This window comes from Rhinolophus sinicus, chromosome 16, assembly GCF_057876585.1.
Source record: "Rhinolophus sinicus isolate RSI-liver-muscle chromosome 16, RSI-T2T, whole genome shotgun sequence".
Classification (NCBI taxonomy): domain Eukaryota; kingdom Metazoa; phylum Chordata; class Mammalia; order Chiroptera; family Rhinolophidae; genus Rhinolophus; species Rhinolophus sinicus.
In genome coordinates this window covers 91,218,462-91,352,544 of record NC_142516.1, presented here as the reverse complement: position 1 = coordinate 91,352,544, position 134,083 = coordinate 91,218,462, and the positions used below count along the sequence as shown (strand labels likewise).

Below are 134,083 nucleotides of genomic sequence, written 5' to 3'. Positions count from 1 at the left end.
CTCTCTACTGCTATAGTTATACACGCCTAAAGCCACCAGCCAATTCTTGCAAATGTTACAGATCAAAGTTAAAATAGATCACTTTATTATGGTAATTTTATTTCTTCTATCCACTCTAAGCATCCATAACCTAATGTATTTGGTAAAATGTATTAAGCCCTTTGAGAATAGGCTTAGATAACCTTTCCTGACTCATGATTTTAATGTTTATTCCTTTTTAAAAAACATATATAATTGGTCTCAAGGAGTCCAGTCTTGGTGAATGGACATTACAAGACACATACACATGAAAGAGAGTATAATATTAAAGAATATATCAACTAGTATAATGCACATTCAGTGCTTAAAAAGTAAACATCTAAAGTTAACTTTTAAATTATCCTTTTCACACATATTTACTCTACTCCCTCTAATCAAATTTTATGCTTTAAATCTAGACATTTATTTCAATTCTGTTTTATTATCTTGATACCTGTATTACAGAATATTCATGAGAATGACTGACACTTTAAATGGCATCCATGACATCAAAATTTGACTATTATTTGAAGCTAGCATTATCAGTATTTTCCAGAAGCAGTGTTGGATTTGGACTGGCCCAAGCACACACTTTTACCAATTGTCTGTAATAGCTTTCTCTTGCCAGGGTAAGTTTATGGCCACAGAAGAACCTGGCAGCAATGGACACACACAGCTTTCTATTTCAAAAGGATGGTATAGTGAGTAATAATAGGCACTGGATTTACATAGACCTGAGTTCAAATCCCACTTCTGCTACTTACTAGCTCATCTTAGGCAAGTTTTTTGTTTTTGTTTTTTTAACTTCTGCATGCTTCACTTCTCCCAGCTATAAAGGAGGTGATCACAAGGTTGTTGTAAAAATTAAACTTTTTTTTCAAAGGTTTAAAATTGTTACGCAGATCCCTTCAAACCCACGACTTAGAAAAACTCAAAAGCCGTTAACCTTGAGTTTTTCTTATTTTAATCTTATATGAGGGCAGTGGTTGCAAAACTAACTAAACTTTTTTTTTTTAATCCTGGCCTCAAACAGCACTAATCTTCATTCAGTCTAGTGATGGTGCCTTCATTTATTCCCGAGTGTAACAGAGACCATGTCCGAGAGAAGAATAGAAAACCTCCACTTAGAGGCACAACATTTCTCATATTTGTTTTTCCATGATAAAGGCAGGGAGGGACATAAAAAGGAAAGAAACTTCGAAATAAACCCTACAATTTCTAGCCTAATCCTGCAAACTTCATGCTCATTTATTTATAATATTAGACTCTTTCCTTCTTCGAAATGAATTATCAGTCACAAATTTGACATACATTTTACTTTTGAGTTATTGGGTGTTTTATCCCAAATTACAAAGTTATCTAATTCAAAAAGCCTGAACACTCTCTTCCATGCCCAATTTAGCCAAATGAATGACAGATCTTCGTTAATATAGTTTATGTGCCTCCTGAGGCCTGCCTTAATCCTCTCGGGTAGGTGAGGTGCCACTTTTCTGCACTCTTATAATATGCTGTATATTAAGTACTGGGGGCACAATTGTAATTATCCAGCTATGTGTCTGCCTGTCCCACCACACTGGCCCCTTAAAGTCAGTGACCCCACCTTGTCTTTGTATCCCAGGCACCTATCGTGTTTCCCCGAAAATAAGACCTAGCCGGACCATCAGCTCTAATGCATCTTTTGGAGCAAAAATTAATGTAAGACCCAGTCTTATTTTACTATAAGATTGGGTCTTTAATATAATATAATATAATATAATATAATATAATATAATATAATATAATATAATGTAATATTATATAGTATAATATAATACCAGGTCTTATATTAATTTTTGCTCCCAAAGACGCATTAGAGCTGATTATCAGGTTAGGTCTTATTTTCGGAGAAACAGGGTAACAGGTGCCTGGCATATGCCTGGCATACAGCAAGTACTAAATAAAGTCTGTTGAATAAATCTATTAATGGCTGAAAGAGTACTTACTGCAAATTATTGTTTTAATCTTCCTCTTCCATCTTTGGAGATAAGCATTTGGGTCTCTAAATCAGAAGGCAAAATAGAATAATAAGTAACAAGTGTTAGGACACTAAAATTGAGACTAGATGCCAATTGCACCTCATTCTTATAACTTAAAAAGAGGAAGACAGAGTTGGGGCGGGGGGCTGCAGGGGATTTCAAATATAGACAAACACAAAAATTTTTAATATTTACCAGTTCCCAACTAGGCCAAGGTTATTCCTTTTTGGATACTGTGAACAATAGCAGGCCAAGGAAGACTTTGTCACAGAAACTACAAGAATGTCTGCCCAAAAGTTGCTTTCCAACGGGCCTTTGAAACTTAACTGGAATGTAAAAAAATACAAAATGCAGACAGGGGCTGTAAGTCTTTGGCTGAGGATATTGTTTCCGCCCAATGCAATGAATCCTAAAGGCAGGCTATGGGAATGCTCTTGTCTCTCCTTCTCGAAAAAGGCCAGTTTCTGAAAAGGGGTAGAAACAGTAAACCAAACTGTCTGATGAGGTCAGCCATACTAAGGGTCATGCACACGCCAAGCCTTCTTCCCCCTCCCCCCTTTTTAAGGGTGCTGAAAATAGAGAGAGGAATTCGGGACAAGAAAAGAGCAAAGGTTTGTTAACTCTGGGCTGCAAGGTAGGACACTGAATTCTAACCCCCACCCCCATCCCGATCCAGCATGCTTAGACCTCTGGTAGCCACTAAGGTCTGTGCTCAGTATCCCCAACTCTTAGTTAAGACTGTGATACCTTATCTAACATGCAAGGATGTTACAGAACCAAAAGGACAGGCACCTGAGGCAGAGGGCAGAAGGAGAACCTCGTCCTGAGCTGCTTAAGTGCATCTGCCTGAGCCTGAGTTTTCTATCCTACAGTGACTTGCAGGTGGGGAAGTCAGAGACTTCAGCTGTGAGCAGCATGGATGGCTGAGGCAGAGAAATGGTCCTGAAGCTACTTTATGCCAATAATATCTTTGGAATTGGAATATTTCAGTGGTGACTAAGGAAGAAATATCATACCTTTTTTAAATAAGATGCTATTCTCTGGTTAGTCGAAGAATGATACACAAAAAAGGGAAAAAAACTCATTAGCAAAAGTTTTTATAAAAACGATAATCTAAACTCAGGAAAGGTCACTATTTCAGGTCTTGATCTCACTAACTGCATCAATAGACCGAATTCAGCTGCCCCATTAAAAGTGCCATAAATCTTAAAAATAAATGTCATAGCATCTACGAGATTGGCTATAATAAAAAAGATAGACAGCAGCAAGTGTGGGCGAGGATATGGAGGAATTGAAACCATCAGACACGGCTGGTGAAAATGTAAAATGGTGCAGCCACTTTGGAAGATAGTCTGACAGTTCCTTCAAAGGTTAAACATAGAGTTCCCATATGAATTATCCAGCAATTCCACTCCTGGGTGTGTACCCAAGAGACACAAAAATGTGTCCACATAAAAAATTTTACGTGAATGTTCATAGCCGCATTATTTGTAGTAGTCAAAAAGTGCAAACAACCCAAATGCCCATGAGCTGATAAGTGGATAAATAAAATGTGGCAAATCTGTATGATTGAATATTATTTGACAATAGAGAGGATCCATACTGTAACATGGAAGAACCTTGAAAACATGCTAAGTGAAAGAAACCAGCCACAAAAACTACATAGTGTATGACTCCATTTATATAAAATATCCAGAAAAGGAAAATTTATAAAGTAGAAAGTAGATCAGTGGACGCCAGGGGCTGGGGGTTGAGGGGAAGGGGAGTGACTGCTAATGGGTGTGGGGCATCTTTTAGGAGGACAAAAATGTTCTAAGATTATAGTAACGGTTGCACAACCCTGTGAAGATACCAAAAATCATTGAACTATATGTATGTTCATTATATCTCAATAAAGCTGTTTTTAAAGAAAGGAATCAATGTTTTACGAGTGGTTTTGGTTAACCGAACAAACACAGAAAGGGACTACTTGCCCCTTTCTTTCCTGTGGCCCATGGCGTTTACCACTGCCTTCCTCTTCATTAGGTGGAAATTTCTATTACTGGACTTATATATTCAGTGCTTAAAGTGTATTTTTGTTACAAAATAATATTAAAAGAGCACTTTTCAGGGGTACCTGGGAGGTTTTTCTTGAGAGCCTGAAGTGACTCTCCTATCAGCCAAGCTGGGAAGGGTTAGGCTGGGCCGTACTCACCGGCAGGCCGCTGGCCTTATCTGACACACAAATGTTTTATGTGGCCACCACCATGTTTTTAAAAGTTGGATTTTTTTACATTTCAAGAAAGTCCAGCGCATTCAGCTTTTTCTTATTTGTTTGTTTGTTTGTTTGTTTGTTTGTTTTGAAAACTCAGAGCTCTGATATGCTTGGATCCACAGTTTGTCAGGGTTACGATCTTGTGAAGTGAATAGGGGCTGCCTCCCGCACAGGGGCTCTGTGTTCTGTAGTGTGCCACAGTCCCCACCTTTCCCTCAACACTCTACCTGACTTCTCCCCCGCTCATGTCACCTGCCTGGCCACTGTAGACATTGGAGCTTGCCAGTCCTGAGTTGGGGCCTTAGTATTTCCTGACTGTGACCTGCGATCCTGAGTTCTTTGTGGTCAGAGATTCCTTTCACAGGAAACACTTATTATCATCACACAACACACAGAGTCGGAAACTGAACTAGAGGGGTCCCTCGGGGGAGCGACAGAACCCTTTCTGATGATGTCCTGGGTGCATGTCCTCTTGGTGAGGACCGGTGAGTCTGGCTGTGCGGGAGAGGGTGTCCAGACAAGAGAATGGAAAACAAGCTGGATTTATCACGTGTCTGTCACGTGCTGAGCACTACCCACAGGTGACGTCATTTAATTCTCACAGTGATCCCCCAGCCAGGATGCCGATCTCCCTTTTACAAATAATGCCAAGGAGCCTCAGAGACATCCCTTAGGTTGTCCAAGGTGACCCAGCTAGTGAGAGAGCAATGATATTGACCCAGTTCTGACTCTGAAGCTGACGTTTGCTCCACTAAAGCCACATGACCTTCCAGTTAGTAGTCTCACTGATAACATAAAAACTGATCACATTTTCCCATCTAAGCTTACCTCATATCCTCACAGGAATTCTGACATAAGTTTACAGCTTTGGCTTTCAAGGTTGCGGAATAGGGCCCATACATGTTGCATATATAAAATTTGAAGAAAAAAAAAGCTTCATGAAACAATACCTACCACTATTGTGATGGAGTCTGATTTTGTTTTTTTCTTAAAATTTTGAATTTACCTCCCAACCCAACAATGGGCCCTGCAGTTTGCAAAAACACTGCTTTGGAGCTATAGTAAATACCAGGTTCCCATCACGGGGGACAACAGCCCTCGCTGACAAGTGCAGGCGCTACAGGCTGATTGGATAGGACTGAAGAGAGGGGCAGGCCAGGAGACGGGCCCAGCACCCAGGACAAGCTCCCCAGAGCTCCCCAGCACCCCCAAAAAGGCTGGTGCCAAGACTGCTGAACTCTCAAGCCCAGAGGACGACTGAACACAGGAAAGAACAGGGCCTTGCTCTGCCAGGGAGACCCAAGACAAAAAACGGGCACCCCAGGCCAGACCCCACCAGGAAATGCAAAGAAGGTGCTTGCAGCCCCTGAGGCTAGGACAGAAATCCTAGCAGACCTGTGTGAGGTTCCCCACCTCAGATTTACCTCTAAGGAAAGTCAGAGCCAGAAGTGCAGGAGTCCCTCTGCCAGCTGGGAGCTGGACTGGATGGAAAGATGGCCTCATTTGCCTGTCATTTTGAACAAAAAGACGGTTCCAGGTCTTTTTATTTAAAAAGCATTGAGCGCCCAAGATGGCTTGTGGAGCTGAATAGATGACTATCAACCCATGCCTGTTGTTCACAAAGGTGTTAAAATATATTTTTTTAAACCAACAACAAAAAATTATATGCTTTTTCTGAAAGGTTGCTGTTACACACAGACCCTGGTTCTAAGGTTTCCTTTCAACTTCCAAAGACAGAAATAAGGAGGTAGGAAGGAAATAGCATGACTTAGTGTATTTCGACATGAGTACTACCAGCAAGTAGATAGTCCCATTCACAAACGGAACTCTGTCTTGGAAACATTCATAGCGTTTGACCAGTGATTTGGCTCCTAAGAAATATTTAGAAAATAATCAGAAATAAGTAAAAAGCACAAAGGTTTGAATAAGAATATTAATTGTAGCATTATCTAGAATATGGAAACAACCCAGATGTCCAGTGAAAAGAGCTTGGTTAACTAAAATTTGGTCCATCCTTATGGTGGATTACTATTATGCCATTATCAAATTGTTATGAATACTAAAGATACTAATATAGAAATATTCATAATATCTTATCGTGACAAAATCTATTTTCAGAAGGACTCCCTGGTTTGAAAAAAAGTGTGTACATGAATACAAAGAACACTGGAAGAATACACTAAAGTAATATTAATAGTGTTTATTTCTGGTGAAAGGTAACCCTTGTTTTCTCTTTATGCTCTTCAATATTTGCCCAGTTTTCTACAGTAAATTTATATTCTATAATTAGAAACAAAAAAACTCCAGTTTTTTAAGAGAAGAAATGTGCTAATAAAGACTCAAAAACTCAGATCATTTTTTAAAATTCAGACTTCATTACTCTAGAGACTCTTCCCTACAAGGAAATATACAACATACATAAAAATCGTGCACATTTATCCTAGCGCCTAAAGTCAAGGCATCTCCAAGGTGACCACCCTGATAACATAAATCAGAATCAGGTAACTGTCTACTTGAAAAACTTTTACCTCTCATCTCTACTGATGTGTCTTCTTTAACGGCTCTTCCTTCTTTCCCCTGAACCGTCTTCTCTTTGCTTTCCTGCTCTCTTAGAGACCTCGGTGACCACACCGGGGAGTTTTAACCTCCATCTATGTAAAGGACCCTAAGCTTCCCCTTCAGTCTGGACTCTATCCTGGGCCCCACCTCTTACCAGTTTCGAAGCCTTGCTGGTTTGCTCTCTAAACCACACCTCTTTCTGACTGGTTTCCTTCCGTGCTGACTTCCCACCCTGGCTCCAGTTCTGGGGTCTGTGATTCCCCTTCTTCCTCTTCACTCACATCAAATTCTCTAACATCTATGTCACACTGCTTTCGAATCGTTTCCTTTCATTGATTATTTTTTTCATTTCTATTGCCCCCAACTCTAGTTCTCATATTTATTATTTTGTGGTTTAGAATGGAGGCTTTGGCACCAGGCAACCCCTAGGTTAAAATCCTGGCCCTGGCACTAAGTAGCTGTGTCACCTTGGGCAAAGTGAATGAACCTCTCTGAGCCTTAACTGCTTCTGTTAAATAGATAATACCCGTTTCAAAGGGGAGCTGTGAGTTTAAATTGCTCATGAAAGAGCTGAGCCTAGTATGCAAATTGCTTAGAACACTAAATGATCAACAGATGTTGGCTGTTTATTTTAGATTACTTTAAAAATTGGTATTATTCATGTTTTCCTAATGCATAAAACTCCACTGCTTAAAAACTTTCCATTTTACTAACAATTGTCACCCCAATAACCTTTAATTAAAAATAAAAAAATAAAATAAAATAAAAACTTTCCATTTAGTTACAATATTTGTTCCAAATTAACTACAAAATCCTCACCTGGCCTTCAGGGCCCTCCCTAATAAGGCAAAATTTCTCTCTTGCTTTCCCTCCCCACTGTTCTCCTAATTTTCAATCAAACTGGACTTTGTACTGTCCTATCTTCTAGCTCCTGGTCACACTGTTTCTTTCGCTTGTAGTGTCCTTCCCCCACCTCTGCTGCTAAAATCCAACCTGTCCTTTAAAAACTTCCCAGCCTTTATTAATTCCGAATTTGACGAGCTTTCTTTTATTTTGAACTCTGTCGATATTGGTTGTACCTTTCTAATGGCTTGTATAGTGTTATAAATGTAACAACAACATATTATTATATATTTTATACCTATCTAAATATATTACGTGTTATGTTGTCCTACACATCTTTGTATCTCCAGCACTCGCTCATCATAGGTCCTCAATAAATGTTAACTGAATGTAAAGGTCATGTTTGATTTTCTGTCCACACCTATCACATTGTTGATACTCAATTTTAATACACTATGTCCAAAATTCGCTTCCCTTCACAGATTCAATTACATTCTCATATGCTGACTTTAGCGGCAAAATGTATTGCCACGTTATCATTTTTGTTGGTCAAAATCAATTGATACAGGCAACTTCATGTGGTTCAACTCATGTGTTTAGGGTGGTCCCTAGCCTGATGATTTTGGGCAATGTTTTTATGAACTACTGTTTTAACAGATTTTCTTTTTCACTTTTTACTGTGCAAGGTGTTCATCAGCTTGCAAACATTTTTATATTTTAATTCATGTATATTATCAAAAACCTTTAAAGTCAAAACAATAACACCAGGTTTCTGAATAGCTGCATTTGTATGGCAACAAAGATACTTTTTGAGGTTAACATACATTTGTTTCTACATATTAGCAAATATCACGAAAGTTCGTAACTCCCCACCCTAAATGTTACTGTCCTTGCGTAGAAATTTACTTTGACACAAAAATGTGTGCTCATTGAATTCAATCTAGGTTTTAGATTTGGATGGAATCAGTTTGGATTTGCATGAAAGGACTCCAGCTTTAAGGCGCAGGCACCCTGTGGGGGCCATAGATTCCCCTGGTTAAGCTGGGAGTGCTGGAACAGGGGAAGTAGAGCAGGCTGACCTCAAGGCCCCAGGAAGGACCTACTCCTGTCGTTTGGTTTCGCCCACCCATTGCTGCGGTTCCTAGTACTGTCACAATCTCCCTCTTCCTTTGCTCCCTCCCACCTCCCCCACCCTGGTCTCTCTCAACAGTGGTGCCTGCTCCATAAACACAGCGCTTAAAGCACCTCGTCCCTGGGATTTATAGTTGCCAAGTGGCTGTGGGGAACAAGCTGTTCTCACGCCCAGGCATCAAAAGGCACTTACTTCAACACTTGAGGGGAAAAAGAGTAACTGAGGAAATTAATAATCTCACCCCAACCCAAATGATGGATTTTTGTGAGGCTATCACTATGGTTTCCTGCCTATTCTTTAAAGAGGTGTAATATTAGTCTCTTGACTCTTTTTTCTCTTATGTTTTCTTACCTTACCTAAAGAAATGTAAACTTTTTGCAGCTAGAAACTATATCCTGACCTAAGTATTATAAGGTGACAAGTTGTCTTCCAAAGGTATGTGTTTATGAACGGCAAAGAACATTCTTACATAGCTATAAATTCTTCAGTGGCTAAAACTGAACTTTGTATCTTTTTCAAAGGGAGTTTTTGATGGAGCAAAATAATATAAATGAGATTAGAAGAGGAAATGCTAGAGCAGCAACGGAAGGAAGGAAAGAATGCCAAGAAGGAGAAGAGGGAAGGCAGAAGAACTAGAAGCCAGGACCAAAGGGTGTTCCACTCAAAAATGTTCCCTGAGTTTGTCCAACATCTGACAAAGGTGCCTGAGGGAGTTTGCGGGCCTCAAACAGAGGGTTAGATGTTATCTACATCCAGAAAGACTTACAAGAAAGAATTGAAATGCTTATCTCTCAAAGCTGTGAGATTTGGAGAAGACTCAAGACAGAAGACCTGCATTTTCCAAAGAGAGATGCCAATCGCACCACAGCTTAGAACTACAAGATTCAAGGACAGACTGGTGGGGCAGAGTCAGTCTGTGACGGAAGGGGAGCTTCTGTCTTACTCCTTAGATCGCTATTCCAGGTCAGTTCAAGTATTCTGGGTCTGCAATGCCCTACCGTAGACATACAATACTGTCACCAGCGACAGGTTAACATTTCACTTGTGGTTGAGAAAGAACTGATGTGAGACACTTGAAGGAGCTCTTTCAGGCAAAACTTTCACTTACTTAGAAAAGCCCTAAATTTAATTCGGATCCTTCCCCTTCCTTCCTTCTCTCCCTTCCTCTCTTCTGTCCCTTCCTCTCTTCTCTTTATTTCTCTTCATTGTCTAAGGAATTAAAACAAACCCCAGTTATTAGCACGACAACAAAGTGAAGGGCAGCAGGGAGCTTCCTTCATCAGAGTGAGAAGGCAGCGTTGTCCATGGCAGGAGGGTGGAGGGCGAGCAGAAGCTAACATTTACTGGATTTACCATCTGCTCGGCTTCGTAAATGCTTTACCTCCTCACAGGCCTCAAGACAAGTCCTTGGAGTGGGTGCTACTTTCCTATTTTACAGAAGAGGAAATTAAGGTTGCCTAGGTTTATGCAGTTAGTCTCCCAGTGCCCTTGCGTGACACCCTGCATGGATGTCTCCTTATAGTCTCGGCTTTGGCACTACAACCCGACAATTCAAAAACATGAGTTCCAAAGGTAGCAAAATGACAGCTGTAGCAAACATGGTGCAGCACTGCCACCTTCTAGGGTCCATATGGGGAGTGACAAAACTGACGTTCTTTACCAAGTATTGAGGTGAAGTCACAACGGAACCAATGAATGGAACCAATGACAGGTCTGGGAACCCAGTCAAGGGGCAGCGCCCCGGCACTCTTTACCCACAGGTAAGTGGGTCGAGTAGGCATGGAAAACCCACTTCATTCTTAGAACAGTCCCTCATCATTCCGGCCCCGCAGGACTGGGAAGCTTGGCACTGCTTTACGGTGGCCATGACACTCAGGACTTCACTCACCTTTGCACTCACTCACCGTTGCAGCCTTCTCGGCCTTCTCCTGAGCTGGCTGCTTGGCCCGGAAACCTGAGATTCCTCCCTTTCCCTGACTCCCTACCATCAACAAATCATTAAGTCCTGTGGACTCTCCCTCTTTATGTTTCTGATCTACCCACTTCTCCTCATTTCAAAGGCAACCGGCTTAGTTGAAGCCACTGCTTCCTGATTGATCTACTCTGACAGTGTCTAACTACCTAATGTCCCTAGGCCTCAGCCTTAGAAAACGCCAAGTGATTTTTCTAAAGTAAATATGACACTATGATCGTGATATCTCCTACTTTAAAAATTGCCATCTGACTTCCCGTTGCCTTCACGAGAATGTTCAAACTCCTCAGCAGAGCAACCCCGGCCATTCACGCTTCTCTCTGCAGCCCCATGCTCCAAGCTCCCAGCATCTGCAACCACCGGGAGGTCCTGAGTGTATGTTTCCTCAGGTGCTCGCCATTCCATCAGTCGGGATAATGCACCACCTATCCAACCCTTGCTTGCCTTTCAGTTTGGGCATAACCGCTCTGAGAAGTCTCTGCTGACCACCGCGGTCCGAGCCAACCCTGGTGGGGGGTGGGGGAGCTCCGTACCCCGACAGCATCCTGGGCCCACTCCTCTCACCCAGGCCTGCAACTACCCTCTTGTCTGTAGCCTTCTAGCCTCAAGGGCAGGGCGTGCTTTAGTCACCATTGTCCTCAGTACGTAACCTCCTGCCTAGCCTATAGGAGCCACTCAGTTCATGAGCAAATGCTTGAAAATGATAAAGTGTAGAAAGTAATGAAGAGACATGAGTCTAAACATGGCTTTGCCACCGACTACTGTATAACCTGCTACTAAAATTCACGGTAAAACAAAACGCTGTTTTCCCGTCCTTCACTTAGGAGCCTCACCTTGCCCTTCACTCTCCACCCCCAACCAACTGGCACTGTCTCCCAGGGGTCAGGGTGAGCAGGAGAGATTATTGTTTCGTTTTGTTTTCAGCATTAAAAAAATGACATGGAAGTGGAAATACACAGTGCCATCTTCAGTTCTGTAGATGGCTCTCCTTCTGGGTGAGGGAGAGCCAAAAGAGCTCTCCAAGTTCTGCGAATGTGCCAAAAGTGGGAGACGGGTATTCACATGGCCAAGATAAAAGGACTGGGGAGAAAAGACATCAGATGTACTTGTAAGATGATGGACTCGGAACTCCTGTTCGTAACACAGGAAAGGCATGGGAGACGCGTGGGCAGCCCCCCAAAGGCACCGACTCAGTGCACTGCTGCCGTTACAAAGCCACCACACCGTGGGATGTTATGAGGAAGCAAGCAGGGAATGCCACATCCCGCCTTGGGCACAGACTTTGTCAGAGCTGGGGTCCTTGTGGAGATCGTAATAAACGTAATTAAGAGCACTTTGAAACTTCCTAAATAAAGGTAGATTTATAAACAGAAAAGAAGACAGGAGATCTGCAAGCAGTAAAGCCGAAGAAAAAGGGGGATGTGACGAAGTTAATTCAGTCACGTAAAGCACGGAGAGGATGAACCCTACAAGACTAGACACAGCAGTATTTTTTAAAGTGTGACCAAAGTAATTTAGGGACAGTTGTGAGGAAAAGACTACCTTACAGTCGCATTTTAATGACCATTTTCTGGTTACTACACCATTAAGGAGTAGTCTAAAGATGCCTCATGGGATCTTAGAACAGTTACAAACAAATCCATTCCCCACCCCCGCAATGTTTTAGATGGAGGAACTAGGCCCGTAAGTGCCTTGCCCAGGGTCATGCACTTCCTGCGGCCCAGGGTCCTGACTCCCAGCTTAATGAATGCTCTTTCCTTTAGATTATTTAGTATAAAAACGCTGCGACAGATGATGGAGGCCCAAAATCGAGAACCTGGAAATAAGGCCAGATAAACAGTGTGTTGTTCAGCAAAGCGGGGATGTTATGTGGAGTGGCTCTAAGAGCTTGAGGCCAGCATGGTAAAGAGCAACAATGTGGTCTCACCAATTCGCCCTTATGCCCACTGTCGGAGGCAGGAGACTGGCCTGGATGATCTGCTGGTCTAAACCGGGTTGAGCTCCCCACTCAGAGCAGCTATCGCCTGCACTCGAATGGTCCGTACCGTCTACAGGGCAGCATACAGGCTGGTTTACTTCGCCACATTCCCTCCAAGGTTGGATATCCAAGCCAGTTGCAGCCACCCACAGAATGCTGAGGTCGATGGAATCCTACCAACACTTGCAGGGTGGGGAGGGGAGACAGCTGCCAATGGAGTGGTATGGAGGATGGGAGGGCCGTGCATCCCAGAAAATTCTGTTGCTGCTTTTGCTGGGAGTCTGGGAGTCAGAATGCTTAGTACCTAGGAAGACTGGGAATGGGAAATATCTTAAGTATTCTAGTCCTCTCCTCTTGGCACTGCAGGAGCAAGAGAAAGTAAAGCAGGGGAACCTGTTGGACAAGACGGTGAAGGCCTCTCTCTTGTTGTTGGAGGCCTCCTCCCACCCCACCCCCACCCCCCAAGAGGTCTGATAGCTTGCTCTTCCTTCCTAGCAGGGGAGGGTGAGGACCAGAGACCTGAGCAAACAGGATGTCTATTTGCCAAGATCTCTAGGGAAGTGCTGGGAAACGCTGTGAGAGAGAGCAGTCTTGCACTCTGGCGTCCTGGGCGGGGGGACGGGGCTGACGTATATGAATGCCTGGGCAACATAATCATGGGGAGAGGAAGCTGCTCCAACAGACACATTCTGCTGCCGAGGTGTGCAGCTCAAGGATCAGATTCCAAAACTTGGCCCCGGGATGGAACAAAAGCCCCATGCCACCTTTTCCTTCCTGCTTGGGCCATTTCAATGACCTGGTGGTTCTAATGGGAGGAAAAAGGACACAGTGACTGTGACAGTGGGAGACCGGAGGCTGCAGCTGCTGGGCCCAGATAAATGCAGGTGAGTGAGAGGCACGTGGGCGCCTGTTGCTGGGAGAGACCTTGGTGTCCTTCCCTCCAACACCCTGCAGAATGAGGAAGTGGCTGCTTGCAGCCACCCACAACCTCTGTGCACCGAGACCCTGGCCTCTGCAGAGGCCAGCGCCCTTCGCTGGCTGGGCCCGAGCCCCGCACCCACCCAGGACTGCACTCAGCACTGTCTTGGGTCTTCATCCACAAGGAAAGGGAATGAAATGTTTAGCAAAGAGCAGACCGCAGGGGATGGCTCTGTGGGACACAATTTCTTCAGGTGGTGATGGAATGAGACATTGTCCTCCATTTTCCTCAGGAAGGGGGCCAGGACTCAGGTGTATTTGTGCAGAAATTCGCAGAAAAAATAAGCACCTGATTTGAATTCTGACTTGGAGATTTCTACCAACCTTTATATAAAGTTTGTGTAACTCGGTATCTAAGACACACGGTACTTATCTTTTCATTGTAAGAAAGAAGCTAAATGACTCCCCACTCGCTTACTATTCTCCCCCTTCTTTTCTCAAAAAGCTGCCATATTTATTTTATTTTATGATCTAAAAAAGGTTGCACCACATTTGGTATTTTACAAAGGGGAAATGGAAAAAATTATTAAAAGGTGAAGAAAAACAGTACTTCTTGCTTAGAAAATAAGATGTATGGACCCTTAAGACTCGGAAAAGACCAGCTACTAGGCAGGGAGGACATCGTTGCCAAATTTAGAACCCACTTGAAAATCACGGGTTCTAACTTTAGAACTGAACTAAAAAACTTGAGCTCACATTGCGTTTGGCACTGGATAAAAAAATTCTAAGATACTAATTACAGGAAAAAAATTGTTCTCTTAGTAGTTCTAGAAGCTGGAAATTGTTTACAAATTCTTTATTGGCTCAATGGATGGACGGGCCTGTAGTTAGAAAAAGAACATTTTTTTCTAATTAAATTTTCCTGACAAAATAATGATTTAAAATCGAGGGGGAAAACATTTTGCCAAAGTCTTTAGAGAGTTACAGAGTTGTGTAACCTTTGAACTCGACCAAATATACCAGGTTGTCATACAAACTTTATGTTTACATACTAAATGGTGTCCAAAATAGAAAGATATCCTATTACAGGTAAACTTTAAATAATAAAAATACAGTAAGTTTGGAAGCCATCACTCTAAAGAAAATAAAACAAAAAACACTTACCAGCATTATTTTTATTTTCTAATTTAGATGCTGAGATAGTTATTGCGAAATCATTAAGAAATGGATCAGAATTGCTACTCTGGAGATAACTGTAAAAAGTTTCAGACCCAAGAGATCCAAAGTAGTCAATCAAGAAATAGCAGTGAATGGACGGTTTTCAAAATTCATCCAGGGGCTTAAATTGATTCTAGGCATCTAACAACTTCCACAGTTACAGAAAATTTCAAGATACCTTATATCCACATACCTAACACACGCAGGCACGCACGCACGCACTCACGGGTGTAGATATACAAATAATAGCCCAAGAAGAGGACCTGAATTCGAAAAGGTAAACATCAACCCTCAGTGCAAATAATATTAAAAAGTGAAGGAAAACAGTACTTCTTGCTTAGAAAATAAGGTGTATGAACCCTTAAGAATGGTAAAACACCAGCTACGGTGGCAGGGAGAAGACAGTGAGCCTTCAAAAACACAAATGTTGGGGGGGAAATTTGTTTTTGCTTTTTGTTTGCAGCTGTGGAGTCTAAATACATTTTTGAGTGACTTTAGGGAGCGGGCTTAGCGACTGGTGGGTTTGACACTCTTCTTTCAGAAAGGTCATTAACTCAACACTTTAAAACCATATAGCTTTAATTTCCAGGCACTTCCAAAAACTCTTGTTGAAGGACATAAAATTAATTCCTGAGTTGACTGACTTGATTTTTCTAACCAAGAAGATGCAGTTTGTACCTGTGAGAAAGTGTCAAAATTTAAAGTTGTAAAAGCAAAAAATACTGCATATGTAAGTGGGAAAGGATTTGTCTAGAATATATTTTTTAATTTACTTGTTATTAAATAAGCACAGTTAAGAAGTCATTATGTATTTCTCCTTAGAAATATGTATAGCATATTTCTAAGTATAGTTTCTAAGATATGTGCTGAAATCAGAATATAAACTTCTATTCCGTGGCCATTAGGTCACACACTTTAGCATACATGTCCTTTACTATATTTTGCAATCCTTTTAAATGATCCACTAAAATTGAATTTCATATTTAGTCTCTTCTACTAGTATATCTTCAGAAGTGCACTCATATTTATGTAAAATTCTTATTTATAACAATCTTTTGGACCGGTTCCCTTCTTTCCTCAGGTCATTATCCCTAGATAGAGGAAACTAAGAGAGAACCTTTACGGAACTTCTATGACATGGGACGAGCATTCTTCTCAGATGATGGTTGAATCCATTTTCTGTAAAGCATTTGCTTTTTTTAGGCTCTAGAGATAGAAAGAAAGGCTCCCACATCTACGCGAACATCAGGGGAACCCGGCCAGTGACCCTGGTGCCTTGTAAGATGACTTTATGTGGCATGAACAGAAATAAGAAAGAGCTGGGTAGTTTTCTGATGTCCAGATTACAGATCGTCTTTGCAGAGAAGTTTTTGGATCCTCAATTGTCTTCCAGGCACTTTCATTTCTTTACCCTGTAAATTATTCCACAGAAATAATACATGAATAAGTTTTGTGTTGCAAACAATTAGGTCCCCCAAATACTTTGTGCCATTGTGCATTTGACCAAGTCTAAACCCAAGTTTTCCTATTTCCCATTCCATTATAATCATAGATCTTGGTTGTAATTCTTGCTCATAAGAACTATGTATTTGAATCAAGAATTTAAGAATTGATAAGCAAGCTTGATGGTAGGAGGTAGGCCTTCCTGAAGAGAGATGCTTTTCTCCATGGGTTGAGCAAAAGATACCAATATTGAGCAAAAAAAGTAGCTCTAATTTCTTATGTCAAATATCTCATTAGATACCTCCATCTGGAACAGAATAGAGACTCCAAAAATAGACCCACGTATATATGGTCAACTGATTTTCAACAAGGGTGGTAAGACAATTCAATGGAAGAAAGGAAAATCTTTTCAACAAATTCTGCTGGAATAATTACATCACCATATGGGGGGAAAATTGAACATTGACCTTTACTTCACACTATCTACAAAAATTAAGTCAAAATGCATGATAGACCTACATGCGAAACCTAAAACTGGAACACCCCTAAACATGGGAGAAGATCTATTCAGTATTGAAGGAGGCCTAAACGTCTTAAATAAGACATAAAAACAAACTTTCATAAAAGAGGAAACTGATAAACTGAACTTTATCAAAATTTTAAAATTTGCTCTTAGATACTATTGAGAAAATGAAAAGATAAGGCATAGAATGGGAAAATATTTGCAATACATAAATCTGATAAAGACTGGTACCAGCATATATAAAGAACTATTACAACTCAGTCAGAATATATGCAATTTTTTTAATGGGCAAAGATTTGAACAGACACTTTATGAAAGAAGTTACATGAGTGGCTGATACACACATGAAAAGATGTCCAACATAATTAGTCATCAGGAAAATACAAATGGAAACCACAAGATACCACTACACACCAATTAGAATGGCTAAAGTTTAAAAGCTGACAACACCAAGTGTTGCCAAAGGTGTGTGGCAACTGCTGGTGAAAATGCAAAACAGTACAACCACTTTGGAAAACTAAGTTTCTTAAGAGTTAAACACACACCTACCTACAATTGAACCTAGTCACTTTACTCCTGGGTACTTACCCAAGAGAAATAAAAATAGAAATCCACACAAAGACTTCACTAGAATGTTCATAGTAGCTTTATTTCTAACAGTGAAAACTAGAAATAAACCAAGTGCAAAGAAAAAAATGAACTTTATGGTTATAGTATAGCCATGCAGTGGAATATCAGTTAGTAATAAAAGGGAATAAACTAAAAATACATACAACATGGATGATTCTCAAAATCGTTATGCTAAATGATATGTCAGACATACAAAAATGCATATTATAGAATTCCACTGATATAAACCTCTAGAAAAGGCGGTCTAATCTATAAGTGGCAGACAACAGATCAGTTGTTGTCTGGGGCAGGAGTGGAAGAGTTACGAGAAAATTTTTGAATGATGGAAATATTTAGTATCTTGGTTGTGATGGGTTCGTGGGTACATGCATCTATCAAAAGTCTTTCAATTGTATGTTTTTAATAGGTGCAATTTATTGCGCACAACTCAACAAAGTTGTTATTTAAAAAGTCGACAGTTGGGTCATCTCTAACTTTGAACGCCCACTGCTACTACCCCCGTTTAGGAGGGTCTCACCATTTCTTGTCTGATTTATTCAATGGTCTTTTAACTGGCCGTCCTTGACTACTTCTCTCACGTACCTTCTAACCTGCTGTCAGCATCATTTTTCTAAACCAGCAATCCTGTCCCGTCACTGCTCAAAGATCTTTGTGCATAATTTCAAACTAAAATGGGATCATATATCTAATGCTGTTCTGCAGTTTACTTTCTTCCCATTCCACTTTTGAACAACTCTGATTAGTAGAAATTGCTTTTTGATTTTAATCCAATATGTATCTCTTTTTCACTTCCTGAATTGCTCTGCCCTTTACAATAACATTGAATAATACTAATTGTCTCTTCCACGTGGCAGACAGCCCTTCAAATCTGAAGACAGTCTCCTGGTATTCTTTTTCCAGGACTTTAGTCATTCCTCAGATAACCTGACGGTCCTACCTACTCTGTGATGGAAACGCAAGTCCGTCAGTGTTTCTCTCAAAACAGGAGGCCTAGGACAGACCCCAATCCTCTAGATGGAACAGGGGATTACCATCTCCTTTCTTTCTTTTTTTTTTTTTTCGGTCATACTAGGTTTCAAATCATATTTTGAGATTTTTATAGCAACGTTAAAATATAATACAATGAAAAAGCAATAGGTAGCACTCAAAGCAACCCAGGGAAGATACCTCGTGTGTTACTTCAGATGACCAAGACAAACATGTTATCAACTTACTTTAAGTGGATAAGTTTTTAAGGTTCTACCATCTCCTTTCTTCTGCTGCTTTGCTACTGTGATGCAGCCTCATATGCCATTGAAATTTTTAACTCCAAAGCTGGTGGATATGAACATGCAGTAAATAAAAAAATTTAGGTTTTTAGGGGTTTTTTTTCAAACACATTTTTATGACACCATTGGGCACTTGAAGAAGGGGTGGCCAAAGGTAGGAGGAGGGTCAGAGTAGAAGATAGGAGAGAATTTTTCCCATAGCAATTCTACGTATTTATTAAATGTTTACAGCTCCTGATGCGGTCATTTCCATGCCCACTTCTCCCGTCAGGCCTCCTATCAGTTGCTTACCAAACTCCAGTCCCTAATAAGTAATTGCCTTTTCAACAACCTGCCTCGATACACAATCTGACATGCAGCACAATCTGACACGCTCCTCCCCGCACCACCAGTTAGATCCCTGATAGCTACTGGGCACTGGTGGCAAGCAGGAAATTTTGGCGATTGCCATAAAACACACATATCCAGGAAATGCACTTATGTAAAAGTAGCTGGCAGTTCAGACTGAGCATCGAATGAAAGCCTTACCAAAAAATGTGCAAGGTGATGGACCAAGAAACCAGTCCCTTAGCTTGCCTTTGTCTCAGTGTAATAGCTAAAAAGCTCAGCTATCAGGGAAGAAGATTCTTGATCTCTTAGACATGGTATCTTCGCTGTGGGGTTTTCAAAAGTAAAGTATAATGTAGTCAATGGGTGAATTGAACGGTTTGATTTTCCAGGCAATTTCCTCGAAACTTTGAGTCATTTAAGAGGAAAGACGATTGACTAAGTTTTGGTACATTTTTCCTTTGTGGTGAACTTCAGGCTGATGGTTATTTATTCCTCCACATAGACTTTCCTTCCATCAGATCAACGACCCCACCCTCCTAACGCACGCACCACCAATAGTCCATCGTTCTCAGAGCCTCATGTAACGTCTCTTCTACGCTTCTCATTCTTACTCTCGTACACAGGAAAACCATCCCCTCCCTCGCAGTCGGCCTCCTCTCCCTTCAATCCTAGACGGAGTCCTTAAGGTCCGCAGTCATCTCTTGTTTTCCCAAAATTATCCCCTAGCTCTTTCCATCGGCTCTTTCCTCTCACTTCTCCTTTAAATATAACCAGGACCCTCCAATGTGAAGACATATTTGTTCGATACCACTGCACCAACCCATCTCTCTCTCTCTCTTCACTCACAGCTGCACACCTCAAATGATTAGTCAACATTTATTCATTTATTCCATCTTTGAATCCACTACTTACTCCATTTTCCTTAACCTACAAAAATATAACCTCCAAGGATTTTTGGTCGGACAAATTCAATGGTCTTTTGGAGTTTATCTTCTCATATACTTTTCTTTATCCCATTGGGTCCTTATCCCATTGGGGACCACTGGGAGTGGGAGAGCTGGAGAGCTGTCATAGCTGCTGCGGGCAGCGGGGAAGACTGTTGGGTTTGGTTTCCTCTGCAAGATTATCATCATTAACTCTGTCCCCTCAGGGTTTTTCTCCCTAGAGTCTAGTTATGGAGCAGGATACACTTCCAATAATTCTTGCCCCCAAAACCGCAAATCTAGAAAAGTTTCTTAGTGTAGGAAATCAGCAAATTCTTTGCCCTGAAAATGGGGCCAGAAGTCACCCCGACCCCTTCTCTTTTCCCATTAATTAGAACTGAATGATAGGTGTGCTTACGTCTGAAATGGGCCCGGTGACTGTGACTCCAGATTGGGTGGCTCATCAACAAGTCACTCTTCGGTTTTCAGGAACTGCAAGTCTCACCCGTCCTTAATCCTTAATTCAGTGCTTCTCCGTTTCTCTTTTTTTCTTGTTTCAAACTGAGTTTCTTTCTGTGTTGCTGTCTTTCAAGCAGCTCGTGGTCTGTCCCAACACATTCTCCAAACCACACTTTAAAACCACAATTCCCTTAACTTGTTCTCATAGAAGAAGCACAAAGTATAAGAAATAACTCTTTATTAATTGTAGACTCCCTCTTAAAAACCATAGTTGCTGGTCTTGAACTTCTTAGAATCTCAAGACCAAAAAAGAATCTTGAGAAGTTGATCCTTTCGTTACGTCACCTGTAAATAATTATGTAATGACTACTTTATTGGAAGAATTCAGAAAGCAGCTGAATTCACTTAAACAGAATTAAACTGCCCCATGCCACCGGGGTTTGCTTAATATGAGTCTGAAGTCCGTCTGCCAATCATTCTAGAGTCACCTGAGTACCTCTTACCTGGAGCAGTGAGTATGATATTCTTGTAAAGGATTTCGATAGCTTGGAGGTTAAAAGTGAAAGCTGCCATAATACAAAAGCTAGCAGCCTTGGTTAAATTACATGTTTTTAAGTTAAATATGCATGTAAACTATGGATGTGAACATATCTACAGATATCTTCATGTGTTTTAACGATGTAGTACAAGAGTTATTAACCTGAGGTTTGGGACCATCTTCAAATGTGTACATTTTTCTAGTGCAAAGGTTCATCACTCTCATAAGATCCTCAAGGGATTTATGGCCAAAACATTTAAGAACCACTGTTTTAGAGGAACGGTGAGTTAAAAATCAAGATCTTATTATTTTATATATTCATAAATGCATTAAACAAAAATAGCAAGTAACTTCCATTTCAGCAAACAGTAAAATAAAAATATGTCCAATATCATAATCATTAGCTGAGCCATAACCAGGATTAAACACTCACATAGCCAATACTACTCCAGCATTTTAGGTACCTATCAACAAGTATTTACCTTAACATGCGGAAACCACGCTTATTAGGGAAGGGACGTTCAGACAGATTTTAATGTAGATTGGAAACTACCAACAGACTTACTTCCACTACTTTTAAAGAAAAACTTCAATAAGACAATTTAAAGGCAGTACGAAGTACACATGAAACTACAATTTACCACAGTTGCTGTTACAGCATCTCATTGTCTTATATTAGATTTTAAAAAATAAAGCATTGTACATGTTTTATGACAGATTTAATAAAAGATATACTGTGGAAACTCCTTTCATGGCCAAATTTAGCTGCCAAAAATCAACATCAGAGCCTGAATTTTTTAAGCCAGGACCCATTCAGAGTGTTCCAAGAATAGTTCTCAAATTGCTGAAAAGCATCACTTCCATAAATCTATCTTGGAAATGGATTTTAAAAATTAGCAAGTTTGAAAGCACCATACAAAACCTATCAAGTTATTGTGCCCACTATTTGTTTTTTCACATTTAACATGGAATGTATTTACTTACCCACTCATTTGACAAATATCTATTAAACCTCTGCTACATGCGAGCACTGATCTGGGTGCTAGAGTTACAGCAGTGAACAAAAAAGACCAATAATATGTAATAAAACATAAATCTGTGCTCATGGTAAAGCATTCTGATACAGAAGCGAGTAGAATAAAAAACCAAAGTTGTCCTCACGAAGACCTGCCACATCCCAGTTCTCCCCTTGTTATAATTACTGTTAACAGTTTAGTGTATTTTCTTCCAGACTTTTTCTGTTTACATACAATACCTTATAATATAGGATTTTGAAAACAGTTTTATTAAGACATAATGTACATATTGTGTGTGTGTGCATTATAAAATTCACTTGAGTAAAGGGTGTAGCTTCCAATGATTTTTGTGTATTTGCAAGTTTGTTCAACCATCATCATACTCCACGCAAGAGGATTTTTAAATTATATAAAATGATATGAAATATTACATAATTTATTTTAAAATTCACTTATCTAGATTATGGAGATATATATATATATATATATATATATATATATATAATATGTTGTATATTATATATTATGTATAAAACTTTCATTTTTCAGTTAGTACAAAACCTTGCAGATGTTCTCTTAATGTCAGCATAGATAGATCTTTGATTACTTTCTACAGAGACAGGAATGCGTCGTAGCTCCATCTTCCTTATCACATTCCTTAGAAAAAGGATGCTAAAAGACAGGAATTAGATAGGATTGATTACGGTAACCCTGTGATTTCAATAGACAAAAAAAAGTTAGTTGATTTACAGGAAGTCTTAAGAGTCCAAAAATGAACCAGAAAAAAAAGTATAGAAAATATTTTAAAACACACACACACAAAACTACCACATTTGAGTATCTTGAAATAATAACATTCATTGCTAACAGTTATTTAAACTTTACTGTTCTCAAAGCTTAACACAGAGTCCTCACAACAGTTTCATAAAGAAGTTATCATGCCCATTTTACAGACGTGGGGACTAAGGCACAAGAGGCACAGTAATGAGTTAAAAAGAGAGAGTTGGGCTTGAAATCCAGGCAGACCAGCTTCCAAGTCCACACTCTTAGCTGATTTGATGGGATGTGGGTGGGGTGGGGCAGGGTGAAGCAGAGGGACTGATTTAGGATAAGAGTAAAGGAGGTAACGTAGGTGAAGAGTTGAGCATAGTGTCTGGCGCCTAGTGATCAATCAACAAACCAACCAACCAACCAACCAATCAATAAATCATTATTACGTTATATGCTGTCCTATATCTTTTAGGACAAGTGTCCCTCTATTATTAGAAAACTAACATTTCTGTTGCCAGCCTAAGGGTCTGTTTAATTAGCTGTCTTCATTTGGGGCTGCCACCATTCTGCAGGGTAACTGATACGACTAGGCTTTCTTTGGGGACCTTACAAGGTGCTAAGCACAGGTGCAAAGGTAAGGAAAGGAGAGATCAGTATGATTTTGAAGCGTCAAGCACGCCTTCCAGGAAGGAAACCTTGAGACACGGGTGGAGAGGTGGGTGGAGTCAGATCTCCAGTAATCTTACTTGTCCTTTAAGAAACGTGGGTTTTATCCTGAAGAAAATGCACAGCTACTAAGAAGGTGGAACGGAGTGCCTGGAGGCGACATTTAGAAAGCTGAATGGGAATTGCTCTGCCCAGCCAGTGACCCACGCTCCACCCAAAACCTCGGCAGCTCTTGCTAGTCGGTTCCTTATCTTTTGACTCATATAGTTACTTGTCTTCAGGTTTCTCTGTCACAATGTGGTCTCAACTGAAAAGAATCTTTTACCTCTGAACTTTGTTTTTGTATAACTTAATATTGTTAAGCATCTTTCCAGTGCTGGAGCAGCTCTAGACACTTCTTTGTAAAACATCAGAGACCTGTGAAAAAGCTGGACAAGGAAAGGATTATTTGATTTGGAGAAGCCCAAGTGGGTAATTTAGAAACAAGTGTGACAACTAGTAGTTCCCTGTCACAGCAGTCACAGCTGGGGTGGAAGTCGAGCTCAGGCCAAGGGCAAGTTTGGGATGGGCTTAAACGGCAACTGCCTTCCAACAAGGGTTACCTTTCAAACTTGTAACAGAGAGAAAGGAAAGTAACAGAGAAAGGAAGGTGCCCCTCTGGCAAGACTGCTCAGAGAGAAGGAAGGAAGCTGTAGGGTAGTTGTGATTAAAACCAAGCAGGGAAAGTACCAGATAACACTGTCCACGGCTGGAGCTGGTGGGAGGGCAGGAGAGGTCCAAACCACAACGCTCTCATTGGATAGCTCCTGCCTGTTTTTATGTTGGTAAATAGCATGGATTTATTCATATTATCTGGCAAAAATGAAGTCTTATTGTAAATTCACAGTATTTTTAAAATTCCAACTATTTAATTGTTCATCTTTTTATTATGGAAAATTGAAACATGCCAAAGTTAGAGACGAAAGGGTAATGAAACTCAGTGTCCAGCTTCCACAGTTACCAACATGGGGCCGTCGTGCTCTCACCTGTGCTCCTACTTACTGGACCAGAGTGAAGCCATCATTGCATCTGTAATCACCTCAGTGGGCCAACATTCATAGTCAAGCCTGCCTTTTTGATCCCACCTTTCTCTTCACTCAGTCTCATCCTCTCCAGGGAGTAATCTGAGGTCAACAAGGAAACAGACTGGAGGAGGCAAGAAAACAGCCTCCACAGAGATTCCAAACTGGCTGAAAGGAGAGCGGGAAAGCCACCTGAATCAGGAGGAGATAAGGAGGTGGGGGAGCACACCGCCCCTGGGCCTTGGCCCCTCCCCAGCCCCTTCCCAGGTCGGAGCACAGGGGACCTGAGAGGCAGCGTGGGTCTTTGAATGGTAAAGGGTCCCGAGCCCAGGAGGGCCAGTGAGGGGGCAGAGGGCCTTCTGGGGTGGAAGCATTTAAGACCTGCGGCTGATGTGCATTCTGGCTTCTGGACTGAGGGGTACGTTCTCCTCTGCCACGGAGAGCTTTGAAGGAGAGGAAGCAGGCATCTGCCTGAAGAGAGGTAAGACATGCTCCCAAGTGTGGTGCTAAGGGTACACTATTATTTCATTGACATGAACCTCAATTGATTCACTGAAACGTGGTCTGTCATCAACCCCTGTGAAACCAATCTATAGTCATATCCACCCCTACTTCGTTTCCTCCAATCCCACATGAGGACATGCCGCTCTGTTCCTGGCCAACGTGTCTACTGTCCCCCTTCACCCCTCCTTCCACTTCCTCGGGCTCTGTTCCAGGGGCCATTCTGCCCACCAATGGGCATGTTCTCTGCAAAACGTCCCGGTGCCATCTATCCACACACGTGCCAGCTTCTCCTTGCCGCCACTACTGCGCTCCTACTATCTTCCGTCGGAGCGCCCCTCCAGCTTTCCCTTGCCCAGCTGCACTCCTCATTCTTCAAAGCCTTGCCTTCTTCAGGAAGCCTTCGACTTGCCGCTGTCCCGCTGGAGCTCCCGAGTACCTGTGCATGGAGTGCCCTGCCCCATGTGTGTGGGGTCGAGGGCAGAGGCTGAGTCCAAGGGCAGAGGCTGAGTCCAAGGGCAGAGGCTGAGTCTGAGGGCAGAGGCTGAGTGTGAGGGCACAGGCTGAGTGTGAGGGCACAGGCTGAGTCCAAGGGCAGAGGCTGAGTGTGAGGGCAGAGGCTGAGTCCGAGGGCAGAGGCTGAGTGTGAGGGCACAGGCTGAGTGTGAGGGCAGAGGCTGAGTCCGAGGGCAGAGGCTGAGTGTGAGGGCACAGGCTGAGTGTGAGGGCACAGGCTGAATGTGAGGGCAGAGGCTGAGTGTGAGGGCACAGGCTGAGTGTGAGGGCACAGGCTGAGTCCGAGGGCACAGGCTGAGTCCGAGGGCAGAGGCTGAGTCCGAGGGCAGAGGCTGAGTCCGAGGGCACAGGCTGAGTCCGAGGGCAGAGGCTGAGTCCGAGGGCAGAGGCTGAGTCCGAGGGCACAGGCTGAGTCCGAGGGCAGAGGCTGAGTCCGAGGGCAGAGGCTGAGTCCGAGGGCACAGGCTGAGTCCGAGGGCAGAGGCTGAGTCCGAGGGCAGAGGCTGAGTCCGAGGGCAGAGGCTGAATCTGAGGTCAGAGGCTGAGTGTGAGGGCACAGGCTGAGTCCAAGGGCAGAGGCTGAATGTGAGGGCACAGGCTGAGTTCGAGGGCAGAGGCTGAGTGTGAGGGCACAGGCTGAGTGTGAGGGCACAGGCTGAGTGTGAGGGCAGAGGCTGAGTGTGAGGGCAGAAGTGAGTGTGATGGCACAGGCTGAGTCCGAGGGCACAGGCTGAGTCCGTGGGCACAGGCTGAGTCTTGTGTCTCCCGTGTCCCTACCTCTTAGGGTGCTCCCTAGGAAGTGCTCAAAAGTGTTCATTGGAAAACAATGAAGACGCAGAGATATACAAAACCATCCCAGCTCTCAAAGTAACCCAGCCTACACAGAAGCCAGGAGATCAGAGTGCTTCTTCAGGAGGGCTCCATCACATTCAAGGTCAAAGCCCAAATCCTTTAGAAAGACATGACCCTGGTACCTCTCCAACCCAACCTCCTGCCACTCACTAGTAAGAGTATGGTGTCCACTACAATGCCAACTTTCCTACACCCCCTAAGGAGGCCTCTCCTGCGTTTTCTCCTGCGTTTCCAGCTGGCCCCTTCCTGCTGATCCTTTAAGACTCAGGTTCAGTGTCACCTGCGTGAAGCGTGCTCTGGCCCTGCTCCTGTGTTGTCTTCTCCACTAGACTGGAAGGTTCTAGGAGCAAGGACTTTTCCTTCATCCACGTACCCCTAGCAACTATCACAATGTCTGCCACACATTAATGCCTCCATACACGTTTGATGAATGACTGAATGAGGGAATGAAGGAGCTGATTCCTTTAGTTTATGTCACTGTAGAAACACAAAGAAACAGACTCTTCACACTAATGTCTACGGTCTGAGGAAGACTAGCATTGCAGTTTGAATTTTTGAGGCCTCAAGAATTAAAATTTCAGGAAGCAACCCCACCTTGCTTTGCTGAGAATAGAGTAGGCAAATTTCTAGAACAAGGTGACCCATCTTCCTCCTCCGTTTAACTTCTGAGACACAGTGGCTCCTTGCACAGTAGATGTCCCATGCACCCTGTCATCAATTAATAAAAGCTGGAAAATGCAATGGGCTGACTGGATGGGCTCTGAGCCATTAGAACCATATCGTACTGGATAAAAAAATTGAAAACTGACCAGAAATATGTGCCTTATTATTCCTGGTGAGGTTCTAATCCATGGAGTTAGTTATAGTAACATCAGGCACCAAAATAAAGATTAATCTAAGAAAGTTGTTTTTAAACCATAGTCTTATGAAGTTGAAAATGACAAAAAAGCAGACTTTAAAAACAAAAACTAACAAAACACCCTCTTTGTCACCTATTTCATCCTTGTGCTCAATCAAAACAGTGCTCTAAATTTGATGTCCTCTGACTTTGCTTTGAATATTTATCTAAAGGTATCCTGGCTTTCCCCCCGTCTTTCATTTTGACAATCAGGGGGTTTCCTGATCATAACTTGAATTTTTCTCTCAAATTTTTCTAAATTTCCCCTTCCCTCACTTTTCAATGGTCAGAATATCTGAAGATGTTTTTTGCTGTTAATCACTGATTATTGTACTTTTAGAAGTCAAGCTGCACGACAGACAGCACAGCTGTCCTGCCTGATCAGGGCATGCCTTTCGCATCTAAGGGACATTTATGAATTAGTCTAATACTCTTCATGTCTACTCAAAGCCCGGATATCAAGACCTATTTTTATTTAGCTCTTGACCTCTGCCTGTGGTGATGGTGGGGGTGGGGGAAGGGCATGTTGATAATGAGATTTTGGAGAAATATTAGTGCAAAATTTTGATCTTTTTTTTAAGGAATTTGCTAAGCTGTTCGGTCAGACAAGATGTGGCTACTACAGTGATGAAACACCAGTAACAGTATTTTCGGTTTATATAATGCTTTGCTGTTTTTCAGGTCCGTTCACGTTCATATGATCTAAGATAATCCCGTGATGCAGATATTATCTCCTTCATTTCCCACAGAAAGAAACTGGAGCTCAGCATTGTTAAATGTCTTAATCAAGATCTCCCCAGGTCCTCTAACCCTCTCTCAGTCTTAACTCTCACTTACAGGCTAATCATTTCCAGATCCATTTCATATCCCAGACCTCCACCCTGCAAAAGCCAAACTTTCCTGCAAATACCTACTAGTCAGTTTCACCTGGGTGTCCCACAGGCCGCTGGGGCTCCGAGGGACAGTCAGCATCAGGTGCTCTTCCTCGTAGTTTCCTGTCGCGTTTCCTGGCAACGGCACCATGAGCGACGTGGTGGCCTCCGCCAGAAACCTGGAGCCCTGGCACCAGAACACATAATAGACCCTCAAGAAGTATTTGCTACGCGAGCGATTTCCTGAGTGAGTGAGTGGGAGGGCCATCCTCAGGGCTTCCTTCACACTCAACCGGAAGATTAATTGGTCGTACAATCCTGCTGTTTTGACATCGTAAATCTCTCTCAAATCCTTTCCCCCTTTAGAATCCCCACCTTGCCTCCCTTGCTGGATTGGGTCGAGACTAAAATGAGATTAATACACAGAAAAGTGTTTTGCAAAGAATAAACGTCTGGGCAAAACAGAAAGGATAAATCCCTCTGGGTCCTGTGACGAAATGTAGGGCTCCAGTTGCCTATTTGCCTCTATCACAGCTTTCAATCTATGATTTTTCTGTCCTCCTGACCTTGTGTTTTTCTCTGCGGTGGCTTCCAGAGGCTCATCGCCCAGTTTGTATGTAAATAGCGCCCATCTCCACGCACCAGCCTAGCAGCTCAATTATATACCCTGTAGGCTGCTTGCTTCTGGTTGTTTCTTCCAGGGCAGTCTGGCTCCTGAGAGGGCGTCAGCTCCTCAGGAGAAGTAGCTGTTACCCAGGTTTCCTAGCCTCCGCAGTACCTCACAAATCTTAGGGATATAGTGAGTGCTCAATATGTGCCTACTGATTGAGACGCCTGCCCTCCACACCTCCCTCCCCACTAGCCTGCTTCTCTCAGAATTCTATTCCTCATTCGGCTTATATCAGGGACATTTCTTCCTAAGAGATCCAAGAAAGGACATCATAGTCTAGATTAGTCTACAAGTTGGAATTTTTAAGAAGCTGCTCATTCTGTTAAACACACTAAGGGTGGGAGTACCAGACTGACAGACTATCCATCACACTGAAACAATCAAGTTTTACAGTTGTATAGTGCTCATAAACATACACCTTAAACCAGGAGTGTCCAAACTTTTTTCAACGTTTTTCACCAAGGGCCATAGGCGGTAAAATACACAAACAGCCCGGCCACTCACTCGAGGTAAAGTACGCATTGCCGCACCTGGTTTATTTAAGTAAACTAAATATATTTTTGGAATTTGCTGCGGGCCAATTACCAATGGATCGTGGGCTGCAGTTGGCCCGCGGGCCGCAGTTTGGACACCCCTGCCTTAAACAAAGCATAATGTTAATTAAAATACCCCAAACACTGCCGCAGCAATCACAGAACTGAAGAAACTGAGTACATCAATGTGTCCCTCTTTTTGTATCCACTGTCGCCCATCAGTCACCATGCCTTGTTGCTTCTCTCTTGGAAATGACCATTCAGCATGGCATTTCCTTTCCTCTCTGTTACCATTTTACTCCTGGCCTCGCACAGTCCCCCTAACTCCACTGCCTCAGCTTCTTAACTGAACTCTTGGCCTCTGGCCTCTCCTTACTCTAACGCAGTTTACACTGAGCCCCAGGTTACCTTTCCCCAAACACGAACTTCATGGAGCCACACCCCCAGGGACAGCCTAGGATTCACGGGACAAGGCACGCCCTCCTTAGACAGATTTGCAAGAAGTTTTACATCTAAGCCTACCCTGATCTGACCTCTCTGACTCAACCAAAACCTGGGAGCAATATCAGGGAAGTAGGATTAAAAAGTGATTGCAATTTGGCAACGAGAAGCAAACAGGGAAGCTGGTGCAGAGAAGACGTGTGACTAGAAAGGCTGGCAAAGGAAACCCAGGGAGCAAGAAGCAGTGGACGACACCCCTCTGATGTCCACCAGAAGGTCTCTCCGTGTCTGCAGAGAGGGACAGTGACAGTCAGTGAGCACTGGGGTCCTTGTGCTCCCCTTCTCTAGGTCATGTCCTAGATCAGTCTCCTGAGAGATGGTTTCCCATGGGACAGGCGCTGGTCACCCAGGCCAGCTGCCAATTATAGGCCCCCCTGCAAATCACTGCATCATTTCACGTGTGAACCAATGTTGGTGAACTTGGTAAAGGGGAAGCCACTGCTGAGGAACGGAGCCACTTCCATTCCAACAATAATAACCAACAACTCAAATCAATCCAATTCCTGAGCCGAAGGAAGAGCTTCAGGACCACAGTGACCTCTGGGAAGGTTTCGTAGTAGGCAGTACTCACGTCCTGGGCACGGTCCCTCTGTCACTGTGTTGAGTACACCATGTAAAACCACAGGGTAGCACTCCTAAGCTAGGTTCCATTCTCTCCCTAGCTACCCCCATCGTCCTGGGCTCTCTAGTCATTTTTCACTTGCTCGATAGAAGAGCTCTTCACTGACCGTCCTGGTTTTCCTCCTGTGCCCCTAGAGTCACCTGCTTTAGGAAGTCACCCCACACAACTGGGCATATGCCTGTCCTAATACCGCAGCATCTGGACACGTGCTTGGATATCTCCACTTGCATGTACTACAGATAGTTCAACCTTAACTTGGCCAATACCAAATGTATTTTTCCCTCCGTATGCCACTCAATGGTACCATTATCCAAACAACTGGCTACACCAGACCCAGGATTGAGCATATCTGCTTTCTTGTCCGTGCTCTCCATCTAACCAGCTACCGGATCTCATAGACCCACGGTCCCCGCACATTTGTCTGCTGTGCCTCTCACACATGCCCTTGATGTTGCTCATAGACGTGCGATGGTACTTTTCTAACTGCTCTACTCCTGCTCTTCTCAAAATACACATGCATCCTCCACATTAATGCTGAAATAACCTTTTTTGGGTACAAGTCCGTCCATGTTATTCTGCTGCTTACAACAACTCACTGGATTCCCTATCTTTGGGATAAATCCAAACTGGCTATTTGTCATGTCATTAAGTTCATTGATGCTCTGGCTTCTTCTGCAGCCTCTTCTCTCTCCCGGTCACCCTACAGAAGCACCAGGACACACGAGCATTTTCCTAACTAGGTCGCATGGTTTGATGCTTCCTTGCCTTTGCCCATATCTGGGATTTCTCCTTGTCCATCCCAACCCTCCACATTCTCCTGGAGAACTATCCCTTCTTCAGCTCTATTATAGCTCGCGTTACCTCCTCCAAGCCCCTGGTGACCCCCCAAGCGAAGTAGGTCACCCCTTGTTTTGTCAGGCCATTGTGGTGTTACTGCACTCCATGCTCCAGGGCAATGGTTTGTTTTCTGGACCCTGTCTCTTTTGGTGACATTCCAGAGGCAGGAACTGGATCTTACTTTTTTTTGTATGAACAGCACCTAGCACAGTGACTGGCTCAGGGTAATGACCTAACAAAGGTTTGTTACACTGAATAGTGACAAGGAGCCCATTGGCTTGATGTTGCTCCTGGTCCACAACTTGCCAGCTTTCTCCTCTCTAAACTTCTGCTTGCTCGACTGCAAAATGGGAAGAATCGTAGTAGGATTTTTGTAAAGATCAAATAGAGATAATACATGTAAATAGCACTTATCACTCAAAAAATGCTAGCCATTGCTCTTATTATCCCTCAGGGCCTACAATTAAAAAAAACAGATCAAAACAAAAAAAAAGAACCAAACCTCTCAGTGGTTTTTATTTATTTTTTTAAACTTTTATTTTTTATTTATTTTAAGTGTGTTTTTCCAGGACCCATCAGCTCCAAGTCAAGTAGTTGTTTCAATCTAGTTGTGGAGGGCGCAGCTCATGTGGCCCATGCGGGGATTAAACTGGCAACCTTGTTAAGAGCACCGTGGTCTAACCAACTGAGCTAGCAGGCTGGCCCCCTCTCAGTGACTTTTCTAATGAACTGATTCCACTGATGTCCCCCTTTTACAAACTACTGCAGCACTTTTATAGTATTCATTTTAAAATTGACATTCTCTTTATATTTGTCTGGCTCCTGACTAATTTTTAAACTTTGGAGAACCAGGCTGTGTCTTACACTTTGTGGTAGGCAGAATTCTAAGATGACCCCACATGACCTTTGTCCTTGTAGAATGTCCTCCCCCTTTGAATGTGGTTGGAATCTGTGAGTGTGATATCACTCCCACGATTACATGAGATGGCACAGTTGACTTTAAGAAAGGGATTTACCCAGGTGGGCTCGAGCGAATCACGTTAAATCATTAAAAGTAGAGAGTTTCCTCTGGCTGGAGACAGAAGAGGAAGTCAGAGATTCAAAGCACGAGAAAGACTGGACATGTCCTTGCTGGCTTGAAGGGGCGGGGGCATGGAAAGGACCTGAAAGCAGCCTTTGGGACCACAGAGCAACACCCCACTGGCAATACGTAAGGAAAAGGGAACTTCGATTATATGGGCCACAAGGAACTGGATTCTGAGGGCAACCTGAGTGCTTGAAAGTGGAGTTTTCCCAGAGCCTCCAGACAAGAGCTCAGTTTGGCCAACACCTAGATTTCAGCTTCATGACGCCTCGAGTGGAGAACCTGGCTGTGTCTAGCCAGACTTCGAAGCTGTAGAACTATGAGTTGATATGTGGGAGTTGTCTGAAGCCTCTGTTTCCGATAATTTGTGTTGTGCAGCAACAGAAAACAAATACTTTGTAATACCTTAAGTGCTAAGCAAAACATTATTTAACATCATATTCAATGAGTATTCATTGAGAAAACATTAATATTTCCATGTCAGTGCAGAAGGTGCTTAAAAACAATGATTTATTAGTTTCCAAAAATTTTTTATTAGAAAAATCTGGCAAATGCTGTGTACGATATACCCCCTGAAGAGTCATAGTTCAGATAACCTACTGAAAACTCAAAGAAGTCATGAAGTGAATCTATTGATTTAATTTTTTTAACACAGCGTTTCCCAGATGTATTTATTTTTGCTTTCAGAAACAAGCTGACATCTTGCAGGAACACCGTTTGGGAAATGCTGACCTAAACAACTGCCACGCTTTCCCATACCAAGCACCAAATCGAAATATTAGTAGGGAAAGAAATGTTTCAGAAATTGAATTAATTAAAGATATTCAGGAGCCAGAAAAAGTGTCTTCCCTCTCCCATTGGCTATCGCAACTTGTCACTATTTTTTTTCTATAGTCAATAAATTGGAAAAGTGATTTTTAACAACTATATTAACAAACTACCTATACTGCAAAATAAAGCCCCACATAAATTTTGAGAAGAGTTTTAGTGATATCACATATCTATTTGTGCATTGATGTGGATACGTTTCCAAATTAGGTGGAACAAGGTGGTTACTGTCGTCTAATACCTTACAATTTAATGCAGAAAACACTTCAGACTGACAAACTTTTAAAGAAAAGATATTTTTAGCCAATGTTAATTGCTAGGGAGCAGAGTAGGAGAATAGGATCAGATTTTCAGGCTAGGATTCTTGTGCTTTTAAACTGTTCATGCTAGAAGAAAGTTCACGTATAAAATATGAAAGTAAATATTTTTTTAAATTGCATTTGAAATACAGCTGTGACATATTTCGAAAGTGGAATACACTCAGGATCCTGTCAAGATTTGTGCCCTCGTTCAGGGGTTCTCAGACATTAGCAGGCTTCGTAAAGCACAGATTGCAGTCCCATCCCCAGAGCCTCTGACCCGGAGGTCTGGAGTGGGGCTCCACAATCTGCGCTTCGAACAAGATCCCAGGTGACGCTGCTGCTGCTGCTGCTGGTCCAGGAAGCCCATTTTGAGAAACACTGAGGATCTAGTTCTTGGAAAAACTTCATAGGTGGTTTCAATGTGCACCAATCTCTGCCATCCTTTTTGAGCTTTAATGTTCTGTGATTTGGGATTTTGTTATAGGATACTCTCAGTCTAGCTCTGCATCTCAAGTCCTGTGTGGTTCTCTCCACGGGCATGCCAGCACACAAAAGCAAAACCAGGAAGCTTGGAGAATAAAAGTGGAAGACAGAGCTTAATTAGTTTTATGGCTGATCAGCAGAATTACAGAAGGAGAAAGCTGGAACATGTAACTACAGATTCTCACTCGTGTTCGCTCCAATCTCCTTCCAGTAACCTGGAAAAGGCAGGCTGAGTTGGCCATTAGTGTAATTAGAGAAGACCCAGAAATCTGCAACTACCACATAACTACATCCATCTTCCTTTTTCTCATTTCCCTTTGCGTTTGTTTAATTGTCTGTGATTTCTTTTTTTAAAGACCCGATTTAGAATTGGCCATAAAGGTGTTCTGGCAGAGCAGTCCAGGGCAGGACCTTCCGGAGTCAGACAGATTCAAGGCCAGCTGTGTCATTTAGTGCTGAAGGATGCTGGGAGAGCTCTTTGATATTTCTTAACCTCAGTTTCCTTTTCTATCAAATAGGAAATAGTACTATCTACATACCATTCTTGTTAGCTGCCAATGAGAAAATGCACAAAAAGCACTTAGCACACTGCCTAGAACAGAGTACAGGGTCAATGAATAGCACACAACTCTGACGAATAGCACACAAATTCTACGAAAGTCCTAGAACAAATGTCAATTAATTTCAATGCTTCAGAAGCAAGAATTATACTACAATATTTTTTTTCAAAGAAACAGCTGGAGATACCACATTAAACTTAGAAGAGAGTTCTTGCCATGCTCATGAGCTCTCTTTAATAAGTACCAAATATTATCAAATGTAAGACCTCTTAGATTCTAAGATGCAGCATTAACTACGAGACGATGCTTCCTTAGCACTTATAATTTTTATTTTCTACTTTTTGAAGTCACTCTTTTATACTTAGATTTTAAAAACATGTATCACTCTTTGGCATACATAAAAAGGAAAATATAGGCAAAATACATTGATTTAAGATATTCCTAAGTTGTCTTTGCATTCAGAGTCCCAGCCTTCTGAATCCCTTGTTTGACTCAGAGCCCGTGTCACTTACTCATTCAGTATCATCACTTGTCCCATCAAGGGCATGTGCGATGCAGCCTTTCCTAAGAGAATCCACAAGTACTAAAGGCTCGTGGGGCTGGGCTCTTTGCTGCCAATCTTTGATTCTTGCTTTGAGAAGAGTGCCAAGCACTTAAGGAATTACCATTTTCCCCACTCCCTCCCCCATAAACATTTGGTTCCTAGGGATTAGAAGACTGCCTCCCTCTTTCTTCTGGGCTTTTACTGCAAGCAATGGACACCCATTTTTTAAGTCTGGACACTGGTGCTTTTGGACGTTCATGGACATGTAGAAAATGACAACGACAGGGGGCAAGACATCCTTGATTGGAAGATGCATCTGATCTCCTAGATGCTGGTAATAAGTCGATCAAGCCCTGAACTGATCCTTGATGAAGTTCAGCTGTTTGGTCATTTGCAGAAAACACAGTATTATTATTAATCTGCCTTTGCATTTGTACCTATGTTTTTTCAGTGACAGCTTCACATACCATACAATTTGTGATGCAAAATTCTATGGTTTCTAGTGTATTCACAGAGTATACCAATAAATCCATTTCAGAACAAGTTTGTCACCCCCAAAATAAACCCTGAACCCACTAGCATCCAGTGCCCATTATTCCCCCAGCTCTTAGTCCTCCCAACAATTAATCTACTTTACATCTCTCTGGATTTGCCTATTCTGGATATTTCATACAAGCAGAATCACAATATGTGGCCTTTTATAATTGGCTTCCTTCACTTAGTACAGTGGTTTCAAGGTTCGTCCACGTTGTAGCTTGTATCAGTCCTTCACATGCTTTTACAAGGTCAGACAACTAAGTTCGCGAACTCATTGTAGGAAAAGTGCTACACACCTCACTGCTGAATATCACTACAGTCACCTTCAAAGTACTCCCCTTGAGAAGCTATGCACCGAGGCCAGCACCTAGTCCACCCTTCAAAGCTATTTTGGAACTCTTTTTCTGGAATGGCCATCAGAGCTGTCGTCGTATTACCGTTGATGTCCTGAATGTCATCAAAATGTCCTTTCAATATTTCCTTTATCTTTGGGTAAAGAAAGAAGTCATTGGGGGCCAGATCAGGCGAGTAGGGAGGGTGTACCAATACAGTTATTTGTTTACTGGCTAAAAACTCCCTCACAGACAATGCCGTGTGAGCTGGTGCGTTGTCGTGATGCAAGAGCCATGAATTGTTGGTGAAAAGTTCAGGTCGTCTAACTTTTTCATGCAGCCTTTTCAGCACTTCCAAATAGTAAACTTGGTTAACTGTTCGTCCAGTTGGTACAAATTCATAATGAATAATCCCTCTGATATCAAAAAGGTGAGCAACATCCTTTCAACAAGTTCGCGAACTTAATTGACCTCATATTGTTGAATAACATTCAATTGTGTGGACATACCACATTTTACTTATCCATCCATCCATCAGCTGATGGATGATGTTGCCACTTCTTGGCTATTATGAATGATGTTGCTGTGAATATTCGTGTCAGGTTTTTGGGTGGACATGTTTTCATTTCTCTTGGGCACATACCTACGAGTGGAACTGCTGGGTCATTTGGTAATTCCATATTTAACTGTAGAACTGCCAGACTGTTTTCCAAAGCAGCTGCACCATTTTACAATCCTGAGAGCAATATACGAAGGTTCTAATTTCTCCATGTCCTTGTCAACATTTGTTATTTCGATTGCAGCCCTCCTATGGATATGAACTGATAACTCAAGGTGACCATAGCATTTATTTTGAAAGCACTTTCACTTGAATTTGCTCTTGTTTTTGTTTTCGTTTTTTTTAATTTGCTCCTTTGATCCTCACAACATCTGTCAACATTCCTTACCCACAGAAAGGAAGCAAACAGTGACTGATTGACTGATTGGCTACCGGCTACAGAGTAAGATGGAGAATGACGACGATGACAGGTAAGACGAAGAGGGTGAGGGTTGTTCCACTTTAGATGACATGATGCTGCTGATGGCTTTCACAGGACGGCAACAGCTGAACTGTATTGACCTGCAATGGCTCAGTGACATGAGTCTGATTTGAGGAAAGGCCCAGTTATAGCTTGGGAAGTACAGAGCCAAACAAACAAACAAAAACCCACACCTTGCCACAAAGTCTCTGGCTTTGCCTTCACAGCCTACAGTAAAAGGCTGCATGATCCAGGGTAGATCTTTTGGACACATCTGTTCTTGGAATGATAACACTGAGGAAGAATAACATTCTATGTCTGCTCTCCTCCCAGTAGGTACAGTGGATGCCAGCCTCCGTGGCTAAGCTGGAATCATTCCTTTGTGTGTTCACGAACTGAGAGAACGAAATAATTTTTGCTTATGCTTACATTTTCTATTCATGAACTACCTCCTTTATGTGCACAAAAATCAATATTTTATGAATAACCTCCTTAGAGGTTAAGCGCTATAGTACCACTCTTTTGTGGTCAGAGAAAACCGCCTGTTACTGAACCCCAGTGGAGCTGGCGCACAGGACTTTAAAGAAAGCTTTCCTACCTCACCAGTAAAATCAACCTCTAATCACCAGACCAAGACGCTTTACTGGACTCATGATGGAGTGCAACAGGTTGACTGGCACGTGGTACGTCTCTGGAAGCCAAAGCTTTTTTTTTTTTTTTTCAGGATTTGTCCCAAAGATGTGTCACAGTTTTACTATAACAACAACAAAATGCTGCTATTGACGGGGCCTCTCTCTGCATACGTTGGTTGAAAGGACTGGTGCCCTTCTCCCATCTGAGGCACTGCTAAGGTTTTCCTCATCACGTTGACAGCAGCTGCTACTTGTGGCACCTGGCACTGCTTTGGTTTTTGTTGGGTTTCTTAAAAAACCAAAGGCAGTATATAACAGTATTAAATAACCTATGTCTAACAACTCTTAATTACTATCTGTTGCTTCCAAACCCTTCCTACTTGTTAATTTATACAGGTGCAATCAATGTGCCTATACTATTTTGTATTTTTCTTTATTTATCTAACATAGTATTATAAAAATTTTCTACTCTGTATACTTTTCATAACTATTTTAATAGTTGTATAATATTCTGCCATAATCTGCTAAGCCTTTTCCTATTGTTAGACACGAAAGTGGCCTCCAGGTTACGTGCCCATAATAAGATCTTTTGCTCCTTTTTATTATTTTTTTAGGACCCATTCTGATAGAAGAAACTTTAGTTATTTAACACCTATTGTGTACCATGCACTTCATGTGAATTAGTATTTCTCCAACTCTATAGTATTTTTTAAATCCCCATTTTGCAGATAAGAAATGAAGAGGCTGAAAGAGGTTCCATCATTTAACTTCAGTGTCTCAGATTCCTCATCCATAAAACAGAGAAAATAATAGTGACTCATAGGGCTGCTGGGAAATGACAGCTGCAAAGCACCAACAGTGCTCGGCACAGAGTAAGACCACAACCGTGAGAGCAGCGAGAACGACCATCACAGTCCTACCTCCACTGTCACTGCTAAGTGACTTGTCTAAAGAAAATAACCAAAAACGGACCTGGTCTGATGCCAACACTTTCCCCCACGACACCGCACTGCCTTCCTGTGGGAGGGGGAGGCCAAAGAATATCTTTATTCTCTTGCTGTCTTCCACAACTGTTCTAACAATTTAGAAACACCTGGCACTGTTTTGTCTCAGCTGCTCAGATCACAATCAGCCTGAAGTCTCTGCTGCCATGAGCCACTCACTTCTTATCTCTGTGTTTCCCACATGTCCTTCTGATGGTCGTTTGCTTTGCACCCCACAGCCAAGCAGGCTCCTTAGCCAGGCAGATGACAAAGGGGACCGAGAACCTGCATTTTTCACAAGTGGCCTGGGTAGACAGACGTTGGCAGCCCACGGAACCCCACCAGAGAAGGGTCCCCAGTGGCTGTTGGTGGGTTGCTGAGGCTTCCCTCTTTCCAGAGAGATGGGAAGAAGGCTGGGACAGAGCAATCATCTCCAATCGGGAGCCGGACCCTGACTGGGAGGCAGCAGCTGCGACCGAGGACGTAGGTCCATTGGCTCCTTTCTGTTGGTCAGAACTGAAGCTTCAGTTCTGAGACACTATGGGGAGAGCAGGCGCTGGCCAGAGGCAGGGGTGAACAAAGCCCTTGACCTCTTGTTGCCTCCCCTTCAGGTAACCCAGGAACAAACTGCTTCCCTTTCCCTCTCAGGGACAATCCGGCTCTAGGGATGTAACCACATGAGTAAAGCCTGGAGATGGAGTGAGAGCTCCCACCTGCCTCTTCTCACCTTCCTGCCATGTCTACTAGTCTGCCACGAATGGGGGACTTGCTTCTATGGATAAAATGGGATTGCCTGTCTTGTGCCTCTGTGCCTATGGACTGTCACTTCCCCAGGGTCAGGGTAACCATGTAGCACTCAGGGTTCCCTTAAACACTGACGGAATAGAAGACTCTGATTCATTGTGACATACAGAGATGGGAAAGGAGGTAGGCAAGCTGCCCTTTAATGAGCCCGGACCTGTGCCAGGCACTCACGGTACCGTTTTCATACTCGTTATTTAATGATCACAGGATTGGAAGGCAGTCGTATTCCCAACCATCTAAAAGTGAATCAAGACTTAAAAGTGACTTTCCCAAAGCCACAAAGCCAAATATTTGGCGAAACCAGAGTTCAAAGTTAGATATGCCTAATTATGACAAACTTGTATTCTTTACTCTTATATTAGAACACCTTCCAAATCTATACCCTCCTATGACCCTACACCTCACACGTCAGAACTTTGAAAAAGCAAACCGGGTATTAATTATTTTAAAATTTTACTTAAAGTCAAGAACTGTGCAAAGACGCCTGTCTGTGGATTTGGGTGCTCTGGTAAAGTTATTTGGAAAAGGCAGACACTCTACGGCATCTGATCCTCACGTGGTCCTAACAGTCTGATCCCCAACGGGGACTCAGGATTTGGGAACTCAGTGGGCTGCAGCCCCGGTCACCAGGCAACTGTTCCCAGGCTGTCTTCCCCATAAAACTTGACTCAGGGCTCCCATCACCAGCAAAATCTGAATGTCAATTGTCCTTTTCCAGGTGGGGGTTAGGGTCAGTGTTTCAACACTTACTCTCTTTCATGGCCAACCACAAACTAATTAGGCAAGTCCGATGGGTGAAATAAAGGAAATAAGGGGTTCTCGGCCCAGTCCTTCCCCTTTTAGAAATGTACAGAAGAAACGACTGTGGTGGGGGTGGGGAAGGTCATGTTTACCCACAAAGTGCTGACATCTTCCTTACACCCCCTCACTTTCGACTGAGTTTACATAATAAACTCCTGAGATAATACTGGTTGCCGCAAGTTGACCAGAAGGCCTGCATGCAGTCACATACACAGTTGCTTGATTAAAAAAGAGAGAAACAATGAATTAGTCATGAACGCAGTGTGTTTGGAAGACAGGAACTCTCAAGGCATAAAGTCCATCGGGGAAAATATTATAGGTTAATAATAATAATAATAATAAAAAGCCGCTGGGCCTACCTGGGACGCAGTAGCAGAGTCAGCAGGAGCGACCCAGCTGATGTTCGCAGGAGGATGAACTGTTTTGGAGGCTTTGAGTGGTCAGGACTCGTGCTCACTCACACGTAGGTGTCCTGGGTTGGTAGTGAGGTGGAGAAGCCAGCAAAGCCATTCTAAACGGTGAATAAGGCAATGGTGTCTGTGATTCCTCGAACGGGTCCCTGTCACAAGGTGCCCTGGAGGCAGTCTGCCTACCCTACCTTGGTGACAACCCCTGCCAGGGAAGCTTGTGCCTCTAACAAGTCTCCTAGTTCTAAAAGGGGGAAATCGTGTGTTTTGGAATAAATGTTATAGTTCCCATGCTGGAGTACAGACGCCCCTATGCACCAGTGACAAGTGAGGAGGTAAGATTGAGCTGCTACCAAAAACCGGTCGCAAAGAAACCGGAACACTCTTTCCTCACCAAAGGCCCTGCCTCCATTCCCCCACATTTACAATTTCTTTCTGGAGGTTTGAAGCGTGACCGTTTCAAGCAGTGATTCTGAAATGGGGTTTTGTGACATCCCTTAGGTACAGGAGGCACTGTTAGCTGACAGATGCAGACTTGATAAACCAGTGCTGGTTTCTCCAGGTGCTCAATCAATAGCATGCCAGATTTCTGAGGGAAGAAGCACACAGAGAATAATGGACAGGATTTCTGGAATTTTAAAACAAGCTGAACTGGATGCAGTGGCCCATTTTAACTCAGGTGACGTACTCAATGATGCTGAGTCAGCAGCCGCACAGGTAGTGCTTTCTATGCATGGAAATGTGCCACTATCTGCCCTGTCCCCCACCCCACCATGGGAGGCTAAGAATGAAACCATAAACACGCTCCATTTACCATCTCCTGTCTCTTCTTCTTCAGTGCTCTATCCTGGCCCCATTTCCAAGCGCATTCATATGTCCCTACCAGCACGTAACCAGATCCTACACATCCTAGGCCTGCTTTCCTGTCGGAGCTGCACAACCTGCATGACATTCCCAAATGGTGGTGGCAACCAAGAGGTGGCCGTCATCACTCAGTGAAAGAAATTCATTTTCTGCATACCAGATTGACAAATATAATAATAATTACAATATAGGTGAAAGCATGTGTGGGAAAAGAGTCCGTGCGCTTGCCGCTGGTGGGAGTGTAAATTAGTGCAGCAGGATAGTAATTATTATCTGTGTGCAAAGCTTTTCCCCAACAGTAATTCCACTTGTAGGAATTTATCCTACAGATCTCCTCACTGAAGTGGGAAGAGATATGTGTAAAAATAGTTTTGCAGCACTGGTAGCAATAGCAAAATTATGTTAGTAGGGGAATGGCAAAGTAAATTATGATACACCTCTAAAGTGGGATATTGTGTAATTCTTAAAAAGGATGTTGTATATCTAAAATGATGATATGGAAAGGTATTGGTACATACAATATGATCTTGTTTGTCTAACAGACACACACGTTTGCATAGAAGTTTCAAGGACCACACAATGAACCATTTCCATCTTTGGGAGTGGAACTTAGGGCAAGCGTGAGGATGGGACTGTAAGTTTTTACTTTACAAACACCAGTATTGTCTGAATATTTAAGACCAGCTTAAATTGCTACTATAATGTTAAAAATTACAATGAACAATGGCGTACACTGTAAGGGGTACCCAGAGCCAACTGATTACATCAAGTAATGAAGGAGAGAGGAGAATAGGCCTCAACCATAATAATGAGTCTATCAGGAAAGGAGAAAAGGTATATTTCTGCCTGACCGCTGCGCTGCACACCTGAAGCTGAATAATACTGAACGTCAACTATAATTAAATATATGTGTATATATATGGTCACAGGAAGTAGAGTACAGCATACGGAATAGAGGCAATGGAGTTGTAACAGCTACATGTGATGTCAGAGGGCTAACAGATTGGGGGAGGGGGTTATCACACTGTGAAGCTGTAAATGTCTAACTATTACATGTTTTGTACACCTGAAACTAATTTAAAAAAGGTGTATTTCCATGCAGACACCCTAGGCACAGTGGTCGCTCCCCTGCTGCAGGAACACAGAGCTGAAGATGCAGAACACCCACGTGAGGCGCGTCTCATACCAACCACTGATCACCAAGAGGGTCTAGCGCTGCACCCACAATGACTATGCTGAATAATAGACACACGTGAATATGTGTATATCCAACTAAGGTTTTTTCTGAACGTACCATTCACACATGCCCATTGTGAAAACAGAAACTTTTACAAAACAGAAATTTAAAGTCCCTCATAATTCTGACTTCCAGAAATGACTAATGTGTGCTGCTACAGCATTTCTCTATGCACGTCCAGATCTGTATATTTTAAAACATGGAATCATGGCTTCACAACTGTTTTCTTCTAAATAACAGTACTCAAGCATCTTTCCATACCTAGAGCTATCTCATTCTTTTTACCAGCTGCATAGTATTTCCTTCCATTGATCTATTATAATTTTAAAACATCAATCCCCTATTGGATATTTAAGTTTCTAAATTTTTGGTTCTACAAGTAAGGCTGCAATCCACCATCCACGCACAGGAATCTTTGCACATATGAACACTTACACAGATAGAGTCCTAGAAGTAGAACACAGCTTGATTGAATGGGACATATACACGTACCCCCCTGCTTTTCAAAAGTTTGCTTTATAGCACTTGGTTTTTATAAAAGACCTATGTCAGTACCTGTTTTTGCTAACTGAAAGAAATCCAAAGGGGATGCTGCTTGTATGAAAAAAGGTGGAGAGTGAAAACAGCGTTCAGCACTTGTTTGGCAGGAGTCACTCTTTCACGGTTCACTTCCTATCATAGGATATTAGGACTCAAACTTTTCTCCCAACTTTTTCCTTAAAACACAATGTACTTTTCTTCTCCTAATTTCCTAATACAAAGACTTAAAAAAATTGAATCAGTATTCAGTATTGATATTATTAAATATGTACACATTATTTACTGCAGTGGACCACCATGGCATTTCCTTTCTCATACATCTTTGTTCCTACAGTTAGTAACTATCTTTTTTTTTCCATTGGCTTAGATTTCTATGTGCTTATCACCACTGACCACCCTACTCTCCAAGAGAAGTGTAGGCTCCTTCTCGGCGGTATTCCTTTTGGGCCCCCGGGCCTCCTTGGGTCCCATCTAGGTGGCAGATTCATTGCTTGTCTGCTGTGTTGCCGTGTTTGGAGTTTCTTTTCTATCAGCATTTTGGAGATCCCCTTTCCCTCTTTTCTGCTTCCTGAATCTTCTGTCTCCTCTCTTCTTGTTTGTGAATATATCCGCTAGAAACCTCCTGTGAAAGTCTGCATGGGCGGTACATTTTTTGAGACTGTGTTTGATAAAATGTCTTTATTTTACCTCCTCACTTCAGGTTGCAAATAATTTTCCCTCAGAATGTTATGGGCATTTCTCCATTGTCTTACAGTTTCCAACACTGCCTATAAGAAGTCTTAAGTCATTTGTTGGCTTCACCCTTTTCTCTCCCCACCTCTGCCCAGCCTCATTCTGAGCTTTTAGGATCTCTCTTTATCTCTGGTTTTAAATTTCACCATGATGTGTTTGGGTATGGAACTTTTGGAAGTTGTATGCTTTTTGTTGAATAATAATACACACACACACACACACAAGAGAGCACAAATCATAAATATCATTTCACGTTTGACAAAATGAACATACTTTGTAATTAGTAAAGAAACAGAATACTAGCAAGAGCCTCCAGCTATTACCTGCCCCTAGTGGTAAGCGTGATCCTAACTTCCCACACCGAGAGCAGAATTTTTATAGAACTTTTACAATGTGTAGTCTTTTATTCCTGGTCTCTTTGACTCAACATTAAGTTTGTGAGATTCATCTGTGCCAATTGCATGTAGTGGTAATTCATTCATTCTTATTCCATTGCATGAACATACTACAATTAATTTATCCAACTTTAGTGTCAACGGACTTTTGATTGTTTACAGTTTTTGGCTATGGCAGATAGTGTCATTGCAATGCCTGTGCTGAGCAGACATACGCACTCTGTTGGCTGTTGTGTGACACTTTCACTTTTTGGCTGGGGACTCAGTGAGACTTTTCGATCTGAATATTTTTTTCAGTTTAGAGAAATTTTCTGGAATTATCTCTGATAATTTCTTTTTCTTCTTTTTTTCATTTCCATTTATTCATTCTTTTTAGAATTCTACTAATCCCCTTATTGATCCTCTAATGCTCATAACTTTCTCTCATATTTTCTTTTTGGTTTATTTTCTGGGAGAACATCTCAACTTTATCTTCCAATACTTCTATTGCTTAAAAAAAATCTTATCCAATTTTTAATCTCTAAGAGAATAAAACATTTTCATCCTGATTTTTAAAATAGCATCCTGGTCTGGTTTTAAGGTTGCAGTATCTTCTCTTTAAAAAAATTTTTTTAATGTTTTTTCATATGCTTTCTGTAACAACTTAGTTTCAGGTCCCTTTATTTTTTCTGTTCGTATCCATCTTCCTTTTGGCAGGGCAGCTCCCCTCAAATGTATGGTGGCCCTTGGCTGTTCAGTTGTATTTAGGAGGCATTTAAAAAACTGAGGAAGAGCGCTGTGTGTGAGGGAGTGCTTGTAGTAAGGTGGTGAGGCAGAGTGCCAGACATGCTACTGGGGGAGAGCTAAGTGTCTGAAGTTATAGATCTTCCCTGTTTGACAGGTCACGTTCCGCAGAAAGGAATGCTCTGATGTGGGCTGCAAGCAGTAGGAAGCACTGAGATCTCACCATTCAGTATGAGAATGTTACTTTCCCTGTTTTTCAGTAAGATAACCCATTCCTGTTCTCAGCAGTGCCTGCGTCTAGATCCACACTGCCTAATGTGGTAGCCACTGGCCACGTGTGGCCGTTCGAATTTAAATGAACTGAATTAAATAAAAAAAAGAATTCCTCAGTCACACTGACTGTCAAGACACTTGATGATGGACACTGCCGATAAAAAACATTTCCATCATCACAGAAAGTTCTATTAAATAGTGCTGGAGAGTAAACCTCATGTTTTGTGCTTAGGGAGAAGTAGTTTCGTAACTATACTGTGGATAAGGGGATCTAAAAGTTTGATCACTTTTTATGTAGCCTTCTAATGAATTCTTTAATTTCCAACCTTGCCCCAGATCCAACTTCAGAGGTACTCAAGGGCCCGTTTCTTGAAATTTGACTCTTAACCACTGCCCGCTCCAGCAGACACACCTTCCTGCTGTTAATAACCACTATCCCACTATCTACCTGTCTTCCATTTCTACAGCTGATACCTATTCTACTCCTTGACTGTCATTTTCATGGGTTTTAGGCAGCGAGCAGAGACAAACACATGTTCCGTCTGGCAGGTGAAGCCCTCTTGATGACAAAGTGAATGAGTAAAAGTGGCCTGAAGCTTAGCATCGTCAGTCAGAACTTCCCCAAGGTTTGCTCCTAACAGTTCTCGTTCTCAGAAAATTTTATCATCTCTGATTGCTTTATTCTTTTTCCAAATATTAACTGAGAACTTACTGCAGGTAAGACTGCTCTAGTTATAAGTTACCTTACATAATCCTTTATTGCATGGAAAATACTGTTCCTAAATACTTCTAGTGAAAGTTTAATATTTACGTATGGTGGCAAAACGTAATGAACCTAAAATAGGGCAGGATTGTTTTCATTTGACGAAATATGAGTGTCCTTTACCCAGAGCCGGAAGCAGAGCACCCAGCCACACCATTTTATATAAAGGAACGAACACTTGGTCAACTTTCAGACACATGAATATAAGAGTAAATACATGTTGATGTAAACACTGCATTTGGGGTGATCTGTTGCATAGCTTTATTGTTTCAATAGCTGTCTAATACTATGAAACGGGGGTCTTTACAAACAGGACTCTAGCGGTAAAGAAATAAAGGACGGGGTTAGTCATTGTCATGTGGGAGAACCTGCTCACTGTGCCATGTGTCATGCAGGGCGGCAGGAGGGGTCTCTGCTCCCGCTCCCCGCATAAGAATGCAGGATATGGTGAGGCCAAAAAGGAACACCCATAGAGCCATAGGTAGGGGAGTCATACCACTCTAGTCCCACTGGAGGCTGGAGCCACACCACCTGCGACCTGCTGTCTGCTTTTCTGCCTGCCAACTGACTGACTCACTAGCTGCAATCCACCATCCTAACTGCAATTCGCTCTTGCAGGCTCAGCCACCATCTTCTTGCTAGCCCCCACTTGCTGCTAGCACAGCCACAGCAGTTATATTAGTGGCCAATGCCTCACTGGTTACAGCTGACGGCCAACTAGCCACAGCTGATGGCCATCCAATCACAGTTGATGACCATTTACTACCTGAGCCAGCACCTTTCCACGTGAGGCCGAGAGCCTCGAAACTGCACCCTTGGCTCTGCCCCCACAGTCACCTACGTTTAGGAGAAAATAAAAATGCTCACTCTACAATGGAAGGCTCGTTCTCATCATTTGTTGCATTTTACCTATTGGAGTTTTCCTAAGAAAACTTGTCCTAGGAATACCACTATGCTTTGGATTTTTAAGTGGTGTTATAGGTACCTGTTATGAGAAACTCTGATATCACAGATATTTTTTCACTTTCACTAAAAAGGCTACTTCAGTAATAAGCAGTGACTAGTATACAAATTACATCAAGATTTATGCCTCTTTCCCAAAAGATAAATCATGTGAATTGTAACAAAATCAGAGAATAGAAAATTCTCAGGAGCAAATTCCTTTGCCCAGAACTCCACTTGCTTGCTTCTCAGTGTTTCCACTGAGTTAAGGATGTCATTCAGGACCCAGAGTTGTTGCCCAGGGGAAGTGTAAGAGTCAGGACATCTCTCCCATGGCAGAAGTTGCCTCCTGAGCTTGCTGTGAACCTAACGCTGTGGACTTACGCCTCGGCGTCTGTCCCCACGACCACATGAATCACGCCGGTGGGAAGTGCTGGCCTTGGAGAGCAAAGGCCGTCAGTGCGGTGTTGACAGTGTCCCCGATAGTAAATACAGGATAGTAAATAGAGCTCCTTTTGACTGCTCTCTCTCGGTGTCCTGAAATTTCAGTTTCATTGGAATCAAAGAAGCAGAGAAAAGTCTGACCACATTGGGACTGCATCCCTGTAATTGGCAGACCCTAAAACAACACATAGTAATAAATATTAATTTTTAAAGCACATGACCTCAGATTATTTTACAAGTTAATGTTCATATTCACTAGAAAGACTCTAAATAGAATCTCTGTGTGTGTACTATTAAAACAATCTTGTGTTTTATTTAAAACACTAAATTGAAACTCATTATAAATAAAAGGGTTAAAACTAGTCTAATTATGACTACTGGGAACTGTCATACTTTTAGGAAATCATGTATGTTCATTTGTGCATATGTTCATTCATACATGTTAACACCATGCATCACTGACATGCCACTAGGTACCATGCTGAGTACTGGGGACACAAAGGCGGGGGGCTTTCCTGGGGCCTGCATAAAGTCAGTGGAGGAAATCAGACAGTTGTTAGCTATTATAATAAGAGTGGTAAGTGCTGAGGCTGAGTGGGATGAGAGCACCTGGTCTCCCTAACATGGTCGGGGAGGGGTGTCAAGAACAGAAAATTTGACTTGAGTCCTGACGTCTTTCGTGTCTCCTTGACTTGGCAGTCTCTCTCTGTACCCTCATTTATTTACTTGCCTTCTTTGTTCAGCTCACCACCCACCAAAGAAACTGCTTCCATCCTTTGGGACCCTCTGATGACACACCCAGGCCACCTCTTCTGCTAGAGTATTTGCAATGTCTAGGTGAGCTTGGCTTCAGTGCCTTATTTGTTCCATTACCGCTACTCAAGCATGGGAATCACTTCTGAGAGATTTCTACATTTGAAAATTCATGTTACATGAAATATAAATGTTTCCTACTTTGCAAGTCCTGTGAATGCACATTTCATGTATTAAGTTTACTAAGGAGTAGAAATACTTGTACTCTCTGAACTGAGGCAATTAGCTACCTGGTGGAAGACAAAACTAATTTTAGACACATCTGATAGATTCAAAAAGTGCAGGTACTTTAAGTGGCACTACTCTGGCATGTGTTCATTGGAGATTAGATGCAAATCAGTCCAACAGGTGTCAGGAGACAGGTGTTCACCAAATGCTTAGCCCTCAGGGAGAAAACATTCACAAAATATGCCACATATTTTCCCAGCATATCAGCAACTGAAGAAAGCTTGTTACTATCTACTACCATGATTTCTAAAAACAATTTAAAAAAATGTATTGAATACCTACTATATGCCAAGCAGTACTAGACATGGTGATAAAAGATAAATAAGCCCTTGATGTATGAACCAACCCCCTTACTTTATCAGTCATGGCTAAAGAAGATCTATAATTAATTTTACCCCTCCACAAGCCTTCCCTTTTCTGTGGGTCTAAAGACTCACCAAATGGAATTGAACCACATCAGTCTTCTTATGAACTCTGAGTGAAAATGATTGTCAAGTCCTGTTGACCCCTCTGCCCTATATAGTTTCAAAGCTGTCATCTCTATTTTATCTTTGGCACCATTTTCCTTTAGGTCTACTGAAGTTGTCATCTGAACTGCGGTAACATCATATGAACTAACCTTCCTGCCATACTTTGCCCCCTTCTAATCCTTTCTTGTGAAACTGCTGCTCATGTGAGCGCCTGAAATATTAAAGGTGCATGGGACCCTTCAGTGTCACCCTGCTGCCTTCAGGACACAGCCGGACTCTAGCACAGCTCATGGCCTTCTCTCACCTCTCTTTTGTTGCTGCCCTACTGTGCGCATTCCATGTTCCATCATACCAACCCCTTGTAACTCCAAGCGTCCTCACGCCTGGTATGTCTGGCACGATCTCATCCAAGACTGCTCCTCCTCACCTTCTCCCAGCTCCTGCCCATGGCCCCCAAGTAATTAATTTTCCTCCAATTTTTTCATTTTGGAAAATTTCAAGTTTTAAGATTGGTACAATAAACACCCATAAACCCTTCATCTATATTCATCAGTTGTTAACATTTTGCCACACTTGTGTTCATGTGCCCCCCCACTTACTTTTGCCGAATCATTTGAGAGTAAATTGCAGACATTATGACACTTTACTTTCAAATTCTTCAGCATGTATTTCCTAAAAATAGGACATTCCGTTACCTAACCACAATATAACAATCATACTCCAGACATTTTATATTACAATTTAATTGGAATAAGCAGTCAATATTCAAATTTCTTTCCAATGGGCTGTCATTTATCTTTCTAGACCAGGGGTGTCCAAACTTTTTTCAACGTTTTTCACCAAGGGCCACATGCAGTAAAATATACAAACAGCCGGGCCTCTCACTCGAGGTGAAGTACGTATTGCCTCACCTGGTTTATTTAACTAAACTAAACATATTTTTGGAATTTACTGCTGGCCAACAAAAAACAGATCTCAGGCCGCAGTTTGGACACCCCTGCTCTAGACTAAGCTCTAGGAAAATGACACACACACACACACACACACACACACACACACATGCGCGCACACACACTGGGTGTCTCTCTTCTATATGTTTACTATATTTTTATAGTTGTACTCAATCACTTACCACACTCTATCATATTGCTTATTTCCTTTTGTTATAGTATCTGAAAGTCAACTAGATTCATTTCAACTACTCCTGCGCTTCATGTACTGCATAGTGTTGGTTGCTGATTGAATGGATAAATGAATGGATGAATGAATGAATGAATGAATGAATGGTGGCATTCAAGGTTCTCTCATTATAACTGGTTGGTGTATCTCAGAACCTTCTGGGCACCACTCGGGTCTTCTCAATTTCACCTCATTTTGACAGCTGCCACTGGTGCCCAGCCCTGCACAGAATCATACCAGCCTTGCCCAGATGCGAAATCACACACCTTGCTTTGAGTCTGTGCTGTGAACTCCCAATTCTGGCCTCAGAGCTACACTGGTGCAGTGGCAAAGAGTTTCCACAGGAACCATTGGCCCTCAGGCATGCACACTGTGGAAACTGGGCAGTGAAGGTCTGTAGGGCCACTGTCATGTAGGGTGTCATGTGGAGTCTCTGGTCCTGCTCCCCACATAAGAATGCAGGACACGGTGAAGCCAAAAAGGAACACCCATGGAGCCATAGATAGGGGAGTCACACCACTATATTCTCACTGGCAGCTCGGTTGGAGACACAGGAAGCAGGAGCCACGTGATCCACAACCCGCCATCTGCTTCTCTGCCAACCAACCTCACTTGCTAACTGCAGTCCGCAATCTGCAATCCGCGCCTCTCTGCAATCCGCTCTTGCTAGCTCAGCCACCATCTTCTTGCTAGCCCCCATTTGCTGTTAATATAGCCACAGCAGTTATATTAGTGGCCAATGGCTCACTGGTTACAGCTGACGGCCAACTAGCCACAGCTGATGGCCATCCAATCAGTTGATGGCCATTTACTACCTGAGCCAGCACCTTTCCACGTGAGGCCAAGAGCCTGGAAACTGCACTCCTGGCTCTCTCCCCACAGCCACCTTTGACCATTGAGGGAAAAGAGCTCATGGAAAAATGCTGCCCCGACTTTGATTCCAGTGCGGCTAGTTCTGAGATGCATTTTGCAAGGTTCTTCAGAAGCTCACACAAGATCAAGTGGCAGATGTTCATAATGGCTGTCAATTTGAAAAGGATCCTCTGATTGGCCCTCCCTCCTTCCTGGGGTCATCCATTTCTCACAGTCTGTGCCCTCGGGTCACATTCTCAAACAAGCACCCGCGTCCAAGTCTGCGTTACAGTATCTGCTTTCAGGATTGCCTAGACTGACACAGAGAGGTAAAAAGAAAAGAACACAGGCTTGGGAGTCGGACAGACCTGTAGGCGAATCCGAGTTTAATCATCCAAGCTATGATCTTGGGCTGGTAATTTTACTTCTATTAGCTGCACTTTCCTCAGTTTATAATGAGGATAATAAGACTTTGCAGGATTGTGATAGAGATTAGAAATCCCCCCTATGTAATATATATGTGTATGTGTATGTATATATAAAGTTGTGGGGACAGAGCCTGGAGTGCAGTTTCCAGGTTCTCGGCCTCACATGGAAAGGTGCTGGCTCAGGTAGTAAATGGCCATCAACTGTGATTGGATGGCCATCAGCTGTGGCTAGTTGGCTGTCAGCTGTAACCAGTGAGCCATTGGCCACTAATATAACTGCCGTGGCTATGCTAGCAGAAAAAGGGGGCTAGCAAGAAGATGGTGGCTGAGCTAACAAGCGCAGATTGCAGATTGTGGTTGCAGCTAGCAAGTGAGGTTGGTTGGCAGATAAATGGACGGCGGGTTGCAGATCGTGTGGCTCCTGCTTCCTGTGTCTCCAACCTAGCCGCCAGTGAGAATATAGCGGTATGACTCCCCTACTTATGGCTCCGTGGGTGTTCCTTTTTGGCCTCACCATGTCCTGCATTCTTATGGGGGGAGCGGAACCAAAGACTCCGCATGACACCCTGCATGACAAAAGCATATAAATTCCTAGAGACATACTTGACTACAATAAACCATGTTGGATGTCTGTCCAGCCGAAGGAGCGGCCCTTCCCATCTCTCTTAAAACTTACTGCCCTCGCCTCAGTGCCCTGGGAGGAACTCGGTGATCCTCCCCCTCTAGCCATCGCTAACTGGACTCTAAGTAGATTCTTTATCTTGGGAAATTCAACTTGAGTTCAAGAAGTAGGCAGTTAAGCTTTCATGTAGCTTTAACCACAAAACGTAAATCCAGGATTGGTGGGGGGCATGAAGAAGCACACAAATCTGTTCTATTAGAAGCAAATATGAAGCTGTTATGCACGGTGTCATTCAGGGTCTCTGGTCCCGCTCCCCACATAAGAACGCAGGATATGGTGAGGCCAAAAAGGAACACCCATGGAGCCATAGGTAGGGGAGTCATACCACTATAGTCTCACTGGCGGCACTATACTCTCACTGGAGGCTGGATCCACACTGTCCGCAAACCGCCATCCACGCTTGCCAGCCCAGCCGCCATCTTCTTGCTAGCCCCCATGCTTTCTTTTTGCTAGCATAGCCACAGCAGTTATATTAGTGGCCAATGGCTCACTGGTTACAGCTGACGGCCAACTAGCCACAGCTGATGGCCATCCAATGACAGTTGATGGCCATTTACTACCTGAGCCAGCACCTTTCCATGTGAGGCCGATAGTCTGGAAACTGCACGCCTGGCTCTGTCCCCACAGAAGCATAGTCCATCATTACAGAACTTCATGAAGGAGCAGACACCAGACACAGAGAGGAGGGCAGGAAGAGTGCCCTAGAGTCCTGGGGGCCTCTTGTCTCAGGGTCCATTCCCTCCTGAGGCTCAGCTGTGTTCTTCTATCCACGTCCTTTTTTTGCATTGGCTAACCTCAGTCAGTTTTATTAGCAACCAAAGTTGTAACCAATGCACTGAATACACTAACACACTCTATAAACAATGTCTGGAATTATTTTTTAAAATTCCATAAATTTAGGAAAAGACCAACCACATTTCACAATATAATATATTAAATCTAAGTTTCAGGAAGAAACTCTCAATCTGTAGACAAGAAACTTAAGGAAACTAGTATGACATCAACAACTCATAGGAATGTTATCTTATTTCTACCCAAGATTTGGAAGCCTTGGGACCTCAAAAGCAGCTTTAAACCTTCTATTCAACACTATAATCTCGTCAGGCAAACTAGAATGTATAAGGATTATAGTGCTTGAAATATTAATCTGTATGGCTCTCACAAAATACTCCAGGTTGCTTATACACTTAGTGGGGAATGAGATTAAAAAAAAAAAGAGAGAGACTACTTTCTCAATGGGAAAAGTGTCAGAGAGCTGCAAAGAAAAGGAAAAGCAGCTTTGGAAACTGCTGCCATACTTGTCAAAAAGCAGGTAATACCAGCAAGTCTTCAAAGAGGGAATTCATTAGAACAATTTATTGAATGCTTAAGGTACTGAAATTCACTTAATTTACTTCAACAACAAATTTAAAATAAGTCATTTCTTATGCTAATTTTTTTTAACATCCTAGCTTTTTATGATTTTATGTAAACATTTGAAATGTGTATAGTGGGGGGAAATAGTAATTGTATAATGTGGTTTTGTAGGCTTAAAATATGTACACTTTTCCCCATTTTTATAGGGTTTCCTTTTCCTATTGTTTTCATTTTCTTTATACAAGCAGTGTTCTAAGGGGAATAAGTCCCCAATTTTAATAAAAATAGTTCCTTAGTTGCTGCACATCAGTCTAAGGAATGTAATCTCTAGCAATTTAATTTAAACATAATCACAGCGATCCTCAATACCGGTTCCAGGGGCTAAAAAATAACGCCTAATTTTTACGTGTATATGTGTGTATGGCTCTTGAGGGCAAAGATTGGGACTTTCTATCTCCAGTATATGCCCAATACCTAGCACAGAGCCCTGTGCAAAGCTGTGCTCCAACAAATGTTGATCAAAGAATCCTAGATTTATACAGTCTCACTGGATAAAGGGCCATCTAACCCAATTCTCTAACTACCATCCTACTTTACAAATAGCCAGCCTTTGCAAAAACACTTCCAGGGAAAAGAATGCCTCTATGCCAAGACAATTTCATTAGCCATGACCAAGCTAATTGTTACCTAATTATTTCTTAAACTGAGTCAAACTTTGCCTCTTTTTAGAGTTTCAACTATTGGTGCTTGATCTAACCTAGGGAATTATATAGAATACAGGTATGGAAAGAACAGGAAGAGAGACAGGAAAAAAAAGAGTTATTCTTCCATACTGGGAGATGGACTTGAAACTCAGGTCTACCAGTTGGTCTGTGCTGAAGTGGGTTTTGAGCCTGGAATATTGTTAGACCAGTGCCCCAGAGGTTCCTGTGCCTGGCTCCCTCCTCTTTTCACACGTCTGGCATATCTTGTGTATGCCTGAGAAGGAGCCATGCTAAAACTGTAATGACATATATACCTAAATTAGCATCACACAACTTCCAAAAATCGAGCCTATGCAAAAGCTATTTAAAAAAGGATAACGGAGAACAAGGATTTGAGTTGCGGCTCCTTGCCTTTTCCTGGGAGCTTTCCCAGGCAAATACCAAACAGAAAACTCTTCTCGTCATTTCTGACTTGTGGCCATCTGGAAACTTAACCCTGGCGACCTTGATTGCCTGACTGCATTTTTCAATGGGAAGGTGAAAAATGAAAAAAATAAAATATTATACTCTACAATTTGATGTGATTCAGTTTATGCTCACTTGGCAACAGTGAACCATGCTGAATTTTAAGAACTTGTGTCTGTATCTTACATCTCGTTGTTAGCCAAAATTGTGGAGTTTAAAACTATTTGCTCAAGAAGACCGTAGGAGGAAAATACAAAAAAAGATAATTGAAAACACATAATTCACATAAAAAGAGGTAAACATTTTTTCAGATAAAAAAGATGTTCAACTTTGCTGCTTTAGAGAAATAAAACAGCTGGGCTTTCAGCAATAACATCAGCTCTCAGTGAAATACCAAGTCTACCTCTAGCAGTCACGGACCGTGAAATCCTCCTTCCTGCAAAGACATTCTGACAGTTACACTCAAATCTTTAAAGTGTCCCACAAGTACTGCAAACGGTCATCCTCAAAACCTGTTTTAGCTGGGGCTGCTGTAACCAATTACCACAGGCTGGGGGGCTTAAACAACAAACACTCATTTCTCACAGTTCTGGAGGCTGGAAATCCAAGAGCAGGAGGCCAGCATGGTACGTTTCTGGTGAGAGCCCTCTTCCTGGCTTACAGATGCCATTTTCTTGTTGTGTCCTCACAAAGTGGAGAAGAGGGGAAGCAAGCTCTGTCATGCCTCTTCTTATAAGGGCACCAATTCCATTAATGAGGGGCCCACCCTTGTGACCTAATTACCTCCCAAAAGCCCCACCTCTTGATAGTATCACATTGGAGGGGGTAAGATTTCAACATATGAATTTTGGGTGGAGGGACACAAACATCCAGTTCATAACAAGACCACAGGCACTTCCTTTTCTGTGTCCCCAGAACAATGGTTCTCAAAGCATTGTCCTGAGCCAGTTTCCTGGGCACGGCCTGAGAACTTGTTCCAAATTCTTGGGTCCCACCCCACATCCACTTACTGAATCAGAAACTGGTGGAGGGGCCAGCAATGGTTTCTAACAAGCCTCCAGGTGATGCTGCTTAGAGAGGACCACAGCAGGCGGCTTATGTCCTTGAGGGCAGGGACCAAAGCTTGTTGAAAGTTGAAACTCTGGCACAGGGCATTAGTAACATGTTGAATGAATGAATGAATGAATGAATGAATGACTAGCCTGCTCATTTGCCAAAAAAACTCTGAATCTATAATTATTTTAAAAAATTAAAAGTACCTTTTGGGTACTTCACTAGAAACAGGGGAGCCTGTTTCTTACATCTATCTTTAGGCACAAAGTCACTAAGTTATTGCATTTCCATTATCTCTTAGATTCAGATTTCCCAGCCTTGGAACTACTGATTGGCATTTTGGACCAGATCATTCTTTGTTGTGGGGGTCTGTTTCCTGCATTGTAGGATGTTCAGTTACATCTGTGGTCCCTACCCATTAGATGCTAGTAGTACCTACATAGTTGTGAGAATCAAAAATGTCTTCACACACTATCAAATGTATGAGGCAGGGGGTGAAGTCACCCCCTGTTGAGAACCACTACCTTCGATCATTCCTTACCAACATAGATGGGGCACTTGCCTCACCCCAAGGCTAGCTGCTTTCTGTGCTTATAGAATGGCCAGAGAAGGACCCAGGGGAGATCTGTGTTCCATCCCAAGGATACTCATTCACAAAACAATAGATTATTTTACAGGTCAAACCCCCAATCCCAGTCAGATGGCCAGGGTTTCAATGCTGATTTGCAATGCTTCCTGGAGCAGCAAATTCAGACAGGTTGTCAAACTTACAAAATGGTGGAAGTCAGACTCAAATCAGCTGTGTCCTCTGTTCACACCTCTTCAACAACATGGGGTGTCAAAAAGGAGTATTCACGAGTGCACTTGCAGTGGGCTGCCTACTCTGGCACATGAGATCTAAGTTTACAGCGCTACATGCGTGTGGGGACAGAGTCCCAGAGAGCAGTTTCCAGGCTCTTGGCCTCACATAGAAAGGTGCTGACTCGGGTAGTAGATGGCCATCAGCTGTGACTAGTTGGCTATCAGCTGTTACCGGTTAGCCATTAGCCACTGATATAACTGCTGTGGCTAAGCTAGGGGGTTGGTTGGACTGGTTGGTCAGCAGAGAAGCAGATGGCAGATTGCAGCTCCTGCTTCCTGTGTCTCCAACCCAGCCGCCAGCGAGAATATAGTGGTATGACTCCCCTATCTATGGCTCCGTGGGTGTTCCTTTTTGGCCTCACCATGTCCTGCGTTCTGGTGCGGGGAACAGGACCAGAGACCCCGTATGACTGCAAAAATGCAATTTTTGAAAAAGTAGGTGAAATTCAGTTTCGGAGAGATGGACACCTAGAATGCTGTGGAGTTCTGCTGCTACGCAAGCAACTGAACTGGAGAAAACTTACAAAAATGTACATAAGCTCAAGTCTCTATACAACCGCTAATGGGAGACAGGGAAGGAGACTACAGAAAAAGGCTAAGAATATCTCCATTTGGAGACAGCAGATTGTGAAAGGATATGTGACTGCCAATTATTAAATGATTAAGGCTATGACTAAGACGAATATGCGTTCATTCACCAAAATCCCATACTGAAAAGGAGAGGCCATACAGTGTGATGGATGGCTCCCAGGTGTGTGCCAGATCTCAGGTGCACTCAGAGGGGGCCCCCGACACACTCTCCCAGCACCCAGCAGACTCCATAATGCTTCATTGTTATTTGTGTGATGGCTTGATTGGCTCTTCTTTCTTTGCCCTGTAAACTCCATGAGGGCAGGGACTGTATTCTACTCATCACTGCAGCTCCAGGGTCCAGCTCCATAAATACTTGTTGAATGAGTAACAAGGAGCCCCTAAACATGCTGCAAAGGAAAAAGCTAGAAAGTTGGGAGATGTGCCAGGGAAAAGTAGAGTCATGTAAATCGAGGGAGAAAAAGTTCCACAGAAGAGGTCAGCAGTGTCTAATATTGCAAAGGCACAACGTAAGATAAAGATTAAAAACTGTCCATTGGTTTTGGCAAATGTGAAGCTTCTTGGGGAGTTAGCAAGAATTATTTCATCAGAGCCTTGGGAAGAAGCTAATTGCAGTGGATTGAGGAATGAAAACAGGCAGAAGGAACTGCTGTGGGGACAGAGCCCCAGAGAGTAGTTTACAGGCTCTCGGCCTCACGTGGAAGGATACTGGCTTGGGTGGTGAATGGCCGTCGGCTGTGGCTGATTGGCCTTCGGCTGTGGCCGGTTAGCCGATTGGCCGCTGGTATAACTGCTGCGGCTACGAAGGATTGCCGAGGAGCCGAGCAGAGCCAAGCAGAGCCGAGCAGAGCCGAAGAGAGCGGAAGAGGAGAGTCGAGAGAGTGGAGGAGGGTCATCGGTTGGTCGGTTGGCGGAAAGGCGGACGGCAGGTCACGCGTCCGGTGGGCCCAGCCTCCAGTGAGACCGTGGTGGTATGGCTCCCCTACCTATGGCTCCGTGGGTGTTCCTTTCCGGCCTCACCATATCCTGCGTTCTTGTGTGGGGAGCGGGAGCAGAGACCCCGCAGGCCGCCCCGCCTGAAAGAGGGCGCGGCGAGAAGGCCTCCGCGCACGACAAATGGCGCAGTGAGCAGGGTCTCCTGCACGACAGCTGCGGATAGCAAATTATAGGCCACTCTTTCAAGAAACCTGAACGTGAAGGCAAGTAGAGCTGGGTCAGTAGCTACCGTGTTTCCTTGAAAATAAGACTGGGTCTTATATTAATTTTTGCTCCAAAAGACGCATTAGGGCTTATGTTCAGGGGATGTCATCCTGAAAAATCATGCTAGGGCTTCTTTTCCAGTTAGTTCTTATTTTCGGGGAAACATGGTAGAAGGAAATGTGGGATCAGGACTGTTTTCCCCAAGGAGTGTAAGAGTTAACACTGGATGAAACCACCTGCGGCAAAAGCCAGTACCAACAGAGAAGTTGGAACACAGTCCTGAAAAGTGGGGGAGGGACTGGATCCAACTTAAAGAGGTGGGAGCACATTTCTTCCTCTGGGATAGAAACTGAGGAGGAATGGATAGGTTCCCACGGAGGTAAATTTCTCAGTGTTGGGAAGGAGGCTGAAGAAATCCTGGCACAATGGCCTCATTTCTCCCCACTTCTTTTCCTTTGAAGCAGGTGGCAAAGTCAACTGCCAGGACAGCGGGTAGTGGTAACAATACTAAAGGGTCTGAAGAGTGATGGAGATTTGGAAGGACTCTTTAGACTGACAGAGGTTGGACTTCATAGATTAGAACTGGCTTCAGCTCATACAGTTGTATCTGTGGAACAAGAGACGAGAAAGCGAGGTTTTTGAAGAAATGGAAGGTCAACCAGGTAAGGACAGCTAGGGCCAGCGTGAGGTGGGAAGCATGATAATCACCGCACTTATAATTCACACTGAATTCAAATAACCGAAGTGTTCTAAGTAGGAAAGGGACAGATTTAAGAAGACTGAGAAATATCTGCGAAAGAAAGCAGGAAGAAAGCCAAGGCTTCTGGAATCAGGGAAGCCAACAGAAGACAACATTCACCAAGGTGGGAATGGTCAATGACGTCCTTGTCTGGAGCTCAGAAGGAGGAGGCGACTCTATCTGGTGGCATTAAAATCATGTTGGTGACTGAGATTTCCCAGCCCGTGTGTCCAATGTGAAGAAGAAAAGGAGCAGAAGTCCCTGCGGAGCACAGGTGTGAAACAGGGCAGTGGTGGGGACACGAGAAGTCAGGCTTGCCAAGGAGAGGCAGGTTGGTCACTCAGGGAAGCCGAGGGGGGCAAATGCTTCCAGAGGAAGGACGTGTGAGGAACTGCGAGGCTGCTGCCATATGTTGGTGACCCCTGGTGACAAGGAACTCTCCGAAGACCCCATTGAGAGCAAAGTCAGTGCTGTAATAGGGAAGAAGACAGATGCCATTGGGTTGAGCACTGAGAAGAGCGTGAGAAGCGTGTGGTGGGAATAGAGCATAGACCACTCTTCTAAGGCATTTAAGTAGTTACGACGGGAGGAGCAGCTAGAAAGAAACGTGTGGCTGAGGGAGGTTATGTTTTATAAGATAGGACATACTTCACGCATGTTTGAATGTTGGTGGGATGGAGGTCACAGGTCCTGAAGATAGACTTTACTCTTAGAGACAAGGGTCAGGATATGGCTCACATGCCAGGGGTGCCACAAAAATGTACACAAGTGGACACTTTGGTCAACGTGGCTCAAGCAGTAGTTCACCATAATCAGAAGTGTCTGGACCCTGATGGTAACCACTTTGAGCACCTCTTGTAATTGCAGAAGGTCAAACGTGACTTGAATTCATCCTTTGTTATCAGTATATATTGAGTATTACAATTTTAATACAGTTTTCCTTGCTTAAAATCTGTATACATTTGTTTGGCACCCTCCATATTTAAAGACGATAGACTTGCCGTGGGTTGGCTGGAGGAGACTCTACCGTTGCAATGGTGGGGGGCGGAGCCCTGATGACAGGAAGCCAATCAAGGAGAAAGGTTCTGGTTTCCTCTGTTAGTATCTAACCTAGAGGATTCCAAAAGGGTTACGGTTCAGAGGGTTTATAGAGGGCATAAGATCAGTAACCATTAAGAGATTAGCTCCGGAAAAGGAAAGGGTGTAGGTTAATAACCACGAGAGCTGGCACAGGAATGAATGTTCTACACAGTTTGGGGCATAAATTAGGTGTCAGCCTGCAGGGCACCGTACTTAAGGCTCCACACAGCAGCAATAGCAGGGAGGCTACTAGCCCTGCCTTCTAAGGGCAATTACTCAAGTCAGTTTTACTAGAACAAGGAAGAGTTGCTTCAAAGTCAAAACGGATTCCTGCCATTTATGGGAGCATGGAGAAGTTCTCTCGTTTAAAGAATAGGGGGCAATGCCCACAAATTTAATTGCTGATAGGTTGCCCCCCTACCCTGCCTGGCCAATATTAATAATATCACCTGGCTATTAATAATAAAACATCTTATTTCATTAGGTACATTATAGCTATGTGTTGCAAAAGCTAGTAATTTTTCTTCAAGTCTACATTTAAATTCTAGCCATAAGTAACCTAGGACTTTTATGTTAGAGGCGTCATTGACACGAGTGTTACATGGGAGAAATGTATTAATCAATTGAGGATAAAGACAGCTTGTTGCCAACTGAGATATGCTTTAAGGATTTTATGTATCCAGTTCACTTATTAACAACTTGTTTAAGCTCTATAAACTGGTTTTCTATGCTATAACTGCATTCTTCTTTAATTTATAAGGTAATGAAAATTAAAATAGTAACTGGAAAACCTATCTTGCTTTTTAATAGTTCATTTTAGTAACTTCAGGATCATTGTGCCCAAAACGTTTTAGCTGTAGAAAAAAAAATAATTTACAGTTTTTTAGGATCAATTTTATTGAGGGGATAGAGTCTCAAAGGAAATGCTTAAGATACCGACCATTGCCCTGTCCTTGCAAAGATCTGCTTTCCTTCCACCCTAAAGATTGCTGGACATAAATTTTAGTAGGTTTATGATAACTAAGAGTAATCATTTCTGTCCTACAGAAAGGTTCTGCTGAGGTTTCAGACGTGGCAATATTCCAGAAGTCGTATAAAAAGAATACATTTAGTATACTCAGCAGTTTTTCTGATATGTACTTTTAGCCCTCTAATATTCGCGATTGCAATTTATCAAATTAACCTCATGGCATAAACAACGTTACTCTATGATACCTCCTGGTGACAGAAACCAGAGGCCTGAGCATCTGTAACCCTAAAACTCAGTACAGATCATTCAATACTAGTACTTGTAACAATTCTCTTGCAAAATGAGTTGGTAAACTGTCACACCTTGGTTAACTAAAGCATAAAGTACCATGGTCTCCTGACTTAGCGATCAAAACCAGTAATAGCTATAGTTAGTGGAGTACACAGTTCTGGCTGCACTGTGGCATCTCCTTTACACAGACTACATTTCGTACTCATATTCTTAACCCCATTTTAGTAATGAGACAATTTTGGCTCAGGAAAGTTATGTAAGTTACATAAAAATTACAAAATAAGTGACAGAGCTGGGACTTGAATCCAAGTATGACTGGGTTCATATTAAGCTCCCATTTCTGAATTTACATTAGGTCAAGACTCACCATCGGCCATTTAAAATATTGTTTGGCCCTGTGATCTCCACAGGTAAGCCATTATTCGCAAACAACCCGCATATCTAAGTGCCTGCTCGCCTGCTGTCCACTCTCCCTGTACGGCTCCTAGTGTACTGCCACTGGACATGCTAGCACTTTGGAGGTTTTAACTCTGAGGGTTTGACAAAGGAAGAAACAGAAAGGCAGGCATAGCCTAGGGTAGAAGGTTCTCAGGCAGAGCTGTCATGTTTATGGGTGACCTCCCAGGGCCCAACTTCTGTGTACCCCCGACTGCCTGAATATTTCCTTTCACTTCATAGTGTTGCCTGAAGTCCTGCCAAATTAGGACTTTATTTGGATCTCGTCTCAATTTTCAATGCACATACAAACCACCTGGGGATCTTGTTAAAAATTCGGAACCTGACTCAGGAGTCCGGGGATGGGCTCGAGAGGCTGCGTTTCTGACGCGCTCCCAGGTGATAAGAGGCGGCTGGCCCTCCAACCACAATTAGAGCAGCAAAGCTGTAGAAGACGTTCGATTTCTATTCTCTAGCTGCCCTGCATAGCTGCTCATTTGGGGGAAATCTCCTCTTTGTGCATCACAGTGGGAGGGACGAGCTGAAAATTAGGATTTAGAGTTAAAACGACTTCCTCACTCATTAGAATCTGAGTGACTTAGAAGGAGTCCTTTACTCTCCTACATCCTCACAACTAGGTGTGGGCATGTGGCCTGGGTCTGGCCAACCGGAAACTTCCTTCAAAGGGCCATGATTGTTGAGGCTACTTTGCGGAGATGCAAGGGAAATGTAGAAACATTTCCCAGCTTAGGTGGCATTGAGAGTTCAACGTCAGTGGTGGCGGGGGCAGTGTCCGGTTCAGACAGAGCGTTCCTGGGCTTCCCTGGCCCGCTCTGTTTGGCCATTTTCTGAACACTGCATGGTGTCTGCCCAGCTTACAAGTGCCTGTACTCTGCCCACAGTCCCCAGGAGTGGAGTCTGGCAGCAAGTTGATACAATGCACCCCTACTTTCTTGAGTCCAACTACAGATTCAGGGGACGAACTCAGTATCTTGAAGTTCAAAAATTAGCGTTTTGATAGATGCTGCACTGTGGCAGGGGGTCGACACAGGCTTTTTCTGTAAAGGGCCGGAACAAATGTTTGAGGCTTTGGGGGCCACATAAGGTCCCGATAGCAACAGCTTACCTCTGCCACAGGAGGGCAAAAGTAGCCACACACAATACATAAGCGAGTGAGCTATGTTCCAATCAACTTTATGGACCCTGAAATTTCTGAATTTCATATGCTTTTCATGTGGCCATACAAAAATAGGCAGTAGGCTGATTTGGCTCAAGGGCCATCATTTGTTGACCCTTGTTCTGAAGCAGTCATACCTTGATCTGATTTATACCAACCAATTTTTCTCCTTGAAGCCCAGCATTTATTTCTTCTTGCCAAGACAAGAGGCGGTTACTCTGAAAAATGAAGAGTTGGTACCTACTCAATCCAGCATTTAAGTCATGTCATTTACTTTCTCAATATTTTGATCATTATGGAAATCAGTTATAGCACCTTAAAAGTTGAGCATTGATAAAATATACTAAATAATTAGCTGATTAAACATCTCCTAAATAGGCACAGTGATGGGAACTACAAATGCAAAACAGGAATAATGTAGTAATGAATTCTTGGTCTACAGATCTGATGAACAAATGAGTTTTGATTTAGAGAACTTGTGTAATGCTATTTTCATAGGCAGCTCGCTGTGCATATTGGAAGGAAATTTTATCACACAGAGTTAAGAGCTCTGTACCAGCCTGCGTTTTCAACTACCATTCCAAACCATCTTAGGTAGAGCTACCAGGATGAAATTCTACGTCTCCGGCAAAGTGCCCTGGTGTTAGCACTGTCCTGTTCCCAGTCACAAGTCACACTGCTGTGCATAAAATTAGGTGATTTCCTTATCTTTCCTTGTTCAGCCCTTGTAGCGAATTCCCAGTACTCCGTTCAGAGCAAAACCCAAAATGTCAATACGCATCCCCTCCACTTATTCACTTGTTAACCACATTTCCATGGCTAGTCCATGTACCTGAGACACGGTCAATCCCTGCTGAATGGGGTGACGGTGGGGAAGTGACTGCAGGGGTTATCAAGCTCTGACAGAGATCGGTATCTTCTTTAGCTGGCGCTGCTCAATGCATCCCACCATGGCTCTAGCCAAACCACGGGCATGTCCTTCCCTCTGCATCCCTTGTTCCCGCTCCAGCGCCCAAATACAGTCAGCAGGCTTCAGGAACTGGAGGGCATGGCACCGGTGAGAAAGAAAACTGGACAACCCCCAACGGCAGTTCTCCAGCTGCTAAAGATGGGCCCCTGTGCAGTGGGCAGGGGCTAACTGTCCCAGGAAGTTCACCCCCAGCGGTCCCCTGACCACACTGGTGGTGCAGCCCTAGTGTTCCTCCTGCGTGAAATCTTCAGGAAGCATAGTATGCCCTCACCAATTCCTCCTCCCGCTCTCCTCAGATCCTGGTCCTCTCTCTTGCATAGTATATAGTGCCGGATGGGGGTCCTCAAAAAACCTATGTGCACATCGGCACCCTGGAACTTGGGGATGTGAACTTCACGGAAACAAGGTCTTTGCAGATTAATTAAATTCAGGCTCTTGGATGAGCTCGTCCTGGACATGGAGTGGGCCCTCGATCCTGTGACAAGTATCCTTATAAGGGAAAGGCAGAGGGACATTTGACATAGGCACAGAGGGGTAGGTCACGTGACAAGAGAGGCAGGGATTAGAGCGATGGGGCTACAAGCCCAGGAAAGCTGCACACCCCCAGGAACTGGGAGAGGTGTGTGGGCAGTTCCTCCCTCAGAGCCTCCAACAGAAACCAACCCTGACCACACCTTCATTTTGGACTTCTGGCCTCCGAAAGGGTAAAAAATAAATGTATGTTTTTTGTGTGTAATTTGTATGGCAGCATTAGGAAACGAATTCACAGTCTAACAAAGTAAAAATGGCTCATCTTAGGACGTAGCCACGTCTTAAGTAGCAAAAAGAGGTCGGTAACAGTGTGTAATTACGTATGCAGCAAGCAGGCACGTGCCAATGATTACAGAGGTGCTGGGAGAAGCTCTTCTAAAGCAAAGCCTTTTCCAACAAGTATAGAGTATACTATTCCTAATTTCGTATTTAGAGAGTGTGTCCTTATACCCTGTTCAAAAGTGAATTTTTCTGAAATGACACCTTATCTTGTAAGTTAAATGCATCAATTTTACTCTAAACAAGTCTAGTTCCATTTTTAGCTATTGAGTATGCATTTCTATATGCTCGGCAGTGTACTAAGCATTAAACACACTACCTTGTTTAACCTCTGCAGAATTCTGAGAGGTAGGCAATATTCCTGTTTTACAGAGGAGAACACAGAAAGCAATGCCATTAGTTGCCTCACTGGTCTGAGATGATACGCTTACTAAGTGGCAGAGTGGGGCTATGAGCTACTTCGAGTCTGATTCCCAAAGCCTCTGTTCTGAATTCCTGTAATGCCTTTCCTACATCACTTTCAGAGAGTGTGGTTTGATGGATACAGAGCAGAAAGCATAGGTCACAAGGTGGGGAGAGGGTGTGGAGCAGGGAGGAAAAGATGATAAAAAATATATAACTAAGAAGGCTTTAGGACACCAAAACCGAATTTGTATACTTTACAACTTGGATCCGTTCTTGTGTGAATGTGGCCAAAGGTTAAGCATTTCATCTCTGTGTGTTTATCCTCAGTCTAAGCTGAGTCTGTAACCATCCATGGTTCTCTAACAACCTGCTAAGTTTATAAAAGCACAGGCTTACTTAGAAGGAAGATGGAATAAAGCAGAGGACAGTCACAAAGACAGTGCGTTCCTTGATGATGGGTGTTTGTGTCCCCCTATTCATGTGTTGAAGCCCTAACCCCCGTGATGATCTTTGGAGGTGGGGCCTTTGGGAGTGACGAGGTCATGAGGGTGGAGCCCTCATGAGTGGGATTAGTGCCCTCATTAGACAGCAGCTCTCTCTCTCCCCCTGCCATGTGAGGACACAGCGAGATGACAGTCTGCAAGCCAGGAAGAAGGTCCTCACCAGAACACGACCATGCTGGACCCTGACCTCCGACATCCAGTCTCCAGAACTGTGAGGGAGAAGTAAACGTTTGTTGTGGAAGCCACCCAGTCTGGGGTGCTTGGCCTTAGCAGTCAAGGAGGCTGAGACAACGGGGCAACAGCATTCTGTTTGCACGTGAAGGAAAGCACGCTGGTCTTGATGACTCACAGCAGAGAGAGGAGGAAGGAAAAAGAAGTCTGAGGCTTTGCCTAGAAGCCACCCTTCGGCTTAAACAAGTACACCAATAAAGCAAGCAATAAATGATTCAAATTCTCATTCTTTAAGAAAATCACTTGTGAAAACTTGATGTTAGTGAAACCTTGGAAGTGTTGCAAAACCACATTGGGGCATAACTGGGTTGTCATTTAACTCTTAGCCTGAGTTAACTTTTCTCTTTGCACTTCTGCATCTTATTTTATGATCACTTGTTTTCAGAAAGCAATTTCAGGAAGTGCTTAACTTAATCAATTTGCATCCCCCACGGTGACACGTCTGGCTCTACTAACATATTGTTCATATGTGATTGGGCCTCCGGAAATCTTGGTCTTTCTACGTGGTGTACCTCTGATTTTGCGTGCAGCTTTCTTGTTCAAGCACAGTATTCCATGAATGCTCTGCTTCCAAAACTCTTAGGGAATGAGAATAAAAGCAGTTTCGGTTACTTCTTCCTATCAGAGGAAGTTCATCCCCTGATTATTAAAAGCTTTTATTAAACGCCCGTCTTTTTGTGCCTCTGTGGTACATGCATCAAATAGGTAAGGCCCATGCTCCGTAGAGATGATTTTATATACCATATATTTTGGGGGGAGTTCTGATTTCATGCAATTTCCTCATTAAATAAAGACAATTTTCATATCCTTGTAAGATTTTTCATGTAAATTAATTCTCAAAAACTAGTATCATGGGCCCTTTAAAAATAGTCTTGTTCAAAAGTGAGCCTCATGAATAAATGTGAGTATTCATTTTAAGTTATATTTTCATAAATTCAAATTTAAAACAGTAAGAATAGCTGGAAGGTAGTAGAAAAAATTATTCTGACTAGAAATGCACAGTCATAAGGAAACTGTTGATGTATACAGACATTTTATTCTATATTGTTTTCTGTTTGATTATGGCTGGAAAAAACAATGTAGGAAGTTTGATGCCTTATAGAAGGAATAGACATGTTGGAAAGTACTCTTCCAGGATTAGGAAAAAACAGCTAAGTTCTTTTATGAGCAATTAAGCTCAAGAAAAAAAATTCCACTTTTAGTAGCTGACCTAGCATACTGTGGTCTTGAAGCCACAAAGGGGTTAATGCAAAACCTTTAAATCTATTCATGTCTGGAGAGAACTAGGAGTGTCTAAGCAGAGAATGAGAACAGTTTAAGATTAGTGAGAAAAATTAATAAATAAATTTGAGTATTGTATTTTGCAAATATTACTTGATATTGTTTTTATATTATAGTAATAATAATTAATATTTATAATCCAATAATTTTAGTGAGCTATATCTATATTTAAAAATAATTTAATGTACAACTGCTTATATTTGTTCTCAGTAAATGTAGTGTATCACAGGCCTAGTTGTATGCACCGTGAGACTACACCCGAGACTGTTTCTGTATTGACATTTACCTGAATAGCAAGAATGATTTGCGAAGGAAGATATAACAGCGTCAGGACTAGTTCTGCAAGCTTATGATGTAAGAGCAAGCATGATTCAAAGAACTGACTTTGAGTTGAAACTTGAAGAATGAATGTGATGTCACCAGGTATCAAACAATTCCAGTACTCACGAGAGTATTCGGAGTAAGTGGTGCCGATAAACATGCCAGTTAGGACGTGCCCTTCTTTCCTCATACGTGTCAGCGATAAAGTGTTCATCTTGGCCTTCAGAGACATTATAATGGCAATTGAATCTACTTAATTTTGAAGGCAATTCTAAATGCAAATTCTCTATTTTATTGATAGGAATTGGGCTACTTATTATAAAAATTTTTTAATTAAGTAAAATATCTAATGAGCATTTTTCCAGCAAAGGGAAAATTACAATTCAAGACTTCATAATCATGGGAAGGTTATTTCAACACAATTCTGTTAATTACCTGAAATATCTTTTAACTTCACATCTACCTTTTACTTCTCAAAACATTTTTCTAGTATTTCACCAGAGCAAGATGTCAGAACGGTAAATCTTGGCTCAATGAACTTTGCCAGTTCTTAGTAACTCTGTGCTTAAGGAGACAGTGAATGAAATGCTCACACACTTCTGCTTTCCCTAACTCCTAAGCCCACTCTAGAGAATAGGTATTTATAGATATTATTAAAAATTTGAATTAAGAGAGTCTATGACTATGCTTCATAAATTTTAATAAAACTTAAACGGTTTCATTAGAAAAGCACAGAGGCCTCCCACCTCTTGGTTTAATCTCACAATTACCTAAATATCTATCAACAACACTCTAAGGAGTTTGTTAACTACGGAAGTCAAGGGCTGACAGTTTCACCTTCAGTTTTCAGAATATCTATTGTTTCAATGGTTTAAGGACATCATCAGAAGTTCCACAAAATGATTAGAGTTGTAACTTGCATTAGATTAATACTAGAGAAATCGAGAAGGTACATTTCATTAATTATAGGAAGGTGACTAAGAATTCTTCTGGGGGTGGGTGGGTTCTGAATTTCAAATGAAGGCATCTTAGCAAGTCAGACTCAAGGCCTCACTAGTCTGTGATGCAGGCTCCTCCAAATGGCAGCAGAAATGTATTACTATTTAGAAATTCTAGAGCAGTGCTCAAATTTGTGGTTCTGTAGAAACAAGAACAAAGTAAAAGGAATATATCCTTAGATGAACAGTATTAAAATAAAAATACTGTCATGACTGCATACCAGCACACCTTTTCTATAACAGCAAATTCATTGTGATTTTCTGTACATTACTTAGATATCAGAATTTTTTCACTGTGGAAAAATATGAGTGACTTGTTTCAAATATGACACTTTTGTGTATAATTTAACAAAATTTAAGATATGTAATTAGTACATTGATCTACTCAAATATTTTTGACAAGCTTTTGATTATGCACAAAGTACATCAATTGTAAGAAACTGTCAACTACTCAAAACTTCATGTAACTGTAGTGACCAAATTAATATTGGAGGGGAAAGAGAAGCAGCCCAATGATTCTAGAATTTCCCAACAGGAAGAACCCAGGAGTGATTGGGAACATCAATAATCACGTTCAAGACTACCAGACATGTAGGTCTGAGACAGATGGTGGAAGGGGAAAATAACGACCACACCAACGGACATAGTGGCTTTGAGACACCCGGATGCCAGAACGGTATTCTGCAAAGTTCAGCTCAAAAGTCACCTTCTCTGTGAACCATCGCCAAGTATTCCTTCCTCCAAGTGGAATGGATTTCTCTTCTGGGTTCACACAGCACTTTGTATTTTGATAACAGCTTAACTATATTTTGTCTGTAGACATTTCTGTGATTGCATTGCTATGTTGTAGTTATTTGTCTTCACATTTCTCCTCCAGCGTCTTTATCACAACTGTTTACAAGTTGTCCTCTCCCCGCCTACTTTTCCTCAACCCCACTGCTTGCAAGCCTGTCTGATTCATTATTGTATTCCTCGTTTCAACACATAGATAGTGCTCAATAAATGGTTGCTAAATAAATCTGCTTGTGATGATGGCACGATGCTAATACGATCCCCGGTCAAAATTTCTTCTTGATTTCACTGATATGTAGTATATAAACCAAAAACAACAAAAGAAAAAGACAAACAAATGAGAAACAGAAACTCATAGACACAGACAATAGTTTAGTGGTTGCCAGAGGGTAAGGGGGGTGGGGGGTGGGGGGTGGGAGATGAAGGTAAGGGGGATCAAATATATGGTGATGGAAGGAGAACTGACTCTGGGTGGTGAACACACAATGGGATTTATAGATGATGTAATACAGAATTGTACACCTGAAATCTATGTAATTTTACTAACAATTGTCACACCAATAAATTTAATTAAAAAAATAAAAAAATTTCTTCTTAATGTTTTATTTAATCAATAGAATGCATTCATTTAATAAACATTTCTTGAGAACCTACTAATTTCCATGAACTATGCTAGGATGGGAATAGTAACATGAATATGATAAACTCCCCATTCTACTGAATGTCTTGACTAACGCAGCATCAAACTTTTCATGAGATGCCTTCAATGCTTACGATTTCTTATTGGGAATAACATGTATTACAGGTTGTGCCAAGACTCTGATACCCTCCGAAGCTAAGCTTTGCCTATTTCATCATTTTGCTGAGGGCTCTGCCTCATCCTATTCCACTGTACCACACATGAAAATTCGTTTTCTGATGCTAACTGCATGTTACATAGTCCTTTGAACTGATGCTTGCATATACCCAGTTTGGTTTGTTTTCCACATAATGTACTCTTTGTAGTATGTATATACCACATAAAAACTCTGGTATCTAGTACCAAAGTTGTTGTCTGTTAGCGAACCAGTCAGCATTCTGTATAATTCTATCTTTATCAGTATATTAAAAGCTACCAAAAATGTAAAGACAGAGCAAGAGTATCTTTATGGTGCACATATATTTATTATTTTAAATGTTAGTTTACACACTTTAAAACTATAGAGGCGTAAAATGGAAAAAGTAGTCTTTTCCTTGTGTTACTAAGTCAAATTCATGCTTGCTTCGCTGGTAAAAAACAAGAAAGCAATTAAGATCCAAACCAAGACGGTAGCTAACCCTACTTCAGTTTTTGTTTGTTCTTTAAAATTTGAACGTGATAAGTAGAAACAAAGGAAGCTCACGTGTTTTCAACGGTAAGTGCTGCAGAGGACATCCTGGCGCTCTTGGCGACACTGACATTGGTAAAATATCTGGAGTGTAAAGGTGCACTTGACACTTCCTACCCACAACAGGCTCTTCGCGTCTTACAGAGGGATTCTAGTCACTTCATTAGCACAACCTGAAGTGGTTAATGCAGTGCCTTAAATAAGTGGAGACTCAATATGTACTTCATGAATTGAATTACAGGATAAACTGTCTCTCTCTGTTCCCGACAGAAATGCTCGCTTTGGGGAGTCTATGTGGCTGGAGGCAACTCCGAAATCCTGGAGAAGAGCTGCTCCTCTCCATGAAGTGTCAGTTTCAAGCCTATATATAATAAGACACTGACTTAAAATTCATTTTCTAATAATGCAGTATTGCTATATACTTAATATGGGGTTAGTCAACGATAGGAAAAACATAAAAAGGAGTCACATAAAATGTGTGCCCAGGGCATAACAGGTGACCCTGGCAATGTGCCATTTCTATGCTAAATGTAGTCAAGTAGGAACCTCTGTCTCTAAACCCTCTTCCAATCGTCAATTTTCTTATCCCCACTCAAGGCCAACACTATTATTCTCTCCTCTTAAACAAAGTTTCAGACATTTTATGTACCATGTCTTCCTTTTCCCAAACACATGTGATAAAATTCTGATGCTTCTTTCTCCACATCAGTGTAATTTCTGGCAACTTAGATCCAATTTTCAAACCCCACAATGATGGCTTCAATCTGACATATGGTAAAGAACAGTGAATTGACATCGAGAGGCTTGGGAGGCCTAAGTGCTGGTCTGCCTCTACCATGAAAGAGACAAACCACTGCGTTTTACCAAGCTCAGCTTCTTTGTTTGTAGAATGAGGGGACTGTAAAGCCATCTGTCTGGTTCTATTAGGCAAAAAATGCTGTGATTCCAGGACTGTTTCCTCGTCTCACCCGAGACTACACATCTGATGCAGAGGACTCTGCAAATCATGAAAGCTGGCGAGCCTCTTGCCTGACGTTCTCTCTTCCGTTGCATTCAGGGGTGGAGGTCTCTTAACGCCTAAGGCTCCCTTGCTGTTCTGCTCATCTCACATTTTCCATCCTTGGCAGCACCTCTCTCTCCACTCCACGTACTTTCTCTAGGTGAGTGGACATGACTTGTGGCGTCAACTGCTGTCTACAAGCTGATGCCTCTCCTCCCATCGGCTACTATCTCCTGGATGCTTTCGGGCGCTTGTGAGTCACTGTTACCCCAACTATCATCCCCACCCCCAAGTCTGCTCCTATTGCTGTGTCCTTGGTGAGAAACCCAAGGGTCTTCCTAAACTCTCCACCTCCCTCATTTTCCCCATCAAATCAGTCACCAACTTGTGCTGATTCTATCTCCTAAATATTTTCTGGAATCATTGCTGTTATGGGCTGAAGGTTTGTGTCTCCCTCCCAAGGAAGTAATTAAGGTTAAATGAGGTCATGGGGATGGGGGGGCTGATTCGATACGACACCAGAGGGCCTGCGCTCTCTCTACCTGTACACACATAGAAAAGGCTATGTGAAGGCACAGGAAAAGGCAGCCATCCGCAAGCCAGAGAGAGCCCTCACACAACCCAACCCTGCCAGCACCTTGATATTGGACTTCTAGCTTCCAGAACTGTGAAAAAATAAATTTCTGTTGTTCAGCCACCCAGTTTATGGAATTTTGTTATTGCGGCTCAGACAGATTTCTCTCCATCTGCTAGCATTACCCCCGGGGCAGCTCATCCTAATCTCTTCCCTACAGCCCGGCCACTGTCTCATTTACCTAGCAGCACATCACTGTGTGTTTGAGTCAGATCACTGGGAAAGGGGTCCTTGCTCTGCCACAAATGGTGTAACCGTGAGCAACTTACTTCGTCTGTGTATCAGTAACCTTCTTGTAACACGAGGCTATTAAGAGTAGGGTTGTTTCAACAAGGTGAGCCATGCAAAATGCTTACAATAGTTCTGGGCACGTCATAAGCACGCAATGCAAGTTAGCTGTTATCTTCTACGAGACCAGAAAGAGCCACCTGAGATCTAAGCTGCCTGTGTCATCATCACTCTTCAGAACCCTGCAGTGGGGTCTCCGCCACTGACAGGAAGAAGTCCAGGCTCCTTAGCATGACTTATGGGCTTCATATGAACCTGTAGCTTCCACAGCAGGCGCTCATGTGAACCTCCCGCTCCTGCTGGGGGCTCATTCTCATCCTTCCTCACATGTGACGCTTCCGCAGTACTGAACTCTTGCAGAAAACTGCAAGATCAGAGACCATTTCTTATTCTCTTTTTTATCACAGTATTTAACAACCTGACATGCAGTTAACTCTCAATAAATGTTGACAAACTGAATGGAATTGCACTCCGAAATCTGGAACCATCTTCTCCATACCCATCACCGCTATCTTAGCTCAAGTCTTCATTTCCCGTTTGAAAGATTTCCTGCCTCTAATGTCTCTTTTCTCCACAGCACCCTTTAGACAGCTGACAGAATTGTCTTCCTAAAGCACGAATACCTTACAGATCCTAGATTCGAAACCTCTTTGGGCTTCTTCATACAGAAGAAAGTCTAGTCTCCTTAACAAGGCAACAAACAGGTCCTTCAATCCACCTCTCTATCCCACTTCTTTTTATTCACTCTTGTTACAGTGAATTTCTTAATGTTGCTGGAGCAAATTCCACCCTTTCAAACCTCCCTGTCTGTGCATGCTCAGGTCACTTTGCTAGGAATACTCTTCTCTCTTACACCTAGAAGATTCTTGTTCATGCATATGAACTATTTTTCCTAAGTCATCTCCTTTATCTCCTTTCTTGGATTTCCACTGGGAGAATTACAGGCACACCTCATTTGATTGAGCTTTGCTTTGTTGTGTTATATAGATGTTACATTTTTTACAAGTTGAAGGCAAGACCCTCCACCAGTGAAAAGATCGCGACTTGCTGTATTGCAGGATTCCCCGTACTGGGGGACTTGCTCTCTTGCGGGGGTCTGAAACCAAACCCACAGTATCTCGACATATGTCTGCAGTTGCTTGCTCCTCTCTGTTCCCACTGCACATTGTTCATACTGATGTTATAATACTTACTAAAGGTTATTATCCTTTTGTCTGTCTTACGCATTTGAGTCAGAGGCAAAGACTGAAGCATACCACATGTGTATATCGTGGGACCTAGAACTGCACCGGACATATAGTAAGCACTCAATACATACAAACATAATTTTAAATAATTTAATGAACAGAAAGAGGCTAGGAAAAATAAGAACCTCTGGCTTATTGCGTATCATATTGTCAATCTAAGAATACATATTAAGTAGAATCATATTAGATCCCTATTTTTCAAACAGAAGGTCATGATCCATTAAAGAATTAGCATAATAAAAAACCTCAGAGGGCGTCATAAACAGTAAGGATGGGTCCAGGTTCACATACTTTTTGATTCAGTTGTGAGTGTGTGTGTGTGTGAGTGTGTGTGTGTGTGTGTGTGTGTGTGTGTGTGTGTGCTGGATTGAAATGTAAAATGCTTTTCCCACTGTGTGGAGTGCGGTTTTTAAAACAGCTTGGAAAACACTGTACATGGTTGTTTCTTAGGTTAGCATAATTTATTTTTTCTAATGACCCCAACTATAATATAATGCCCATCACATACAGTTTTGAGAACATTCAATGAGATGTGAAAATTTCTTAGGTAGACTGGATTCACATCAGAGCTTATCGTGACTGTGATACCTTACAAAACTTAATTAGCCTTAGCCACAAGTCTGTTTCCTCACTGAAATCACCGGGAGGACAATAACAGTATCCTCCTCGAGTGCTTGTGAGGATTCTGTGAAATAATGCATGTAAGGCCCTGAGCACAGTGCTTGGTACTTAGTATTTACTCAGTACATCTTCACATAAATCTTAGCGATGACGATGATGATTTCAGTGGGTGCCTGGTATAGAAGACATTTAAAAATAGTAGTTCCTTCCTTCAGTCAAATAAGCTTAAGTTGACTGTTGATATTAAATTAGGGCAGGAGGTCATTGCTGGCATCTTAGAAAGATAGATTGAAATAAAAAATGACTGCTGTGTAAAAGGAATGAGTATGTATTAACCAAACCAGGACTGTCTGGTACAATAGTGGAGCCACTCAACCAGGAGGAAAAGGAAAACAATACACGTGAATATATAACCTCACATCTGACAAAAGAAATAAGACATCAGACTGACTATCCGTCTTCTAGACCAAGACTTTATTTCTGACACAAAGAAACAGTGAGGAAAGAGGGCTTCGCTCAAATAAATTACATCACCTCTTTCAGATTGTTTTTCATCTGTAAAAATAAATAACTACAATTTCACAGTTTTTCATTAAAAGAAAAAAAAAGTCCCAGTACAACACCAGAAACCAGAAACTTAGTAGGTGTTGAAAAAAGAAACATTAGTTCTGCTTTATTAGCCAGCAAATACCCACCTGGTTGTAACCCCCAAATTAGCTCTCACTTCTTTTCATAAACGAGTGTATTGTACTCATTTAATTGTGTCCCTTCCTTTTACATATTTCGGTCTGTATGTGGCAGTATGAGAGAGGAAGAGCTAGCTGGTCAGTGATCTTGTTAAACCATCACACATCGCAGGCTGTTTGGGGTCACCTGGGGCTCATGGCTGCACATTAGCTTTGGCTGGTTTTACTCATCAGTTCATCCACTGCTTCATGTAAATTGAACCCACAGGGAGTAAATTACAAACAAGATCAGTTTATTGATTTGTAATAGGAGATAATAATTCAGCCACAAATATTTATTGAGCCTCTGCTATATGCCAGGCAATGCGTCACACGTGCAGAAAAGCAGATACCCATCATTTATCTGAGGTATTTTTTCTGGGTCAAAGGCCATTCACAGGAGACACTGCTTAACACCATGCTTTGCACATAGACATTTAATCACTATTGGTTGAATAAAATTAGAAACTAGAATGCCACCCAAAGAGGCAAGAAAGTCAATTTGGCTCTTTTTCAGAATTTCTATCATGTTTTCCCCTTGATGTTGTCTTTATCTACTCCCCATATTTTCCCACGTAGCTAAGCACCACTGGTCATCATAACTGACACCGCTTTTCCCTGGAAATCACTGGCTGCATACGGGCATTCTTCCTCCTTGGCATTGCTATTGTAGACGATGCAGACTTGTAACAGTATGTCTATCTGCCTAATGCAAAAAATTAACAAACAAAGCCCAAAACTTTTTTCAACAAACAAAAGAGGGAATCAAATTCCAGAATTGAATCTTATAATTTAGATTACTTAGACGAGTGGCTATATGAGGGCTCCTTCTAATCACATCCCATAAGTAGCACAGCCCAGCTTTTGATGATAGCTGAACAATATAACAGTTTGTCTAACAAGGGCCCAGAGAAGGGCTTAGCAAACAATAGCTCATGGACCAAGTCCTGCCCACTGCTGGTTTTGTAAATAAAGTTTTATTAGAACACAGCCATTCACACTCATTCTTGACACAACAACAGCAGAGTTGGGTAGTTGGCCCACTAGACTAAAATGTTTATCACCTGCCCTTGTGTTATAGCTCAGGCTGCTCTCACAAAACACCACAAACTGGGTGGCTTGCAAAGGACAGAAATTTCTTTATCACAGCTCTGGAGGCTGGACGTCTGGGAGCAGCGTCGGGATCTGGTGACAGCCCTCGTCCAGGTTGCAGACTGCCCCTCCTTGCTGTGTCTTCACATGGTGAAGAGCAGAGAGAGGAAGCCAGCCCTCTTTCACTCTTAAGGGCGCTAACCCCATTCAGAAGGCCGGACCCCCACGACTCACCTAATCCTGATTACTGCCCGAGGCCTGGCTCCTCATACCATCGCACTGCGGGTAGGGTTTCAACATGTGGCTATCGGGGGCACATTCAGTCTATAACAGACCCTTTAGGCGGTGCTGACCCTTGCGGAGTACACGTATTCTTGGTGAAGCCCAGGGCCACGTGCATCAGAAGCCAGACAAGCAGCTGACGAGGCTGATCATCTCCAATGGAAACTGAGGTTCCCAGTCAGGACTCTTGCTTTGACAGAGGTCGTGTTAACTCAGCGAGGAGGGAGACACCTGCAGGCAATGTCAGAAGTTTCTGCAGGAAGAAGTTTTGAGTCCATTTCAACACGTGAACAAGTGGTCAGTTATGTACTCAGTCTGTTGACCGAGCTTCTACAGATCCTTCTCTTTGGTGAAGACTGTTTTCTTCAATAAGCCCAAGACCGTCCGGGAAGGTGGGGGAGATGGGGGAGAAAGTGTCTCAGGGCTTGCTAACGGGAGTGTTCCAGAATTGTCACCAGAGTCGCCATATCATGCCGGAGCCAGTGGGCATCAGAGCTGGAGCCCACAGCGCAGAGGTAGAGCAGAACAGACAAGAGGAAGAGAGGAGTGTGTGTGTGTGGGGGGAGGGTGTTGGGGGGATTACGTGGTATGTTTCAGTGTGCCAGGAGCAGGACGCTCAAACAGGCAGCACACAGAATGCTGATAAAACAATGGCCTCTACTGGAATTGGCACAGCTTTTTCTTGTTTCTTTCATTCTGCAATCATAACCTTTAAAAAATTGTTTGAAAAATACATTATTTTTTAACTAGGAAAAAATAATTTTATGATATCATTTAGATGGTTTGTAAAAAAACACACCAAAATGGGAAGAAATGATGGAGAATTACTGTCCAGAAGGAAAGGACACTGCTGCTTAAATCAATGTACACATATATATGTTCCCTAACATGGCACCCTATCAGGACAGGTACTTAATGAACGTTTCTGCTGCATGTGACGATGCTGTTTCCCTCAGAGCCCACATCCAACCCGCCCATGTATCCTTAATCGAACCATCTCCACTGTTACAGCCTCAGCCTGAACTATCACAGTCCCTCGCTTGGACGACTGTGGATGCCTCCGAATGAGTCTTCCTGCCTCTGTTCCACACAGATCTTTCCAAACACAAATCTAACCATGTCCCTTCTCTAAATAAAACCTTGCGATGGGTTCCTATTATGAAAAAAGCCCAAATCCAAGTTCCTTACCCTAGTCAACAAAATTCAAATAGTCCCAACTCTCTGAATATCTCCTACCGTTCTATTTCGAGATTACTCCATATCCCAGTCCCACGAGGCTTCTTATCATCCTGTCACAGCCAATCGCAGACCTGCCTCACAACATTTACACCAGCTCTTTTCTCTGGCTTGACCCTCCTTTACCCATTATTGGGTCTTAACTCAAAGGTCACCTCAAAGAGGCTGTTCTTAGTTCTAAGTAATTACTTAGCAAAAGTAGTTATTGCAGTCACACTCTACTACATTATTTCATTTTATTTTCTTCCTAGTACTGCTAGTACTATGCTGAGTATTAAGTAGTATTATAGTAAGTACTTTGTAGTATACTAAGTAGTATACTTACCTTGTTGTCTTACCCTCACCTCCAAAGTGTAAACATTTCTTAAAGGCAGAGACAATGTCACTCCTGTGTCATCAACACCTAAAACAGTGGCTGGAACACAGCAGCGCTTGATGAAAATTTGTTTATCTACAAGTTATGAAACATTCTACTTGATAATTTCACTTTCACAGCAAAACACATAGGCTTTGAAATAGAGTTAATTAAATATTGGTATTTTTCAGGTATTTTCCGATTATTTAAACAAAATATTCACTACTTTGTCAACTAGAAGCATCACATTGAAAAGTGTTGTAGCAACTAGACAGATTCTGAAAATGCTAACTAACATTAACCCAAGTTTCCCTGTCAACATGCATTCTTGACTAGACAGAATGCACTGAACTATTTCATTTATAAAAAGCAATGCAATGCTGAGACTTTAAGGCAAATATAAAGAAAAGTATACAGCTGATTCTGCAGGGACTTTCAAAGTTTAAATGTCTCTTTTAACATTGCAAAGTTCCAGTATCTACAGGTTTAAAACTGACTGCTAGCTCATTTCCAGCAAAATACAAATACACAAATATGCTCTATCCAATCCTGACCTGAGGGGAAAAAACTGTCCTGTAACTTTTCTCTCCACCTGTCTGCCCATTGCTCTTCTGCAAAACTTAAGGTGTTTCCTCCTGATCCACTTCCCCTTACCCCACTCCAATACGGTGTCAGTTCTCAGCACCCCCCTACAAATACTGCTCTTATGAAGGCCATCAATGATGTCCACAATGCCAGATCCAGGGGACGGTTCCTGTCCTCATCTTACCCAGTCTCACAGAAGCATTTGACATAGCTGATAACGTCCTCCTTGAAACTCTCTCCCGTTGACTTTTAAAGATACCCAGTTCTACTGTTTTCCTCCTGCTTCAGTTCTTTTCTTTCTCTGATCTCTAAATGTTAAGAGCAATTCAAGGACTGGACCTAGTCCCTGTTCCCTCTTTGTACTTCTGGGTGATCTCACTCAGCCCCATGTCTTCAATACCATCTATATGCTGAAAACGCTGTTATATCCCAATTTTTTCCCTAGGCTCTCTTAAAATAATTGATCTATTTGACATATGCACCTGGGTTTTTAATAGGCAACTCAAACTTAATGTGTTAAAGAAAAACACCAACTTGCCTTTCTCTCCTAAACCCATCCCTACCTCCATGAATAAGTAACGTTACCATGCTGTATTCATATATTGAATAAATGCTTGTTCCATAAGTATTTTTTGTTATAAATTTACTTACTAAGAATTCTTTTCTCACTAATTATTGTGATAAAAATGTTACATTTGGGTGGTCGGTTTGCTCAGTGGTTAGAGCGCAGTGCTCATGACACCACGGTCACCAGATCGATTCCCACAGGGGCCAGTGAGCTGCGTCCTGCACAACTGGATTGAAAACGACTTGACATGGAGCTGATGGGTCCTGCAAAGACACTCTTATTCCCTAATATTCCCCAATTAAAAAAAAATTCTTTTAATGTTACATTTATTCTCTTTAAAAACTTCACCTTGTAGTTTTTAAATTACTTGATGTTGATTTATGTTTTTTTCAAAACATATCAACATTAAGTAATTCAACTTCCCTACTTTGTTAAAACTAGGGCTTCCCCTTTTGTTCCATTTAGGATTATTTCTTTCTAAAAACAATGAGTCAAACCAATATTAGTATTAAAGAAATCATAATCTTGTAACCTTTTAAACATAGTATAGAGCAAAGGATTTTCCCATCTTACATTATAATAAAAATTTTAGCTCAAATATTAGCAATCAAAGTGGCTAATTGGCTGCTGAGAATAAGACTGCATTTCTCAGCTTCCCTTGCAGCTATGTGTACTTGAGTCACTAAGTTCTAGCCCATGACATGTAGATGGAAATGTCATGTGATATCTTCAAGATATCTACCCTAAAGAGACAAAGCACATGCCATGATTTTTCCTTTTTTTTCACACCTTTCTTTATCCTAATACCTAAAATCAAATGCCACCACCTTCAGCCATGACTTTGAGGTAGATCAAGGATGGCACAGCAACAAACCACCCGTTGAGCTTTCTGATATCTTGGAATGTTACGTCAGTTTTGGATCACTATTCAGTCTTATATGGTCAAAGAATTAAACTTCTAACGTGTTAAGCCACTATAATTTAGGGTTTTCTACCACCCAAAACAATCTATTTCTCAATAATATCTAACTTCATGCTTCACTGTGATCAATATTTTCCATATGTACAGCATGTAAGCCAAACAACTTAGAGCCGTTCTACCTTCCCTCATTTTACACATAAGGAAACTAAAGCTCAGACAGACTGAAGATCTTGTCCAGTCACCGAGCTCTAACGATAGAAGAATTATTAGAATTTAGTCTTAGACCCAAGTCCATGCCATCTAGCTACAGGGCACGAGCCACAGCCCTTGTTACTTCCTAGTTTACACTGACCATAAAGGTAATACTAAACGAATAAAGTTATGTTAATACTCAATTTCCATATTTCCATTATACACACCATACTGTTTCATACCTCATGCCTGTGCTAATGGTGGCCCGTCTGCCTGGTACTCCCAGGTGTCCTCTTCCCCCTTTTAACTTAACCTTTGAACTAGGATGGACAAAGTGTCCTTTCTTTGTGTTTCCAAAGTACAATACATACTTCCAGTAATACGCAGGCAGTGGGTTTAGCCATAGTGATTCAAAGCACAAGTTTCAAAGTCAAAGGACTTGGTTTTTAAACCTGTTCTATCACATATGGGCTGATAGATTCTAGGGAAAGTGAACTTTTCAAAACCTCAGTTTCTTCATCTGTAAAATAGGGATAATAATCTCAATGTTGTGAGGATTAAGTGAGGCCATGAAAAATTTAGCACAGGCACGGTATTTACTCTAAACAGTAGCCATTATGTTATGATATGGTTCAGTTAACTACAAAGTTTACCATCCAAGTTATAATTTTAAATTAGAAATATTTAGTTTTCTGAATTTTTCATATATACCTAAACACATATTCATATATTTATTAAAATATATATGAATAAGACTAGTGTGGTCTTTAAACAAAATTCACACTATCTTTAGTGAATATTTTATTAAACAATTTAGATCTTTGTCTACTAGAATGTTCTTGGGGGGTGCAGGTATATTCTTTATATCTCCTAATATAGTTCATTACAATGCTAAATACTAATGATTCATGATATTTACACACTACAGAATAGCCAAGAAAATTAACTACTCATTATTATATCAATTCTTATATCACTCTATCATTATAAACAACAACATAATAGGATTTCCTTTTATCTTGAAAAGGAGAGTCTGGAAAAATACTAACACAGAGATATTTCTATGGAACAAACTGATAATGACGGAGCTATTAAGTGCCCAGTACAACACTCTTTCTAGGAGCTCAGTAAATGGTGACTAATCTCCTGAAAAAAGTGAGTATGAGAATGAGAGGCTATTCTACAACTCTGCAAATGGAAAGAGGGAAGGAAGGAAGGAAGGAAGGAAGGAAGGAAGGAAGGAAGGAAGGAAGGAAGGAAGGCAAGGCAACATTCATGAGCAAATCAAAAACTCTATGAAAATTACCATTATATACTGTCATAACACGTCTTCCATTTCTACTTATCACAGATAATATTTAACAAATATTTTATAAAGATTTATCATGTGCTCAGCACTGGCAAATAAAAAGGAAATAAAAAGAGTATAACATCTATTCCTACAAAACCAACATTAACACAAATTAGATAATAGAAAATAATGAGACAATATTAAAAATATTATGTAGCAACATGGAAAGACAATGTACAAGTACATACACACATTTAAGCAGAGATAATATATTATTCATAAATGATGAGGGGCAGAAAAGTCGGATTCTGAAAACTAAAATAATCACAAAAAGCTTAATGGAGATGAGGTGTGGGTTGGACATTGAAGGACAGGCAGGCCATGTACAAGCAAGGGAAAGGAATTCCCGACCAGGGGGATCATGTAATTGAAAACTAGGAGGTAGGACTGAGCACAGCATATTAATGGGGCAATAAAAAAAGATCGGTGTCTGTAGTGTAAAAAAGAACAGTAGGAAGCTACATGATTAAAAGCTGTTTGACAGTTAAGGTACAGCCAAGATACCAAAGCTCTTAAAGTTGAAGCAAAGGGGTATAATAGCAACATAGGAAACAGATTTTACAAGGATTTGTAAATTTGGCATCGAGGATGGATTAACACAGGGAGAACCTGGCGTCTGGGAAGTTAGCTACAAGGTTGTGTGGTTGTCAAGGCTTGAATTAAGATGGTGGCAGCGGACAACCAAGAGGAAATGTCAAAAGCATAGCTGGATACATGGGGTCCTATCAGCTACGAAGGACATGTGTGGTAAGAATACAATCTGAAATCTTCTTCAGATTGCAAGAGGTGTCTGTCTAGCCCTCAGATTTCTTCATCAGAGAGTCCCTTTTTTCATGAAACTCAAAGAACTGAGGAGTATGGATGTATAGTTGTTTAAAATTAATTTAATAAAAAATAATTATTTAAAAATATATTAGAAAGGAGAAAAATAGGTCATATTTAAATTTTTATGTGCTTCCCCAATTATGATGCATTTTATCTTTCAAAAGATAACTATATATATATATATATGTTTATTTATAAATACATACAAACACAAATGGTGCCCAAAAAATGTATACACATTTTAAGAAAGGAAAAAACAGTATTAAAATTGTAATACTGAATATATACCGATAACAAAAGACGAATACAAGTCATGTGTGTACATTTTTTTGGTATCTCCTCTATCTTAGTCAGTTTACGCTGCTGTAACAGAAAACCAAAAACTGGGTGACTTATAATCCAAAGAAATGTATTTCCCACAGTTCTGGAGGCTGGAAGTGGAAGGCCAGGGTGCCAGCATGGGTGGGTTCTGGTGAGGGCCTCCTCCAGCTGCAGACTGCTGCCATCATGTGTCCTCACACGGTGGAAAGAGAGCTCTCTGAAGTCTCTATTGTTAGGGTATGAATCCCACCCCTGAGGGCTACACCCCCATGACCTGATCACCATCACAGCAGGGGGTGGGGGAGGCTTTCAATATATGAATTTTGGAGGGACACAAACAACCTCTAATTGTAATGTTGAATGCTTGGTTTACCTTTTTCCTTTTACAGAGAAAACAGGATCCACAGGATTAAAGCTAAGGTCACAAAGATAGTAAGAGGAGGGGCCAAGATTCAAAATGAGATCTGTTTGATTCCTAGGACTGTACTATTTCCACTACATTCAGAGTGAAGTGGATGGATTTGAGAAATATTTAGATGAAATTTGACAAGTGTACCATCTAGAAGGGGAGACATTATGTGTAAACCTAGATTTCCACACAGTAAAGTGGCAATAATAAGGGCGAAATACCCAAATAAAGGAGGGATCCAACCCAGAAAGTGGGAACAAACAGGCCTGGCTGAAAATGTTTCTTGCATTCAATGACACGATATAAACCCTGAAGGATAAGCAAGCTTCCGATCGCTGAGGAAGGAGAGCAGGCGGTGGTGGGCAGCGAGAGCAGACCTACAGGCTCTGTGGAAGCCCCGTCCAGCAGCCCCTCCTGCGATGGTGTAAGTATCTGACATGCGCTCTGCCCAACAACGGAGCTGCTTGTCACATGTGGCTACTGAGTACTTGATATGTGGCCAGTGCGACAGGAACGGGATTTTTCATTTAATAATTTAATGAAATTAAACTTAAATAGCTACATGCAGGTAGTGGTTACAGACTGGGCAGTGCGACTCCAAATAGTGAAAGTTAATGTGAGCAAGGAAATGACAAGCTGTTTAATGTTGTTAGAAGGTGAAGTTCAAGGTAGCCTGAGGCAGGATCGAGGCTAGAAAGGGGAGGCAGATGCCGTGTTACAAAGAAACCCCTTTTAAGGTTGAGTCCTATGAAATTTCCAACATTCAACCAGTTTTGATTTTAAAAAGTCTCCCTCAGTAATTTTATATACTAGATTGTGCTACAGAATTTGAAACATTTTGCAATGTGCTAAATTCTGTGGAAAGCAACAAGGATTTTTAAACTTAAGACAACTTAGTCAATTCTTAAACTGTACTAACAGCTGTATTAATAAATACGAACCTCTGTATTAATAAATACGAAGTAATCTACATTCCGTTTATGAGAATCAGAGATTCCCTTATGGTTCACAATATTGTCCGATTGTGAGCAGCCCAACAACTCTTGTAGTTTGAAAGATCAATTCTACACTATACTTCATCGCATTTAAACAGCAGGGGTGAAAAGTGTCTGTTCCTTTCCTCTCGATTTTAACAAAAGAAAATTTGTGAAAACTGGTCAGCTTATTTGAATGTCATAGCAGAGAATTATTTTGATTAAAACACATATTTATCAAAACAATATTTCTCTTTACTCAGTATTTACCAACATAGAAACAATCACATAGAGACAGCCACTTAAAAAAAAAAAATCTTCCCCAATCTTATATTGGATTTATGGTCTGCTCTCTAGGTGCCTTTCAAAGTCATTTTTCTGACAAAATCAAATCACAGCTCCTTTGCTTTGGCCTGGAATTTAGCTATTGTATTAACCAAATATAATATGGAATTTAGAATAGATAGCTATTACATTTTATTTATTCTTATATTGAGAATTACATGAAATCTATCACTCTTTCTTAGTTAAAGATCAAGAACATCTACAATAGTACAACCATACTTGTCCCCCTGTTATAATGTTTGGAAAAAATTATCATTAGTGGTACTCTTATTAGAAATTATCCCAGCTTCAGCACTTTAGTATGTTACTTCGAAGGTTAAGTTATAGTATTTCAGGAAGTCCACACACAATGACAATCCCCTACAGAAGCCAGACTTGCAAAGTTGAGTGGCCGAGAATGCGTTAGGCGTCCAGGGAAATGAACGGCCTAGGACACTGTCACACAGGAAGAGTCAAAACAAAACAACAACGATGATCACAGCATCAGAAGGTGCAACACTTTTTTATCTTCAGACTTAAAAGACATTTTTCACCTTAAGCTAATGTTACACATTCACTCATGATACTGTTGGAAATGACACATAAATAAATAGATATAGAATTAAAAATTTAGTGCTATTATTTTTTTTCAAGCGAATTCCTGGGCATTTCACATAGCACAAGACAACTGCAAAATTCAAGAATTCCAGCATTGAAAGAACTTATCTTATTCCCCAGTCTCTTAAGGGGATTGATTGCCTGCACTAAACTATTCAATATGATTAATCATATTTTATGCACCAGAACAGGTAAAAATGTCAAACAGCAGCAAAAAATACCAAATAAAAATTCTGGTGCACCAGAATCAGGTGAAAATGCCAAACAGCAGCCATTTCTGGGAGATGGATGTGATTCTTGTAGCGGCAACAGGGATTTCCTTTGGGAGAAAGAAGCATCTCGGCTTCCCTACACCCGCCAGGCACAAACTCTCTCCGAAGCAGAGGCTTTTCCTGTCCTCTGTGGCTTGCTAGACTCTCTGGTGACCTTTTATCTACAGCCTGTGGTATATAGTCTTTGTATTCCCAGGATCAACTCCAGTGTCAGGCAGATAAGAATAATGTTTGTTGAATAAATTTAGCAACAGTTGGAAGAAAATCCTTGGTTTCCACAGAAAGATACCACTGGCTTTCATGATGAAGCTGAATAAAACCACCTAACGTCACCCCACTGCCAAGACACTTCTTGACTTTTTCAAACCCAGTCATTGAGCCAATCAATATTTACAGTAACATGTAAGATTGAAAACTCTTATTACAAACACTATCTAAGAAGCTGATTCTACAACAGGATTTGGTTTTCCATTTCGACTTTCAATAATTCTAACTAAACCTGACCTAAATTTTGCTTTAAATTGATCATTTGAATAGAATAGTTTTCTCACTTTAGAACATTTAAAGAGACTGAACCTAAAAATACTAGGAAACACCAGACAAGCCCCAAATGAGAAACATCCTACTAAAAGGGGGGCGGGGCCTGTGTTCTTCCAAAGTGTCAGCGCCATAAAAGACAGTCCATAGAAATGTTACAGATTAAAAGAGACTAAAGAAGGTGGACCGGTGGCTCAGTTGGTTAGAGCGTGAGCTCTGGACAACGGGGCTGCCAGTTCGATTCCCACATGGGCCAGCAAGCTGTGCCTTCCTCAACTAAAATGAAGTCAATGAGCTGCTGCTCAGCTCCTGGGTGGCCAGATGGCTCAGTTGGTTGGAGCGCGGGCTCTCAACCAAAGGTTGCCGGAGTTCGACTCCTCGACTCCTTCAAGGGATGGTGGGCTGCGTCCCCCGCAACTAACAACAGCAACTGGACCTGGAGCTGAGCTGCGCCCTCCACAACTAAGATTGAAAGGACAACAACTTGACTTGAAAAAAGTCCTGGAAGTACACACTGTTCCCCAATAAAGTCCTGTTCCCCTTCCCCAATAATAAAAAAGTCTTTTTTTAAAAAAAAAAAAAACAGACTAAAGATATACAACTAACTAAATGCATGACACTATCCTCGGTACTAAAGGGGGCGGGGGGATGGCCTAAGGGACATTAATGGGTCAAGTGACAAAACTGGGTTACAAATAGTAAAACATCAATGTTAAATTTACTGAAGTTTGTTAATTGTAATTTTTAGGACTTATAAACTTAAAAATTTAGGTATAGGGCTATGATGTATGTAAGCTACCCTTAAATGATTAGAAAAAATATTGTATGTGTATATCTACAAACACATTTATTGAGAGAGTAAGAACACACAGGAGCATAGATGATAAATGGATTTTTTTCAACTTATGTGTAAGTTTGAAATTATTTTCAAATAAAAAAAAAGCAAGCAAAAAAGGACATTCTTTCTCTCAGTAACTTCTGTAAAGATGGCCAACTCCATCAGCTCTTACTGTTCTGCTGTCTTTCTCCTGTGTGCTTAGATACTTGTTAAAATGTTAAGTCCCATATAAATAATTTTGTGTTTCATTTACATCTTTCAAACACTCAAACTTCTTTTTAAGAAAATCTATTTAAAATATTGTATTTATTTCCAAATAAAATAAAGGTAATTTACGTCTTTCCCAACAGAATCAACAGGTGCTCTAACCTTTATATAAGTCAGTCACATTTAATGAAAAATATTTGCAGAGCACCGTCATTTCCACACTATGCCACTGGCCACGCAGGTCGATGCGTGACCAGTGGAGGGGACTTCACGAGTACACGAATAACAAGGGGCAAGTATCACTGGGGCCACCTTGCAGGCTGACTGCCACAGAGGCTGCAGGAGAGAAACGACAGGGAGAGCAAAGGAGGGGCAGTTACACTCCATTCCTTGGGCTGGCAATGATATTAGGTTATCTCTGGGGTATAAACTTTTCAATTTAGTTCCTCAAAATATGACGTTCTGGGAACAGTCCTCCCTCCTGCAATCAAGCATACACTAGAATGTATCCACAGAGAGCATTACAGACAGTTTCTATACTCAGCTACCTGGGCCCCACAATTCCCACCTACACGTACTCGTCCAGGTCTCCAAGTCTCAGTCTGTACAGAGGTTTTCCATATGCTCCTTTGTACCATCCCCAACCAATAGATACTGTAAGAGGCTCTCAACACATTCACATAATTAGAATCCTAGAATTCCAAAAGATTTTTGAAAACCTCAGCCCTTCTTTTAAAGAAATGGGAATTAAGCCTTAAGGAAGTGATTTGTCAATGGTCAAAAGTAAGTGAGACCGGAGGCTTGAGTCTCTGGAAGGGCCACCTGCCCATAAAAGCTACCGCAGGAGGCGATGCACAGATCCAGACAAGGCTGGCTGTCCACACCCTTCTAACAACCACTGCCTGGCTTACACTGTGCACGTACAAACGTCCTCTCCTGTAACAAGAGACCTTCGGCCACTTCTTTCCGAATGAAACACACACAGATGGTTTTAACCTAAAATTAGTGCACGATGAGAGTGTTTCTATAACAGAAACGGATTCTGATCCATCTATGGTTTATTCTTTTTCTGTGACTGGTGGAAGGCACATCAAAGATGACTGGAATAATGCAACTCACTGTGTTTTATGGTGTAAAGCACATAGGCAAACAAGTGCTGCACCAGTCAGGCCTACACTTTAATACGAGTTGTGCCCCTAGACAGCTGTAGGACCTGAGTGACTTCTTTATACTTTCTTGGCCTCTGTGTTCCTACCTGTAAAACACAGGCTTAGAAAATGTTACAGGTTGAACTGCGTCCTGCAGGATATTGACGCCATGACTCCCAGGACCTGTGAACATGACCTTATTTGGAAACAGGGGCTTCGCAGATGACCAAGCAAAGATGAAGCCATTAGGGTTTGCCCTACTCCTGTCTGACTGTGTCCACACAAAAAGGGACACTTTGGGCACAGAGACAGAAGTGTGCACTGGAAAAACACCACGCGAACATGAAGGCAGACACTGGGGTGATACATCTACAAGCCAAGGAATACTGAAGTCCCCCAACAAACCACCGGAAGCTTTCTCACAGCCCTCACAATGAACCAACCAAACGGACACACTGATTTTGGATGTCTGGCCTCCAGAACTATGAGACAATACATTTCCATTGTTTACGCCTCCACTTTGAGGTACTTTGTTACAGCAGCACTAGCAGACTAATATAGGGGACATGATCTCTTCACATTCTATAAGGTCCAAAACAAAATAATTCTATGAAATAAGACAAATGTTCAGGACGATTTCTCGTCTTAACTGTTTACCGTACACCACCAGTCTTTCAATAGATAACACAAAACAGACCGTCTATGTGCAAGGGATGGCAAACTTTTCTGCAGAGGATAGTAATTATTTTAGGCTCTGTGGGCCATATAAGTCTTTGTCACATATTCTTAGTTTTTAACTCTTTAAAAATGTAAAACTCATTCTTAGCCCAAGGGACATACAAAAACAGGCCTTAGCCCATGTTTGACCCACAGGCCATAGTTTGCTGACCCCTGGTGTGTAGGGTTAACAAGCCTTCTTTCCCTTGGACTCCTTTTCTTTCGAATTCCAAGCCCAAGGAAGCTTTTTCAAATTCCTTACACAAGTAGCTGGAAGATATTTTGCACTAGACCAGGCACGCGTCCAGTGTCCTTAGAGCTAGCTGTCCCCTTCTCGACTATTACTATTACAATAGTACAGAGGTTAGCAACCTTCCCATCTTTCCTTCAGTTACTCTCCGTGAAAGGGGCATGAACATGCCAATTCCTCAAGAATGTCCATGACACACTCTCAGAAGCATTGGTCCCTCATGCCACTTCCAGGGCCATTCCCCAAGGATACCCCAAGGATATGCTGCTTTCACATCTCACAAAATGATTTATATCTAGAGACTTAAATAGTTAAAGTGTTTTCCTAACCACCAGGCATTGTGGATCTGATGATGGCAGGGCTAAGTTTATAAAAAATAGGGCGATGGCCAGAGACTCAAAGTTCCAAAGTGATGTCACAAGGCTATTACCGTAGCTGTCCATTCTTTTTCTAAATTAGGCCACTGCTGTTTTCTCATTCAAGGAGATGGTTCCTGTAAAGTGAGGAACATCACGCCTAGCATATTAGGTGTTCCATAAATGCGGAGGCCCCTCTCCTTCATCAGCCTACTCGTGTGTTTACAAAATGAAGAGAGAAAAACAACACAGAAGACTATTCTGTCGCTTAGGAGAAACAACTAGAGCTTGTTGAGAGAATAGACCTGAAAATACAAGGACTGAAGGTGAAAGAGCCAGATACGGGGTGTGCACGTGTGCTGGAATGGTGGGGGGTGTAGGACAGGGTGAAAGGACAGAGGAACGGAAGGAAAAGGGGTTATGGCCATGGTGGTAAAATAAAGGGTACGGAGGCTCTTCTAACCTGGTCTATTTCAAGATCCTTTGTAAGAAAATGTCCCTATAATCCATTCCTGATTTGTTTTCCTACACCAAAATTTTTCAGTTTTGAAAAAATGACAAATATTAAACATCGTGTCTGAGGGAAAACGGGCTCTGTATTAGTGTGGTAGGGCTGCCATAACAAAATACCATGGACTGAGTAGATTAAGTAACAGAAATTTATTTTCTCACATTCTAGAGGCTAGAAGTCCAAGGTCAAGGTGTCAGCAGGTTTGGTTTCTTCTGAGCCTCTCTCCTTGGTTTGTAGACGGTGGCTTTCTCACTGGGCCCTCCTATGGTGTATGTGTCCCTGTACATGTCTGTGTCCTAATCCCCTTTTTATAAGGACACCAGTCATACTGGATTAGGACCCTCCAAAAGGTTTCATTTTAAACTCAATCACCCATTTAAATAATTATCTCCAAATATAGTCTCATTCTGAGGTCCTGGGGGTTAAAATTTCTACATATGAATTTGGGGGTGGGGTGGGACACAGGCCAGCCCATAACAGGCCCAAACCTTAATATGTCAGCACTGCAGTTTGCACTTATAGTACAGTGACTGCATCTGTGTTTATCTAAATGTCACATATGCAAATGAAATAATATAGCATCATGACACGAATTTATTCTCTCTCTCTCTCTCTCTCTCTCTCTCTCTCTCTCTCTCTCTCTCTCTCTCTCTCTCTCTCTCTCTGTTTTCTATGGAAACCCAAATCTATAAACTGTACACAAAGTGTGGTGATTTACTTGGTAACCTGCCAGGGCTGGCCCACGGTAGCAGGCAGACCACAAGGATCACCACGGAAAGATCCTTCTCCTAGTCATAGCTTCGCCTCCGGCTGGCCACAAAACCTGAAATGCTATCCTATTCCTTCACTGGCATTTTATTTCTTCTGAAAATGTAAGTAACCTTGGGAAGAGTAATATGTGAAGTGGTCATCAGCCACCGACACCTCACCGTACAAGGGCTAAGATTGCAGTCTTCAAATAAGGAATTCCTTCCGAATGGAAGGTTCTGTATGCCTGCTGTGCTGTTGGAATGTTAATGACAGTCCCCTTTAATAGTCATTCTAGTCTAGGTCATTCAAGATTTTTTTTTTTAAGATAATGAGACAAATAGCACGGATAAAAACGTTTCCTTATCAAACAAAGAAACCTGAGATGAGTTAAGAGGAGGCAGTGAGATTAACATTTCTGATGTATTCTGCTAGGTACTTTCGAAATCAAATCATTCAATCCTAAAAATAATTCTGTAGGGTAGTATTAACCCCATTTACAGATGAGGAAATAGGCTCGGATCAGTTAACGTTTGCTGGTAGGGAAAGAGAGATTAAAACCCATGTCTGTTTCTGTGGCTTGCCTGTTGGGTACCTGTGGGTCAAACTACTAGTGCTGAGCTTTAGTTTCCTCATTTTAAAAGTGACGATGGTAATTAATGGCGCCGCCTTTGCATAGCATTGTTGTGAGGTTTCAGTGAGTTAATCTGCACACACAGCAGAGTGGTAGAATGCAGCAGAACTGATGTTTTGCAACTTCTGATAGTCTCAGAAGAAGGCGGTAAGAAGCCGTGCAGCCTTCTGCTTTTGCCCTCTTGGAACACTTCTGTTGCCATGTTAAAACGTCTGAGAGACTATAGAGTAGCGGCTGCTGGGGGCACGGAGCGGCCCCACGGCCCGGCAGCACCTGGCCGCAGACGTGCAGTGCGGCCACCTTAGAGACTGACCGCAGCAGCACGAGCGCCCCAGGTGAGACCAGCAGCGGGACCTCACAGCTGCCTACAGAATCACGAGAAATCATAACGTCACCAAGTTTTAGAGTGGACAGATGACTATTTCAGTTAGACTAAATGTTAGTTGACCCTCCAAAATTAAAAGTATGAGATAAAAAGAACATTTCATAATCCATACTTATTTTCCCCCCAAAGATCTCCAAGTTTGAAAAAGTGCTTTTTCTAATATATAGAAGTTAAAATAACCTTAGAACCTATGTCATAGCCAGCAGGCTCTACTTGTCTGACATAATCAACGATAAGCCCTGAGGAAGAACAATTGTTTTGCTTAAACCAGACTAAAGTAAGGGCGAAAGTTCTAAAGTCCAGATGACCAAAGGACCCTATCTTGTTTTCCTTGTCTTAGAGAAACACATCAGCAGTCTCACACCACCCCACAACCTTACATTATGATTACATGAATCATATTTTGATGAGGGAATTCCTTTAGTTTACCACACTGAATTTGAAGGCTTTCATTCCAATTTTGACAGATAAACATTCTCTCGTTTCTGCCTACTTATTGTTTAGTCCCAAATTTGTACCTACTGTTGAGATGTCTCTCCCGAGATCAAGACTCATATCTCTAACTGCCTGATACACTAATCTCCTCGTGGAGGTACGCTGGAGTCCGTCCAAAATTGAACTGACCATTTGCCCACTCTTCCTCTTCCCCCCATCCTGTTAGCACCTTTCTCTTCTCTATACCACCAGACTAGGTCCTGTTTAGGCATCATTTCCTCTGGGAGACCTTTAAGAATCTCTGGGGTTAGGTTAGGTGCAAAGTCTTTCTTGAAACTTCAGCACTTACCTTGCTCCATGACCACAATGACTACATTATTAAAACCGTACATCTTGTATACATTATTACAACTGTACTGCTCACTTTACCATCCTTCCAGGAATATAACATGTGAGGTGGAGGCAATTGATGCAGAAGGAAAAATAAGGCAGGTGGGGCTGCATCCACCTAATGGAAGAGGTGCCCTTTATAATTTCCAAGAAAAAACATACGGCTTTGCACAATGAGAAATGGCGGCTCTTCAACTTTTCTGTGTGTAGGGAAGGGATCTGTAGGCACTTACAGATTTGATCCTTACGCGATGGGAAGCCACTGGAATGTTTTGAGCAAAGACATGAAATGATCTGATTTATGTGTTTACATGACAACGTGGTGCCTAGATGAGAAGAAACTGCAGGGGCCAAGGAAGCAGGCAGAACAGGAGGCTGTGGCTATAATCCACCAGTCCTCAACTGGAGGCAATTCTGCCTCCCAGAGGACATTTTAGCAATTTTTGGTTGTCACAACTGTGGAAGAGGGGGTTGCTACTTGCATCTAGTGGGTAGAGAGCCTAGGGACACTGTTAAGCATCCTACAATGCACAGGATAGCCCGTCCCCAAAAGAATTACCAGCCCCCAATGTCAATGGTGCCACGGGTGAGAAACTGTCACAAAATGTGATAGAATGGTGGCTTGGATTAAGATGGCAGTGGTCGGAGACGGTGAAGTGCTTAGATTCTGGATATATTTTAAAAATCGAGCTGAGCATATTTGCTGAGGAATTAAATGTATAGCACGGGGAAAAGAAAAAAGAGGAATCAAAGAGGATACCAAGGTTTCTCACCTGAGCGATGGTAAGAATGAAGTACCTCGTACTGAGATGAGGAAGAATGTGGAGCAGCAGGTAGGGAACAGGAGCTTTTTGCTTCGGGATAAGCAGATGCGAGGATGGGACTCAAGCACTCAGTGTTGCGCATATTAAATTTGAAATTCTGTTGCGCATATTAGATTTGAAATTCTATCTACTTGGTGTCAAGTGAATATACCAGGTGAGCAGATGGATGTATGAGTCTCAAGTTTAGGGGAGAGGTTGGGGCTGGAGATATAAACCTGGAAGTCTACTAAGATCACTCTATTTATACAGTTTCAAGCTATGGAACAGAATAAGATCATTTAGGGAACGAATGCAAACTGAGAAGAGCTCTGAGCTCTGAGGTGCTCCAGTGTTTAAGGAGGAGGAGGAACCAGCAGATACGGAGGGGAAGAAAACCTGAGGTAGGAGAACTGAGCGTACATAAGAGAGTGGTCGGCTGCCAAGGTCAAAAGGAAAGTGAGGACTCAGAAGTGACCACCAGGTCTGGAAACATGGATGCCAACGCTGATGTGGAAATGAGCAGTTTTAGTGGGAAGGGAGGAATGAAAGTCTGACTGGCCTGGACTCAAGAGTTAATAGGAGAGGAAGATAGAGACAGTAGCTAGAAACAATGATACACTCTCTTGAGGCCTTTGTAAAGCTGAGTGAAGATAGAATAGCTGAAGGGGAATTTTTTCTCCCAAACTCGTTTTACATATTCAAACATACAAAAAAGTTTATAGTATGATAACCTCCCTTATAGCTAGCTACCAGATTCCATATTTGACACTATCGTGTTTTTCCTATATGTGCATTTACACACATTTCTGAACATTGAAGATAATTTCACCTCTAAATACACTTCAGATATACCTCCTAAAAAAATGCCCTTCTCTTACATAACCATAATAACCATTAACACACCTAGGAAAATAAAAAATACATCCCCAAATATATTCTACAGCTAAGCATACTCAAATTCCCCCAATGTGTGTTTTATAGCAGTGCTTTTTCAAATCAGGATTTAATCAAAGTCTTTGCGTTGTATTTGTTATTTTTCTTTAGTCTCTCTTAATTAACTTTTGAAGACTTGTCTTATAAAATGGATTTGGCTGATTTTTGTCATGCCATTTAACTTGTTCTGTCCTGGAAGTTTTTGAGGATAGTAAATATATTTACTATTCCCTGCACAATATCCTAAAATTAACATTTCCCAACTTTCCTCTATCTCTCTGCCTTTTCATTTTCAGAAAATACTCAACTTACTCCAAATTTTTTCATTTAACTGCCACCTTTTAACTCTGAAGACTCAACTTTCATGATTTACATATTCCATATTCAGAAAAAATATACTATCACCTCTCATTTACTGTAAGAATTTATGGAAGATCTCATCTTAAAGCTAATCAGTACCCAAAACAAACATCACTTTATTGATTAATCATGACAAATTACATTTGGAAAGTAAAATGAATTCTTTGAAATTTTTTTCCTGATTAGCAAAATAGTGCCTCTTAATACTTGAGGGTGAAAGCTGCTGTCAAATATGCCTCCACGACCAAAAATTCTAACGGCCAAATGAGCTCACTGGTCTGGTGCTGGGTTATATGCTCTATGCGTTTTTCTCTGTACTAAATAGCTTAAATACAGATTAAAAAAATTGATTGTGCTCGTATTAGGGCTTCTGTAACTGGTCTTTCATGTATGGATTCTTTAAACAACTGACTGAATGTTCTTTTGGCAACTTACAATGCAAAATGACCCAACAATGTTTATGGCTAGAATTCCAAAGAACATTTAGGCATTGTCAATTTATATTATAATCTTCAATTTTTTTTTTTTTTTTTGCCATAATCTTCAAATTACTGTCTTTTCCAGTGTTGGAAAGTTCTATATTAAAAATAGAATGTTTTTTATACAAATGCTTTTTATACAAATGAATTTTACACTCAATTCAATGAACATTTCAAGTTCCAAGTTACACTGCCATTTTCTTTTGCTATTTTACAAAATTTGCAAATATTTATAGTCTATTATATGAAATCTAAATTGTGATAAAATAAACGAGTTCATGTTATAGGACAAAATAAATGAGTAAAGTAAAATGGTTAATTAAAAAAAATGTATTAAAGTATAGTTGGCATACAATATTAGTTTCAGGTATACAACATAGTGATTTGCCATTTATATACCTTAAAATCACCACGATAAGTCTAGTAACTATCTGCTACTGTGCAAAGTTATTACAATATTACTATATTACTATATTCCCAGTACTGGAAGCAACCTAGGTGTCCATCAACAGATGAACGGAGTAAGAAGAGGTGCTACATATATAATGGAATATTACTCAGCAATAAAAAAGAATGAAACCTTGCCATCTGTGACAACATAAATGGACCTAGAGGGTATTGTGCTAAATAATGTAAGTCAGACAAAGACAAATCCATATGATTTCACTTTTATGTGGAATCTTAAAAAAAAAAAAGAAAAAAAGGTTAATTATTTTTGACCATTTTATTTCACTTACTTGAGTTTCTTTAGTGCTCTGACATTAGAATTTTAATCAAACCACTGACACTTAGAGTGAAGGTTTTCAACACCTTTTGGCCCACGGACTATTTCAGTGAGGTAAATGACCTTCACTAGCCATCTAGGCCACCTAATCCTGATCACCCCGGCAAAAACACCTCACTTGAATAAATATCAGAAGCTGGGACTCGGACTTTATAAAGCACCTCCCAGGAGACAGAAGTAAATTCATCTCTACTAAAATTAAAATTGTAATAAAAAGTCTGCCTGTAGATCATCTGAACTTTCACAATTTGGAAGATCATGCAAACTAAGACTAGTCCCGGTTCATTCTATGTGAACTTCTGATTTTCGACACAGCTAGACAGGAAGGAGGGGACACTAGGAGAAAAACATCCTCTCAACTATTCTTTAGCTGGAAAATTATATTCAAAAGTAAAATTATTTCACAGAACTACCGTTAATATTTTAAGAATTTTAATGGAATAGTAAACATTGAAATATTTGCTTTCAAATGAAGCAATGTGAAGTAACAAAAATCAAATTAACATGTTATATATAATTATGGAGTCAGCCTCCAAGATGGCGCCCTACGAGCCCTGCCCCCTGGACCCTGAGTAGGTCTCTTCCACATTGTGTATAAGGGTGGGTCTGTGTAACGAACTGATGGTATATTGCCGTGTATAATATGCACCCACGTTTTTGGCCCAAACTTTCAAGGAAAAAATATTTCGTTTTAATGTTTTAATTCAAATTTTTATTTGTTTACATTTAGGTACTTGATTTTTGTACTATAAAGGTACAAGAAACTTTATGTAACAAATAATTACAAAAATTACAAAACACAAGAACAGATACAAGGTACAATAAATTTTATGTACTGGTAACAAATTTACGATATTTACACATCATAAAAGGCTAGGAACTCTCCATCGTTACAAGTTCGTCTTAAGTTCAACAAAACTGATTATGGTATTCCAGGGTATTATTTTGCATATGGATATTGTTATTGATTTCTAGAGTTACATTTTTAACTTATAAGCATAACTTAAAACATTTATATAGATATGGAATTAGTACTACCCATGTATAATGTGCATCCTTATTTTTTCCTCACAAATTTGGGCAAAAAAGTGTGTATTATACACAGCAAGATACGGTACTTCTAGAATAAAAGACGTTGTGGTTTCTACCTCTCTCTCTGATCACTTGCTCTGGGGGGTAAGCCAACTGCCATGTTGTGAGCACACTCAAGCTGCCTTCAGATGACTCCAACCACATGAGAGACGCTGAACTGGAATCACCTCGCTGAACCACTCCCAGATTCTGGACTATCAGAAATGGTGTGAAATAGTAAATGTTTGTGGTTTAAGCTGTTTGGAGGTAATTTCTTACATAGCAAATGATAATTAATACCATTATATACACTAATGGTCTGGCTCAAGCTATAACCTTAGAACGTCTCATTTAGGTATTTAAAAATCACAGCATGCTGATATGAAGCAAGGTATTAAAAAATCCATTAACAAATACCTACTTAGAACCTCTGAGGGTGAGAAAGCTCTCATACTCCACGTGAAACTTCCTTACAGTAATATTCATGGCTGATCTCAGTAACTCCTTCTTCAGGTTACAGGGGTACAGGGAGTAACTGGTCTGATCAACTCGAGAGAAGAAATTCAGGGTCTCAGTTACTTCCTCTCTCCTTTCCATTTGGGATTTGTTGGATTGAAGAGAGCTGTTGGTGTACTCCCGGTCACACAGTAAATGTAGTGGGACAAGCTCTATTCCTGTAGATAAGCTTGAGGTTTAAATCTACTGAATTCTGGAGTGCAATACTCAGAAGCTCACTGTTGTTGCAAACCTCAGCCACATTTTCCAAACAATTTTTTTGGTAAACTTACATATGAACCTTTATCTGATTTCTGCATTTTATTTCTTAACTGGATCCAAACTTCAGCAGGGGAAAAAAGGGACATTACTTATCAACCTCTAAACTAGGCACTACTGTGGGTATTTTGTGTTCTTGTAGAGTTTACAGTATATTTGGGGTGTAAATGAAAATACCTGAAGAGTTACCTAATAAGAATTACTTAACAAATATAAATTATAACAAAATAAGTGAGAAATTATGATCATTGGTAAGCATTAGAAAATCTGAAGCAGAAAGGTGAAAACACAGATGCCCAGATCCCATGCCAAACCCACAGAATCAGGAATGGGACCCAGTCATTGCATTTTTAGTAAGTTCCCAATATAACACCAATTTAAGAATCCAAGGTATACACGATAAGTGCAATGACAGTGGAAAAAAAGGAGGCTGCTATGAGCTAGTAAAGGAAAGATGATAGCAGACAGAGCATCAAGTAAACTTTAAAAGACATGCAGAGTTTAGATGAGAAGGAAAATGGTCAGAGGAAACCAACATTTGCTGAGGGCTTATTACCTGCCAAACATGGTTCTACATAAAACCTCATTTAAGATGATTTTATTTCATATATAAAAAAACTGAGGCTCAGATTAAATAATCAGTCTGAGGTCACAAAACTAGATGATAGAGTGAGATTAGTAGATATTTTCATTTTATAGATGAAATCGAGCCTTAGGGAGGTTAAATATTTTGCCAGAAGTAACAAAATTGGAAAGTGGCAGAACTGTGATTAGTAAGTGGCCAAGTTGAAATCAAGTCTGTGAATCTAGCCTATGCTGCTACTGCTACTGCTTTTTTTTTTTTTTTTTTTTTTTAAGTAAGAGTGGGAGAAGGTCTATATTCCTTAGGAAAACATACGAAGGCAGGAAAAAGTAAGCTTAAAAAAGAAATCAAATTAGACCATCAAAAAATAAGTCTATATTTTAACTTGTGATATAGTCAGAGAATCCATTACAGACCACCAATGGGATTTTAAAAATCCCTTTAAAAAATGAATGTTTTAACCATTCAATGGTTGTCTTGACTGAGTTTACTAAATAATTACTAACTGAATTTAGCAATCGGTTAAAATGCAACTAGTTGGAAAGCACCAACTTAGTCAAGACAGTCCAATTAATTTTCTGGGTAGCCTCAATTTTAGGTGTCATGTTTAAAGCTAGAGTACTTTTATTTGTAACTGCAATTTTTAAAGACTGCTTAATGACAATGTTTTATAAGACTTCTTTGTCTTCAATATTATTAAAGACTTTCAAAAAGTGAAGCTAAACATTTGTCAGTTTTAGTTTCCACGTATAGGGACTTCAGTTCTATTTTTCTATCTTCAAGCCCACCACAAAATTCAACTCTGTGAGGCCCTGCCTATAATTAAAATGCATCATTTTTTCTTCATTGCTGCTACAGAACATTTCTTGTACAACTCTATTTAGCATTTATTTCATTTTGCCTTGTATGAAAGCCATTTGTTTACAAATGTTTCTACTTCTCTTTCGGGATAAGGACTATGCATTATTCACCTTTTTATTCACCCAGCATTTAGCATACTGCCTTGCACATTCAACAGAAGCTTGGTGACAAGTTCGTATTTTTCTCAAAGAGCATATAAATTACATATACATCTTCCACCAAACCAATCTTGAATTAACACGTATAAGAACATGGAGAAATAAACATGTTGAAAACGTTCCATTTTAGCAGGTTTGGTCAGCCACATACATTGGGAATTGGGAACCAAGATCATTCATTCATCAACAAATACGTACTACGTACCCGGCACTGTATATATATAAATGGTGAACAATACAGATGTAGCCCTTGCCCTCACAGAGCTCCCAACTTAGTGGGGATACCCGGATACACACACACACCCGGGGGGGGGGGGGCAAAAAAAATGTCATTGTACTCACCAGGGGTGCCAAAAAGAATGTCATTTTACTCACCGGATATACCTTGGGGTCTTAAATAGGTATTATATTGGGAATTTATTAAGAATGCAATGGCTGGGTCCCATTCCTGATTCTGTGGGTTTTGCACGGGGTATGGGCATCTGTGTTTTCAGCTTTTTCCTTCAGAGAGATGTTATCTTAGAATGTGTATACATTTTTTGGCACCCTCTGTATATACAAAATGAAGAAAACAAACAGCAGGTGGTAATAAGGAATTGGAGAGGGGGTGGAGGGCAGAGGGCTGCCCAGACAGGGTGGACAGACAGCTTGACAAGTGAAATTTAAGTTGAGATTTGAAGGACGAGTCAGTTGTGCACAGAGGACTAGCCAGAAAGTTAAGGCCCTAAAAGTGTGTGGGGAGTAGGGGTCATGTGCTGCACCACCAGATTCAAGGGAAGTGACTACAGCACACTCCCCAGCCTCCTAGTTTTCATTTCTTTTGCTATTGTTTCTATCACTTCTTTTCTGATGGTTAAGATTTTCCTGGCTAAATTAAGTGATGGCATGAACGCTGGGGAATGTAAGACTGTCCATTTCCAAATAATTTCTTGTCAGTCCTTATGCCTGATAATTTTATCTCGAAGTGACAACTATGTCCCAATTAGAAAAGAGTGTTTCTGTTATCAATTTCAGTTTTTTGATTTGGAGCCCTCCTGATTGCTAATCAACATATTGTGTGATTACAATTACAGAATGTTGTTTTGTCATCAGAATAAAACTGCTGCTTTCTGAACTCCAGGTTGCCCTAGAGCCCAGGCAGAGTAAAGGGTCCTAAAGTAGTCCCTAACCACTGGGCATTCTCAGAGCTGCTGCTGGAGCTACAAGTTGAATTATGAGACTGTGATATACTGGGGGAAACTCTAGATTAGAAATTATAGGACGTAGATTTCAATCCCATGTTTGCCATTATGTCATGCAAATTTCGGTACACTGTTTACTTCTTTAGGCTGAGTTTTCTTATTGGTAAAGGGAATAAACAAAAGTTGCACTTGGCCAAATTCAACTATAGGTGCTTGGCAAAAAATCTAAAAGAAAAATATCAATTTAAATAGCACTCATTGAGCATATGCCCTGGAGTGGGCATGAACTGGAAAGGACAAATCTGCTCGTCCATCAGTCGGCTTCATTTCTTAGACGCCTCTCATTCAGTCTTGCTCTTGCTGTATGATTTGAGTCTTTAAAGATTTACATATTTTTACTAACAATTGTCACCCCAATAAACTTTAATTCAAAAAAAAAACAACAAAAAAAGATTTATATATTTATTTGTTTGTTTAGGAAAAGATCACATAATCCACCTGCTTCATCTAGGGCTCAAATGAAGAAACAGCCATTCAGGTGATGTGATTTTCTCACATTTTCTTTAGTCAAATGTGGTGCTGACTCCAGTATCCCACTGGCATAGGGAACATGTAAGTAAAAATTGATGGAATCCTAGAAATGCATTGTTGAGACCTTGATTTACCAATTTTTAAAAAATGTTATTTGCTATTAAATAACATACTTTATCAACCATGTCACTATCCCAACAGAGCTATGCCACTATCTAGGGCACAGAGATATTCACAATGCAGAAAATGATGAAATGTACAAAGTTATTTATTGCACAATGCTTTTAATAAGGATCAGGAAAAAACCTCGATGTCCAAAAGGAGAGGACTGATGAAATGATACATCATACAATGGAATGTTATGCAGCCATAAAAACGAATGAAGGAACACCTTACATAATGATACAGAACAACTTCTAAGATCAGTGAAAAAATAAAGTACATAAACTATACACAGAATGTACCATTTACGTAAAAAAGGGAAGAAAATTAAAATATAGTACTTATTTGCTTGTAGATGTATAAATTTTTTTTGGAAAAATATACAACAAACTGTTAGCATTGGTTGCTTCCTTGGCAGGCAACTGGGTAGCTGAAGGACGAGTGTGGAAGGAAGACTTTTACCTGCATTATCTTTTTTAATTTTGAACCATGTGACTGTATTATCTATCCAAAAGGAAACACAAAACTTAGATCAGCAAGAAAGTAGTTTGAGATGAAATAGGATCACATTCTTAATGGAAAACATTTATAAAAAGTAAGTATAGTCGAAGGGTAACTACCTGCAGGTAGATTACTGGGACTATAAGGGACCTTCCTTAAGAGATCCATCTATTCCAACTTCTCACTTTATAGATCTGAAAACCAAGGCCCTGAAAATTAAGTGACTGTGTTAAGGTCACATAGCAAGAGCTAGGATTAGAATTCAGATACTCCAGTATCTACCTAGGCCTCTTATATTGTCTTCTCATTTTGTGTGGGCAAAACAGAGCCACGTTACATTTAGGCTACATAATGGGTTGTCATGTTCTATCTAAATTTTAGAGTCTGAAGTCAAAACAACCTCAAACCCTCGGACTACTAATTTCTTGTGTGGTCTCTCCATGGCTAATAGGCTGTGCATATGTCTATCGCTGTACATATTGCAGTACGATCCTTCTAACTCAACCGAAATTCACTGAGGAAAAGAACTAAAATGTCTTGTTTTCGTTTTTAAAATATACAAATGACTAGCACAATTGTACTGCCAAAACTATTAATAAAGATGTGCATTCCTTAACCAAAACGCAGGGACTAAATGTGTTTTAGAAATGAGAATTTCTGGGAACTTTAAAAATGTTGTAAGGTACACAAACCATTATATAAAACCTCACATACCAAATGTATTAATATTTCTTCAACAAAACATGGTATATAAAGACTGCATATAACTTCTCATTAGTTCAGGTCATATTTTGCTACCAAATGAATTTTGTGTCCAAACTTAAAAAGTATTTGGTTTTCAAAGCCTTCTGAATATTGGAATTAGGTAAGAAATTATAGACCGTACTCACAAAAATGCTGCTAGAAAACATGGTTAGTGACTTCAACTGTCATCTTTTTGATGAGACCAGAACAAGCATGCAGCTTTTACATCCCAGGTTTGGGCTTGTTTTGTGATTAAGGAACCCAACCTAGCAGAGGGGGCAAAAGTTAACATTATGAGAAGAGAAAAATGAAAAAAGAAAATCCTAATTGTACAATACCGTATTACTACTGTAGCTGCTCATTAGTTACTAATAAAAGCTCCCTCTGATGAGATCATGTTAGTTTTTAAAGGGAAATAGGTAAATAAAACAGCCCCACATCGCTCACAAGGGGATTGAGGAAATGAGCTTTACTCCTACTAGAAGACAACTGCGCTCTTTTGGGGATCAGTGTAGTTCATAGAAAGAGGCAGTCCAAATATACTGGTAAGGAATAAGCAGAAATGTACACAATTTTTTTCAACTTGGAACCATTCCTCTAATATAAACAAATGGTGAGTTTTCTAGTCAACCACTCCTGATGGGCTCTACATTAGTATCCTTCCTTTTATCTAACATTCTTATATGATTTTTTTCTCCCTACCTTTTACAAGGTGAAAAGCTCTAGATTCAATCACAAGCATATACTAAATTCCTTTATTTTCTTTCCACAACCGAAGCTCCACCTCCATTTTGTTTGTTACTATTACATATTTTTTCCTGGCAAAAAGTCAAATTTGCACTAAAAGACTATAAATCAACTGCAGAAAACAATGTTTGATATAATTTAGTTTGGTGATGTTGACTTTTCAATCTTAAAATTTCGGCTACTAACTGAATCAATTATTTTGTTTAATTCATGTTAATATTCAGCAAATGTTTATTACAAAAAGTATATTCCATTCCAAAAATTAAAATAGCAAGAAAAACCCTGATTTTGGCTACTATTTCACGAGGAAAAACTATTTTCATCATAATTCATTATAAAAAAGAAAACTACCTTGCTAGCTAGATCTTACAAGAAATATACCAGCACATTAATAATTTAGTACAACAAAAAAGGTAAACAAAAACTAACCAGGCTATTTTTCAGTCTGGAATAAAACAAAACAACAAACTGGATTTCTTGACCATTTGCATTCATTCAGAAGTACCAAAAACTAAAATCCTTTTTACTGAAGAATTTCTTGGTACACGGGACTTGTTTCCTCTATACCGCCCTACCAAAATGATCAGCATATTCCACAGTATAGCAATTCACTGAGACCACTACAAAAAAAAAAAAAAAAAAAAAAATCAAAAAATGCCAATGGTTACTCTGTAAAGAACTGGTCAGAAACTAGTTATTCTAGGACACAGACCCAATCGACCGAAAGGACCTCTGGAGTAAGCTGCCCCCAAGGTTTAGAATGCAGACTCCGAAATAGCACACGCGGTCACGATGTCCCTTAAACCACATGACCTCCCTACTTAAACTTATAAATTAAATGAAAACTCCCCCTTTCTCGTAAGTTAAAACAAGGCAGGGCAACGGCAGTCAGCGCGGCAGGGACACATCGGCTGACGACTAGTAAGAACGGGTCACGGACAACAGAGTCCTGCGCCTCGGCTACTCCCCTTACCGTTAGAAGATCTGGGAGGGAGGAAAGGAGGAGAAACACCCCAGAATCCGGGCAGAAAAGCCCCTGGCCTCGAAGATGGGGTTTAGGGAGACAGGGAGGGGCAGCTCCGTGTGTGGTGACCCTTTGTGAACACGCATGGGGCAGCTCGGCTCTCACCAAGGCTTTTCGAGAGAAGCCTCGCGCGGCCCACAACCGCCGAGACAGCGGCGCCGCGGAGACGCGCCGGCCAAGAGCCTCCATTGCACCCTTCGCCGCTCGGGAGCCCGTCCCTCGCCCGCCCACCAGGTCACTCAAGGGCGCGTCGGCTTCCGACTCCGGCTCGCGCGGGCCAGGCCGCAGAGAGACACACGCCAGTCTCTTTCCTCAACATAATCCCTCCGCTACCGGCCGCGCACTAGTTTTAATCACGCCCCACCCCCTGGCCGCTGGCGTCACCTACGCCACTCAAGCCCTTTCCAGCAGCTTCCAGAAATGTCGCCTCCCCCAACCCAGCCACTCACAGATGGCAGGCTCTGTAGCCACCGGCCCCGCCCCCAGTCGCCGCCGCAGCTAAAACTGCGCGGCGGCAGCCGGCCACGCCTCTGCGGAGGCTGGCCGGAAGTGCTCCCGTCCTCTCCTTCCGCCACGCTTACGGACGTAATCCTTTCGGGCCCCGCGCGGAACAGGAAGGGGAACTCTTTTGCCGCGGACTCAAATCGGAAGCTGCTTTCCTAGCGGAGAGGCCGGAGGAGGAGGAGGAGGGGCCGGCAGCGGTAGAACGTGGGGTGAACGTTGCATTGCGCGGTGTGGCGCTCAAGCTGAAATAGGAGATCGGGTCGACCCTGTGCGGAGAAGAGTACCCGTCACAGGTAAGGGAGGGGGAGTAGTGTCTTTCAGTTCCGAAAATAGGGAAAGGGGACAGAACTGGGTTGAGCTGTGAGGTAGTGTGCACTCTGAAAGGGTGGGCTAGGCTGTGGGAGGAAGGGGCTGGGACCGGGTTCAGGTGGGAGGGGTTGGGGATTAAGGTGTTGAGATATCGTTACAGGTTTGTTTGGGCTCGGAGAGGTAAATGCTGAAGAGAAACCAGAGTTGTTTTACTCCCCCGGGGAGCGTGGATGGGGGGGGGGGAGTTAACGGAACTCTGCGTCTCCTCGGGTTTCCCAGGTTGGGTTTGAGTCTGATCCCTCTTGGTCGTGTCTGTCTCTGATTCACTGTGGCTGGGGTTGGTACCTGACCCCGCTGGGCGCCGAAAGCCTAGGCGTCAAGTCTTTTGTGACCTCACCTTTGACAGTTCTCGTGCTGAGCCCATCTGGTCTTGGAGGGCAAGCCCAAATAGCTATAAGCCTCCTCTTCGTCTGGGTTTCTCCATTTTGCACACGGGACTGTGAATTAATCTTAACTATCTTTTTCGCTGTTCCCAGGGCCAGCTTTACACATTCATTGCGCTGTGACTGGGTCCATACTGGGCTAGTAATTCACATTCGGGCTTTTGGAGTATCAGTGGCTCAGAGAAGTCATGAAAAAGCGGGCGTCAGAAGAAAGATACTGGGGGTGAAGTGGAATGGAGGAGGGTAAGACTGCCAGTTTGAGCTCACAGTACAGCGAGCTTTATTCTAGGTAATAGTACTAACCTTTAGGTCACACTGCGCTGTTTGGACTTACCAACAATCGGGCTGGTGTTAATAGATGATTTTAAACTGAGCAGGGACACAGACTCAGACTTGTTTTATAGAAGCATCACTTTGGCAGTGATATGGAGTGTGGATGGGATGGAAAGAGAGGTGGGGATTTGGGACGTTTCCAAAGAACTGTCCGCAGAATTTGGTGACTTGCTGCGTGAAGAAGAGGGAAACTTCCAAAGAACTGTCCACTCACATTTTCTAGTATATGTGTTTGGAATGATGGTAATACCAAAATATACGTGAGAGATGCAAGAAAGTGGAGCCTGTTATTTTTTAAGGGAAGGCAATGAAGGCAGTCATTTAGGAACAAATTAAGTTGTAAGAATCACCCCAGGGTTTTTGTATATAGAACAAAGGAAATTGTATTGGAAGACCTGAATAGCCCTTCTCTGGTATTTTTTAACCTAATTTTGTTTTCAGGTGTTCTTCATATTTAGGGTTTCAACCACCAACCTACTGTGTTTCCCCAAAAATAAGACCGGCTCTTACATTAATTTTGCTCCAAAAGATGCATTAGGGCGTATTTTCAGGGGATGTTTTATTTTTTCACGTACAACACAATCTACATTTATTCAAATACAGTCATGTCGTCTTCTGGAACATCGTCATAGCATACTAAATGTGTCCGTCTATCTGACGATGTTAACTGGGGCTTATTTTCCGAATAGGTCTTATTTTCGAGGAAACGTGGTACTTGCCTTTCCTATTGAAATGTTGGTGATGGGGTAGGGGAGCAGATTTGAAGGCTCTTTGTGTTTTACTTTTATAATTGAGAGAGAGCGAGAACCAGGAGAAAAAGTTTTCTAGATTCCTTCAAGCAGATGGAAATTTTCATTAAAAACAATTTTTTCAAGATACATAGATTGCCAATTTTTCTTTTGAGAACACTGCAGAATGATAAAAGGTGTTTTATTTTCTACAGAGTGATGTATAAAATTAGCACCAAATAAATAGTAAAAACTTACTGTGTCAGGTGCTAAGCATTTTACATCTATTATTGCATTTAATTTTTAGAACAGCCAATTTTACAAATAAATCGCTGAACTCAGTTCTGCAAGTGCAAAGCCCATGCCTTTAGCCACTCGGGAACCATGGAAGTTTGAGGTAGTTCCCTTTTCTACGCAGATTCTAAATAGAACCAGCCAAAGATAATAAACTGGTGTCTTTGAGGAGCTTAAAAAGAAAAAGTTTAGCACCAAACTTGTTTTAATCCTGTGGCAGTGGTTCTCAGTGGGGCCTTTTTTTTGGCTCCCTGGGGACATTTGGCAATGTCTGGAGACGTTTTTGATTGTTAGAGCAGAGGGGTGAGTGCCGTTGGCATCTAGGAGGTAGAGGTCATTCCAGGCACAGGAGAGCCCTCGCAATAAGAATGAAACGGTCCAAAACGTCTGTAGTGCTGTGGTTAAGAAGCTCCGCCTTGGGGTATTTCTTCAAGAATTGAAAACTGAGACTCATTGATACTGACTTTCTGAACATTTTTATTATTTAAATTATTCCTTGGTTTGAAAGGTGTTTAAACTGTATATAACTGGAACCAAAAAGCGTAATAGTTTTTAAAGTGAACTGGGAGCTGCAGTTTCCCAGGAGATGGTTGTCATAGAATTATGGATTCCTAGATGCGGGACAGACTGGCTTGAAATTATTTTGCAGCATCCCTGCTAAGTGGTGATTCACTCTGCTTAGAGGTCTCCTGTGTCTGGTTTCCCTGTATTTTAAGTCCATATCTAAGCTACTTTTAACAAGCACTTTTCTTAACACTGACCTCCAGTCTCATAATTTTGACTTTATTGAATGTGGTTCTGCCATAAGACTACACTCAAAAGAAGCTTGTTATGTGTGTAATTTGTACTGTAACAATGTTTATATTTTTGTTCTGGTACAGATCATTTACTTTAATATGAAATAGTATTTGTTGGCAGCTTTTAAAAAGTAGCATTATTCTCAGTTTGTGACATATTCTTGGTTGAAAGCAGTAGGGGTTCTTTTGTCCCTGTCAAGTAATGGCACAATGAATCTGAATTTTTAAAAGTACTTAGTATAATGCTAACATACTTATTTCAAATTGTGCGTAGACTGTAAAAACTTAGGCTTTCAAACTCTGGCTAATATAAGTTGGCTTTAAATAATACTTATCTCTATTACAAGTTTTGATAAATTTGCTTATAAGTAAGTCTATTGTGAAAACCAGTCCTATTGGCAGTCTCTGCCCTCCCCCCACAAATTTGCTAGATTTATAAATAAATTTAGGTATTTTGTTTTCACCTCAAGATTACAATTTCAGAATATGTTTACCCTAGGGCATATACTAGTTCTCACAATATATAATATTTAATGTATATACATCTTGTAAAATAGCATAGCTCTTTTTCAAAGTAAATAGGATTTTTATTTAATTGTCTTGACTTTTTTTTTTCAGGGTTCATTGAAAAATCCTTAGTGATATTGACATGTTTCAAGTGACATAAATTAGCCAATGACTCGGAATGATGGATTCCCCGAAGACTGGAAATGGTTTGCCAGTGATTGGACCAGGGACTGATATAGGGGTATCATCACTCCACATTGTGGGGTATTTGGGAAAAGTTAGTGAACTTATTTTTTGCCTCAGTGCAAAGTTGGGGTTTTTTCCTCCTATTTTTGAGACTAATTCGGTTTTAATTTTACCAATTAACTTCTAAAAAATCATGTCTTCCACGGAAATCTTACAGCAATGGCGAAAGATTGTTTTACTGTGTTTACCTCTCTGTGTTTTATTCATATGGGAAAGTAGAAATAAAGCATAGACCTTATGGTTCACTATTCTTTGAAAATATGGAGCATGCATTTTCCCTGGCAATTGACATTACTTTTTTTCCTGCAGATAAAACTGATGCTATTTTTAACACTTGAAATTTAATATTGAAAACTACAATATATTCTTTTTAGAATGATAGCTGTATTTAAAGCCTATGTGCACTTTTTTTATTTGCCATGTTGAAAATAATCTTGCCAGGACACCTGTAGGTGAAAGTTGTAATTTTTTTCTGGTTACTTTTCCATTTAATGTTTTGTAATTTTGATACGATCTAGGAATATCTCTATCTTAATTTACTTTATTTTTCTTTTAGAATTACGATTCTGCTAACATCCCGTCAGATGGGTATTGCCCTGCTTGTAGAGAGAAGGGAAAGTTAAAAGCCCTAAAGACTTACCGAATTAGTTTTCAAGAATCTATCTGTTTGTGTGAGGATCTGCAGGTAAAGTATTAATCTTAGATAGCATCACGGTTTTTAACCTCTTTCTTTTTTCTTCAGTGTTTAAATTTGTACTCATTTTGTAGTTTTTTGACTGTACATTTTAATACATAGATAATCAGTTTCTAGATCTGTCTGGTATGCTATTGCAAGCAGGTGTATGTTTTTGTTGTGTTTAGATTTGTGAGGAGAGAAGATTCATTTCAAGATTGTGGTTTTTTTTTAAATTGTTTTGGGGAGCTTGTTAGCTGTTGCTATATAGTAGTTACTCTCCCATAACTTTGGTTTAACTTTGGGACTTTTTGGAGAAGTTATTAATCTGTACATGTTATGTACTTAAGGCTCTAAATATCTATTAGGATTAATTATAGTAATTTGTACCCACTGGTACAATTTTTATGTAGGAGCTCATTAAATTCCTTAATACTCTACATTTTATTATACTTGACAAACTATAGACACACATTTTAGTCTCAAAATGTTGCAAGGTAGGTGTTCCCATTTTGTGAACAAGAAAACAGATGCAGAGTGTTCATTCAGAACTCAGCATCTTTATGACGCAGCAGTGCTGGGATTGGACTGCAGTCTAATTTCAGATACTTTTATTCCAGGTAAACCAGCAGTTCATCAGAGGCACCTGGGCAGCTTTTCAAAGCGCCTGGTCTCACTCACAGGTGCCAATTCAGTAGTGTTGACCCAGATTTCTGCAGTTTTGTAACTTTTGAGGACCAGTCTGATGATGAGCCAAGTTTGGAAAAAACTCGACTAAAATCACACTGTTGGTTATAAATACTTTGCTAGGGACAACTCAAAGAAAACCCCAAGCATTCTTACAAGTAGAAATCAGTGTCTTTTGCATTTTTCAGTAAATGTTTTTTTGAGTTGGCACTGTTTCAGATGCTAGGATGTGACCAGTAAAACAAAAATGTCTTACTCTCAAAGTTATTCTAGAGTGAGAAAGAAAATAGACAAGTAAAGTCTTGTCTCTTTTTGTGTGTGAGGCCATGGAAGTGCTATGGAGAAACAGCCACGGGGACTGAGTGTCGGGACGGGGAGTCTGTGATGTTAAGTCGAGTGGTGAAGGGCGCGCTTCATTGCGAAAGTGACCTTTGAGCAGAGACCTGAAGGAGAGGGACAGGCGCGATCCCCTGGCAGAGTGGCAGGTCGGAGGCCCTGAGGGTGGAGGCTGCCTGTTCACGTCTGTGCTGGGCAAGGAGACCAACAGAGCAGGTCTGAGCACAGGAAGCGGAGTCAGAGAAGATGGGCCAGAAAAGTAGTGGGGAGGGGGCTGGGCCAAGTTGGGTCTTCTCAGCCATTTTAAGGTCTCTGGTTTTCACTCTGGCTGAAAAGAAGAACCCTCATAGGGATGTTGGTAGAAAAGTGACATGGTGTGACTTACCTATTAAAAGATTCGCTGTGGCTGCTGGGTTGAAAATATATGTCATGGGCAAGACGTGCAGCAGGGAGGCCAGTTGGAAGACAGTGGCAGTATTCTTGGGGAGCAGGTGGTGACCAAGGTGATGAGGCGTGGCTTTTTCTATTACGTGTTTTGAAAGTGGAGCCAAAAGGATTTGCTGAAAGATTGGGGTATGTGGTAGGAGAGGGGGAACTCAAGGATGAGCCCCAGATGTTGGGCTTGAACAATTGGAAGTATGAAATAGCCAGTCACTGAGATGAGAAAAGGAAGACTGGGGGGAAGATCAGGAGGTGAGGGCCAGTCAGACTTGAGACATCTGACTAGTATCTGGGGGTTTGTGGGACCAACAGTTGCATCCTGTGTACAAGGTGGAGAGTGAGATCAACACATAGGCGACTGAACCATGAGACTTGGTGAATATACTTACCTAGGAGTATGGATGAAAAGAACAATAAACCATAAAGGGCCCTGGTGTAGTGTTCTTTTTAATTAAGCAGGGGTGCTGACTCTGCTTGAGATTGGTAAAGATTTATTGTTTTTTAATTTTTTGCTTCTTTAAAAAAACCTTTTAAAAATTTTAGTTGTAAGAAAACACAACATAAAATTTACCGTCTTAACCAGTGTACAGTTCAGGAGTGTTAGTTTTATTCACTTTGTTGTGCAACAGACCTCCAGAATTTTTTCGTCTTACACAACTGAAATTCTGAATCCATTAAATAGCAACTCATTTTTCCAACTCTCCCCACCCCCCACCCCCAGCAATGGCCATTCTACTGTCTGTCTCTGTGAATTTGACTATTCTAGGTACCTCGTGTAAGTGGAATCATACAGCATTTATCCTTTGGTGATTGGCTTATTTCACTTAGCACAGTGTCCCCAAGGTTTATCCGTGTTGTAGCAGGTGACAGAATTTCCTTCCTTTTTAAAGGCTGAGTAATATTCCATTCTGTGCATAGACCACATTTTCTTTGCCCATTTGTCCATGGACATTGGGGTTGCTTCACCTTTATCCCTAGTTCCTTAAAATTGAGATTGATGATATTATACCCTCATGTCAAACTAATGCTAAAATTTCATACATATTTTTCATGACTTGGAAACAGTAAAGTAAAACTTGAGATTATTTGAATTTTTGTGGTTTTTATCATTTTATTTTTCTTTCTAGTGCATTTATCCTTTGGGCTCTAAATCACTTAATAACTTAATTTCTCCTGATTGGGAAGATCATCACACGCCAAATAAGCCTCAGAAACGAAAGCTCTTGGAAACAAACTGTAAAGATTCACCTCTTTTAGCAGATTCCAAAAAGATTAAAGATCATTGTGTTCTTGGTGGTGAACGAGTTTCGAACAGTAAACATAATAGAGAAACACAAGATGAAACCCCATCAGTCTTGCCTGACTCACTGCCCAGTGGGCCCCAGAATCCGGTTAAGGCCAGTGAGTCCTTGGAGCAGGATGAGATTTTGGAAGCTGCTGTCGTTGACATGGCTGCTGAAGAAGATGCTACTACCGTTGATGTTTCTGGAACTGGGGAGCCTGCCCCTCAAAATGAAGGAGGCAGGTCTGAAGTGGATATGTCATTGGAGAGCACATGCACAGCATCGAGCCAGACTGCATGTGTTCAATGGAAAAACACTTACGCTCTCTGTTGGTTAGATTGTATCTTGTTGGCGCTGGTGCACCTGGAAGTGGTCAAAAAGGCCGTGATGACGGACCTGTGCTCCAAGGAGGCATCAGTGATCTGGCAGTTGTTTACGAAGTACAATGAAGCCAGTGTGCTGCACACCAGTCAGTGGGATGGAGTTCAAGGTCGGTAGTAACATTTTATTTCCCTTTCACTTGTCAAGGGGCTAATGGTGAGTGTTGTCTCAGAGCACGTGGGAAAGATGCCGTCAGTAGCCTCTGTTTTATGTGGAGATCTGGGAGCAAGGAGCCAGGGAGAGTGTCAGGAAGCTTGCGATAACACCAGTTACGGTATCATGACTGCCCCCCCCAAAAGGCAGTCTTTTCAAAAATCGGAGTAAAGATGAAAAGCTGTGGTGTGTCTTTAGCTGGCAGGGTAATAATGATCGTCGTCACAGAGCCCAGCAGAGTAAAATTTTAAGTTTTAAATTGCCGTAAAGCAAAATCAATGGCTGAATACAAATCCACAATTGCACAGCTCCCCAAAGTCTCTTTTCACAAGGGTATATTCTTGTTTTATTTTCTATAAAATACGATACGCATGAACCCATCCCAAACCCAAGAAGAATTAAAATATTCCCAGTAACTTACATCTACCTATGTGTTCCTCCCACCCCATTCTCCATCTCCCCCCAAAGGTATCAGCAGCCTGAAATGTGTTTTATCATTCTTAATAGTTTGTCCTGCATGTGTATGTCTAAACAACAAATTAAACAATATATTGTCTAATTTGTTTTCAATTTTATAAGAAAGGATATTATACACTATGTCTTCTGGGGCCTTTTTTCTTTTTATAAAGCTTTATCTATCGAGCTGCTTGCTTTTGTGGTTGGTTGATTTGCATTGCTGTAGAATATTTCCATTTTGTAAATATCTCGATGCATTTATCAGTTCACCTGCCATTGGGTTGTTTCTTGCCATTAGAAATACTGCTGCTGTGACTACTCTCAGACAGGGCTCTTGGGATACCGTAGCGTTTCCGTTGGCTATACGAGGAATTGCCAGATGATAGGCTCTGAGTTTACAGTATGTAGCCAGTTGTTTTCCATAGTGGCTGTGCTAATCAGTACTTCCATTAGCAATGTATAAGAGTTCTTCCTGATCCATAGAGTCTCCTGTGGTTATTCTCACACTTGGAGATTTTTGCTATTTGAACTATGCACAATGGTTTGCCTTTCCCAGATCTCAGGTTAAACAGCTCTTCCTGTGTAGCTCCTCCTTCTTGTGTGAAATGCTTGCTGTGTATGACCCTGTTTTGTTCCATTGCCATGTCCTTACTGGTGCATATGAGTTTTATATGTCCTCGTTGCTCTGTGTGTGTCTGATACCGTGTTTCCCCGAAAATAAGACCTAGCTGGACCATCAGCTCTAATGCATCTTTTGGAGCAAAAATTAATATAAGACCCAGTATTATATTATATTACCGGGTCTTATACAAGACTCGGTCTTGTGTTATGTTACGTTACGTTATGTTATGTTATGTTATGTTATGTTATGTTATGTTATGTTATGTTATGTTATACTCGGTCTTATGTTATATTAAAATAAGACTGGGTCTTATATTAATTTTTGCTCCAAAAGACACATTAGAGCTGATGGTCCAGCTAGGTCTTATTTTCAGGGAAACACGGTAAGTGTCGCTAAATCTCCCAACTTGGATTTTGTGTCTTTACCTTTAATTTGATGGCTTCGGTGAATTTTATTGATTTTCTTTATTGGTTTTCTTCCATAATTTGTGTTTTTATTTTTTTAACCCTTTTGCTGCAATGGTCAGATATATCTGAATGAATATATCTGAAATGCTTATACATAAAAATAATATCATTTACATACAAAGCAGCTCAAACTATTCTTATTAAATGCGTAAAATAGTCAAAATATCAACTTTTTGTTTTTTGTGGATTTCTGACACATTTTGAAAAAAATCTTAAAATCAATTAATGCAGTGAAAGAGTTAAAGATACCTTTGATATATAGGAATTGTTAATCTTTCCTTTTGCAGCTAGTAATGTGGCGTTTGAAAGAAATCTTTCTCCCAAATCAGAAGGTCATTCTCCTATATTTTCACTGAAAACTCATCAAGGTTTGCTTTTCACATTTCTTAATTCTGCTGGAGTTACTATTTGTGTATGGTGTGTGGTAAGGTCCCATTTTTTCCCCCATAGCGTAGCCAATTTTTCTAGCTCTACTTTTTGTGTCAGTTGATCTGCCATACCAATTTTGTCATATAACATTCAATATGTGTATACAGCTGTTTCTTACCTCTTAGTGTTATTCTCTTGGTTGCTTTATATCTGTCCCTGCACTAATACCACACTATTTTAATCATTAGGGCTTTTTAGGTCTTGCTATCTGCTAGTAAAAGAATCTTCACCTTTATTCAACTTGACTTTGGTCATGCAGTCTTTTATGTAAATCTTATACATGGTTTCCCCTTGATGGCCATTCAAGCTGCTTGCCATTTTTTGCTGTTATGAATAAACATCATGACAAATATCCATCTATTCTTTGAATCCATTGTTGATTATATCCTAGAAGGAATATTAAAATATGAATATAAAGACTCTTTCTGAGTGGCTTTCCAGAAGGCTTACACTAGCATATAATTACATTTTCATATGTAGAAGGAAACATCCCAGAACACTCACAGCACCTCTGGGTATAAACATTTACAAAATTGTCATTTTGTTAGATAAATATTTTGTTTCAATTTGACTTTCTTTGAGATTGAATTTCTTAGCAATTTTTAAAACTCAGTTTTTCACAGCATTTTGCTTTTATCTTCTCTCTATTCCTGTTTTCTATACTTACAGGAACCCCAATACTGAGTGGTGACAATTGTTCAATTATTGCTGCAGAAAAGGATATCTCATTCAAATTTTGACTTGAATGTTAATTTTAAATTTATGTCTTAATCTTATATTAATTTTTTACAGCAAAGTAGTATTTATATGGTTATAATTACGTTTGTTTGAGCTGCATTACTTTGAATTATAAGTGTTCTCTCTTTGGCATGGTCAAATAAAAATTGTGGTTGATGCTTGTAATCAGGATGTATGGATTATTTATTTAGAAGAGATTTGAGTGAAAAGACCTATTTGTTGCTTAAGAGTAACTAGAATCATGTATATAGAGGCTTTTATTCAAAATAGTTTTCTTATTAATCTTAGATAGTTTCTGTCACAGTAATTCCATTTTGAGGACTTTTATCCTAAAGAAATTATCAGAAACGTGGACAGTTATGTGCCCAAAGATGTTTGTCATCATAGTATTTCTAACAGTGGAAAAAGAAGCCAGTGTGCAGAGATAGGGGGATGGTTAATAAAACCGTTTAGTTGGAGTGTAATAAGTAGTCTGCAGAGTTTTTAATGAAGGAAATTTGAGTGAAAAATGCAGGATATGGAATTATAAAAACACTATGATGTCATTGAAGACCCTTCCCATCCCACCCCCACCCCCGAAAAAAGATGTAAAAGGAGGCATTTAGGCCAAATGTTAGTTTGGGAATTAATCATAATTTATTAAGACTCCTTATAGCTTTTTCTGCTCCTATGATCCAGCTAAGTTCAATCAAAGGGGACTAAACAGACGTTGTCTGTGGCACAAGGAATAATCACATGTAAAGAGAGCGCCTCAGCCGTCTCCGAGAGGGGCAGAGTATTTCAGCTCAGCTCCTGCTAGGCCTGCCGTTACCCGGATGAGAAAGACTTTCACTGAGGTTGTGCCCCATCAGTCAGTGTTAGTGATACTGTGCTGTTAACAGATATTGAGGGGATATGTGGTAGATCCCACAGAGAGAGGAGGAAGAATTAAGGAAATTCGGGTTTTCAAAATGTATTGACTGGTAAAGTTTTGTTCATGGTAATGTCTTAATTTTGTTTGAAAAGATACAGACTGATGAGGAATTGATAATGTTCTGTATTTTATTTTTAGATGGAGATTGTAAAAAAAATTCTTCAGAAATATTTGCAAAGATAGAGACCTGTCTGAATGAAGTCAGAGATGAAATTTTTATTAGACTTCAGCCTCAGCTTAGATGCACATTAGGTAAGTAATCTATGTAATTTAACTGTATTATTCATCGACCGTAAAGACATACATGATAAGGAAAGATAATATTGTTTTATTACTTTAGATGATCAGATTCTTGGGAGAGAGCCTGGGTAGTTGGTTAGGAATTGACTACTGGTTAAATCATTGGTGGGCAGAGCTGTTCCATATAAATATGCAGGCTGGGTCCCACCCCTTGAGTGGACGCAGCCCCAGAACCTGTAGGTGAAGCCTTGGGTACACCTCTGGTTGCTTTTTCAGTGCTTTTCCCCAGTACATTAGTCCAGCATTTTTGGCGGGGACTGTGCATTAGAAAGCACCTAGGGAATTTAAAAGTAAATGCTAGTGCTAGGGGCCCATTAAAAGACTCTCGAGGATGGAGCTCGGGTATGTAACATTTAGAAGCTCCCACGTGATTCCTACTGGTGCACCAGGTTGAGAATTTCTGGTCTAAACCCCAGGCTAATTCTGCTCCCCCGCCAGTGATTGATTTAGGAATGGACATGTGGTACAGTTTTTGCCAGTAGAATACAGGAGAAATATACTGATACCTTTTGGGAAAGTTTTCGTAATCTTTAAAAAGAGGCACCTGCTTCGTCCTCTGTGAATTGGCGTTTGGCCTCTGGGAGCCGAGTGGAGCAAGGGCGCTACATCTTTGGATCTTTCTAAATGTTTTTAGTACAGCGCAAGGAGCTGTAGTGGTTTGTTGGTGTGTTTGTTGCTGGGGGATGGATGTCTTTTTGTTTTACTTCTCTTTGTCCTTGTATTGACTCTCCTATTGATACCGTATTGTAGTAGCAGAATATATAGTACCGCTATTAATGTGTTAGCCATGTTAAATCACGTAGAACATCAGTGCCTTCAACAAGTTTTTCTCTCAGTGAGTGGCATGATTTCATCAGATCCCGATATCATGTCTGGAAGCAGTGTCTTTTTTGCATGGTAGTATCTCTTAGTTTTTTGTCCCACATTTGTCCCCTAATTTTATTATCTTGCTTTTTTATTAATTCCTACAGATACAAGTTTACTGTTATAATAGTAACCGGATTTTCCATCTGCCAAATCTTTGGCGTTGCCTCCTCTAGGTCTAGAGGACCGTTCTAATTTATCATCATGTGGAAACTCAGATGGAATAGATATTCTTTTTTTTCCTTTTTATCAGAGCATAATTAACATATGATAAAACGCTTTTAAATGTATATAGCTGCGTAACCATTACCACAACTGAGATGTAGGACGTACTAGTATCACCCTAAAAACTTTCCCCAGGCTCCTTAGTAGTCCCCTTCCTTACGCTAACCCCTGATCTGTTGGGTGGGCACTCATTTCAAAGGAGTCTTTTCCAGAAGATCAGCAGAGTCAGACCCAAGGGGCTGCACTTCCCAGGTATCATTTCCCTCCTAGGTGACGTGGTGTTTTATTCAGGGTCCAGGCTCCAGATCCGGTTGAACTAAATAGTGGTTTCTCCCAGGTCTGAATCACCACCCTTCTTACCCCTGATTATTACATTTAGAACAAAGTTGCCTCTTGCTCCACTGCTGCCTTGGGCCTGGTTTTCTTTGTAACAGAGATGGGATTTTTAAATCATTTGTGCAATCACAGCAATTGGGCAAGCACCGAGCTCTTCTAATTCAATAGAATCCCTCCTACTAGCCATTCCACAGTGGTAGGTGCTACTTCAGAGCTTACGATCTTACTAAAGAAATCTAATCTTTGCTTCAGAGAGCGCGGTAAAATCTTACCATGTATGTGTTCTCATTCTGAATAGCAACATGTATTTTAAAGATTTTAAAGTACTACTAAAGAAAGAGAAGTAGAATCCGTATTGATCTGGAATGTTGATTAAACTTTTAAGATCAACCATTTTATCATTTTGTTTATTGTTTTTAAAAAACACATTGTAAACTGTCCTCTCTGCTCTCCCTCCCCACAGTTTAAGAAACATAACATTACAAATACAACTGAGGCCCCCTTGTATTCTTCCCCAATTCTTCTTTACCTCCCCACAAAGGTAACTGCTACCTTCAATTTGGTGTTTTCTTTTCATTTAATGTCTATAGTCCTTTTTTTTCTTTTTTTAACTTTTATTTATTGTAAGTGTGTTTTTCCAGGACCCATCAGCTCCAAGTCAAGTAGTTGTTTCAAGCTAGTTGTGGAGGGCACAGCTCACAGTGGCCCATAGGGGGATTGAACTGGCAACCTTGTTGTTAAGAACACTGCGCTCTAGCCAGCTGAGCTAACCGGCCCCTGTATTCGTTTTTTAAAACAGGAAAAAGCTATTGTTAGGGTTTTGTATTGTTATGGTTGCTACTTCTTTGTATAAGTCGGAAGAGGAATTTAGTGTGTGTTGTGCAGCAGTGTGAGGTCAGGCAGGCCAGCAGGACAGAATAGACCAGACAGAGCCCTCCCCTTTTGCTTACGTCTTCTTGTGACGGGCGGTGATGCAGATCAAGGGGAGAGAAAAGGCAGCCTGTAAATGATGCCAGGACAGTTGGTTCCTAATTCAGGGGAAAAATTGGATCCCTACTTCACACGATAGTCAGAAAGGAACTCCAGCATGTATAAAGACCTAATTATGAAAAGCAGAGTTGTAAAACTTCAGAAGAAATATAGGTAAATACTTATCACTCAGTGGGAAAGAATTCCTCATATAAGATACATAAAAGATTGGTAGATATGATTACATTGAAATTTAAAACCTCGGGGCAAAAATAGAGCAAAGAAATAATGATATCCAGTATATCTTTCAAAGAACATCAGTTAAAAAAAGACAGACAACCTCATAGCAACATGGCCAGAAGACATTAATGAGCTATTAACAGAAAACCTGACCAGCTAGGCAGCGAAGGGTCACTGAGGGGTTTGCATTGTGGCAAATGAAGGGACTAAAGGCAAAGAAACCACTCAACTAACGTAGGCAGGAGGTTGTAAAAATTGGAATTAAGCATTGGTATTATTTGTTCTCTAGTATGCTTTATAATAAATACCTGTAAAATTAATAATCAAAGGAAAAAAGGTCAATTTAGGAGCTATATGAATTACCTAAAATGATCTGTAATAGCTTATTTAACTGTGCTTTGAGCTCCTTCATGATATTTTGATTCATTGGGAACTTTATATATTCTTAGACCTGAAGATTCTGTTGTCATTATGAAATAAATGATATACTTTTTCAACTAATGTTTAGTTACAATAGAGTAAGCATTTAAAGGCTGAGAACTAGTGAGGAACTCATGCTATACTACACACTGTTTACGCATATGGTGTTGCATATGTTCATTTTTCGGAGGTTGATTTGTATTTCTGTTTATAAAAAATGTTTTGACTTTATGTTTTTGTACAAAAATGGCAGTGGGACCATACCACAAAGTGACTATTAAAAGAGCCTTTGTAACTACTGATATTTATAGAGGATGCTTAGGTGGTAACACCTGCCACTCTGCCTCTGGTCCTGCCAAGGTGACTCCTCCAGGCTGGGTCCTGGCAACTGTAATTCCAGACTGGGGGAGAACTGGACCGTGGAAGTGAGACTGTGCCGAGGGAGGGAGGGGATGGAAGGACTGATGTTTTCTAAGGCCAGATTGGTACGGCATCTGAGCTCCCAGAAGACGGGAAAGAGAAACCAGTTGGAGAAGGGATGTAAAATCCCATGTGACTCACTTGCCCGTCTCCACCCTGGAAGACGGTACTCATGGTTCAGTTTGTGTTTTAATGACAACAAAATTCAGATTTCTAATCTTAAAGTTACTGGAGTTTAATTTTAATTGTTAAAAGGTTAAGAAGAGGGGCCTGCCGGTTGGCTCAGTTGGTTTGAGGGCTGTGCTAATGACACCAAGGTTGCCGGTTCGATTCCCACGTGGGCCAGTGAGCTGTGCCCTCCACAACTAGGTTGAAAACGATGACTTGACTTGGAGCTGATGGGTCCTGGAAAAACACACTGTTCCCCAATATTCCCCCAATAAAAATGTTTTAAAAAAGGGGGGGAAAAAGATTAAGAAGAGTGGTCAGTGAGGGTTCTGGTGAGGAGTCAGGAGGTCTGAGGCTGGTCCTGGAACCCTTGTGTGTCGTGCTCTCCACAGGTAGAACAACCAAGAGTCGGGATGGAAATAGCTTTCTAACGGTTTTCTCTGACTCTGAGATTACTGTATTTCACCAGTTATATTATTTTTAGTATCTGTAGCAAAACATTTATAAATTTTCATTTTGTTTTTGTAATACTCTAGGGTTATTATAGTTGTGAGGATTTTTTGTTCCTGAGAAAAGCTAAAAAGATCTGAGAAGATGATGTGTGTCTGGTATGTTTTTGTCTTACGAAGTTTTCGTGTCTACCAAGAAAAATAGAGAATGAAGTGATAATTAAATCTTTATTATGCACCTTTTTAGAAAAATGCTTTGAAAACTTCCCCTTGCTAAAGTTAATAACTTACTTTGTTATATGTACGTGTTCACCTGTATTAATACTGTGAGTACAGTGAGAAAAGACAACAGTTCATAATTTGGGTTTACCTTTTTCTGTTCATTATGAGTTATAATTCTTCCTTTCCTTTTGAAGGTGATATGGAAAGCCCTGTGTTTGCATTTCCCCTGCTCTTAAAAATAGAGCCCTGCATTGAAAAGCTCTTCACGTACTCTTTTTCTTGGAACTTTGACTGTTCACAGTGTGGGTACAAGTATCAAAACAGGTCAGTCAGTTTTTCTATTTTTTAAAACGGATTGATTCAATTGAAAGTGGTTCTGAGTAATAAAATTTGCTTCCACTAGTAGCACTGCTCTCTCCCGAGTTCTTTCTACCCTTGGTAACATTTCCCACCTTATCTTGAAGTCTCTCTCCACCATTAAGGTTAAAAGGAAAAATTTGAGCCCCAGAAACAAAAATGTGCTTGTTCCTTTAAACCAGAAGAGGGGAAAATTCATGGTTTGCTAGATTCCTAGTGCGGGTTTTCTTAGGAATTCTTCAGTGGGAAGTGGGACGTAGGGAGTGTAGCCCGTTCCTTTCCACTCCCCCCAGACCCCCTGCCAAGTAAGAACACCTCTCAGAACTCCTGGAAACTGTGTGTTTTGTATACTCCTCTGTTAGAGGCATTTGTTGATTACTTTGTGCTTCTTTGCTTTTAAAATGTTAGCTTCCCTGAGAATGGATCTCCTTTTCCCAGCCTGTGCTTATCGCACTTATCATTTATCAATATTTGCTGTTATTTAGAAAAGAAGCTCGTATCTCTTAGGTAATAAATAATAGTTCTTTTAAAGATGATTTCATTAAAGTGAATCCCGTTGAGGTGCCGTGTACATTTCTTTAACAATCGTCTTTTTAGATGCTTATTGTTGTCAAGTATTCATGCCAAAGTGCAAATTTAGAACTTGTGTGTAACCTTTGAAAACAAAATTCTTTCACAACTGATGTTCTAATTTTTTAAGGATCAAGGAAATTAAGTTGTATGTTATTCCTGATTCTGTATTTAGAAATACCCCTTTCGTTTTGATTTGTAAATAATGGATAGCCACGTTGCGAATTTATTAATGGGTGAGCTCTTAACAAATTTGAAAACCTCAGAACAGTGGTTCTCAACTAGGGACAATGTGCGCCCCGTGGGACGTTTGGCAGTGTCTGGAGATACTGGTTGCTACAAGTGGGGCTGTTACTGGCACCCAGAGTGTAGAGGTCAGGCATGGTTCTAAACATCCTACAGTGCACAGGACGGTCCCCACAACAAAGACTTACCCAGTGCGAATTTCATGGTGCTGCTCTTGTCGGTGGTTCTGCTCTTGAGAAACCCTGCCTTTAACAGGTTCTTCATCTCATAGCAGAAAACTCTATGGACTAAACGTGGAGAGTCTTCACAGAGAGCTTTCCTAGGGTTAGGCCTATTCATTTATTATATGGTTGGTTAAGTATGAATAAACAAATGAAGGAGAGTGCCTTTTCTTTTAGACATTGATTTAAATTAACATGAATGAATTTGATTTAAGTGAATTTAAGTTATGTCTTCTGTTTTTATAGGTGTATGAAGAATCTGGTCACCTTTACAAATGTCATTCCTGAGTGGCACCCACTTAATGCTGCCCATTTTGGTCCGTGCAACAATTGCAACAATAAGTCACAGATAAGAAAAATGATATTGGAAAAGTGAGTTCAAATTGCCTTATGGAGTTTAAAACAAAAAGAAAGTGGATTTACATATTTTTTAATGTGTAGGGTTGAAAGTGATGACTATAACCTATTGTGCAGAAGTTTGAGTTAACACGAATTTGTGAAGCACCAAAATGCTAATGCCACTGAAGAGCTCACCCTCCTCTCCTACAAGTGCCTTTCATTCTTCTGCCTTTTTTCTCCCTTTAACGATATTAAACTTCAATTTTTCTCTCCTCCACCAAGTGCCTGGAGTGAGTAGAATTCTGGGATTTCCTTAATCTAATTTTAAGAACTGCGGTGATTGAAAGATGAGCCACAGGCTCATGTCTGAATTTCCATCTTCTCCCAGACTTCAGCCTGCTAGTTCTTCATCCTCCTGTAAGCTCTCTGCTGCCCTTGAGCAGATGTGGTTTCCTTAGGTTTTGCCAGCCTTTCTGCTTGTGCTCAGTGGGAGCCATGGGCCGGAATTACCTTTCCAGCATTCCCAGAAGCCCCACATCTAAACTCCCAGGTCAGTCCCACTTTAGGCAGTTTGTGTCCCTTGTTCATACACTCGCACACGTGTACGTCCTCTTGAACCTTCATTTCCTGTTGTCTTGAACTCTACATAAGGAAATGTTTTGAGGTATAATTTGATGTAATAAAGAACCAGTGATAGTCATATCTTACCTTTTCTGATGCCCTTGGATGTGCCAAGAAACCCCTCAGAATCTTTCCTAAAGGTTTGCTTTCATCCAAGTAGTCAATTCTCAACCTGATAGTGCCACGACTTCAAAGGAAGAAACAGTGCCCCTCATACCCCAGCTCCAGGCAGCTTTAAACCTTTCAGCTAGTATTTACTTTGACTCTTCAAAACCATGAGTCTGTCCCACTTTGTCCAGTCTTCTCCTTTGATAGCAGTTGAGTGTTAGGGCTCTCAGCCAGGGTCTGGGGCCCATCTCTCCTGAACCTTCCTGTCCTTCCAGTGTGATTACATTTTGGTTAAATCACACGTTGTTTGTTATAAATATGCACATATCCCCTCTCTAGCCAGCAGTATACATGCTTGTGTTTCATTTCTTTTGTAACTCTTTATTTTTCTTGGAATTATTCATTGCCTTTTGTTTCATTTGCTTTGTTTATATATGCATTGATTTTTTTACAAATTCTTCAAACACTCATTAATAATTTTCTGAACACTCAAATGCTACACAATTTTTGTCTTCCTTCCCTTTTTTCCCTGGGAACCTCTTTTCTGCTGCCTTTCGCCTTTTTGCTCCAGGGTTTCAGTCTGTACTGGTTCCTCTCTGGGCCTGATGCAGGGAGTACTCTGTACACACGTTGCACACACGTTCACTAGCCCAGTTTTTAGCCCAGGGCCTAACCACCCATTTTGCAACTGTTGCCTATCGATACGGAGTCTCTTAGGGGTTCTCTTCTCAGCAGTACGCCCACTCTGTAGCTTTCCATCATCACTTCATCCATTCTGCCGTCTGATTGACCACTTTCCTGTTTGCTTTTTTTCTCCTGAATATTTACCTTCTTCTTGTCTTGTTTGCTCATGTCTCCTTTGTTTTTCTTTGTCCTCTTGGTCTATTACCATTTTCTGTCCTTCACTGTCTGATAGCATTTGAGTGGGAGGGCAGAGTGAGAAAGATCTCTTTAGCCGGAAGTCCGCAGTCTGTGTCGCTGCCCGAGTTCCCGCGTTGAGATCTAAGTGTTGAGGGAGCCGCTCCTTGATGAGGAGATCCAGGGGCAGCAGGTCACCGGGACCACTGCTCCGCTTGAGGCTTCTTGGTGTATATCATGTCATCTAACTATTCATACCCGCTTTTCAAGCCCCAGCGTCACATTTCAATGTTTGAAAAAAAATTCAACATTTTTTTAAAATCCTGAGCGGTTTGTTTAGTTCCTTGAGGCTCATCTTTGGGTTCTATTTTCTAGTTTGGCATGTTACTGTAATGACGTATTTTTGACATTATGATGTCTTGTTAAAGTTTATAGTAAATCAACTAGTGTGTTGTGTTTTATTCCCTACTTAGTTACAAATTAAGCTGCCTAAGTGGAAATTTTAATTTGATGAACCTCTCTACTTCCTGAGATAACGGGAAGAAATAGGCCAAATTATTAACATGTTGGAGTTTTTTAAATGCTTATTTCACATCTTAGGCTTGTGACTTTGTTTCACATATTACCTGTCCCCCCCTAACAAATGCAGTTCATTTGGGCACTTGATACCAAAGAGAATTCTAATAGGTCTGGCTTTTTCCTTTCATTCTACAGAGTAGTTACTGAGAGGTCTTTAAGCCGACGCATCTGTGCAGCTTACAGAGCAATTTTTAATGTCTGTGTTAGAGCCTTTTTGTGTGATGGCTCCCAACTGTGAGTGACCCTGTTCTGAGGAAGGTTTACCATTCCGTGTGTCTCAGAATGAGTGCTCCGTTTCTAATTAAGGCATGCATCTGGAGGTGCTCAAGAAAAATGAGTGCAGTTAGCCTTGAAAGCTGCATGTGACTCGTTCATTCCGGACCATCTTTCGTATAACCGGGCACATGGCATTAAGTTTGTCTTCTCTTCCTCTCTCCCCACAGAGTATCTCCTGTATTCATGTTGCACTTTGTAGAGGGCTTGCCACGGAACGACTTGCAGCCCTACTCATTTCTTTTTGAAGGCTGTCTTTACCAAATAACTTCTGTAATTCAGTACCACGCAAATAATCATTTTATAACATGGATTTTAGATGCTGATGGTAAGTGTTTAAACATTTTTCTTTTATGATAATAGGCATAGAGACTAAACTTGGTATTTTTTTAGACAGACTTTGCCTTGACTCTTTTTCTCTGTTTATCTTACCTTTGCCGTTAATTCTTCTGCCCTGTCCTTTACACTGCCGCTGTGGTTTGGAGCCACTTTAACTTCCCTTTGCTTCTATCAGCATATTTATGGGCATCCACATGCATATGCATGTTTCTTTTTTAGACAGGCAATGAAGCCATATATTAAAGTTTGCTTTACAGTTTGCTTTTTTCCACTTAATATATTTGCTTTTAATTCTGTCTTTATTGCATGAGTAATATGTGTTCAGTACAGAAAAATGAATGGTGGCAGTTTTGATTTTTCTATGTATATATAACCTTGTACTTCTCTTAAAAAGAAAGTGCATGGTACTGAAGGTTTTTAATTGAGAAAAAAATCCAAATAAAACAAGTTTTGCTTAGTTGCAATTGTTAGTAATATAAAGTAAATATCTATTTCTGAGACTATTAGACATTACAGACTATGTAGCCTTCTCTCAGTATGACATGGACTATCTGAAATCCATACCGTATTTCCCTGAAAGTAAGACCTCGCCAGACGATCAGCTCATGAGTCTTTTGGAGCAGAAATTAATATAAGACCCAATCTTATTTTACTGTAATATAAGACTGGGTCTTATATTAATTTCTGCTCCAAAAGACGCATTAGAGCTGATCGTCCAGCTAGATCTTATTTTCAGGGAGATGTGGTAGTTTGCTAATAGCTACAGTCGAGCTAAAGCCTTTATTTAAATAATTAAACTTTTCAGTAAAAGTACAGCTCATGGATTTTGCTAATGTCCACTTGTCTAATGAGGTTTATGATTCAGTTGTTTTCCTTCCAATGTTCACTTTGCCAAGATAACCCAGCCCCTTAAAGTGTTACTGTATCAGGCTACTTTGATATCTTTTTATTTTTCTATTTTCTCTTGTTTGGACACTTCTCATATTTGATATTTTCCTCCTGGGCATGATTTGGATTGATGACACAGTATGTTATAAAATCACTTAGTAAACTGAAACTCACATTATTAATACAAAGTTTTAACCCTACTTCAGAATTTTGGAGGAAGTGGTTCTCAACTTCAACAGAAACTGAAAAACCAACTTATTTTAACTTTTTACTGCATTCTAGGGAATGAAAAATCCTCTTCAGTTAGAAGAGGTTAGATGGTTTCCAACCCTGCAGCATATAAAAATCACAGTTAGCGTATTTAAAAAATGTCCTGGTTCTCCTCTAGACCAATGGTCCGTGTCTGAGGATTGGGTCCAAATATTAATCAGATGATCCTAATATGCACGTGTAGTAGAGAACCACTGACAAAGGCAAGCGACAGTCTCGAAGTTCTGATGGGTCTAGAATAAGAGGCAGTGGGTTCAGGGGGTTTGTAAGGCACATCCGCATAAACGTAGTGCGTGGTTTTACTTGAGTTTTTGTACATGTGCCGGGGGATTAAACCCCCTTGTCATCCATTATCCCATTTTCACTTGACAAATGAGAAAACAGGCTCAGCGGGAAAAAGCAAGATACCTAATTACCTAAGCTTTTTTTTTAGCCAAAAAAAGAAAAGAAGAATTGAAACAAATGTTGGTACTTGAGATAACAGTTTCGTTCATCTTGAGAAGTCATATACATGGAAAGAAATCTCTTTTCTGATGTTGTTGGATAAATTACGTGGTACTGTATTGTTAGTCCCAGAAGTTAAATATACTTCTGTGTCTTGATTTTTGTGGCTATTTTAGGAAAGGGTAGAAACTACCTCAGTTTTTCGCTTTTCTGGCTGTTAGTCCATAACTTTATTATCCAAATTAGGACATAAACACTTGGCTGAGAAAAATGGTGACATACGGATAGGGTCGTGTTTCAAGTGTTCTCCTTTAGTGGCTATTCAATGATAATGGTTAAAATGGCCAGAAGAAAGTTAACCTAGGATGGTGGTTTTTGAATGTCTCACCTCTTTCGCTTTCCTACCTCCTCCCCCAGGAAGTTGGCTGGAATGTGATGACTTGAAAGGCCCATGTTCTGAAAGGCGTGAGAAATTTGAAGTTCCTGCTTCAGAGATACATATTGTTATTTGGGAAAGAAAAATATCCCAAATGACAGATAAAGCATCTGCCTGTCTGCCACTTCAGAAGACTAATGATCAGCATGCGTTCGGGGCTGTGGAACAGGTACCTGCAGTGTTGTGTTCTGTGGGTGATGCTGCCTCCGCTGAAGCGACCTTAGGAAGTCACCCCACAAATGTGGCAGTTGCTCCTAATACTCTTTCCCAGGATGGAGCTGCAGCTCGTGGACACTGTTTCCTTTCAGGTCCGAAAGGTTTGGTGGACAGTAATATTTTACCTTTGACACTTGAAGCAATACAGGTTAGCTCTGAAGGTTTCCTATTAGGAAATACACCTGTGGCAACAACTGGAGTTGTCAGCAGAGCAAACACTTTGCCATCACAAGAGTCGCTAATGGCTTCTTCATTGTCAGCTCCATGTAAGGAAAAGCTCACCCAAGACCAGTCTGTAGATTTACGCTTTCCGTCTCAGATTGCAGCTACCAACATGCAGGCACTACAGCCAAGTACAGAAAACACTGTCCTCACTAAACCTGTGGCTGAGGCTCAGGCTGCGGGGCCTCTACGGGGAGTAAAGTCACTAGAAACTGAGGGCACAGGTGCCCTAGAGAAGGACGCTCCCTTAAAACAATTCCTTTCACCAAAAACTGAGAAATTAAAACCAGACCAACATGTCACACCTCAGGTGTCTCATTTGAAGAAAAGAGAAACTGCAGCATTTTCTCAGACTGTAACAGCTAAGTCCTTACAGAATCCATCTCTGAAAGAAAATCAGAAGAAGCCGTTTGTGGGAAGCTGGGTTAAAGGCTTACTGAGCAAGGGTGCTTCCTTTATGCCACCATGTGTTTCAGCTCATAATAGAAACACTGTCACTGATTTGCAGCCCTCAGTTAAGGGGGCAAGTAATTTTGGTGGCTTTAAAACCAAAGGTAAACACCAGAAGACTAACCGGGCATCGAGGAAAGCTCGGAGGTGTGCGAGTCAGCCCCCAGCAGCCAGTGCCCCGTTAGCAAGTCAGCCGCCATCAGGGAGTGCAGCTTCTGTTCACACCGATGTCCCTGCTGACCTGCACGGTTTGAGAGAGTGTGAAGAAGCCACTTACGGAGCTCCCCTCAACCACAGTTCTCATGGAAATGCAGGTGGTGTTTCTTCAGCAAACCATGGAGACTCCGTTGCGGGTCCAATTCATAAACTTCGCCTAAAACTTCTTAAAAAACTTAAGGCAAAAAAGAAGAAATTAGCTGCTCTTATGTCTTCCCCCCCAAATGGAAAACTTCCAAGTGAAAATTTAGAACATGTGTCCCATTGCGGATCTCCAAACGATGGCGAATCAATAGAAGACTTGTTAAAAGAACTACAGTATCAAATTGATATTGCTGATAATAAATCGGGAGGAACCACCATTCCTAGTGCTTCCCCATACAGTGGTCAGACTCACGAAGAAATTTTAGCGGAATTATTGTCTCCTACCACTGTTGTTGCGGCAGAGCTCTCAGAGAACGGGGGGGCTGACCTTAGGTATTTGGAGGTGGGAGACAACCATACCCCAGCACCAGTACCTGGTGAATTAAACGGTCTTCCCCAGAACACACACCTGAGACAGGAACATAATTATTGCAGCCCCACCAAGAAAATTCAGGGCGAAGTGCAGCCAGATCCACTAACCCATAATGCCTGCGTTAGAACGTTGAATTTGGAAAGTTCCATGAAGCCTGATATTTTTGATGACTTTTTTTCCACTTCAGCATTAAATTCTTTAGCAAATGACACATTAGACTTACCTTATTTTGATGAGTATCTATTTGAGAGTTGTTGAATTCTTATTACTCTTTAGTTTAATATTTATTACTGTCTTGGAAAAACGTACTATGTTTTTAGGTAGTGTTTATACACTGGCCATGTCATGAACAAAATGTAAGCTAGTGAAGATTTTACCTTTGGTTCTGCCCATGCAGTATGCAATCTGTTTTATAAATTAAAGTGATCAGCAATGTGTTCTCCTTGTTGACTTTATTTTGTACTTGTGTAAAGAACTACAGTAAGGATTTCTGAGTTAAAAAGGAAAAGTAGTGTCTAGTTTCTGGCAGTTTGTACAGTTTGGGTTCATTAAATTTCTATGTTTTAAATGTTGGTTCAGGAAAAACACTAGTTTATACAAACTGATATGATGTATGAATGTGACTTTCACTAAAGTTTTGTGGTTTGTTTAAGAGCCTCAGCCTGTTTTTTACACTGGTGGAGTGCTGTGGAATGTACACTCCACAATACTTTTTCTCTCCTTAAAAAGGGTGGCAGGAAACCTTGTTACGAGAACTTTAAGTAAGGGTAGGTGATCAATAAATGATCTGTAATGGGAAAAATTAATCTATTTTTGTGTTGACACGCAAAGACTTGATGTTATCATAAATATCTTTCTGCCCAAGACATTTATTTCTGTGTCCAAAGTGGGGCACCATCCAACAGTTTTGTTTTGGGAGAAAATAATAACCAGTGTTTATAAGGCTTGCTGTGTACTGGGTTCTGTTATATATGAGACACTAATTCATTTAAACCAACATTCCTATAAGCAAAATACTTTTACCACATTTAACAGATGAATAGCACAGAGCTAGTAAGTTGTAAAGCTGGGATGAGGGGCGTGGTTCCTACAGCAGTTAGAAGGGCTGAACTTGGCGGTGTGTGTTCCACCTCGCGGGCTTCATTTAAAGTTGGGGAGCCCGAACAAGCACCCCTCCTGCCGTGATGAGTAGTAGCAGTAGTTAACTACCATTTGAGGGTGGCAGTCTCAGGGTAGAATACTTTGTCAGGTACGCAGCACTTTATAATACTTGTGCAATTCACTCCCAACCCTCCCTTCTTTTCTAATTACAAAGGTAATGCATGTTTTTGTAAGGAAAAAACTGGGAAAATAGAGAAAACACCAAGAAGACTGGATCCTCCATGTTCACACTAAGTGGTAATACTGCAAACATTTTCATGTTTTTATGCATATGGACTATAAGAAATAAAAATGGGTTTGTTATACCTGTTTGTATGATGTTTTTAATGTTTATTAAGCATTTTCCCATTTTACAGTTTTAGACAACTTTTTGATGGCCACATAATACCACATTGTATGGATTACCATTGTCTCACCAATCTTTTTAGATGAGGAGGTGATTTGTAACTGTTTGTTAATTGCGCAGCAATGATTATCATTGTGATAAATTTTTGCACTGATCCAGGTCTTATTTTCTGGGAGTGGAATTGCAGGGTCAAAAGATATACGCTTTTAAAAAGTCTCTTATTGATTGCATGCTTGGCTTTACCTAAAACAAAAAAACTTACGCTGCCGAAGGTTTTACCTTTGGGTCTGCCTGAGAGTTGTTGAATGCTTGTTAACTCTTTAAAAATTTACTATGTATTATTGTCTTGGGAAAACATGCTGTTTTTAGGTAGTGTTTGTACACTGGCTTTGTCAAGAATAGATGTTCACGAACCCTCACCAACAGTAGGTAGTATCCTTGACTGGGAGAACCCTTGGCTGCTGTGCTTACATTATCATGATTACTAGTGAGGTTGAGTATTTTCTATAACTTTATTGGCCAGTTGAGCTTCTCTGGGGAATTGCTTATCCATCCTTTGTTACTTACTCATTCAAGTATCTCTAGGTTTCTGCTAAGAGCCAGTGCATTGTAAACCCCAGAGATAATGCAGTTTTTAAAAAAAAAAAAAATTTTTTTGCCCTTGAGTTTGCCTTCTGAACAAGGAGATATTTTTATAACGTGGGAATAGGAGACAGATACATACTCGATTCTTGTTATCTGTGGTAGTTCTGTAAAGTCGCCATGAACGCCAAATTTAGCAAATCCTGAACCATTGCTCCTAGAGGAAATGTTAGGTTCCTATGAGCCTCTGGTCACAACATTTTTGTCAGCTGATCAAGAAATAACCTTGTGGGGCGGACGGGTGGTGGCTCAGAGCACAAGCTCTGGGCAACGGGGCTGCGGGTTCGATTCCCACATGGGCCAGCGAGCTGTGCCCTCTGCAACTAGAATGAAGTCAATGAGCTGTCGCTCATCTCCTGGGTGGCCAGATGGCTCACTTGGTTGGAGCGCCGGCTCTCAACTACAAGGTTGCCGGTTCGACTCCCGCAGGGGATGGTGGCCTGCGCCCCCTGCAACTAACAACAGCAACTGGACCTGGAGCTGAGCTGCGCCCTCCACAACTAAGATTGAAAGGACAACTTGACTTGGAAAAAGTCCCAGAAGTACACACTGTTTCCCAATATAAGTCCTGTTCCCCTTCCCCAATAAAATCTTTAAAAAAAGAAATCCTGGTTATTTGTGTGTTTCTGTTTAAAGACACCTTACGCAATACAGTAATCCCTCCTTTTCTGCAAGAGATATATTCCAGGACCCCCCAGTGGCTGCCCAAAGCTATGGCAGATAGTACCGAATCCTGTGTACACTGTTTATTCCTGTGCATACTCGCCTGTAATAAGAGTTTACGCCTTCCCTGTGGCATATCCAAATTGCCAGTATCACTACTGTGCTTTGGGGCCATTCTTAAGTAAAAATGGGCCAGTGTGGTTTCGCAGTGAGCAAAGGAAGGAAAGTCAGAACGTGAGATTAAAGAGGTGAGCAGAAGCCAGGTCTTGTGTGGCTTTGAGGGCCATATGAGGACCTGTCTACGCTTAGGAGTAATGGGAAGCCACTGGCAGGTTTTAAGCAAAGGAATAACGTGATCTAGTCTGAGTTGTAAAAGGATCACTGAAGCGTGGAGAGTGACTACAGTTCAGAATAGAAGGCCTGGTCTATTGCAGTCTCTAGAGGTTAGGGTGATAGCTGTGGAGGTGTGAAAAAGTAGCTGGATTTCTGTTGCATTTCGAAGGTAGAGCCACCAGGATGTGTTGGTGGGGTGGAAAGAGGAGTCAAAGATGAATCTTGGGTTTTGTCCTGACCACATGGGTTGTGCGATTTACTGAGATGGGACAGACTTAGGAAGGCAGAAATGTAAAGGAAAGAATTTATTCAGATTTGGATATGTTCACGTGCCAGATTCCTGTTAGACGTCCAAGTGGAGATAATGTAATAGGAAAATGGGTCTCCAACCTGAGCCCAGGAGAGACTCATGTAGGAATTATGAATGCATGGATCATATTTAATGCCCTGATACAGGATGGGGTCATTTAGGGAGTTAAAACAGCTCTGAGAAACAAAAGGGGCAGTAAAAGGAAAACCAGATGAATGGGGGTCCTGCAAATCAAGGGAAGAAAGTTTTGTGTTTTAAGAAGGCGAGACTAACGCTGCCGTGTCAGATCTGACACTGATCTGTCGGATGCTGCTGACAGAATAATGCGAGGACAGAATAAGGGAAGTCCTCTGTGACTTAGCAAAGACAGTCCAGGGGAGCTGTGACAATGAGTGGGTTCAAGAGAAGGAAGGGATGGTGACAAGTGCAGGTAAAGACTCATTCTTTTGAAACATTTATCTGGTGCCTGGTGAGGGAATGTGAGGTCAAAGCTTTTGTTAATGTTTTAAAGATGGGAGATGTAAAGTGAGGTAGAAGTTAGAAAATGTAAAAGAAGGAGGAAAGGTGGGAGGGGGTCCATGGGGCCTACAGAAAAAACTCATAAATAGCTTTGATTAACTGCATTCAGCCTTGTAGCTGTTTTTACAACAACAGGTGATGAGAGGGGGTCTGGAGCAAGAAGAGGATCTGAGTCAACAGCCCTCCACCCCTCCTAGGAGGTCACGCCCTCCTGTGGAAGAGCTCGCACCACTTTCCCGCCAAATCAATATGTAACTCACCCCACCCAGCAAACTATAAGTCCTCGGGACAAGGGCTCTCCCTCTCCCTCCCCTCCCCCTCCCCGGCCTTGTCCCACCCCCTCACCCCCACTTTAGCCAGGCTCCTCCTCCCTGAGCGTGTCACTAACAAACCCTGCTTGCATACTAATCAGCTTGCTGACCTTTGGTTCTTCACTGCTTCTGCAAGAGCTGAGACTCCCATACCAGTGATATGTTTATGTGTGAACCTGACCATTCCGAGGAGAGAGGAGTGGATGTTGAAGAGAGAAAGGAAAGTCACAGGAGCAAAATTCTCCAGGGGAGGGATTGGTGATATAAAAGGAAGGGGGTGTGACCTTAAGAGGTAAATGAGTTGACCCATTTGAATGGTAAGAAAGACCAAGTATATGGGTACAGATGTTAGGAGAGTTGATGATTAGAGAATGAGAAAGGTCTTGTGATTATTTTCTCAGGGAGATGGTGAAATTACCAGCTGCAGGTGTGCGGGGAGGAGAAGTTGGAGATTGAGGAAGAGGTTGGAATTGTTCAGAGAGCTATGTGATTGGAGTCGTGCTGGGCAGCGCTGTGACCCCACAGGTTTGTGGTCATAAGTTTAACTGAGACCAGCTAAGATGGTATTTTATTTTTCTCCAATTGTGTGGATGGAAAAGGGGCCACATGTTAAACATGACAAGCTCAGGAGACTGAAAATAACCCCATAGGATGGTGTGAACATAAAAATTCCTAACTAGGGTGGCAGGAAGTCACATCTTTAGCCTGTACCGTCCTTCATAAGGTCAATCTTTACCTTAAGTGAGCCTGTCTGTTGTCTTTTTT

At 41.3% G+C, this 134,083-nt stretch overlaps 2 protein-coding genes across 13 annotated transcripts; one reads left to right on the top strand and one right to left on the bottom strand.

The window, feature by feature from the left end:
- Positions 1–13,996: 13,996 nt before the first annotated feature.
- On the bottom strand, positions 13,997–105,091 carry LOC109449839 (uncharacterized). 6 transcript variants are annotated; one of them, XR_012495607.2, is made up of 3 exons: positions 104,460–104,948; positions 103,916–104,106; positions 101,250–103,005 (listed from the first exon to the last, which is right to left on the bottom strand). XR_012495607.2 is itself a non-coding variant. In XM_088792942.1 (2 exons), exon 2 carries the CDS (start codon positions 26,367–26,369, stop codon positions 25,305–25,307), a length of 1,065 nt encoding a protein of 354 aa, XP_088649068.1. In that variant the 5' UTR covers positions 26,370–28,361; positions 104,460–104,978; the 3' UTR covers positions 22,566–25,304. The 6 variants fall into 6 exon arrangements, 1 of the variants encoding a protein (XP_088649068.1); XR_012495609.2 differs by lacking the exons at positions 101,250–103,005; positions 103,916–104,106 and adding an exon at positions 13,997–16,319 and having other exon boundaries at positions 104,460–105,091; XM_088792942.1 differs by lacking the exons at positions 101,250–103,005; positions 103,916–104,106 and adding an exon at positions 22,566–28,361 and having other exon boundaries at positions 104,460–104,978.
- An 81-nt stretch (positions 105,092–105,172) lies between these two features.
- On the top strand, positions 105,173–130,509 carry USPL1 (ubiquitin specific peptidase like 1). 7 transcript variants are annotated; one of them, XM_019736547.3, is made up of 10 exons: positions 105,173–105,307; positions 105,860–106,009; positions 108,537–108,702; positions 109,228–109,356; positions 111,936–112,581; positions 116,389–116,502; positions 121,058–121,187; positions 122,504–122,629; positions 125,206–125,363; positions 127,394–130,509. In XM_019736547.3, the coding sequence occupies exons 3-10, from the start codon at positions 108,604–108,606 to the stop codon at positions 129,289–129,291; spliced, it is 3,300 nt and encodes a 1,099-aa protein (XP_019592106.3). In that variant the 5' UTR covers positions 105,173–105,307; positions 105,860–106,009; positions 108,537–108,603; the 3' UTR covers positions 129,292–130,509. The 7 variants fall into 7 exon arrangements, with proteins under 7 accessions (XP_019592106.3, XP_019592108.3, XP_019592105.3 ...); XM_019736549.3 differs by having other exon boundaries at positions 105,860–106,055; positions 108,537–108,666; XM_019736546.3 differs by having other exon boundaries at positions 105,860–106,055.
- The last annotated feature ends 3,574 nt before the right edge of the window (positions 130,510–134,083 follow it).

What these genes read in the sequence shown, in the direction of transcription:
- LOC109449839 (XM_088792942.1), bottom strand. Translation starts at nt 26,369, where the DNA reads ATGAACACTTTTGAGCACTTCCTAGGGAGCACCCTAAGAGGTAGGGAC.
- USPL1 (XM_019736547.3), top strand. Translation starts at nt 108,604, where the DNA reads ATGATGGATTCCCCGAAGACTGGAAATGGTTTGCCAGTGATTGGACCA. An exon ending in TCAGCTTAGATGCACATTAG is followed by an intron (nt 116,503 to 121,057) that starts GTAAGTAATCTA and finishes TTCCTTTTGAAG; the next exon opens with GTGATATGGAAAGCCCTGTG. An exon ending in GGGTACAAGTATCAAAACAG is followed by an intron (nt 121,188 to 122,503) that starts GTCAGTCAGTTT and finishes CTGTTTTTATAG; the next exon opens with GTGTATGAAGAATCTGGTCA.